At 38.0% G+C, this 144,179-nt stretch overlaps 1 protein-coding gene across 1 annotated transcript; it reads left to right on the top strand.

The window, feature by feature from the left end:
* Nucleotides 1-44,169: 44,169 nt before the first annotated feature.
* Nucleotides 44,170-123,422, top strand: EMB1473 (Ribosomal protein L13 family protein). The gene is made up of 4 exons (XM_089415298.1): nt 44,170-44,571; nt 112,018-112,203; nt 114,699-114,869; nt 122,925-123,422. Exons 1-4 carry the CDS (start codon nt 44,296-44,298, stop codon nt 123,039-123,041), a joined length of 750 nt encoding a protein of 249 aa, XP_089271424.1. The 5' UTR covers nt 44,170-44,295; the 3' UTR covers nt 123,042-123,422.
* The last annotated feature ends 20,757 nt before the right edge of the window (nt 123,423-144,179 follow it).

Here is a 144,179-nt window from a genome sequence, read left to right as displayed (position 1 = left end):
TAGTTCAGAATCCCCGATTTCGTAGCGCAACTAGTGAAAATTCTAGGTTTTGCGCTACGAAAACACCTAGAGTGATTTCTGCACTACGAAAACCTTGACAAAAGTTTGACACATGGAACTTATGTGTGATGTGGGACCAGTGATATGCAAGAACAGAGTATTGAACCTATTTGACCATACCAACAAGACTCTCTTTTAGATCTTAGACTCTAAAAAAACCATGGAAAGACTAGACCAAGATTAACATCAATCCTTTGGAATCAAATTGATGTCAAAACACATGGTGAGGCTTCTAGGACATGGAATGAGGCTGTGAAACTTTTTTTTTTGGAAAAGAGAATGACACTTATTGAGATGAGATGACTCAAAACCTATAAGACTATGACTAGAAACAAGGCAAACTTTCCAAAGCTTAGAAACAAAAATTTTAGGGTGATAACAGTGGCTCCACTAGGGATAGTGTGCCCTTGTGGTATACTAAGAACTTGTAGCTCCAGTGTCGCTATCCATCCTCTAGAATAAAACTCTGAACTTCTGCCCAATCTGCTCCTCAAGCCTTTAATGATTTCTGAAAGAAGAATTCAAACTGCACCTACTGAAACAGATGCTCAATCAACCTACCCTAAGCTTATTTGCACATTCCTACCTACCTTATCAGCTGCAATCTCCACTTGTAGCTCAAGGAACATGAAACTTCCAATGAAGCCAGTCGTCAATCTGATCTGACACTTGAAGCAAAAATAAACCAAATACTGAAATAACCAAGGCAGCATGACGTGTAACTGTTCTTCAAGATGAAAATATAACTGGAAGCCTAAACAGTAAATATCAGTCAGCTATAGGGTCAAAAAACACATGGTGAGTTTGATGTTTCTTGTGATATTCTGCAGCTTTGGACAACTCACCAATACTTTGATAATCTGCATAAGGCTTCAGCTATGTGCTCTCAAACTGCTCCTCAAATTGATTTTCAAAAACAATGTATTCTTCCTCAATCTAAAAAGAGAAAGGAAGCAACACCCTCTCTTTGTATTCTGCCATAGAAAGCTTTTGAAAAGTATGATCATGATCATGAAGACTATATGATTGAATTTGACCTTGTAAACCTTCAATGTCTTTCTCAATGTTCTTAGAAACTTCATCCAAAAATTTCATCTTATCTTCTGTCTTGCACTCAAATGATTTTAGATAAGAAGACAAGGACAAAGAAAACTTTTCATCTATTTCTTCATTAATATGATCATCATTCCATTGTTTGAAACACTGAATTAAAGGAGAGTTTGCCACCAACTCTGTTCTGTCTATCCATTCCTCCAAAAACATAAGCCAAAAGTCTTCAAATGACTTAATAGATTTGGAAGGAAAGCTTTCAATCCACTGTTTACATTTCCCTTGAAATGAATCATAGAACAACATAATGCAAACATCCTCATGTTTGACTCTAAGAAGCTCGGTAAACTCACAGAAATCTGATATATGCTTCAAAGTTAAACTCAAATCTTCTCCATTGAATTTTGGACCATTCCTTAGAAAATATGTATCCTTGGGAAAATGATTTGGGAAACCATGAATTCCTGAAAAATTTATGCATGCATACCTTGAAATAAGAATGGTAGCATCTGAGTTCTTCATAACTCCAGTGGAATCACCATGGATCTATGAATTTTGAATTCTTCAACAATGGAGTCACCAAGGTAGTTTTGTAACCTCGAAAGATTTATGAGCTCCTGCTACCTTCAGAAGTTCAGCTTCTTGATTTCAGGAATGATTAATCTTCAGACTCCCGGCAGACGCACCAAAATGTTATCACCAAAATAGGACCCTGATAGGCTGCTGATCAGACTATCTCAGTGTAACTATTTCAAACCAATCATTTAGCTAAGGCTTAGCCTCCTCAGCCTAAGAGGGCTCTCTCAAATGTTAATGATATTGATTGATGATAATATAGATGGCTAACTCTATCTTGGTTTTATGTGTTTGTAGGTTGAAAAGATGAAGGCTTGCTACCATTGGGCTATGGAGTCAAAGTATGTTTCAGTACCACAACAAGATCAGCTTAACATGAAGTCAGGGCATAGAGAGTTTTTATACATCAACAAAACAAAGATACAATGCAAGGAAACACAGTTTATAAATACATGAAGGAAGTTAGAGCATCATTTATGAGTTCTAAGTAACATGTATTCATACCACTGCAAGTAAGTCAAAGAGGAAAGCCATGAGACAATAGGACATTAAAAACTCTCTTTGAATCCTGAGTAGTGAAGCCAAAACATTCTACCTAGCATGGAAGTCAAGGCATTATAGAGTTCAAGTGCAGAAATGTAAATATAAAACAGTGAAACACAGTTAGTTTATCTATGAAGGAAGTCAGAGCATCATTGATGAGTTCTGAGTATCATAAGTAAACACCACTAAAATGTAAGTATTGGAAGATGCCATCAAAACAAGAACATACAAGAACTCTTCATGAATCTTGAGTTGTCTAAGTAGAAATTCTGCATTAGGTTAAAAATATACACAGTCTGCACATAGAGCAGCAGCTGAGCCAAAAAGTCTCCAACCCTTTGCTAATTCGACCTCTTGCTTTATATATATCATTTACAACATGTATTCCTTCATCCCTCATCAAGAGAATTCAAATTTGCTATTAGTGACACCTATTCTAACCATAAAACAAACTATTAAAACAAATGACAACGAACTAATAGTACTAGAGTCCTAATACAATTAGGAGTACAACTCCTTGTTATGACTAAACCACCTTAACTAAAAATTGAATGTATTCTTTGACAGCTGCAACCTCATGAGGTATAATTTGATGAAGCCTCTCACGTTGTCACCTTACCGCTGATGATAAACCCTAGAAATTAGGGAACATGTTTCCCCGTCTTTAGGTTTAAGATCCTTGAAAATTGGCACGTGGGACAGAGCCTTTATCTTCTCGTCCATGAAATATTTTATGAAATTGAAGGAGGTTTTTGTAGTACATGCTGTCTAGAACAAAAACCTCTCTTGATTTTTTAAAACACTTCTCCAGCTGTCCAAAATCTGTCTTTGAAAAACACATGTAAAACAAGAAAAATATGTTCTCTGAAATTAGGGTTTCAAAGAAAGCTTAGTATCTCCCAACTGAAAGCACTTATGAAGAAATTGAGATAGGTTATTTTATATGGAGAGTTTATGAATAGAAACCTTGTTAAGTTATGGTATGTTCTATGCTTATAACAGTTTACTTCTTTTTCTTATTATATTCCACCGATTAGCAATCACATGTACATAAAGTAAAGTGCAGATAGAACATTAAACGATCGACAGAAAACAATCCAAGACAAGAGACACAAGATGTGGCGGCTAGCTAGGGACAAACCCCACAATGTGTGGGGAAACCCTTTGATCAAATCTTCTTTTATCTTCAATAATTCAGCAGAGAGAAATAGTACAATAAATCTGATTCATATCAGCAGTAGCAAACCCTAGATCAGTAGCATCAGCATTAGCGGCTTCATTATCAAACTAGGGCAACCATATCTCACAAACCGACAGTCGGATTGACTTCATTCCACCACCAAAAGTTTCAGCTTCTAGAGGAGGTTCAGATGAACCTACAGCGTAGTTCAGATGAGGAGATCTTCTATGCCATGCAAGTCAATCTTTACTTCTGCAGTTGCAGCTTCAATTTCAGCAGTTTCCGGCTTCAAACTAGGGCAATCGATATCTTGCAAACCGTTCGTCAGATTGACTTCATTCCACCACCAAAAGTTGCGGCTTACAAAGGAGGTTCAGATGAACCTACAGCGCAGTTCAGATGAGGAGATATTCTAGGCCACGCAAGTCAATCTTTACTTCTGCAGCTGCAGCTTCAGTTTCAGCAGTTTCCGGCTTCAAACTAGGGCAGTCGATATCTTGCAAACCGTTCATCGGATTGACTTCATTCCACCACCAAAAGTTGCGGCTTTCAGAGGAGGTTCAGATGAACCTACAATGCAGTTCCAAAGAGGAGATCTTCTAGGCCACGTAAGTCAATCTTTACTTCTGCAGTTGCAGCTTCAGATTGAACAGCTTCCGGCTTCACATGTGTGAGAGAGAGAGACCCATTTCAGCGCAATAGAGAAGAGACTCATATCTGCGCAGTAGAGAGAGAGAGATGTGATGAGATGAGAGATTCCAAATGAGGAAAAGTCCTCTTATATTTATACACAATGTTGGTGGGTGAATAGATGCGACTGTTGGGCTTCTGAGCCTACATGAGTTGTAGGTCGGCTTGATAATAATTCCATAACCAAAATAAATTCATATCTCCATGAATACTTATCAGAATTGGATGATCTTTATATCAATCCTACACCTCTCGACGAGAGGAATCTAATAAAAATATAATCAGCCATGAATAAGATGACCCACATGAAGTTTTGCCCTGGTTGCCAATTTTAACACTCCCTCTCAACCATGGAGAACTTCATCTGCAATCTGTCTATTGGTCGTTACTATTCATCCATCAAATGCACTGCCCTATACAGCCTGACCCTTGCCCTGCTCTGCTCTATTCTGCCTTTTCTGCTTTGTCTTGTTCTGCCCTGCACTGATCTGTACTGTTTTGTTTTGTTCTGCTCTGCTCTTGCATTGTTCTGTTCTACTCTGCTTTTGTCCGAATTATGAAGAAGAAGAAATGATCGAGGATGTATCATACTGACTCAAATTCAGTCTCAGAGTATGTACCACTGGTCCCAGACCAGTCTCAACCAACCCAAAGTCAGCGTCATAGTGAGTACAACTCCAATGGTCCCAGAACAATATCATCCTCCACTGACTCAAAGTCAGTCTCAGAGTATGTACCATTGATCCCAGACCAGTCTCAACCGACCCGAAGTCAGCGTCATAGTATGGTACAACTCCTACCATTGGTCCCAGACCAGTATCATTGATCCCAGATCAATGGAGGTCATCCTAGCGTAGGGAGTGTGGTAGTTACAATGATGCGTCCATCGGTACTACTATGGTCCCTAACTTCATTTCCCTGCTCATTGATCAGATGAGAGGTACTTCCCATGAGTCCCAGACTGCATGGGTAGGATGCCTCGACAGGAGAACTAATCAATCCTGTCCTCATAGGAGAACACATCAATCCTGCTACAATCGCCATGGAGAACACATCAATCCAAGCCGCCATGGAGAACACATCAATCCAGGCCTCACAGGAGAACTAATCATCCTGCTACACAGGAGAGCGAATCATCCTATTCCACAAGAGGGCGAATCATCTTGTCCCACAAGAGAGCGAATCATCTTGTTCCACAAGAGAGCGAATCATCTTGTTCCAGTGCGCACCACCAAGGGAGGGTGAGTCACCCTATGGTCGTATGTTGCTCCAGTAAGAACCACAAGCCCTCAGAGCTCCCAGAGCTCAATGTATGCAACATGCAGGACCCTTGTACAAGGGTTTCTTGATGACTCCAAGTCGTTTGGGAAAATCACAAATTAGCTCTTTCCTCAGGCTTTGACAAGGTGTATCAACCTGTACATCATCTTAATGCGATGGAGCCTCCTTGCTCATCAACTTACCATATCCCAGATGATGTCTATCTGCTGGAGCAATCGACGAATACGGGATTCCTCAATAATCGAATCCCACCTTTGGTTGTTATAGAGAATCACAATGGTATCCAATGTAAATCCAAACAGCTCACTGAAGAGCTTTCGCAACCAGACTGCCTCACACGAGGTCATGCTAGCAACAGTATATCCTGCTTCAGCGGTGCTCAAAGTCACCGACTTCTGCTTCCTGCTCATCCAGGATATCGAAGCAGATCCCAAGGTGAAACAGCACTCGGAAGTGCTCTTACGGTCCACCACACTGCCTGCCCAATCAACATCAGTATATCCAAGTAGTCTCACATCTCCGGCAGTGTATCTTAATCCATGAGAGATTGTGTCCTGAAGACATCTCAAAAGATTCCTCGCATCGATCCAGTGAGGCTCAACCAAATATGAGCTTACAATGCTAACTGCAAAACATATGTTCGGACGGAGGTTCACCAAGAACATCAATGCGAATGAGTTTTTGAAACTCAGAGGCATTTCCCAAGTCTGGTCCAACATCACTACCATATAACTTCTAAAAGTTAAGATCCTCGAGGTAGTCACAGGCTTGCATTCAATCATACCGAATCTTTCCAATATCTTCACCACATATTTTCCTTGAGATAGGAAAGTTTCTCCTGGCTTCTGCCACACTTCAAGTCCTAGGAAGTAGTGCATCAGTCCTAGGTCCTTCATTTCAAATTCAGAAGCCAGCTCCCTCTTACATTTGTGAATGAGAGGGTCTGCACCTGTTAGAAAGAGGTCATCCACATACAACACCAGTATGAGAGGCTTGTCATCTTCAACCTTAAAGTAAAGGTTAGAATCGGCTTCACTCCTAATGAATCCCAGCTTCATCAAGTAGCTATCGATCTTCTCATACCATGCTCGGGGTGCTTGCTTCAGCCCATAGAGAGCCTTCTTCAACCTGCATACATGAGATTTTCGATCATAAATCTCAAATCCTTCGAGTTCCTCCACGTAGACCTCGAGCCGTGCAAGAACGCAATCTTGACATCCATCTAATGTAGTTTCCATCCTTGTGAAGCCACAAGGGCTATGATCAAGAAAATGGTCGTATATCTGGCAACAGGTGCAAATGTCATAGTCTATACCTTCCTTCTGGGATAAACCACGAGCAACAAAATGAAGCTTATACTTTTCCATACTTCCATTTGCTGCATGCTTTATCTTGTAAAGCCATTTTGAAGTAACAATTGTCTTGTCCAGGGTCTGCGAACTACTTCCCAGACATCATTCTTTATGATAGACTCATATTCTTCGGTCATAGCATCCTTCCATACTTGATGCTTGACGGCATCTGAGAATGACGAAGGCTCATTTTGTATGATGATGGTCAGGTATCCCTGATACCTGTTAAGTTTCTTACTTTGATGGAAGGTTCCTCAGGGTGCAGCATGTCCTTCAGCATCATCAAGTATCCCCCTAATCCATGAAGGCCTCTTCCTAGAAGAGGAAGGCTCATGTCGATGAGGATCAATCGGATCCATGGGTTCTTCTACATCAGGCATTATTCATCATCCTTTTCTTTCGGTTCCCTGGTGTCGGCTTCTTGAGAGCTCCTCAAAGTCGGAAGATTGTTCACCTTGCTGAGAGCCATATCTTCGTCAAAGATGACATCATGACTAATTACGACTTCCCTTTGACCGGCTACATAGATTCTATAGCCTTTAGTATTTTCACCATAGCCCACGAAAATTCCTTTCTTTCCAGATGCACCCAATTTATTTCTTTTCTCTTTCGGCACGTGAAAATATACAGGGCTTCCAAAAAATTTAAAATGAGAAACATCAGGTTTCTTACCGGTGAATTTTTCTTCAGGAGTCTTGGAACCCAATGCTTGATGAGGGCATCGATTTTGTACATATACGGCAGTGTTTGCAGTTTCAGCCTATAGAAACTTTGGAAGTCTTTGATCATGTAGCATGGCCCAAACAGCTTCCATCATCGTGTGGTTCTTCCTTCCCACCACACCATTCTGCTCAGGAGTATGTGGTGTAGTAGTCTCCCTCTTAATGCCAACCTCAAGTATGCCTGAGTAAACCAATTGTAATATATCAGAGGTCTTGCTTTGGCTTGAGGGGAATGGTCCCCTTTTGAGCTTTCCTTCGGCACATCCTGGACATACACCTTCTTTCTCTACTCAGAATTCAAGCATCCCTGTCACCATTTGTCTTACACCGAGTATAGCTTTATAATGAAGGGGGGGCAAACCTCTAATGCCAAAGTTCAGACTGAAGAGATGTGTCATAAGACATGACACCTAGCAGACTTCCATCGACCTGATATAATGAATCAACACTAAACCGAAGAGTAAAGGCATATTTAACATTATTTTTCCATATACGTACCTTGCCATCGCTGAAGGTTACCTTGTAGCCTTTGTCTTCCGTTGCCGAGATGGACACTAGGTTCTTTTTGAGGTCAGGTACATATAATACATCTTGTAAGTGAATCGTATTACCTTGATTCAGTTTAAGAGAAACATTGCCCACACCTTTCACTAGGTATTTCATGTCATCTCCAAGGACAATTTCCAGGTTAGTTTCTTTCTCTACCAGATTATAGAGTACTTCTTTGTAACCAGTGAAGAGTCTTGAGGCACCACCATCAATGAGCCAAATTCCCATTGAGTCCGAAGGAGCGGAGGTAGATAGAGCAGCTAGTAGATAATATTCAGCCTACTTATCGTCAACAGTGTTAGATTCATACCTGGAATTTCTAGCCTTCTTGAATGGTTGCCCTCTTCCTTGATTTCCCGCATTCCTTTTTCCTTTGTTGTTAAATTTTCCATTCCTTCGATTACCATGAGAGGGATTTTGATCATCGTCACGGTGAGATTCCTTTCTATCAGGGCATTCCCTTGCATATGACCTGCTTTATTGCAAATGAAACATCGTCCTTTTCTTCCACCCTTAAATCCAGCCTTCCTTTTCGATTTAGACCCAGAATTATTTCTTTTCTTAGCATGAGAAGAAAAAGCAGCAGGAGGACCTTTAGGCAAGGGCATTTCCTGCTCTTCTACCCTTGTTTGTTCTTGAATGCATCTAGCCATTAATTCCTCGAAACTAGGAATTACATTATTGTTCAGAAGAGTAGTCCTGAACACATACCATTCAGATGGTAATCCTCCGAGAGTTGTGAGTGCCATTTCTCTGTCAGTAATGGTTTCCCCAATAGATAGGAGATCGTTCTTGATCTCGGTGATTCTTAAGAAGTATGCTTGCATACTTTCATCTTTACCCTTCTTGATTTCCCTCAACTTATTTCTAAGAAACAAAACTTGATTTGCATCATTAAATTTAAATAAACTCACCAGTCTGTCGTAGATTTCCTTGGAGGTGTCTAGATCAGAGATGTAGGCCACCAAGCGCTTGTCGATAGAGTCCCGGATGATCTTCTTTGTTTTGACTTCTCCATTTTTCCATTTGTTCCAGGCAGCAGCAGATGCATTTGATGAAGGCTCAACAATATTGCCTCTTACATGGTCCAGCACTCTTTGATCTTCAAGGGTTAGATCGATAGACATCTTCCATCCGTGATAGTCAGCTTTCTCAAGGAGCTTGTCTTTGGCAGGAAAGAGTGTTGAGGACCCCATAGTTCTTTTAGGATAGCCTTGCCAATCTTCTCTTCAATGATTGCTCTTGCTCTTGCTCGGGCTTTGTCTTCACCTCAGCTCTGATACCATGTTAAGTTATGGTATGTTCTATGCTTATAACAGTTTACTTCTTTTTCTTATTATATTCCACCGATTAGCAATCACATGTACATAAAGTAAAGTGCAGATAGAACATTAAACGATCGACAGAAAACAAGCCAAGATAAGAGACACAAGATGTGGCGGCTAGCCAGGGACAAACCCCACAATGTGTGGGGAAACCCTTTGATCAAATCTTCTTTTATCTTCAATAATTCAACAGAGAGAAATAGTACAATAAATCTGATTCATATCAGCAGTAGCAAACCCTAGATTAGTAGCATCAGCATTAGCGGCTTCATTATCAAACTAGGGCAGACCATATCTCACAAACCGATAGTCGGATTGACTTCATTCCACCACCAAAAGTTTCGGCTTCCAAAGGAGGTTCAGATGAACCTACAGTGCAGTTCAGATGAGGAGATCTTCTAGGCCACGCAAGTCAATCTTTACTTCTGCAGTTGCAGCTTCAGTTTCAGCAGTTTCCGGCTTCAAACTAGGGCAGTCGATATCTTGCAAACCGTTCGTCGGATTGACTTCATTCCACCACCAAAAGTTGCGGCTTTCAAAGGAGGTTCAGATGAACCTACAGCACAGTTCAGATGAGGAGATATTCTAGGCCACGCAAGTCAATCTTTACTTCTGCAGTTGCAGCTTCAGTTTCAGCAGTTTCCGGCTTCAAACTAGGGCAGTCGATATCTTGCAAACCGTTCGTCGGATTGACTTCATTCCACCACCAAAAGTTGCGGCTTTCAGAGGAGGTTCAGATGAACCTACAATGCAGTTCCAAAGAGGAGATCTTCTAGGCCACGCAAGTCAATATTTACTTCTGCAGTTGCAGCTTCAGATTCAACAGCTTCCGGCTTCACATGTGTGAGAGAGAGAGACCCATTTCAGTGAAGTAGAGAAGAGACTCATATCTGCGTAGTAGAGAGAGAGAGATGTGATGAGATGAGAGAGTCCAAATGAGGAAAAGTCCTCTTATATTTATACACAACGTTGGTGGGTGAATAGATGCGACTGTTGGGCTTCTGAGCCTACATGAGTTGTAGGTCGGCTTGATAATAATTCCATAATCAAAATAAATTCATATCTCCATGAATACTTATCGGAATTAGATGATCTTTATATCAATCCTACACCTCTCGACGAGAGGAATCTAATAAAAATATTATCAGACATGAATAAGATGACCCACATGAAGTTTTTCCCTGGTTTCCAATTTTAACAAACCTCCTTCAAAATTCCAAAATATCTTTTCCTATGACTAGAAACTGATCTTGAAAAAGACTGCTCAAACTAGAAGACAAAGCTCGACTTGCAGCAGTTTCGTAGCGCAAGTTTAACCATAAATTCCTCCCATCTCAGAACGAATTTGAAGAAACTGAAAGAGATTTTTGTAGTTAAGTATGTTAGGAAGAAAAGTGTCTTTCAGTTTTGAAAATTGAGTTCTCATCTGCTCATGAACCCTTCTGGAAGTTGACTAGTAAAAGCAAAAAACAGAGTCTTTTATGCTGAAACAGGCTGCTTCAGGGGTTTCATAGCGCACTACGAAAACTCCTAGTTCAGAATCCCCGATTTCGTAGCACATCCAGTGCAAATTCTGGGTTTTGCGCTACGAAAACACCTAGAGTGAGTTTTTCACTACGAAAACCTTGACACAAGTTTGACACATGGAACTTATGTGTGATGTGGGACCAGTGATAGGCAAGAACAGAGTATTGAACCTATTTGACCATACCAACAAGACTCTCTTTTAGATATTAAACTCTAAAACAACCATGGAAAGACTATACCAGGACTAACATCAATCCTTTGGAATCAAACTGATGTCAAAACACATGGTGAGGCTTCTAGGACATGGAATGAGGCTGTGAAACTTTTTTTTTTTTGGAAAAGATAATGACACTTATTGAGATGAGATGACTCAAAACCTATAAGACTATGACTAGAAACAAGGCAAACTTTCCAAAGCTTAGAAACACAAATTTTAGGGTGATAACAGATGTTATGGGGAAGCATCACCTACAAAAAATATTGTATTTATATGGTCGGTTATCGAATATCATTGAAGTCTAAGTCTTTTAATCATAAAATACCTTTGCAATGTATTTATTTACCTTGTGCACTAGTCAACACCGTTGAAATGACTGCCTTGTAGTCCGCTTTTGGTTGAGGATCCTCCTGCACGACATGCTTTGTCATTCAAACCACAAAATTTATAAGTAGAAAATCATAAATGAATAAGTAAAAGAAAAGTAAACACTTTATAAGTTTGAAATTATTAATCATATGATTAATATACAACCATATGACTGTTGTGGGCCTCATCTTAGGGTTGCACCCCACTGTCATGGGGTTCCTCGGGAGCACCAAAATGTTTTGGCTAGTGCGCACTATCAGGGGACTAATGCTCAGTAGTCATGGGATCATCTATATTGTACTGCTCCCATGATAATTAAAGCAAAGCAACAAATTAGATTTAAATTAAATGTGATTGTATTTTATATTAATGAAAGGTTGATGTGGATTGATATTTATTTACCTTCTCCTTCAAACTGTATCTTGTGGTTTGTCCCATGACTTTTCGGTGTTCGAATACACCTTTAAATCTAAACTTGAAACCAATCTTGTAGTATTCCTTCATGGCTTCAGTTCTAAATACATCATCCTGCATTGCATAAGAGTATTTATTTTTGTTATTTGATAGCGCAATTACCAAAATGTTGGAAAGGCAAGATAACATATAATATTGTTAAGAAGTTTTGGGTACTTACAATTCATGCTTGTAGCATCAAATAATTGCCTTGGTCCAGTTTGTGTCACCCATGCTTCTCAAGCCTTGCCTTGGTCTAGTTTGTGTCACCCATGCTTCTCAAGCCTTGCCTTGGTTGCCTTCGAAGTGTTGAGGAGCCTATGAAAAGTTTCAAGTATGTTATATACTCCAATTTCAAAACTAAAGAAAATTAAACATATTGAATTTAGGATGTTATATGTGTGTGTGTGTGTTATAAATATCCACATTAAATATTTAATTACCTTTCACTTTTTTCATTCTACCTTTCCCCAACAGGTGCTCCCCTTTAAATTTTGTGATGGAGTTCACATCCCAAATGCAATCCACATGCATATTTTTTGCTAATATAAGTAGATGTTGAGTAATGTACACCATTGATTCATATGCCATATAGCCCTCCACCATAGAATCCTCATGACATGCCTAATCAAAGCCTTCAATGAGTTCAAGAGCCTCTCCACCATCTACATTGACCTTGTGTGTACACTTCCATATAATTCAATCTCCTCAACTTGGTGTATGAGGTAGTGTTCTTGTGCATTGAAAAATGTCGAAGGTAGATATTTTTGCATTTCACACATTAGCCAAGGAATTTCTCTCTTCCAATGCTTTATATCATCTTTATGTATTTCTTTCAATGACAATTGTTGGGTAATTTAATTGTTCTTAAATTACTTCATTAATTGTCAACCAAGGTTTGTGTACTTGTGAGATGTATGTGCACCATATATGCTAGGAATTCTATCTATGGATTGAATTATTCTGAGTGTAAAATTATCCTAAGTATGGACAAATGTTTGAATGAGATTTAGAGAGTAATCGTGCACAAGTTCTTTCTATTCAAAGTTACATCAAAACCCAATTACTTAACTGAATTGAAATATATTGCTTGCAAAATTGAAAATCTATTTTAATTGTGGAATCCAAAACCTATTTCTACTTGCATAAAAGGAAATGCTAACACTAGATTACAGGAAAAAAAAATTAATTCTACTTGCAGAATTGAAAACACTACAACACTACTTTGCAGAAAGGAACCTCTACACTAATTGCATAAAAAAAAAAACTTAATTACTAATTGCACACAGAAAAGAAATTAACTACAATTGCAGAAAGGAATGCTAATGAAATTACTTGTAGAAGCAAAAAACAAATGAGAACTTATAACTCTAAATGATTACTGATGTGCGCAATTAACTCTTAAAGACATTTCTTTGACCATCTATGAAATTAATTGAATAATGAAACAAAATTACTGAAAAGAAAATGCATATGAAAATCAAATCTTTTTGGTATTTTTCTTTTATGAGTGCTCTAGGATTGAAATAACAAACGATCAAACATAACTGTAATGAAATTACTTTAGAAGAAAATAAACTTTAGAAAACTATTACGCTATGAGCAAATAGAAACACAACTTAATATTCTTACTACTCGCCAGGGGGCCCTCCCATGAGTGTAATTCTATCATTGATCAATTGATTGCTTAGTCGCTCGTTGAAAACAAAGGTTTCTATTAATTCGAAACAAAGTTTTACAATATTGGAAATAAACCACAACGTACTTAATTTTTGAACTGTCTTTTTGGTTTCACCTTACTTCTTTTATACAATTTTCGTTAAAACTAATTCAAGAGTTCTATGCCTATAAGAAATAAAATTCTTCTGTCATCTAGGAAATAGATTTAAACTAGAACTTTATCTCCTCATGGTTTGCTACTGAAAGATCAAATCATGAGGGATCCTTCTCGAATCATATTCTCGTGGTTGAACATGTCTTTTACATGCTTTCCTGATGTCATCGTGATCTTCTGTTTATCTTTACTTGACCCCTGCACTGTCATACTCAAAGTTTGACTTTGAGCTTGACTCTTAGATCTCCTTATCTGTATAGCCTTCCAAGTCATGTCGATAGATGGTCATCCATATGGTGAACATTTTTCATCTTCAGATACAATTCATCCCTTTGTTGATGCATTGCAACCTGTCTAATCATGGATATGGCTACATAATTCAACATTAGCTTAAGAATGATCAAGATTCTATAATTGTAGAGACGTTTTAATTATAATTCATAAATAAACATAGATTCTAAAACATGGATTATTAGTACCTTTTACAAGCTGAAATAAACTTGAGTATGTTGATACTGCTACAAAAATTACCACAAAAAGATAAAGGAGAGGGAAAGAGATAGTAAAAAAGGAAACAATTTCAGACTTCAACATTCCCCCACACCGAAGGTCTTGCATGTCCTCATGCACCAAAAATTCAAAATTGCTTCTTCTTTCTTCTTTAGTGTATGATTTCTAAATCTTGTGCAAGCACATCCAGACTAGTGCTTTCCTTTCTTTTTCTAATGTTGAAGGTAGCCCTTGGTCTCTTCATCATAATTTTACTCTACAAACCCCTGATCTTATTCTTAAGGAACTTATTGTTTGCTTTGAGTTTCTTATTTTTCTTATACCAATGGTAGAGATGTAAAAGTATGTTATCATTTTGAGTTCTTAATATCTCTTTTTGTACCTTTTTTGCTTCTTTTTCCCATGTGAGATGTTTATTAAGAACTTCTAGCTCATATATGTCCTGCTTCAGGGTATCCTCAAGTCTATGGTTTGACAAAGGAGTTTCATTGAATGAATTTTCTTGATTATGAGAGGAGCTTACCTTCTGTTGCACTCTTTGTTCCAGGGATTCCACATAGTCATAAATATTTTTATGGATTGGATCAATGTATGGTGTTTTTATTGTCGGGCTCACTGCCTGAGATGGTGTTTTGTAGCCTCCTTCCTCAAGATCGATCATTTCTGGAGATTGTGTATTTGAAAGTTTTGAAATTCTCCCAATTCTCCTCAATTTTACCCCTGAACTTTTAATGTCTTGACTTTTTTCTTTGCTAACCTCTTGTTTCCTCTTCTCTGATTTTTCACTTTCTTTAGGTAGGTTAGAACTTAAGCTGGCTTTATTTCTTCTAAGACCCTGTTTTTCATTTTTATTCTTACGTTTTTCAAAGTACTGAGAGAGCGAGGTGTCATCTTCAAACGTGTCTTTTAGTGCTTCTATTTCATTCTATTCTAGATTTTCTTCTTCCATTTTCTCTTCAGGGTTAGGGTTTCATGTTGACCTTCGTCGACTCCTTCTAACCCTCCTACTTGTTTCTTCTTCTTTAACTTCTATAAAGTGGTTACGAACCAGAAAGTCCTGCCAATTGTCTCCCTTGGCTTCTAAATGTGCTTCTATGAGAATATTGTTCAATCCATGATGGTAGAGAGCATTATAAATGGATTTAGACTCTCTCTGTATACTAGATGCCATATTTCTAAGATTTTGAAGCATAAGGTAAGGCAAATTGATTTCATTCCCATCAGTAAAATGCACCAAAAGTCAAGCATGGTAGAAAAACATAGTTCCAAACCTTCCTTCGCAAGTTAAAAAATTCTAGATAACCAACAATAAATTTCTCCATTTCCCTTTTAGTGTTATAATTGGAATTCCCTTCTTAAATATGGATATATCCATACCTGGTTCTCTAATGAAGTTTACCCAGTCATTCTCCTTGATTTTCTTGTTCTTGAACCAACTTTCTCCGTTTCTAGGTAATTATGTACCTTCTACCATGATAGAATCTGTTAAGATAAACTTGATGTCTCCAATTTAAACCTCAACTCCATCAAAAGCCCAAGAAAAATCTTTGGTGACCTCTATCTCATGGTCGTCAATTTTTTCAAAGAACTTAAGCCACCCTACCTGCTACAGCTAGTCTCTAACTCTCACGTATGGTTGAAGAAATTTGATTCCATTTACTTAAGACCAGATAATGATACCCATGGTAGAGAGAATTCTCAGTCTTAGATCGTTTCCTTTTGACAGGGATGATGGAGGGTTAATACGAAATGATTGACTGGTGCGGGTTTCAAAATAGAGTGAAATGGGATGAGGTTGAGTAAAATGATAGCAAAGTAAGTTGCTTACGGAGTATTATTTTCATGATAGGACTTCACTTTTTCATATGATCTCCCACTATTCTTAGATCTGATTTCATAGGATCGGTGACATATAGGTTGAATTGATGTGACCGAATGAGTAATGATGATGGTGTGGTGTAACAATTATGATTTTTAGGCAGTCTTATAAGGTTTTCTAATAATTCAATTTTCTTTAATAAAATAATCCCATGAATTAAAGCCTAAGTTCTTATATGAAAAATAATTCAACATCCTACATACCTTTGCTTTGTGAGTTCCTTTGATATTCCTTTGCTATGGATTTTCTAATGTTGATGTAGATGTAGAATTCAGACTTCGCTGCAAAATTGAAGATTGTCTGCAGAATGACATAACTTTTGTTGTTGCTCATTTTGAAATTTTGTTGCTTTGATCAAAGAAAATATTCTTTATTGTTGTTGTTGCTTTAGTCATCAGTGAAGAAAACTGGTCTTTAGAAGTATTGCTTACACCTGAAATTTATTAGAAAAATAAGGATAGAAAGAAATAGAGAAAAGCAAAGGGAAATATGAAAATCTAAACCATTAAGAAATCTTGGTTTTGAGTTAAGATTTTCTGTATAAACATGCCAACATAGTTGGTTTTCATGTTATATATATATATATATATATATATATATATATATATATATATATATATAATTTATTTTTATTATATTTAATAGGAAAAATTACAATGAAGTTGGAGAATGAGGAGAAGAATCTCCTTTCTTGACCAACTTGAATTCAGAATTCTCTTGCAAATATTTGACAAACTCTTCCTTTGTTAGTGGTTTATGATACAACCTTAATCTATGACCATTAACAAGGAAAGTAACTTGTTCATCATCAATAGTTTTGATTTTGACTGCTCCATTATAAAAAATAATATCAATCTCATAAGGACCAAGCCAATGAGTTTGAAATTTCCCTTGAAAATATTTGAATTTGGAATAAAAAAGAAGAGCCCAATCACCTTGCTTGAACTTTTTAGCTTTGATAAATTTGTCATGCCACTTTGATCTTTGCTACTGAACTATGTTGGTTCTTTGGATAGTATCTTGTCAGATCTCATCTAGCTCATTCAATTGTGCTAGTCTCTGTTTTTTAGCTTCTGATATATCAAGGCCCAATGAAGTTATCGTTCTGAAGGTCTCCACTTGGAATTCAATTGGAAGCAAAACTTGCTTCCCATAGACAAGCTCATAAGGAGTATGTCCAGTTGTGTTCCTCCATGTGGTTCGCTATGCCCATAATGCTTCTGGAAGCTTTTCCGCCCAATCCTTCTTATGCAAATGCACAGTCTTGATGAGAATTGCTTCAAGCACTTTATTGATGGATTCCACTTGTCCATTGGCTTGTGGATGATATGGAGTAGACTTTCGATGCTTGATCTTATATTGCTCCATGATCTTTTGCACCAAATTGGATGTGAATTGGGTACCTTGATCTATTACAATTTCTCTTGGAATACCAAAACAAGTAAAAATATCCTTTAAAAAAGTGTAACTATAGCATTTCCAGTTGCAAATAAAAGAGGTTTAGCTTCTACCCATTTTGTAACATAATTTGTGCAAACAAGTATGTCCCTTTTTTGTTTAGATGGATGATTTATTGGTCCAATTAAATCTAGAGCCCATTTTTCAAAAGGCTTTACAATTACCTGTGGCTATAGAGGCATTTCATCTGATGGAATAGGTTTCCCTATTCTTTGACAACTATCACATCTTTTGACATATTCTCTGGCATCCTTGAAAATGGATGGCCAATAATATCCCAAAAGAAGGATTTTGTAAGCATTTCTTTTGTTAGCAAAGTGTCCTCCACATGGCTCATCGTGAAAATCTTTCAAGATTTTAGGTACTTCATCTTCTCGAACATATCTTCAGATGATCAAATCAGGTCCAATTTTGTACAATTCTCCATCTATCCAAGAATATGGTGCACTGGTTTTGATCACTTTTTGCTTTTCTCTGGTTGATAATTGTGGAGGTAACTTTCTTGTAGACAAATAATTAGTAATATTTGCAAGCCAAGGTGTTTTAGTAGATACTGCAAAAAGATATTCACGAGGAAAGTTATCTCTTACAAGAACATCATCATTATTTTTCTGCATGTAGAAAGAAAATCAACAACTGTATTTTCTTTTCATAGCCTATCAAGAATAGTAATGGTGAATTCTTGTAACAATAGAAACCATATTGTAATTATACCGTTAGTAATAGGTTCGTTCATTAGATATCTAATGGCAAAATGATATGTATGAATGAGAGTTTCATAACCAGTGATATAGTGACGAAACTTATTAATGGCATGCACAACAGCTAAAAACTCATTTTCTGGTACAATGTAATTTAACTTTGTCGGAGTTAAATTTTTTATTGTATAATAGATAGCATAAGGAGTTAAATATTTTTGTCCCAACACAACTCCTAGAGTTGTATCTAAAGCATCAATAGAAATGTGGAAAGGAAGAGACCAATTAGGTCCCCTTAGAATTGGTGCTTCAATAATCTTTTGTTTCAATGTCTCAAATGCTTTTTGACAACCATAATTCCAAACAAATTCACAATCTTTTGTAAGGAGTTTGAAAAGTGGAGAGGCTATTTTTGTGAAATTTTCTATGAAACTTCTATAACATCCAATAAATACAAGAAAACTTCTAACATATCTTTAGCAAACATGAATTGAAAGTATAGAAATTATTTCTACTTTAGATGTATCCACTTTAATTCCATCACTTGAAATCTGGTGGCCTAAAACAATCCCTTCATTGAACATCAAAAAACATTTCTCATGGATTAATCAAAGGTTTGTCTCTTTACATCTAATAAGAACTTCTTCCAAATTTTCAAGGCTTCCACAAAAGTATCACCATACACAATAAAGTCATCCATGTATACTTCCACACAATCACGAATCAGATCAGAAAAGATACCTAAAACTGCTCTCTGAAATGTGGCAGGTGCATTAGATAATCCAAAGGGAATTACCCTATAGGCATATGTTCCCCTTGGACGTGTAAAAGTAGTTTTATCTTGATCTTTTGGTGCTAGTTGGATTTGGTTATATCCACTAAAACCATCTAAAAATGAAAAATACTTCTTCCCTGCCAAGGTTTAATTCCCTATAGTCAATACACACTCTCCATTTTCCATTTTTCTTTGCAACAATCACTAAAGGTGACACCCATTGACTTTCTGATGTTGGATAGATGAAATTCACATTAAATAACTTTTGTAATTCCTCCTTAACAACTTCTCTTAGATTAGGATTCATCCTTCTCTGAAGTTATCTAACTGATTTGGCATTTTCCTGAATATAAATATGATGCATACAAATTTTAGGATCAATTCCTTTCATATCATTAGACCCCCATGCATAAGCAGAAGAGTGTTTTTGTAGCATTTGTATCAATTTCCTCTTTTGAAAATCTTCCAAATTATTATTAATATTCAATGTTTTATCTCGAAAAAATTCTACTTGAGAATTGCCAAACTTTTCCATAGAATGTAAAGCTATTTGGTGAACTGATAGATATTCAATATTGCATTGCTCTTGAAAACTTTGATCTTGCTCACAGTATGAAGAATAATCATTATTATTCATTAAATTTATCAATTGATCTTCTTCATCTAATTGTGAAAGAGTATAAATAGGTTGCATATAATCAAAGTCTTCATTATCATCATCTATTCAAATTTCAATTTCTACTTCAATTATTGTTTTTGCAGGCAGATACGATGTAAATTTCTTAGTGGAATTCCCATTAGAGATATACATACACCAGATCTACAACTTATAAATGCATCCGTTGTAGCTAGCCAAGGTCTACCAAGGATCAATGGATGGCCTCCTAAATTATTCTTGGGAGTTAAAATCATGAAATCTATAGGATATTCCCAAGAATCTAGAGAAACAGACACATCTTCTAATACTCCATCTGGTTTGATAACATATCTATCTACTAATTGTAATAATGTAGGGGTATATTGAAGATTAGGAAGCTTAAGTTACTCCATTGCCTATTTACTCGTAAGATTGATGGATGCTCCTAGTTCAATCAAAGTGTTTGGAATTTCAATACCATTGATATGAATTTTCACAATGGGACTACCAGGATCTAGATATTTTTGAACAATAGGTTTTTCCATCATGATATCAGCAATTTTTCCTACCAATTGGATATTTTTAACATCTTTTATTTTCCTTCCTAGTTTTCTAATTCATAGCTCATTAATATTTTTTGCAAATATTGGTATTTCCTTTATAGCTTGGAGTAAAGGAATTTTGATGCAAATATTCTTAAGTTCATCTAGCATATCATAGTCTGGTAAAACAATTTGTCTTTCTATTCCTTTATCAATTTTGAGCCTTTCAGGAAAAGGTGGATCCTGCAAAGAAATAGAAGGCTTTTCTACTAGAGGAACTATAGGAGCTTGTTTCATTTGCTCATCCTTTGATTTTATAGGAAAATATTCCTTTAGAGGAATATTTTTTTAATCAAAATTGGCATCTTTTTCATGAATTTCATCCTCTTTAGATTTTTTATATGGCGATTGTTGGTGACTTCTTTTGCAAAACACTACCAGATCTAAGTTGAACATCATTTAGACCTAATGTGGTAATCATAAAGGCTTGAAAATTTTGTCCTTCAACATTATAAATAACTTGTTGATTCTTATTGTTTGGATTCGGAAGTGGTTGAGCAGGTAGTTGATTGGGTTTTTCAGGAAATGGTAATGAAAGTTGTTGATTTGGATTTTGAAATTGAGGGGGTTGGGTTGGTTGAGGAGGATAATATTGTGGTGAAAAATAAGGATAAGGTTGTTGAAATTGAGGATATTTTCCATAATGATTTTTCCATCCTTGTGCCCAAGATGGATTTTGAGATTGTGGGGGCTAAAGTTGCCAAGGCATGGGCACAGTCCAATTGTTCTGTGGTTGTGCTTATGATTGTTGAGTCATATTTGATTGTTGATTTTTTCATGGTCTCTTAGCAATAAAACAATGTGATTCAGCTTGGCTTGTTCCAGCTTCATCTTGAAAAAAAACTTTAAGACCAGGTAGCGAAGGACATTCCTTTGTATTATGACTTTCGGCGCACATGACACAAATTTATATACTCAAGGGGACATTCTCTTAAGGCATGTTTCTTCCTACATCTGGGAAAAAATAGATAATGCAGCATTCTCGACTTTTTACTTGTTTTGTATCTTAAGGGTATCTATTTGTTCACTAAGACTCCCAAGAATATTTGCTTTGAAACTGTTAAGAAATTTGCCAATTTCAACTCTACTTATTGTTCTATTTGCAGATTTACTAATTCTAGACATCACAGGGTCTCTTGGATTTTTACCAATTCTAGCCTTACCCCTTGAAATATGCTTACACAAATCACAAATTTCTCCAAATGAAAGTTGTGAAACACCCCCCTTGCCCATTAGATTAAGAAGATCAATCCATTCATCTCTGATGGATTTTAGCAAAAGAGATTTTAATGTTTCATCATCTAAATTATGCATCTTAGCCATTTTAATATTGTAAGCAAACATTTCAACTAGGTCTTCAAGGCTTTCATCCTCTTTTTGCATCATCTTAAAGACTTCATCCTTAAGGTTATGGGGCATGCAATAATCCTTATATTTTTCTAAGAACACATTTTTCATTTCTTCCCATGTTCTAATAGTATGTGTTCCTAATCCCATGAACCATTTAAGTGCTCCATATTTAAGAGAAGATGGATATATCATTTTTTTAGGATCAAGTAAGTAGCCATAAGATCTACATAAAACTTCAAACTCAAAAAGAAATGTTTCAGGGTCCTCATTTCTCAAACCATGGAAATTACGAAGGATGGAGGGTGAGATGTTCTTCATTGTGGTTGTGGTATCTTCATCAAAAAAGGGAAATCCATAAGGATATGGTTCGCCCCTACCACCTCCACCTCCTCCTCTATTTCCTCTTCTGCCTCTTCCACCTCTGATCCTAAGTTCACCATTTACATTGTGTACTTCTCCTTCTCCTTTCCCCGCCATTGTAGATTCCCCAAAGCTAATATAAGGTTATATAATAGGATTGTGTAACTCTTCTTCCGATTCCTCTACTAATGGTATATCATAATAAGTTTCTTCTTCTTCCACTTCACTAGGAACCTCTAGTTCTTATCCTAGAAGTTTCTCTCCTATCGAAGAGAGGAAAATTACTCCTTTTGTTGGGGATGTAGGTTCTTCAACTACAACTTCGATAGAAGAACTTCATGAATATTTTGTTTGGAATTCAGATCTATGCACCTCAGAAAGTTTATGTCTACCTGCAAATGATGGAATGTGAGTATGAGTGGATGGTGTGGCACTACGAGATCTAGTGGGGGTGAGTGGTGATGTTGGAATTTAACTTCTACCTCTACTTATAAATCTACCCCTAGAATCTCTTTCTCTATGCATAAATGATGTTTACCATGCTTTAATTATGAACCTACAAAATTGAATGCCCCTAAAATGATATGCAAACCAAGAATGGAATCCTATATACACCTCCCCGGCAACGACACCAAAATGTTGGGTAATTTAATTATTCTTAAATTACTTCATTAATTTTCAACCAAGGTTCGTGTACTTGTGAGATGTATGTGCACCATATATGCTAGGAATTCTATCTATGGATTGAATTATTCTAAGTGTGAAATTATCCTAAGTATGGACAAATGTTTGAATGAGATTTAGAGAGTAATCACGCACAAGTTATTTATATTCAAAGTTACATAAAAAACCAATTACTTAACTAAATTGAAATCTATTGCTTGTAGAATTGAAAATCTATTTTAATTGCAGAATTCAAAACCTATTTCTACTTGCATAAAAGGAAATGCTAACACTAGATTGCAGGAAAAATATTTTAATGCTACTTGCATAATTGAAAACACTACAACACTACTTTGCAGAAAGGAACCTCTACACTAATTGCATAAAAGGAAATTTCATAAAGAAAACTTAATTCCTAATTGCAGAAAGAAAAGAAATTAACTACAATTGCATAAAGGAATGCTAATGAAATTACTTGCAGAAGAAAAAATCAAATGAGAACTTGTAACTCTAAATGATTACTGATGTGTGCAATTAACTCTAAAAGACATTTCTTTCACCATCTATGAAATTAACTGAACAATGAAACAAAATTACTAGAAAGAAGATCCATATGAAAATCAAATATTTTTGGTATTTTTCTTTTATGAGCGCTCTAAGATTGAAATAACAAATGATCGAAAACATAATTGTAATGGAATTACTTTAGAAGAAAAGAAACTTCATAAAACTATCATGTTATGAGCAAATAGAAACACAACTAAATATTATTGCAAATGGCCAAGGGGCCTTCCCATGAGTGTAAGTCTATCATTGATGAACTGATTGCTTAGTCACGCATTGAAAACAGAGGATTCTATTAATTCAAAATAGAGTTATACAATACTGAAAATAAACCACAACGTACTTAATTTATGAACTCTCTTTTGGGTTTTGCCTTCTCGATTTTATAAAATTTTCATTAAAACTAATTCAAGAATTCTATGCCAATAAGAAATAAAATTGTTTTTCCATCTAGGAAATAGATTTAAACTAGAAATTTATCTCATCATGATTTGCTACTGAAAGATCAAATCATGAGGGATTCTTCTCGAATCATATTCTCGTGATTGAACAAGCATTTTGCACGCTCACTTGATGTCGTCGTGGTCTTCTGCTTATCTTCGCTTGACCATTGCACCGCCATACTCAGATTTGACTTTGAGTGTGACTCTTAGATCTCCTGATCTCTATAGCCTGCCAAGTCATGTTGATAGGTGGTCGTCCATATGGTGAACATTTTTCATCTTCAGATACCCTTCATCCCTTTTTTGATGCATTGCAACCTGTCTAATCATGGATATGGCTACAAAATTCAACATTAGCTACGAAATGATCAAGATTTTGTAATTGTAGAGATGTTTTCATTATATTTCATAAAGAAACATAGATTCTAAAACATGGATTATTAGCATCTTTTATAAGACGAAATAACCTTGAGTATGTTGAGACTACTACAAAAATGGCCACAAAAAGATAAAGGAGAGGAAAAGAGATAGTAGAAAAGGAAACAATTTCAGACTTTAACAACAGCCATCTACAAATGATGCAAGCAAATAAGTACGATATGTTTCAACAAAACATAATATATTACCTTACTAGTAAAACACGTGTCATTAACTTGATCAACAACTAATTGAAAAAACACTCAACATATAAATCGCTACTTAGCTCATGTATTTTCCAAGATCATATATAACTTGTTTTACATTGTTGTCGAAGTTGCTTAGGTGAGATAGAGGTAGAACATACTATAACAATAAAAATGAATCATTATTTGTTTAATCCAAAGTAGACAAAAAAATCCATAAAGATGTATATATACCAATATAGAAATATATATACCAAAATAATTATCTTAATGAAGGTATGCCAATCGTGTGTTTTTACACCACCAAAATCACCTTTCTTTATTAAGATATTATTTATGTTTGAAGAAAATCCTGTGGGAAATTTAATTCTTCAAATGACCTCTTTTAGATCATCACTTTGCTTCTCTGTTAATAACCATGGAAGGTTGTTTTGATCTCCATCACTATTTGATCATATCCCACTCTTCATTGCATGATTGGCTTCCACAATGTCATTATAAATTTTGTGGACTTTTTCTTTATCCCTCCTACCATCTATGATCTGCCATAAAGTTTATGTCACATTCTTCCCGATATGCATTGTATCAAACAAATGGGCTATTCTTAGGTGCTTATAGTAGGGAAACCTCATGAATTGAGCGGGATAAATTTTCATTCCTCATGGAAGCCCATGTCCTTCACGTCAATTATTTCTGTTAATTTCCAACTTCCATAGTTGAGGTGTCATTCTTTGTGGTTTTAATCCAATATCTTCTTTCCCATTGAAAATATGTTTTTTAGTAGCACGATACCTATGGTTTTTAGAGAGGAAGTGCCTATACTCATCAAACACCTCCTTTCCTAAACTTGTTGAACGATGAGATTTCATCTTAGGACCACAAACTGGACATGCAAATTTACCCTTAGTTTGAAGGCCTGCAAGAGATGGATTAATGTCAATTATAAATGAAGGGATTATTTAAAATACATGCATGATATGATCTAATTGAAATAATTATATACTATTAAAGTGAAATGGAACGTTACATACCACAAAAATGTGTTAGTCTTGGGGCATCATGAATTGTCCATACAAGTATGCCATGGAATTGAAATTGCCTCTGCCTTATTGGTTTACATATGTCATACATAGTGATGTCAACCCATAACTTCATTAACTTGTCGATAAGAGGCTCGATATATACATTCATATCTTTAACTTGGTACTTACCTAATTGTTTGAAATTACACATAATTACTACTATGATATATACATATAAGTAAATAAATAAATATAACATATTATACAACAAACAAGACAAATGAAAATGTTACAATATTCAAAAAATTAATGTAAACAAATACCCAAAATAATCATTGTCAACATAATGTGCTCCCTCTTTATTGGCATCCAAGGAGGAAGGTTATTGTTGGTAACAAAAATAAGCCACATTGAGTAAATAGACCTGAGCTCTCCAAATAGATTAACACCGTCAACTACCAATGAAAGCCTAACATTACGAGGTTCATCTTTAAAATGTGGCCATTTGTCCTTAATTTCTCTAAATGCATAACCATCTGCAAGCATTCGAAGATGTTTATCATCACAAAAAAACATCTTCATTCTCATCGACGCCAAGCACATCTTGGATCAATTGATTTGTTCCATCATCTGGAACTATCATGTCATCTTCTTGCATAGTATCATTATGATCATGAGCTTCAATATTCACTCCATCTTCCTTAACTTGTAGAACATCATTTCGAGCACTAATACTTGGTCCAATATTCAAATCATAGTACCTAGGGGGCATGTTGAATTTATAATAGTTTCAAACAATCACATGAAATAATTAGTCTGTAGAATAAATATTATAACAATATTTTTTTTGCAAACATGATTAATATAAAGAAAAAATATATAATTATTCATAAATAGCATAAGCTTACCACCAAACGATATCCGTTCGCCCCTTCAATGTGCTCATTCTTCCTGCAATGTCTATCAGTGTTTTCATATAAAATTCTCCACAGATGTCTACACTTGAAATAATTGCAAGGGCAATAACATTTCCCATCATTGACCCCTTAGGGATTAGTTGATCCCCATCTAATTTTTTTTTACATTCTTCCCGCAACCAAAAAATATAAAACAAAGTTTGTTTTTCACTCACAAAAAAGACCTTATAACATTTCACAATTATTGTAATTATAGCAAAGATGTCGCAACATCTCTTACATATGGGGTATTTATAAATTTATTTATCATCACAATTGCGACGTTATATGATTAGTCAAAGTCAAAGATGACCAGTGAAATAAACAGTCACATTAACCTTGGGGGCGCAAAAAGGCATGTGTCAGCGTAATTGCGAAAACTAACGCCTATCATCACAGTTCTCACACAAAACATTGTTGGTCTAACTTGCGACGAACCGCTTCTGTCATCTTCATTATGACGCATGAGAAATAATATGTCACAATTATGATGCATAACAAATGTATCATCGTAATTGTGACAAACACAGGCACCAAAACTTAAAAAATGACATTTTTTCTTTACCTTTGCAACAATATGTGCCATACCATCAGACTATGTCATCGCAATTTAGTCCTATATGTAGTAGTGTGTAAGCGGGATTCCTATCAGGTTCTGACTTTGCAGCGCTTTCTGCAGTTCTATTGATTTCGTAGTAATAATTGTTGATTATGTAGTAGTTGTGCAATCACCTCTACACACCCAAAATCAAAGAACATGGTCGAGGAAAGTACATGAACATAAATAACATAAATCACACTTGTAATTAAACACAATGTTCAAATCAATTTGGTCGATCATAATCTAATGAAAATCTAAAGAAACACATATTGTAAGAAAGAAGCATATAAATTATTGAAAGGAAATGTGATGCAAGGCCTTACCTTGAACGGGCCTAACTCGGGGTTCAACCTACGCCCAATACTTGAATTCACAAAAATAAGCTCAGCAGATCAAATACGCATCCGTGGGCAACTATATTAATCAACATAAAGTATAAAAAAGTTGAGTAGCATGGTGTTGTTATGAGTTATATATACATATTTATAAGTAACAGGGGAATCTAAGCCCCAAACAAACTTATCTAATTTTGGAGGCTATATCCAAAACAATTTTCCTCATGATTCATTAATTCTAAATAAAACCAAACACAGTAGAAAGTAGCCTGCAAGACTAGTATCAATTTATGAAGATCATTAACCTCGAGGACGCAACGACTATTTCATGCCAAGGTATCTCGACCGGTCTACAACTAATTACAGACATGATCATGAAACAAAGATCACCCTTTTTGGTATTAGAGGGAATCTAAGAGGTAGATGAACACCAAATTGGTCTGTGAGAAATTGATGAGGAATAACACATGAATGATACTGCCCATTAATATGAACCCTGGAAATCGACTTGTCCACTTGTTCCACTTTTATAACGCTCTAACAGACTTCAAAATATGCCACCCGTTCCTTGCAAAACATATGTCTCTGCATCAAAATGTTTTATCTGTGTGTCTGGGACAATCTTTAGGTTAACACCTCATTTATTAAAACATAGACTATGATATAAAACTAATATTTAGCTCTAGTCTCAAACGTAAATAAGAAAACTAATGAACATGTTTTATACCTTAGCCGTTTGTGCTAAACATTAGGATTTTGAAGGTGTTTTCAAAGGGAAAGAGGGAAAAGTGACCAAAATGGGGTGAATGATTTTGTAGCAAAAAATCCATTTTGTAACTTGTCAACACCTGCACCCTAAGAAATATCTTTATATTCCATATCAGAAATATACATGTTTCAATCCTTGAGGGACTCTCAGACAACAAGGCTTGAAGCCATTACAAAGGTATACTCATTATGAACTCAACATGTCACGTTTGGGAATTGAACCCAGGTGGGAAGGATAACAATATTTCTCACAACTACCTATGATCCATAAACTGTCATGGATATTTCTTTGCCACAATAGATCTGATAAAATTATACTCAAAAAAATTGGAAATCTACATTATTAGGGTTTATTACACTTTAGATTTACGGATCTGTAAATTATTATTTTAAATATTGTGTATGCATGCAAATTATAGTTACACATTAAACAGAGAACAAAAAAATAAGAACTCACAAACCACAATTCACATAAGATATATCTTGGGAAACCCTTTCAAGAGAAAACTCAACTGGAAGGTGAGGCTACTTTGCTTTTTTTTCTCTCTTAATAGAAAATGGTTGCAAATACAAAGAAGTAATCCCTGTGGTTAATGGGCTACTAAATGCAAAAATCCTCTCTGTGTGCTCTTTCTCTATCCCTCTCAGCTACTTTTCTCATCTATGGAACAAAATGTGCTCGAAATGAATGGAACCCATTTTCCTCATAATGGCTTGATTATAACACAATTTGATAGCCTACTAGTGGTTACATTTGACTCCTTCAACTCATAACTATAGTTACAATATGGAACCTTCAAGAGTATTCTTCATCATGATCATGTGGCTATCCCCTTTTCCATGATTAATGGGTGCTAACGTGGCATCCTCTCGAATTATGGTACATAAAACAGGAAGATCAACTTCAAAATACGTCGTTGGAAAGGTATTTATGGGTAGAATAGGGGGGAAAAAAGGTGTGACTCTTAAGAAACAAATTTTTAACACTAAAAAATGTCATTTGATACCTCTAAATGCTCCTAGAAGGTTTCAAACCCCATTTTGCCAAATTGGGTCCTGCTAGTAAAAATGGTTTTGTGAGCTAATTCTGCCACTTTTTCCACTCTAAAAGCATTGATGTGGATGAAAAACAATATTATGATCCAATCTAGACCACACCCCCCCATTTTGGGAGGATTTTGGTCCCCAAAAGCTTCTATTGAATGAGGTGACGAAAATTTTCCTCCACCTTCTCTTGGGTGTATCATTTAGTCTTCCCTAATCCTTTCAACCCAATCTGCCAAAAGTTATGCCACCCTTGTCTTGTAGTTCTAGATTTCTTTTACAAAAGTGTATCCTCTGTCAACTTTGCCTGAGCATCTGGTGCCAAATCCTCTACATAATGTAGGACGTGTTCCTCTTCCTGATCTAGCATGGAAGGCTCATAGAGTTTCATATTCTCTACATTCACAACTGAGTAAATGCACATGTAGAGGGGTAGACTGAGTCTATGTGGATTATCTCCCATATTTTCCATTATCTCAAAGGGGCTATACTACAAATTCTTGATTATATTATAAGGACCCTGTAGCTTCTCCTTGTTAAAGTTTATCCATATTTTGTCTCCCACCTTGAACGACTTCCCTATTCTGTGTTGATCATGACTGGCATTGTATTTTTCTTGTGACTTTTACAGTGTATATTGTACCTGTATATGGATTTTCCTTATATTCTCCATAATGTTTATGTCCCCGAGGCATCCCTTGTAAGATCCTCTCTCACTCCTCCTTGTTGCCCATATGCAATATCCAAAGGTGAAGGTTCCAAATATACAAAACAAGTTTCAAATGAGGACCTACTAGTAGAATTGTGGGCTGCTCTATTATAAGAGTGTTGTATATATACAAGATTTTCATCCCAGGTCTTTAGATGCTTCTGATTGTAACCCCTCGAAAGTTATACCAAAGTCTTATTGATTACTTTTGCCTATCCATTTGTTTGTGGATGGAATGTTGTAGACCTATTTAACATCATGTCCATATTCTCCCATAATGTAGTCCAAACTGCAATAAGAAATCTTGTGTTCGTGTCTGAAATGATGCTCCTCGGTATCCCAAAGTGCACCTAGACTTGTCCAAAGAACAAGTTTGTTGCTTTTTGCTCATTGATGGTCTTTTACAGGGTATCGAAACACACATCTTACTGAACTTGTTAGCTACCACAGACAGGTAGTCACGTCCCTTCCTGGTTGTTGGTAAACCTCCCACAAAGTCAATGGAAATGCCTTCCCAAGGCCAAGTGAGTACAATTAAGAGAGGATATAGACCATGTTTCATGTTACTAGGCTTGTTGGTATGTTAAAGCACGCATCCTCTTATGAACCTAAGTACATGTTCTTTCATCTTGGGCCAATACACATACCTCTATAAGTTAGGAATTGTATTTCCTACACCAAAGTGCCCTGCAACCTCAAAGTGTGAGCTTGTTTAATCAATTGAAATCACTCATCTTTAGGAACACATAAATTATCTAGCATGTATAGTAACCCATCTTAGAGATGGCAGTTAATTGTGTTGTCACCATCGTGAACATGACTCTGGCTCTACAACTGCTGAAACACCTCCTTGAAGTCCTCATCCTCTAAATATGCCTCTCTATATGCATCATGGGTGAATGGCTCCATGTGCATCAGAGTTCCCAAAGTTGGGAACTTTGATGTGGGTGGCCTTTAAAGCATCTCAACCAAATTATTTGTGTTTCCCTTCTTATACTTAATCAACAAATGAAATGGTTGTAGAAACCCCATTCACTTTAATTGTTTGGTTTGTTGTAGCTTACTTTAGGTCTACAAGTACTCTAGTGGTTGTTGATCTGTGTGGATTACTGTCTCCTTTCCCATCAGATAGTTTTTCCACTTCTTCATAGTTTTCACCAGGTCATTAAGCTCCTTGTTGTAGGTAGGGTAGTTAAGAACTTCAACATGAAATACTTCAGAATGGTAGCATACAGGCCTTCCTCCCTACATCAAGACTGCTTTCATAGCATACCCACTCACATCTGTCTCCACTTCAAAGTGTTGTTACAAGTTTAATAATGTCGTAATTAGTGTGTGGTTGATCTTATTCTTTAGCTCCTCAAAGGCCCTTTATTGACCCTTTCACTACTGGAAACTCTATCCACTTGTTGTTATGGCATAAAGTGGTGTTGCTATCATTAAAAACATGGCTATCAATTTCCTCAGGTATTGTGTTTCCCCAGTGAAACTCCTAATATCAAAAACATTATTAGGCATCAACCATTTCATGATGGCCTCCATCTTAGGAGGATCTATCTTTAACTTTCTTCCACATATCACGTACCCTAGATACACCAAATATTGTTGTGCAAACTCACACTTCTTTAGATTTTCTAACAAGTCGTGCTTCTTTAATCTCTCTAACACCTGCGTCAAATGTGAGATGTGCTCCTTCGAGGTAGCATTATATACCAATATGTCATCCAAATAGATAATAACAAATGAATCTATGAAAGGGCACAATATGTCATTCATTAACCTGATAAATGTAGTTGGTGCATTGCATAGCCTAAATGGCAAGACTAACCACTCATAGAAAACTTGTCTGGTTTTGAATCTGGTCTTCCAGGTGTTTTCTTCTTTGGTTCAAACCCGGTGATATCCATACTTAAGTCCATCTTGGTGAAGTATTTTGCTTGGTGCAACTGATCCAACATATCATCTATTCTGAGTAGGGGGCACCTATTTTTAAGCGTAATCTTGTTGAATGCCCTGTAATCTATACACATTTTCCAAGTCCTAATCATTCTTTAACACAATGATGATGGGTGACCCACATGGTGATGTACTCGCTCGAATGACACCCTGTTCCAATAGTTTTTGCAACTATTTCTTCACCTCACTTGCTTCTCTAATAGACTACTTATACAACCCAATGTTTGGCAATGGGGAGTCTAGAAATAACTAGATCTCATGCTCAACTTCCCTCTTGGTTGGTATCCCTTTAGGCTCTTGGAACACTTCCCTCTATGTTTGTAGAAACTCTTCTAGTTGTTGTTTATGGTTCTTAGTACACCCCTCTAGGGATGCCTTTGCTCTTACTGACTCATCTATATACCGATTTTCTCTTAAAAATAGAAAAACATTATTTTTTCTAGAACAAATCTATTTCTTGGCTTGGTTGGCACTTACTAGTGAAATTTTCAACTTTCCTTTTTACGCGTTGATGGTGAACGATTAGACATCCTTGACGAGGCAATGCTAGTTGGCTCTCCCCATGAAGCTTACATCCCATATGTACATACATGGATTTCCAAACACCACTCCACATACATCAAGGGGAACTACATCTAGTTCTACTTCATCAATAAAATCAACACTAATAACAAATCTAATTTTGCATTGTTTGGTTACCTTATTTCTGCATCCTTCTTTACCCAACCCTATGGATATGGGCTTGGATGATCATGAACTTCCAAGCCCAAATTGTTAACTAACTCTCTTGAACTGAGATTTGCCTGTGATATTGAGTCAAATAGAGCATCAATATTGGTCTTTTTAACTTATATATTTATATGGAAGAGCTTGGTCTTTTCATTCTCTTTCTGTTGCTGAAGGCTACTAAGATTCACCTCCTTCTGCACTAATGTATAAATGATTCTCTCATCCATGTTAGAGCTACTTTCAACCTAGTTTCTCGAATTAGTGGCCATGATATTCTTCTTCTTATTATCTCTAGATAAAACTTCCAACACTTCTCCTCTGTATGCATGTCAATGTTACAATGGTTGCTATGATCTTTGCACTAGTGTGTTTTGGTTGCCATCTTTTTATATTTCCTCACTTTCCACTTCTTCTTCCACTCCTCAGAAGCATCTTGTTGCTGCTTCTGCTTCAATCCACTCAATTTCCCTTTCCTCGGGCCAATTTTCTCTAGGTATTGTGCCTATACACATGCCTTACCCACCGATCTAGGCTTGAACAACATCACTTACTTGTGCAGATGGTTGTGTAGGCCCTCCCAAATACTTGAGGAGTACATTTGGGTTCTTTGGGGAGAGACCTAGCATTGTGGCCTTCTTTCTAAAGTATGTGGTGTACTCTTATACACTCTGCCCTTGCTTCTTCCTGAAGTAGTGCCATTGGATCCACTGGTCCTCTACATAGTCGATAGGGTAAAATTGTGACTTTTTGAGGGTCTTAAATTCCTCCCACATAGTCACTAGAGGATCTCCCTCTAACCTCAAGATCTCCATGTGGCCTTTCCACCAAGTTAGAGCATGGCCCTCTAATTTCAACAATGTAAATGAAATATCCTATTGTTCTTTTATATGATGAACATTAAAATAAATTTCTGGATATTGCAACCAGTGATTTAGCTTTAGAGCATCAATCTCACCTTAATATGGCTTGTTATTGACCTTTGCTTCCATTTTGAATAGGGACTGTGAATGGTTCATGACACTCGAACTAGGTTGATCTTTTTCAGGTTCTTCCTTTGGCTTCTTCTCTGTTTCTTCTTGATCTCTTGATCTGCCCTCTAATCAAATGTCTACGTTAGAATCCCCATATTATCTTAATAGCCTGAGCCTATTGGTCAAGTCTGCCATGAGGAGATTGACATTGCGATTTATATCTGTAACTTGTGCTTCCAGCTGCAAAAACCTCTCCTCTATGGGATTAGGAGGTTTATTCACATATTCGTCAACCATGACAAGGGTTTTATAACTTTTGGCTTAACTAGTCTAGATCCCTTGCAAATATCCACCATATTTCAAAGAAACCTATTTTGATACCAATATGATCCGTAAAATTTCGTAGATATTCCACTGGACATTTCGTCATAACATATGTGATAAAGTTGCACTTAAAAAATTTGAAATCTACATTATCAAGGTTTATTTCTCTTTATATTTTAGATATGTAAATTACTACTTACTGTGTATGCATTAAAATTATAATTATGTAAAAAAAAGAACAATGAAATAAAAACTCATAAACCATAATTGAGACAATATATATCCTAGGAAACCCTTTCGGGAGAAAACCCAACTGGAAGGTGAGGCAACTCTACTCTCTTTCTTTGAATAGAAAATGGTTGCAAATATAAATACGTATGGCCTATCACCTATGGGCTACTACAGTGCATAAATACTCTTCATGTGCTCTCTCCCTATTCCTCTCATCTACTCTATTCATCTATGGAACAAAATGCACTCGAAATGAATATAACCCCTTTTCCTCTTAGTGGCCCAGTTATAACATAGCCCAATAGCCTACCAGTGGTTAGGTTTGACTCCTTCAACTCTTAATTATAGGTACAATATGGAGTCTTCTAGAGTATTCTTCATCGTGATCATGTGTCTATCCCCTTTTACATGACTAGCGGGCATTGACGTGGCATCCTCTCAAATTATGGTGGAAAAAATAGAATATTGCCAACTTCATAATGACACATATTTTGTGTACCCATTGACGTGAGTCTTGCACCATTAGAAAGGTCTTTGAGTGTAGAATAGGGAAAAAAGTGCAATGCTAAAGCGACAAAGTTTTACCCCAAAAAAATGTTGTTTGATGCCTCAAAATGCTCCCAGAAGGTCTCAAACCCCATTTTGTTAAATTGGGTCCCACTCGTAAAAATGGTCCTATTAGATTATTCCTCCACTTTTTCCTCTCTAAAAGAATCGAGATGGATGCCAATGATCTGATCTATATTAACCTAAGTTACATCAACTGACACACACACACACACACACATTATACATGGACATGTTTTAGTCCTCAAGGAACTCTCAGACAACAAAGCTCAAAGCCATTACAATGATATACTCAATATGAGTGTAACATGTCACATGCAGGAATTGAACCCAAGTGGGGACGATAACAACATTTCTCCCAACTACCTGAGATACATACAATTGACTTATATATACAATTGATTTCTCATGATTGAAGTAAGCCTGAAATTAGGAATAAACTTTGTGTACAAGAGCATGGATATGCTTTTGTTAATTTTTCATTGTAGATATGATCTCAGAGTTAAAATATCACATGGAAACTATTAGTCCTATCTTTTTGAAATCATTACTTTGTTGGGCATGATACTAGATGAATCCACATGGCATATGTTGATATGGAACCTTGGTTGGACACTTGCTTTCACTATGCTTCTATGTTTCTACTAAATTTATGTTTCTTTGCTTTAAAAGTTATTCAACTACCATCATGTCAACCAAGATTCCTATAGCCAAAGATATAAGATACATTAACCAAAATCTAAAGCACTACTAGTATCCAAGTATTCATGATGAGTATGATCTCATCCTCTTTAATAACAACTAGTACATTAATTCCAAACATGAATAAATGTGTTGTCTAGAGTAGGATATTACACTTTCCTTGACATTTCACTTTATATTTTTTTTATCATCGGAACATTGACATCCAAGACATCATCAAAAAAATAATTGCATTGACCTATTGCCAAAGATCTTTGTTGTAAATCAATAAATCATAGATATTAACATCGATAGAGCATTTGATTGTCATTGATTCATTGTCAACCATTTGAGGTTTGCATATTATTACAACATCAATTTGACATTGCTATATTTTTATCCTGCCATTGACCTTTTGAACTTCACAAGAGGTTGTAATGTCAATACTATGTCAATTGATCATCGGTCTTTCTAGCTAGGTAGGTAGTTGTAATGTTGTTGTTACATATCTATATCATCGAACATTCGTTGGTTTAATGAATTTGGAAAACAATTCTATTGTTGAAAATATGTTTTTGGCTTGTCAAAATATCATCAGTTATTCAAACTTGACAAGATGTTCGAATGTCTATTCCATGTCCCTATAACATTGGTCAAATGTTGATATAGTGTGGGGATTTTTTTTTTTTTAACTGAAATGATTATGTTTTATTTATGAGAAAAATCAGGTTGGGCCAAGCCAATCAACCATTTACAGAGAGCAGAAATTTCATTACATCATCCTCAAGGGATTAATGCCTTAACCGGGGTCTCAGCATTTATGCTTAGCATTCCAGTATCCAGCGTACATCCTATGTTTGCCAAGCTGTCCACTACCTTGTTTGAGCTCTGGAGAATATGGAAAAATTGTGTCGAGGGAATTTCTTGCAAGATTCTCTTCAATCTTATTAGCTGCTTGTTTAGCCCCGGATCCTTTAGATCTTTCTCAGTGTTGAGAGCTTTTATCAGAACTTCCGAATCTCCAAAGACTAGGATTTCTCTTATGTCTTTCTCTCTAACCAATTGGCAGGCTTTCAATAAGCCAAGGATTTCAACTTGGTTGTTGGTTTTCTGTCCGAGCCCCCAGCTGAACCTGTCTTCTTTGATCCCATTCGGAAAATAGATCACTCCTCCAGCACCTGCTTTTCCTGGGTTACCTTTAGAAGCGCCATCGAAGAAAATTGTGCACTTACCCATGGTTCTCCACCATTGTTGGAAGCTATCATCCGGATCCCGAATTTGCCATCTTTCCTTTTGAGTTGGACGGGAGAGAATTTGGTTTCTGTCTCTGCAAGAAAAAGCTTCCAGCCACGACCTTTCTTCATTTAGGAGAGTTTTATCCTCTTTAAAGGGGAATTGATTTAAGGTTTCGATTAGGAGGCCCTTTGCTCTTGCAACCACCTTATCTGGGGTCCACTCAGTGTTGTTAAAAATGAGATCATTCCTGGCGAGCCACAACTTCCAACAAACATACTTTGGAATTGCTATCCACACTCGATACCAGAGAGTCTTGCTACTGATTCTATAATGATCTGTCCTTCCACGAAGAGAACAGAGAGACTATCGAGGTCTATGGAGGAAAGGGAAGATTTAGGCCTTGAAGAAAGAGAAACCATGCCTTCTTCGCGAACTCGCACTCGACAAACAAGTGATCTGTGGTTTCTGAAGCGCATTTACAGTGAATGTAGCGATGGGGGCCTACGATGTTCCTTTTGTTCAAGTTCTCGCCAGAGAATTTTCATGTGCATTACTGTCCAGAAGAAAAAGTTAATTTTTGGGATGCTGAAGCTATCCCAAACCTGTTTCCAAAAGGAAGTTGGGTGTATTGAATCCTTCCTAGATTGCATCTGGAAGTATCCTTGGGCAACTGAATAAGCCCCAAATCTGCCCCATCCCCAGGAGTCATTCTCATCTTTGTGAATCGGAGCGAAATCAGTGATAGCTTCAATTAGATATAGTGTGGGGATTTTGACAATTGAAAGGATAACTAGATTTCAACAGCCAAACATTGCTAATGCATTTACATTGAAATTATTTAGATCTAATGATGTAAGATCTTTACCAAATGAATTGAAAGGGAAGAAATGAGATACCCTTAAGGAAAGAATGAGAACCAAAGAAATTATGGAAAGATGTTACAACCTAGGTTTTCTATATCTATATATTAACTTAGAAGGAATTAAAAGCAAGGGGCACTCTAATGCATTGTTTTAATCATTCATTACTTCTCCTATATTATAAGTAATAAGTGTTGCATCGCAGCTTAGTCCCTACTGAAGAAGCTAGAAAATATGCAATGGATAGTTAAAACTTAATATGACTAAGTACACAAATAAAGAATGTTCTTTGTCAGAAGAAAATTAAAATAAGAAAAACATATTTATTCATAGAATTTGTAAAGGAGGATTGAATTATTTATTCATAGAATCCATAAAATAGGATTGAATCCTCAATATTTACAATTGATAACGATTCATGCGACGCTTTTCAGGGTGAGTTTTGTTTTTTTTCGCTTTTTGTCACTTTTTCTATCATTTTTTGTCGTTTCACTTCTGTGAGTGTTGTTTCACTTGTTTCTCTTCATAGTTGTTGGTGTTTTATCTTATATTAGCTTGTACAAGTGTTGGTTTTGTCTATAGTTCGCATTTTATAAGTATCACATCAGCTTCTTGTTTTTACCCATTAGTGGTCGCCGTTTCGGTGACTCCCTATGCATGCTTGTTTTTCCTTTTGCATGTTGATCTTCTGCACTTGATCTTCACTAATCTATCTTTCCTTAGTCATATCTACACTCTTACTTGCACCATCACTCAAATCTACCACTTTCCCATCCTCTTCCTAGGCAGATCTTCCCTTCACTTGGCCAACAGTTGACATGTTCAATTAGGCATTGCGCAAGTCCAAGGCTCAAGCCTCAGACTTGGCCTCTGAGACTGAGAAATGCATAGTCTTGAATTGCCAAACTGTGCATTGTGTAGTTATAGGGCTCACGTCTCATCCTTGGCCACTGAGAGTGTGCAATGCATTTTCTCTCCCTTAGTCTGCCCAGGCTGAGACTACATATTGTGTTATCTCAAGCCTCAAGTTGCTCCCCTGGATGCTGAGACTACGCAACATGCAGTTCAGTCATTTTACTGAAGCTAATTCATGTTTTCCATGAGTGCATATTACTCCTACAAGTATTGCAATTGTTGAGCACTTCTCTTGATTAGCCACTGTTATCATGGCCCCCAAGAGATTTGCCTCAAAGGACACTATAGTAAGCATCATCAGGGAGGTAGTTGCGAGTACTCCAGTGAACTTGCCAATTTTCTTAGATACTCAACTATTTATAGAGAAAGAGTCAGACATCACATGGCACAAAGTGAATGAGGCATTCTCAGCAAGAAGCTTCAAAGCAAATATTGAAGATCGACATGTGTATATCAATGTCCAAAGGTTTGGGTTACACAAGATTGCATGCAGGTACCCGACTTTCCCTTGTGCAGACATTATCAGTTGGATATTGTCTCATACACATGTAAAGACTATGACTCTTAGCAGTGGTAGTGGACAAATGCTTGCCTCTTTTCTAGCACTGGATTACCATCTCATGTATCATTTGCCGGAGCCAGAATCGCTCACAGATTTTTACTTCTATGCAGCCACCAACTACTTGAGCACAAAATAGGTTCTCAAAGCCTTGGTGAAAGAGATGCAAAGTTTCTTCAGACACCCACCAACACCTACAAGTCAAAATCTCTCAAAAAGGCTTATCAGTACTTAATAGTTCTGTGTTGCAGGATCTATGGTCAACAAAGTACTGAGACTTTCCCTGAAGGGTGGGCATTCTTGCTAAATCAGATTGTGAACGAATGAAAACCATTTAACTGGTTAGACTTGTTGGCTCAGCAACTGAATATCCATGTAGCTAATTACATAACCCTCCCAAGGGAAAGCAAGCCAGATTCTACATGTCTGCCTACCTACTGGATGCAATATGCACTCACAATTCATTTCCTGGCATGAATTGGACCTGGTCACCTAGAGAGACTGTCATGCACATTTACTGCAAGCTACTTTCAGAGTGCAGCCATAAAGGAGAAATGGAAAATATGTCTGATCACTTCCTCATTCCATTGTACAAATTAATCTTTGAGGAAGAACCACCTACATGTCACATGGGGCAATGGCAGTAGTGTTAGAAATAACATATTTGTTTGCCTCACCGGATGGAACTTTCCTCAAAGTGTTTGGTGGACAGAAGTCTCCACATCTTCTACCGAGGTATGCCACCGATAAGTTGGTCATGCAAGAATTTGCTTGCCATCTTTCCACAGGGTTACCAGTAGTTTTGCACAGGAAGAAGAAAACACCATGGATTGCTCTTCCTTTGCAAATCAGATTGTACGAAATCAAGAATATGAAAGTTGTAGAGACCGAAGGCAAGGAGATAGAGAAATTTGCATTCAGTCGTTTGGACTTCAATTCGTATGATCCTAGGAATGTTTGTAAAGACCATTGTGCAAGGATTCATTACCAGTGGCTAAGTAAGACATTTTACAACCCCGAGGAGGAAGAGATGAAGAATTGTTATAATGCCTCCAAGTCCCGCGAACCAGTCAGCTTCGTAGGAACATCACAGGTTACTCCGCAAAAGGAAGTCACTCCAGAGGCAATACCAGTAGAAAGGTGCAACCTAGTGTGCATAAAGGGTAAGAGGAAATTTGCACACAATCCAGACGAAGAGCAGAGCCACAATATGAAAGCAGATCCAATCATATTGAAAGCGATCGTAGCAGCAAAAAAGAGGAGGAAGCAGGAGGAAGAGATGAAGATGAGGGAAGAATAAGATAAAAGGAGATTGGAAGAAGAAAGGTAGAGACAAGAAGAAGAATAAAGGTGGAGAATGGAAGAAGAAGAAGCAACACAGAAACAAGCCGAGGAATAAGAGAAAAATCGACTACTAGAAGAGGAGAGCGAATAGTTGTAGGACAAAGAGCTTGCTCAAGAAATTGAGGAGTTGATTGTGGTTCAAGACATGGAGGTCCAACCAGATCCATTGAACTAAGATGTTGATCTATTGTTGAGCACTCAACAAGTCACCGTTCAGTCTCCCCCTCCTCTGACAACAGAGCAAGCTCCAAGCGAGGAAGAGGAAATAGTTCCTCTTGATGATGGCCTAGTCATGGACACGTAAAATTTGACTTACCACGAGCTTAAGAAGAAGATTGTACAAGAAAGGAATAAACATTTTCTAGACGAGCTCACATGCCTTGCATTCATTAGAGAAAGGGTGATTGTGACAGACACCAAAAGGAATCCAAATGCCATTATCGCAACTAACTTGGCCTGTGCAAGAGCAACAAAGTCAAACATGGAGTATCTGATGGTTGAGAACAAACAGATGGAAAAGAACTTACAGGCTGCGAGGCAAGAAGTGGAACAACTCCGAGCAGAGGTCCAAAATGCATCTCCCACACAAGTATATTTGGAAGAACTTAAGGCAACCATACTTGATGAAGTATCTACATTAGGAGAAACGATGTGGAGCCTTTATGAGGAGCTTGTCATCGTGCATAAAGGAGATTTCTGCTTGCACGACATGCAACATAAGTGCAAGGATAATGCTAAAGCCCTCAAGGCTGTCCATACAACCATCGCTACTATGCAAGAGTGGTCAATGCAATATAAAGGGGCACCATCCGTATTGGCAAAGAAAACAACGCAACAGGCAGAGTTGGAGAAAGCACAAGTGCGGATGATAATTGAAAGTAACAAATAGCTCACCTCATTCATTACCAATATTCATGCCTCATATGCACGATTATACAAAAACGTGGATTTCATGGTGAAATCACACATGATCCCATTAGTTGGCTCACTCACTGAAGCCAAACACAGGAATCGGGTCAGACATGAGATTAAAGAGTACTTGGATCTTAGACATATCACTACCAAGGAGGACATTGAACTGAATAGACAACATATGTAGAAGTACATTCGTGGCCTTGTCCAGATCAATACCATGTTTCTCCTGCTCAAGAAGGAAACTCAGACCGATTCCAAATCAGTGTGCCCAGATGCTATGGAGGCTAGAGTCCGCTTCTAGCCTAATCCCATTGCACAATTTGGGGAAGTCATCACGCAGTACAAAGCTTGGCATTGTCATGTGACTAAGAAACGACATGTCAAAGTCATTGAGCTGGAGTTTCCCCAAACTCAAGCTTAACTTGTTTGTCTTATTAGGTTGTCTAGTTGACTCTACCTAATTTTGTCCTATATGGGTGTGAGTATATTGTAATACTCTTTTGTAATTAATTTGTAAGTGAAATTCCAAGTGTCAATTGTGGAATGTGAAGAGTCATTTTGTAATGAAGTTGAAGAGTCATGAGAGAAGTCCAAGAGTCACAAAAGGGAGATGAACAATCACCCATTTTGTTATAAATATGTCCTCATAACTCATGTAAAGGGCTTTTGGGAGCCAAGCTTTTGGCTTAGGATCAAGAGCTTGGGAGTTTTGAGCCTTGGCTTCTTCGTAGCATAGAGGGAGTATCTTTCTTTGGAGGAGTAGGTGTTGGCTTCATGTTCCACTATTGGGACTAGTGGTTCGTCAATTGTATATGTATGCTTGGGACTTTCACTTTAATAAAAGCTCAGAGCCAACACGTTTTCATGCATATGTTGTGAATATAGTAGGAATATTCTTGTTATGTTTGCAATATATGTTATTTCATTTACGCTAACGCTTATGAACTATTTCGTTTGCATTAATATGAATCTTGTTGAATGTGTGTTGTTATATATTTCCATCATGGTTAACTTGTGAACTATTTTGCAGGCTAACTTGTGATGTCTTTTATGCTCATGTGTTCCTTTCAAGCTATGTACTATTACAGGCTTCTAAGGGGCTCAATCATTTTCCCCTTGTTTTGTTATAATATTTCATGCATTGCACTCGACCCTTGACAGAGTCACACACTTGTTCATCAAAGTCATGAATACACCATTCTATGCGTTATTGCAGCCAAGGCACATCATTAAAACCCACTGCTTCGACAACCAGGCCGTATTCTAGATGGGGCTCCTACTCCAAACAATGTAAGGTCTAATTGGGACTTCATATCGGGGAACCCCCCAAATGTTGGCAGCTCCTACACTGTCAATAAAATCCCATCATTACCTTCTCTTATGCAATAATTAAGTTTGGGTAGCTAGACACATCAATGATCAAATCCAACTAATGACATTCGCTCTGGTCATTAGTCATCAATCAATTATTTGATTGCTTGTGTAGTATGTCATTTGACCCAACACAAGTAGTATTATGTCTTGCTAACAAAATTGTGCGCGCACGCTTGTGTGTGTAGCCTTGAGGGTTAGCTCAATTGATTGGTGTCATCATTGTTAAAATATTGCCAATAATCCAATGTGTTGTGTAGGTCCTTAATTCGATTACCATAGGGTCATGGACATTAAGTCTATAATACCTACTTTACATTAAGTAGCATTCTTGGAACGAGAAGCCTAAGGGTTTCTTGATGATTTATTTACAAGGAAATATGTGCGTGTGTGTGAGTGATGTAGGCACATGCATACGCATATATATTTGTGTATGCATGTGTCTACTTTAGATGCGCATGCGTGTGTGTACTTATACCATGTCACCATGCACCAACCCTATAAGATGTAGGTGAATGAGAGTGAAAATAACATGCTAGCCCTAATAATTTTTTTTTTACAATATTTTAAAAATTGAATATGATTTGGTTATACTAAATTCCTACTAATTTATAGATAAACCATAAGCCTACCAATAAACCATTTGCAATTACTTACCATGTGGCAAACTCAAACTTCATATCATCATGGTTGACCAATTCAATAATTTGAAAAAAAATCCTTAATTTGCTTGAGTTATACAAAGTTCAAACTTGATCATATTTTAATTGTTATTAAAAATCATGACTTAGCTTTGTTTTTCAATGATACTTATAATATTTATTATGAATTTTCATTCAATAATTTGATAAAAAATCTTTAATTTGATTGAGTTATACAAAGTTCAAACTTGATCATACTTTCATTGTTATTAAAAATCACGACTTAACTTTGTTTTTCAATGATACTTGTGATATTTACTATTAATTTTCAAAATGACATATTCTTAAATATCCTCATATTCAGATGGAAAGTTCTTTCATATGAGGTTAAACTATAACATGGTGAGTTCTTTCATATGAGGTTAAACTATAACATGGTGCTATGCTAGTGATGACAACAATGTCAAGGTTCATTTAGAGGAAAGGAATTATTCAACAAACAATGTGAAGATTGATTAAGAGACAATGAATCATTCAACCAACAATGTCAAGGTTGATTTAGAGAGAATAAGTCATTCAAGAAATCTTTCAGAATTGAGTAGAGTTCTAAGTATGCGTAGAATTAAGAATTTAAATCACTTTTTTTCCAGTAAATTAGTAGATTATAAAGTAAAATTTATTTTTAGTTATTTGAATAAACTCAAATTTACATAACTTATAAATCACAATACAATAAAAATTAACTAAACCTTATAGAATGAATTTTAGCTATCTAAAATGAAGCTAAATCAATATATAACTATAATAAATATCTTACAAAACTCCCTAAATTTATCAATATTTTTTCAAAAATACCGATATTTACACGAATAATATTTAAAAATAAAATAATATCTCAAACCATTTAATTTAAAGTTTATTAAATAAAATATGATTTAAAAATCATATTTACTCTTTCCCTATCTTCTTATGAAGAAAAACTCATAATTGTCCCGTACAAGCTAAGGTTTATTTATGATATCATATTTTAAATTTCATAAATTTGGTTTATTCAACCTGCACAAAACTAATACGCACACATCTAAGTTAATCTCTAACGTTAATATTAAACCCAGTGTGGGCAGAAGCACAAATTTGGTAACGTGGGGCAAAACCCAGAACCTTATCCGATCACGTCTAACCGTAGTTGAAAGCCAATATGGCCAGTTTTTCATAAAGAAAGAGCAGATGAGGTAAGGCAAGGCGAAGCTAATAGGGCGTAAGAAGCAAAATGTTGGCCATGGCGAGCCCCTGTACTACTGCTTCTCCTTCCTGCACAAGGATGCATTCATCTCTGCATATATTCAGACCACCCACCTGTTCTTTATCTCGTATCTCCCCCAAAACCACCTTCACAGGAAGAAATCTTCAAGTCTCCCAAAACAAGGTTGCAGGCAATCAATCACCAAGAATTAGCTGCAGTAGGCTGCAAATTCGGTGCGGAGGAGAAATTTACATCCCCGAAGAACATCGGGAGCTCTATGAAGAGATTGAGAAGCTCGGTCCTGTAAGTTTCTCGGTTTAATTTTTCAGTATTCATGTTTTTCGCTCTACTATGCTGTTTATGGCATTTGCAATCGTGAATGTGGTTGGTCCCGTGTTCAAATCCTTTGGAGTGAATACGCTTACTAAAAAACTCCAATCCTCGCCTGGTGTTAAGGGTTCCTTCAAAGTGGTTGTTTAAAAAGAAACAAGCTGAAAAGTACAGAGCTCAAAACAAACACCTAAGAAAATTCTTAAAAAAACAGCTCAATCGGTACATTAAGGACGCTGAACCAATTTGCCGAGTATACACTATAATTAGCAGCATTGGTGGCCATCAGGGTTGCCAGTACTTTCACAGTTTTATATGCATTTTTTTACTGGAGTCTGCTTGTTGGGATTTGAACCCGGGCCATCCTTATAACAAACACTTCACCTGCGAGACCCGGCCCGACCGACATGAAATTCCATAATACTGTTAACTCTAAATTCTTTTTGCATTCTTTTGATAAGCGAAATTTAATGGAAGTTATAAAATTTACAGAAATGGGGGTCATTTCCAGTTGATTGGCGATGTGGATGCATTAAGAGAAAAGGGGAAGGGAAGGGGTGAGGCAGAATGTGAAAGGAATTGAAATACATTCCAAATTCTTTAGTTAGTTGTTGATCACGTTGAAAGGGAGAGAAGAGTATATCTCATCAAAGAATGTTTTGGGAGTGAGAGATGGATCCTAATTATCTGGAGCTTATATTAATTAATCTGCTAGTGAAACATAAGGAAAAGTTAATTGGACTTACCTCCTAACAGTATTGCAAATCTGCGTTTATATCTTCATTATGCATGTCTTACGTTTTCTCATAGAAACACAAATTTTCATATCAAGTGTTTTCATAGAAACACAAATTTTCATATCATCATGAGGCAGTGGTCAAACATGTGGTTACACCTATAGATATTATAATAATTGGTTTTGTGACCAGTCTACACATAAGTGGATCAAATCCCACTTCTACGTCCTTCATTTTTTTTTGACTCCGTCGGGCTGTGGTCTATTGGCAACTTGAAGCAGTTGTTATGACAATGGCCTAGGTTCAGACCCTGGCTGGCATGTTCCTTCCCTATCTGGGGTTGGCTGGGTGTGGCTGTTGATTATATTGAACATTGTCGATGTAACTTTTGGGCTGACTGTTGTAATGGTGCTGGCAAGGTACCAGTAAACTCTCTTCTTCACTTCAGTGTTTTTGGGTGGGTTGAGCTTTTTTCTGGCATTAGCTGTTTTCTTCTATTTCTTTCATGCTGTTCACCTCTTAGCCTTTTTTCGAAATTATTTGACTTAGATTTGCCTTGGTTTTTTCTTTAATTTCTTCGTTGGACCTTGCTGGATGACTTTTGATAAGTCCAACATAAGCGGTATTGCCCATGATAAGATAGGATAAGAAAATATAATTTTATTAATGTTCAATGAATGACCACAAAAGTAGGTCTATGGGACTGAAGAATACAACCAATACAAATACAATGTGGGAGTGTAAGCTTAGCTCCTAGAAAATGACATAAAGAAAGAAAGAAACCTATAGTGGTACACCCTCAAGATAAAACACATACTGATATAACCATGGCAAAGGTACGGTGATGAAAAATACAAATACTAAGTGAGTATGTCCAAGGCTGGAAAAGTGGACAGCTCAAGAACCTAGCAAGAGACTGAGAGAGTGAGATTAGAAGATGGAGCCAATGATTTCAGGGTCCTTAGGGTCTGATGATTGAAGGTGAGAGGGGTGAACTGGGGATTGGCTTGCTATTGGAGTCCTCTGGAACTATCGGAGGGTCCAGTTGTATGATTCTAGGAGGGGATATAGGAACAGGGCATATTCCTAGCATCTGAGGTCGAAAGAAAGAAACTCTAGATAGATCTTTGGCTACTCCTCTAGATTTGGTAGGTAATCTGATGTGTCGAAGTTACCTTGCTCAAGGATTGTTTGGAGTTGATCCCTCTACCGCTCTGAGGATGTATGGACTGATGTACAGTTTGACATTTCCAAAACAGTCTCAATGATACTAGACGATCTCCTTGTTTGTGGGGGGGGGTGTAGTTGCAGAGAGACACAAGGTCTCAACAATCTGCTATTTGGTGCACTTTGGGACTTTGGCCACTGCTTGCTAGTTTGATTTGATGGGTCAACCTGAACGTATGAGGTGATCATCCATAGAAAAATGTAGTGAAAAGGAATGCCAAGACCATAGTCTATCCAAAAGCATTCTTAAAGGTAAATTTTTTTCTAATGATTTGTGGGTTGAACTTGTTTATATAGTTGTTTACATGATGAACAATGTATGAGGAAAATTGTATGAAATGCAACTCCAAAAGAGGCAAGGTTTGGTGGAATGACCAAGTCAGTCAAATAAGAGGTTTTGGTTTATCACTTACAGCCAGATAACTAAAGACAAAAGGGACAAGTTAGATGATAGGAGCCAAAATAACGTACTTGTAGGATATATTGAGCTGTCTAAAGCAGATACATTTCTTGATATATAGAAACAAAGACTTAGCATTTAAGTTATGATGTAATTTTTGATGAAGGATTTATGTTGGAGGGAGGCATCACAAGTTACAACCATTGCTTCATAAAGATGCCAAAAATGAAGACAACCATTGCTTCATAAAGATGCCAAAAATGAAGACAACCATGGTGATGATTTATAGATGAAGAGGCAAGTGCAAGAAAGATCCATAAAGGAGGCCAAAGTGGTACCATCAGATAGTGGAGGACTCCAAGCTAGATGACATATCTCCTGATTTCTGAAGAAGATTACCAAGAGCAACATATAGATCACGTGAATGTTGCTCTTATGATTTGAGTACTTAGTTCTCTCGAATCACAATGAAGCGAATGGGATAAAATGATTAATAATGAAATGGATACAATTGAAAAGAATGACACCTGGGACTTAGTAAAACTACTATAATGAAATATTAAAATTGAGTGCAAATTGGTTTATGTCAGAAATAAAATATAATGTAGATGGCACAATTGACAACCATAAGGCCAAATTAATTGCAAGATATTCTCCGCAGAAGGAAGGCTCAATTTTGAATTTTGATTGCAATGATGTCTAATATCTTTTGAACTTTAGTGTTAGAAAATGAGAGAGACCTATATGTTGAGAGATTTGGTGATGTTCTTATACAAGTCTCAGGAGCCTTGTTAAAATGCATTTTTTCTAATGTTATCATAGCTGGACTGGTCAACCCCAAAACCGAGAATTGGAAAAAAGAGAAAAAAATTGGTTGACCAAAAAATACATAAATATACAATTTTTGAAAAAAAAAACATATATATTCATGTGCATTCAGATGAATCCAAACCATCATAATGTAGATGGCACAATTGACAACCATAAGGACATATTAGTTGCAAGATATTCTCTGCAGAAGGAAGGCTCAATTTTGAATTTTGATTGCAATGGTGTCTAATATCTTTTGAACTTTAGCGTCGGAAAATGAGAGAGACCTATATGTTGAGAGATTTGGTGATGTTCTTATACAAGTCTCAAGAGCCTTGTTAAAATGCATGTTTTCTAATGTTATCATAACTGCACTGGTCAACCCCAAAACCAAGAATTGGAAAAAAACGAGAAAAAAATTGGTTGACCAAAAAATACATAAATATACAATTTTTGAAAAAAAAACATATATATTCATGTGCATTCAGATGAATCCAAACCATCATACACAAATATACAGAGTTTCTCATATATATAGCAAGCAACTTTGCATATTTAACCAAAATAACACGTGCAATACATCTTTGAACCAAAAAAACATCAACAAAGAGACTTTAGATGGTCTCTAGAGTCCAAAAAAATCATGCTACAACAAATACCTACATATCATCAAAATCAATGCCCATATTGGGATCCTCATGATTAATACCAGCCTCTAAGCATTAAAATAAGATAGAAAAAACTTAATTGTCAAATTGAGATTTTGTTTTATTGATGGGTACATTTTTACTAGGGTCATGATAGAGGATTTCAACAATCAATGCCACCAACATCGAGCCTCGAGGTACATAGAGGCCTTGGTGCTCTTGATTAAATGTCAGTACCATATTGTGATACATCATATACATGTCAAATCCAATGGAAACATTGCGATCCCCCCAATCTTGAAAGCTTGAAAACTGTTAAGTCAGTTGGATTTTGAGTGGGATCTAAAATTCTACTTTCTCTATATGGAATCGATGAGGTTGGAACTTGGAACCACTCCCAAACATCTTGAAACAATTAATGGTAATGTTAAAATTTAAGTAATAGGATGACCATTAATTATACAACATTAGTAGGACCCTAGGGTTGAATATTAGGCTACCCCACTTATAAATTATTAGTTTTTTAAACAAAATTTGTGTTCCAAGGGTCCTTAGTCACATTGTACAGAACCAATCCTGTACAAAACTGGCCAGTTCGATATTGAACTGACTAGTTTGGTACCAAACTGGCCTTTTATTATTTTGTGCCACTAGTCGGACCAGTTAGGGCCTGAAAATGGCTTGACTGGCCGATTCATGTTGATTGGAGTAGAGAAGAAGTGTTATTCTTGTCTAAGTGCTAAGACTAGCAGAAGAACACAAAAGACTGCCACTTTAGCAGAATATTAATTTATTTAACTATTTCCTAAAGTTAGACTTAGGAAAAAGTAAAAGTTCCTAAGTTAACTTATGATTTAATCTCAGCCATTAATCACGATTTAATCTCAACCGTTGAGATAGAGATTAGGGTTGAGGTTAGAAATTATAAGAGGAGATAAAGCGAGTGGATAAAAAGTCCTCCCCTGTGAGAAATTCAGATCAAGTAAAGGTTGAATTGTCTTAGCCCTGAGATCAATTGCACAACTACAACTCACACATGTGCGCTAGAGGAGAGAATTTGCGCTTGCACGTGTGAGAAGACAGGGAAATTCGCACTCCCTTTTGGCAGATAGAGGAGGCAGTGATTAGATCGATTTATCTTGGAGGATTGATCAGTTGTATTTCTGTGATAAACTGGGAAGTTTCTCCCTTGTTGTAATTCTCAGAAGAAAATCTTTTGTTGCAGAAGAATAATAAAATACACACAATGTTGCAGGTTTTCCCCAGAGTTGGGGTTTCCTGGGTATATCTTGTGTTCTATGGTTTGATGTGTTTGTCTTCTGATTTATTTTCTGCTGTGCATATTAAGTTAGAAAACTCAGTGTATTTGTGATTTAAGTTTCCAGAATATCAATTGTTTATGTTTCTGGGTTTTTATACTTAGAAGATTGTGAATCAATTTACTGGGTTTTAAGGAAATCTAACATGGTATCAAAGCTCAGTTTTTGATTGAAGACCAAGCACAAATTTTATCTTTAGGAGCATTTTTTGTGATTCAAAGGGAGCAAGTTATCAAATCAATTTGGCCGCTAGGATTTTGAGTAGTGTGCATTGATTCTACCAGTGCGATTTGAATCCAACAATTTGATTTTGGTAGTATGGCATATCAAGGTCTCAGATTTGAAGACAGATTGGACGGTGTGTCCAAATTCTGTTCGTGGTGTGAAAGGATAGCAGTGGTGCTGGAGGAACAAGGGGTTTGGGATTTTGTTGATATCGTCCCAACGACACCAACAAATCCTCAACAGTTGGCTCATCGTAATAAGATGAATGCCAAGGCAAGAAGGATTATCTTGGAAAGAGTCAAAGACCACATTATTCCTCACCTGACTGGGAAGAAGAAAGCCAAAGAAATTTGGATTTCCATTTAGTACCAACGAGCTGAGCTGGTACACTAGATGTGTAATCTCTATGGTTCTATGTTTATTGTGCGGTTGAAATATTTATGTTAATGCTGAGGAATGATTTATTGCCTGTGTAGTAATGAGGAATGTCGATTTCCTATAAGTTAGTGAGGGATGGTTTAATTCCTCTATGACAAATGAAGTGGCCGACTTCGGTGCGTAATAACTGAGCTTGAATTTACTATAAAGACTTGAGTATGAGAGGTTGGTGAATCTCTATTGTATGATTAGATTCCTATGCCCGAAATGATGTGAATATCAGATCTGGGCATGTAATGGTAAAAGCTCAGGAGAAATAACTATGTATATAAGTGTGTGTGTGTGTGCAAGTCAATCTGAGTGTGATAAAGCGCAGGGAAAATAGCTTGTATTGAATGCAAGCTTAGGAGGGACAACGTCTCTCTCTCTCTCTCTCTCTCTCTCTCGATATCGATATATATATATATATATATAAGTCACTTGACATGGGGACACGTGACACGCAGGACACGAAAGTTCGAGTGTCCGACATGGGCATGTTAACCCCCCAGAACATGACACAGAAGGACACGTTATATATATATATATATATATATATTAAAAAATAATACTAAATAGATATTTCTTACACAAATTCTCATTCATGATACAAATTCAGACATAGATCTAGATTCTACATTGTAAATTTAAAATTTGTAAGTTTTACAAAGTAACATTATGCATACAAATACAATTGTGACAAATTCATCAATGATCCAATAGGAGAAAGACAAGAAACTGCAGTTTTCTCATTAAGTCATCAAAATCAAAATTTGTTACATAGGTAGTAGCAATGCCAATGGCAAATATAAATAACAAATACAAAACAACTACAAGCCTCAAGGTAGTAGGTAGCTCATGACTCATGAGTCATCAATCGTCATCATCAAAATCAACATCACTATCATGGTCACCACTGCTCTCTTCAGCTGCATCCCCCTTCTCTGTATCCAATGTCATCTTTGCATCTACTGATGTGGAGGATGACCCATCAATAATATCACCATCATCAAAAGTGACAGGCTCTAGCATTGGGTCATTAAGATCCAAGTTGGCCAATGCCAACTCAACACTGCTGTCCAAACCCATATCATCAAGAAAGACATCCCACATCTTTGTCTTTCCCTTCAACCACTCATCCCTTTGCCTATAAATAAGACGAAGGTTGGTGTGCACATACACCATTGTCTCTGCCCTGGACTGCTCAAGCTTGCTTTTCTTGACACTATACAAATTCCCATATGTGCTCCAATTCCTCTCGCAACAAGAGGATGAAGTCACCTGAGAGAGGAGCCTCATGGCTAATTGCTGTAGAGGAGGGCTTGTTGCCCCATGAGTTGCCCACCAAGAATAGGGCTTCTTAGCCCCCCTGTCTCTAATCACATCATAGCCTGCAAATCACCCAGTGCCAGTGGAAAACTTTGCAAAGGCATCCTCCACCTCATCAAGGGATGCTCTATCTTGAAAAATCCGCCTCAATGCATCCTTCCTCCCCTGTGAAATTTCACCATCCATGTGAGGAGGGAATTTGCGGGAAGGTCCACCATTCAACCACTCATGGCTGTAGTATTTTGGGTTCAATGATTGAGCCAAACAATGCAAAGGTGTACAATTCTTGCCCCATCTGCTGACAAGAATATCCTGTATGGTGGTGAAGAAGGCCTCTGATGATGTCTCAGACTCGGGGCACTCACTCTGTAAAATAATGGTCCGTGAGGACTTAATCATGGAATTCCGTCCCTCATAAACCTCTCCTAGGTTGGGTTGGTTAGTATCTGTAAATCTTAGCAAAGCAATGATAGGGTCCTTGATCTTAATAGTGAGATCTACCCTCTTCCACCAAGCATCATTTAACACTGTGTCCTTGACTCTTTTTGAGGCTGCTTGATCTGCTTTTCTCCAAAAAGACCAAAACTCTGAAATAACCATGGTCCCAAGAGCGATCTTGACCTCCCTCAACCTCTTCAACATGATGAATGAAGAGGCAAACTGTGTATCTACAATATTCAACAATGATAGATTGGTGTACTCCGTGTAGATTGTGAGGGCATTTGTATGATTTTGTACAAAGTTGCGGATATGTTGTGCATCCTCAATAATGCTTCAAATCCAAGGCACATCAAAAGCAATAGATTTAAGTGCTAAATTCAAGGACTGGACAATGGAAGGTGTCCAAAATACTTGTGGATATTTAGCTTCGACAGTTCTGCCAACAACCTTGCAAACAAGTGCATTATCTGTAATGATTTGAACACAAGAATCAACACCTACATCTTCAATAACTTTAATTAACAACTCACCAATATATTGTGCATCCTTGTATTGCCCAAGTGCAAGAAAACCGGACCATTCAAGGAAGACACCATGAAGTTGAGGAGTGGGTGGTGTGCTGGATCCGTTCATCTATCAGAAACAATATAAACCCCAGATGTTGCCCATGCTGATTTAATAGGCTCAAGCATTTTGCCCACCTCTTTCTTTGCCTTAGTCAACAATGTGGTTATAAGCTTCTCTGACCCAGGATGGAGCCCCTTGACTCTTGAGTTAGAGCTCGACACATCTCAAGAAATAAAGTTGAGCATGCAACATTAAAGGATATGAAGTTTTGATAAAACAAGAATGCAATGGTGAGATCAAGCTCTTCCCATCTCTTTTTCTGAAAAATCTCGTCCATTGGACTAAGTGCCACTGCCTTTCTTTTTGTTGCTTGACCCACACCCCCACCAAAACTCTCAAATGGAAATTTGTTGTTGCTTTTCCTCAAGAATGGAAGGGGATCATCATTCTTGTTTTTTTTAGATGATGCAGCCACCCTTGCCACACCAACATTGGCCTCTTTTTCCATTTCTTTCCTCCTAGCTAAAGACACTTGTGTACATGTTGCAATTCCACAACTTGGTAAGGCCAACAAATGAGCTTTCACATGGTAATAAGTGCTCTTGAAATGATTGTTGCAATAGTTGCATTTCCAAGCAACATTGCCTCCTCCCTTCAACTTGTTGCCTGACCCTTGCTCTCTTGTGACATACTTCCACAAGGGATATTTGTTTTCTTGAGCCTGCTGTCTTTCTAAATTCATTCTGCCCTCAACATTTGAAGCTGCTGTTGCAGTGCCACTTCCAGTAGAGGGAACACTTGGAGACCCTGATGAAATTGGAACAGGATGGGCATCACCAATGGGGACATTCTTCCCCTTCCTTTGCTCCTTCCCTACTGCCCTTGATTGAGCCATGAATGTTGTAAAAAATAAAGAAAAAATGCACATGCAAACTGTTGTAATAAAAATGCAAAAAAGAAGAAGCAAAATGCACTTACCTGTTGCTTGAATCGCGTCCAAAACGCTTCCAAACCCTTTGCTAGAAGCTCCCACACACTCACAGCAGAAGACACATTCAAGAATGAGTGCCAAATGAGCCCAAATTGGGCTTTATTGGCCGTGCGACACGCTTTTCTAGGGAGCACGTGTCTTGATATTGGGATACGATGGACACAATTTCAGGATTCACGTCTCCATTGAATCCCACGATTTAGGACACGATGAACACATGCCCATCGAATCGTGTTCGATTCGTGGGATTCGGGACATGAGAGGCCTTTAGGACGAATACGATACAAGCTATTTTCCCTGCGCTTTACCACACTCAAATTGACTTGCAAACACACACACACACTTATATACATAACTATTTCTCCTGAGCTTTTACCATTACATGCCCAGATCTGATATTCACATCATTTTAGGCACATGAATTTAATCATACGAAAGAGATTCGCCCATCTCTCATACTCAGGTATTTATAGTAAATTAAAGCTCAATTATTATGCACCGAAGTTGGCCACTTCTTCATTTGTCTCAGATGAATTAAACCATCCCTCACTGACTTATAGGAAATTTACATTCCTCATTACTACACAGGCAATAAATCATTCCCCAACATTAGCATAAATATTTCAACAACACAATAAACATAGAACCATAGAGATTACACATGTATTGTACAATGTATTCAAGCCATTATTATGAATTTAAACTTATGACATAGACAAGAATTAGACCATTCCTCACGGATTGCACCAGAGATCAACATTATAGGAATTTACATTCCTTATCATTAATACATGCATTTACCCTACTCAAGAATACACTTGACATCAACATTCCATATTGCTACACGAAATCACATTCCCCTCATTCATAATGGCATTTAAATACCATAGTAAGCATACATCTAAAATTCACTTGCATATAGAGAAAATTATTACCTATCTTATAATGAAGGACTTGGCAACTGAGATTTAGACTTCAACTCTCCACCCAACCTTAGATTGGCCTGGATTGCAACCTTTCTTGTAGCCAATCACCCCCGAGACAAATTTCAGAGTTCGAGGAAGAGTGCTCAAAGGAATAAAAACTAATGCTACCAGCTGAAACAGGGTCTCCAAAGTTCAATCCACCTCTACCCACTAGCTAATCAGAAAGTCAAATACAGTGAACAGTTCTCCACTATTACATCATAGGGCTTTTAACTCAATCAACATCAACACATGGGTTCTTTACAAGCATAGGGAGTCACAACTCAATTCCAGGAGAAGAATTTCATTTTAACATGGGAAGGTTCATCATTTGGATGAGCTACTGTAGGAGCATAGAAACCACTTTTCCAGGTAGTTCATCAGTGAGAGCAAGCACCAATGCTGTTAGCCCTAGGGCTACACCTAGTGGTTCATCAGCTCCCCAAGTACTCGGGTGTTTCTCTCTTGGCTAGTAGGTTCATCAATCCTCAAGCTTCTTGATGGATTCATTAGTCCTAAGGCAAGCCACTTCTAGTGGGTTCATCAGTCCTTAGGCAAGTCACTGCTTCCAACTACAAACTTTCTAGTGGGTTCATCAATCATAAGGAAAGCCACTTCTAGTGGGTTCATCAGTCCTTGGGCAAGCCATTGCTTCCATCTACAAACTTTCTAGTGGGTTCATCAGTCCTTAGGCAAGCCACTGCTTCCATCTATAAACTTTCCATTATGTTCATCAATCCTAAGGCAAGCCACTTCTAGTGGGTTCATCAATCCTTAGGCAAGCCACTGCTCTGTGATTCTCAACTAGCAAGCCCTCTTATGTTTCTTCAACTGGGTTATCACTAGAGCTATATCCTCCTTCCGAACTCCCTCTGCGTTATTTTCTTTTTGAATGAACCGAATGCTTGCGTGAATGGATTCACAATCCTTCATGCGTCAATCAATGCCCCTTCCTTAAGAAGTTTCTTCATGACTTCCACTACTGCTGTTGCAACTGTATACGGTTGCGTGGTTGTGCATTTGCCTAGGCCCATCTCCTTACCTCTGAACAATGGTTTTGTTCCAGTTGTGTGTGTTTGTGGAAGTGCTATCATGCCAACTCCGCATGACACTTCCTGTCAGTCATTTTTCGGCTTGCTTTCAGTCTGCCAGTGCAGCCTATGCTCGTAATTTAATTTTTTCGTCCATTTTACTTGTATATTTTTCCAAGGAGTATGGCTCTTGTCCTTTTTTCTTCAGTTGTAATCATTGGGGTAGCTAGCCGGTTGAAGGCATACTGGTCAGCCTCCATGACTGTAATTGATAAACAACTTCCTCCATCTTCCTAAGCAATTTCCCTCCCCAAGCTCTAAAATCTATGTCCCAATTCTTAGCCATTTTAATTATAACAAAATGATTACAATGTTTGTAATAGGGGAACTAGCTAGGGGCTGTCACAAACTCCACCCCCTTGGCCGAACAATGTCCTTGGTGTTCTAATCCCGAACACAATTTAAAAAACATGCTTAATTCCAAGCATAGATCACCGTGAGCTTTATAAATACAACTCAATTTACAATTATATTTTTCATACATAGTTGCTTGCCCAACAACCCAATGAGCATAAACTTCATTAAATCAGCCATTTTGTTTCAATGGCTGTTTTGCAATTCCTGGTGCTTTTACTGCACCCAATCCAGTTTGATGACTTTGCCCTTTTCCTGGATTCTTCATCTACAACGTGCTGTTGCGCACTCTGATATCTTCAAGCTGCTGTTGTTTGTCCTGCAGTCAACCTCATATGCTTGTGTTGGCAGTTCCATGATCTTCCTTCATCATAATCACACAATTTTTTCATGAGATTCATCATAAAGAAAGTGCAAGAACTTAAATCATACCTCACATGCAATTTATCCATGAAGTTAATCGTGCACTTTGATTTTACTTCTTATCACAACAAAACCAAATTAGCTTAATCTTGCACTTTGATTTTACTTCTTATCACAACAAAACCATCTTAAATCAGAATATTAAATCATGTTCATAATTTAGAAATTCATAAATCAAATGAAATACTGATACTTATCTTCGGTTTGCTCTTTGCTTCTTGATTCACACGCACTGGATCAATTGCCAAACCTAGCAATCACCTAGTGGTCTTCTCTCCTCTTCTTCTCACGCACAGTAGATCGGTTGCCAAACCTGCAAGCACCCAGTGGCCTTCTCTTCTCTTTTTCTCACACACACACTGGATTGCTTGCCAAAACCGATCAACCATCCAGTGATCTTCTCTTCTCTTCTTCTCGTACGCACACTGGATTGCTTGGCAAAACCAGTCAAGCATCTAGTGGCCTTCTCTTCTCTTCTACTCACACTCACTAGATCGGTTTCCAAACCCGACAAGCATCTAGTGGTGGAGGCGCTCCACGCAATCTTTAGTCTTCGACCCCTACACATTGGATCGATTGCCAAACCCGACAAGCGTCGAATGGCAGATATATAAATTAGCCCATTCGCTTTACTGCGAGTATGGGCACTACCAATCCTGATAGTCTTTTGTCGACATGGTATTATCACAGGCCTAGGAAGCCCCCAATCCCGGGTGGCTTACTTGTCCCAAACAACACAGGCCCAGACAGTCCCATACCTGCCTGTCCCAAACACATTACACAACACACAGGCCCAGACAACCCCATACTTGCCTGTCCCAACACATTACACAACGCATAAACATATACACGTGATAAAATGTCACTGAGAATCCAGAGACTACACCGTCTTTGCTCAGTTAAACCGGACAATGCCACCTCCAAAGTCTTTCCCACGCTTTGCCACATGTGTCCACATTCCAAATCGTGTATCTGTGGTTCCTTCAACTTGCCCATGCTTGTCCCAACATGTCGCAGATCACACTGCTCTTTATCTGCTGATATAACCTTCAACATTTTCTGTTCACAACTATGACATAGCATGAGCGTCAAGATCACATGATAATAAAATTATAATCAACTAGGGCTTTCTCTTGCCCAATTGATTCCTCACACAATTTGAAATCTTATTTGGATAACTTCATTATGTTATCCCATCAAACCATTCACATATGCATCACATAAATTTAAACAATCATTCTTCCCTAAGAATGATCCCTGATAAGAACCTGCCAATCACAATGGCTTTACATACATTCAATTAATCATCATTATATTCATGATTATAACATACATTCACATATGTCAAGTAAGATTGAGTTTAGGAAAACCTCCTTTCTGTGCCATTTTTATGGCTGCCATATCACTGTCAATTACTCCCATGGACCCAACCAACCCACTTGGTTGTCATGTTGCTATCCACTTATTCATGGACACAACGCACATTAACATATATCAAATAGAATTAGGGTTTAGAGACTCCCTTTATTAGTACAAAGCATGTATAGATTTTTAACAACAATTGCCAAAGGAATTCTCTATCCAATTCCTCCCTTTTACCTTTTAACCTTGCTGTCACATTAGGAGCAATGCTCCAACATACAACAACGATGGCTTTTTTCCCAGCCCATTTGCCCAACTCTAGTTCTTCTCACTTTTCACTGCTCTTTGTTTATAAGCAGGGCCTTATCCCAGTCACATAACTCTGTTGGGTTACCCTCAACCCTTTCCCCAGAGCTCCGTGGCTTCCTTCCACACCAACAGATTTTCCCAAGGCCCCAAGGCATGACAAACAAAAGGCAAGATCAAAACGAAACAAAGACAACAATAAAAACCATGACAACAACATAAATCATAACCAAAAGGTAGCATGGCCACACATTCAGTCAACAATCAAAGCAATCAATAGAATAAAGACAAGAAGTCAACAACAAGGCGCAAAACATATGAAACATCCAATGCTTCCTTATCAACCCATTCCCATGAGTTCTGGTGTTTTTAATGTGTCATGTATAAAATCTCAGCTCGAGCCCTCTCCAAGGTTTCATGGTGGCATTTTAGAGTTGCAATGCCCCTCCAATTTCTCCAAGGAGGGATCCTTCAATACTTATCGGGGGCCCTTGAGGGAATGCCCCCTCCTCCTTTCTCTTCCTGCATTATACACTGCTAGTCTAAGTGCTTGAGATCTTTTACGAGCTACTTTTCCTTTGCTGTACCAGTCTTTCCATGCATTACCATACATATTTCGTTGTTAGTGCATTAATAACAATAATATATATTTATATGTTTGCACCAACTGCCACCTTGCCATGCTATGTCCCGCATGTTACCCTACAGCTGCTCACACATCTTCAACATTCTTATCAGTCACGTCTCAAGCTAAGGCACAAATTAAACATATACATGAACATGGTCTCGAAAATAAAAAATACATATATTTATATTGTAGCATGTTTACCATCATGACATCACATATTTTAGAAATCAACCTTTTACCAAGACCATCAACATTAATTAAAAACAGCTTCCTTACTGAGACCACCATTACCAAAATTTAAAGAAATCAGCCCTTTTAAATTTTGAAGTGTGCCTTCTTTATCAACCAACATTATCAATTTCAAAGATTAGCCTTCTTGCTAAGGCCAACAATAGCCATTATATCCAGATTCCAGCCTCTTTGCCAAGGCCAATAATCATGGTATCTACAATCTCAAAAAGGTCAGTTAGAAAACAATCTAACATTTCAGCATCTGTCATTTTTATATTTCCATGATTATGAGATCATCATGTACATGCATGCAATACAGTTTGCAATCAACATACAACCATCACACACGGTGCTACACCCAACACCCACTTGCACAAGCAAACAATCGACATATAACCAACAATCACAGTGCTACAACCAACACCCACTTGCACCAGCAAGCAATCACCAAAACGCATCACTCTCTAATAGAGTCACAAATTATCATGCCTCCAATCCACTGAGGCTCTTTACCACATAGCATACGGACCATGGGATTTCCCCATCCTAATTAGGCTTATATATCTAATTTACTTAACATTCAACAAAATCAGGCAATGTTTTGTAGATACAAGCATCATAGGGATTTCCCCAAATCCATCTTATCATATGAACATTTACATGCACATTTCATTTCATGTATGCAAAGACACACCATTTAAACAACAGTGCTGGTACTTTACAATCAACTAGACACATAACCATGTAGGCACTCCCTGCAACAAGTAAAGAAAAAACAAGCATCCAAGGTCACAATAATAGGCTGTCCGGACCTTCAGGATGCAAGATAGCAAACACATGCACTGCCATTACATTTATCAAAATAATCCAAACAGCATTGCAATCAACAGGCAATCCACAATCAAAAGCTGTAAGCAACACATTATCATATTCTCATTCAGTTACTACACTCAGAACTAGAGCTCCAATTCATCTCCAGAGGTCCAAGCGTTGAACCCTCTGCTCTGACATTACTCTGCAACAGAACTCCAATCTTTATTCCCAAAGGCCTAGTGTTGAACCTTTGCTCTAATACCACTTTGTTGCATATCCCCATCATCCCATAGTCCATACTAGGGGTAGAAAGAGGCATTACTATCATTGACCCGACTTCCAGTGCCCTGTTATGGAAATGGGGTTATAAAATTTTGTCATTTTTCAAACTTTTCAAAACTTAAAATAACCACCGCCATTTCATCCGACTCGTCGAGAGCTTTCTAACAGTATACATTTTTCCTCAATCCGACTCCCGCATCAAAAGTTATGGCCATCTAAAGTTTCGGCTAGTAACCTCTTGCCACATCATCAAGTTATGCCACGTGGCACCCTTGTGGTCCCCATGTGGTGCCTGTTACCACAAAATCTAGTAGGCCTTAGAGAGGGAAAGCCTATAGGACAAAAAACTAGAATATGTGCTAACAATGGGACAATGGCCCATTGTCGCCATAGCGAAAATCCCCTGCTCTTTATGGACTTTCATCAATGGGAGGAGTCTTGGAAGCAGAATAATCACCTCTGATGGATATTCTAGGGTTTGAGGTGCATGATGATGTGAGAGGACCTCCCAAATAGTGCTCAATGATTGCAATATAAGGCTTTAAAAGCACTTCACACTCTATGAGAGACCTAATATTGGATTGCGCAAGACCTAGAGTTTATGTGAATAACTGTGGATGATGGCACTCCCGAGATCAAGGCAACAAGGAGAAAGGGCTTCTTATGATGTACTTCACGAAGTACTAAGTGCATACCACCCTAAAAAAAGTCCCCAAGTTGAGGAAAAGCTAGCTAGGGTTTCCCTCTTAGGGCTATAGCTAGGGCTTGAAATTTTATGGATGAAAACTAAGTGCATGCCCACAAAACTTGGAGGTCTTATAGCCAAGACACAAGAGTCAAGACTTGATGTTTAGGTTCTCGGTTTCCCACAAAACCTCTCCCTAAGCAATTCACTCTAAGCCCTAGTTAGATGTCCTACCTTAAGAGGATTGAATTTTTGGTGAGAAAATTTATGGAGAAGAAAAAGGTTTGACTACCAAGGACTTGGACTAGTGCCTTGTTGTTAATTTTAGATAACAATGGTATGTTCTACGCTTAAGAGCAATTTACTTCAATTTTCTTATTAGCCCAATATCAATTTCCAGATTAGCAATCACATTAAAATGACAGTAAATGCAGATATAACATAAATAAAACAGTAGAAGACAAGCCAAGACAAGAGGACACAAGATATGGTGCTAGCCAGGGACAAACCCCAATGTGGGGAAACCCTTTGATCAATTCTTCTTATTATTCTTCAAAAGTTCAACAGAGAGAGAGTACAATATGTAATATTCACTTGCCCAATCAAAGTGAAATCCATCCAATCAAACAGCAGCCTCAGGAAGCCCTAACCAGAAAGTCAACAGGGCAGAATTTGACCTCTAAAATAGCTCGGTCAAACCCAGTCAACCTGACCTGCAACAACCCTCCGAATTAGCCCAGAACGGTGCCAAAAATGATAGTCAAACTTGGTCCATGCAGAAGTCAAACTTGTGGTCAATTCTCTCCAGTGAACGTTGGTCAAGTAGTACAGATTGACTCGATTTCTGTACCCAAAAATGTGGCCTGCCCAAATAGAATTTTCCTCAACAAAAACACAGTCAAACAAGTCAACGCTAGTCAAACCCTTCCTGAAATTCGGTCAACGTCCAAAACAGAAAATTGTTGTCCTTTCCTTCGCACGTGTGGAGAGAGAAGCTGCCCAGAAATCTGTACCCAATCAGATGAGGAGAGAGAGACGAGTGATGTCCAAATGAGGCAAAGGCACCTTCTATTTATATGCAAACGTTGAGGATGAATAGACGTGACTGTTGGGCTTCTGAGCCTACATTAGATTGCTGGCCGACCTTGACAATTTGTCCATAAACAAAATAAATTCATAATTCCATTTGTACATGTCAGAATGAGATGATCTTTAGATCAATCCTACACCTCTCGGAGAGAGGAATCCAATAAAAATATCAGCTGCATCATATGAGCTGTCCAAGGTGGAGTTTGGCCCTAGTTGCCAAATTTAACACTCCCTCTCAACTAGGAAGAACTCCACCTGCCAAACCATCTGACAATCAGTACCATCCTTGCTCTTCTGCTCTGCTCTACTGAACCATGAAGAAATAATGGTTGAAAATGTATCATACCATTCTCCACTGACTCGAAGTTAGTCTCCAATAATTGAGAGTGTATCATACTACTCTCCATTGACCCGAAGTCAATCTCCATTGATCCCAGATCAATATCAAACATCCTAGCATAGGGAGTACAGTAGTACACGATGCGTCCATCAGTAGTACTATGGTCCATATCTTCATTTCCCTATTCACTGGCCAGATGAGAGGTACTTCCCATGTGTCCCAGACTGCATGGGTAGGATGTACCAATAGAAGAAGGTGAACTACTCATCCTGCTCATATGCCATATGAGAAGGTGAATAACTCATCCTATGCATATCTCAACAAGGGGTATCACAGGGGAAGGTGAACCACTCACCCTGTACATCGCGCACCACTAGGGGAAGGTGAACCTTTCACCCTATGGTCGCTCATCGCTCCAAGAAGTACCCCAAGCCCCTTGGAACTCCCAGAGCTCAATATCCATCTCACTCTCCACGATTCCAAGTCGTTCATGGAAGGTTAGAATTTGACCTTCCCCAGGGGCTTCGTAAGAATATCTGTGACTTGATGATCATCAGTTCCAATATGACGGAGCCTTATTGCTCCCCATTGTACCATATCCCGGATAAAGTGGTACCTAATATCAGTATGCTTGGAGTGGTCATGAAACATGGGATTCTCAGAAAGATGAATCCCACTTTGGTTGTCGCAATAGATCACGGTGGTATCCATCACATGTCCAAACAACTCACCAAAGAGCTTCCTCAACCAAACAACTTCACAAGAGGCCATACTAGCAACAATATATTCAGTGTCAGCGGTGCTCAAAGCAACCGACTTCTGCTTCTTGCTCATCCAGGATATCGAAGCAGAACCCAGAGAAAAGCAACATCTAGATGTGCTTTTACGATCCACCACACTGCCAGCCTAGTCAACATCAGAATAACCATAGAGCCTTACATTCCTGACAGTGTATCTTAGTCCATAGGTGATTGTGCCCCGAAGATATCTCAAGAGATTCTTAGCAGCAATCCAGTGTTCACTGCAAAACATATGTCCGGACGAGAGTTTACCAAGAACATCATGGCCCTCACGAGTTGAAGATACTTGGAAGGATTTCCAAAATCGGGCCCAGCAGCACTTCCGAATAACTTCTTGAAGTTAAGTTCCATCAGAGTAGTCACGGACTTGCAGTCCAGCATCTCAAATTTTTTAAGTAGCTTCACAATGTAGTTTCCTTGAGAAAGGAAAATCTCACCTGGCTTTTGCCAGACCTCCAACCCTAGGAGGTAATGCATCAATCCTAGGTCCTCCATCTCGAATTCGGAACCCAACTCCCTCTTACATTGTTGAATAAGAGGGTCTGCACCCGTCAGAATGAGATCGTCCACATAAAGTACCAAGATGAGAGGTCTATCATTTTGAACTTTAAAATAAAGGTTCAGAGCAACTTCACTTCTCGTAAATCCCAACTTCATCAGATAGCTGTCGATCCTCTCATACCAAGCTCGGGGAGCTTGCTTCAAGCCATAGAGGGCTTTCTTCAACCTGCATACATGTGTCTGACGATCTTGAACTTCGAACCCCTTGGGTTGTTTTACACAGACTTTCTCCTTAATTGAACCATGTAAGAAGGCGGTCTTGACATCCATCTGGTGTAGATTCCATCCTTGCAAGGCTGCAAGGGCTATAATCGAACGGATGGTGGTATATCGGGCAACAGGTGCAAATATCTCATTGTAGTTCACACCTTATTTTTGAGAGAAGCCTTGAGCAACAAATCTAGCCTTGAACTTTTCAGCACTTCCATCAGCTCCATGCTTGATCTTGTAGAGCCATTTCGAGGTGACAACATATTTGTCCTTGGGTCTAGGGACCACATCCTAGACATCATTCTTCATAATCGACTTGTTGTCGCACAAAGTGTCTAGGCACCGCGACAACGCTCAGAGTAAGGGCTGTCACTCTAATTCTTACTTACTCCGTTTAGACTCTCTCCTAGACAAGTCAAGGGGGGTAGTCCCTAAGGTGAATGAATGAGAAAACCCTGTGGAACACAGGCTCTAGGAGACTTAAAGATGGACAACTTGACGAATGTAAATGAATCTCGATTAACTCAGATGAATAGATTAAACGTTAATGTAACCAAGACACGACCACATGATAGAAATGATTATAGACTAGTGCCTTTATGTTCAATTAATCGTAGATTAAGTAAAAACAAGTTATCCAGAACAATTTTCCAATATGTGACGAATATGAATAATCAATGTAAACGCCCAAAACTGCAATATGCAAGAGATTCTAGATTTAAAACAATTTTCATTAATGACCCAGATCTAGAATTAATTAACTTTCTCCATTATGATTTAAAACACTTATCGCACCTGGACCATAGAAAAATCATGAAAGTGCATTTAATCACCAAATAACACCAAGGAACTTTAAATTAGTATTTTAATTATTCCTTAGGCAATTAGTTGAATGAAAAAATCAAAACCTTTTAATGCGACGGAAAAATGAATCAAAGGGTTAAAAATTAAAATTTTAATTGGCCATAGGCCACATTAAAATATTAAATGTGAAAGCGCAGATCCCTTTTTTTAGTTTAATTCCTTAGTCACCAAAATTTATTTTTTTTTAGATTTTTTAAATGTTTAAGATTTTTAGAATTTTTTTAGATATTTTAAATATTTTAGATTTTTAACAATTTTTAAATGTTTTAATTTTTATGATTTTTTTATGAAAAAAAAATCAAATTGAAAATAAAAGGGAAATCAAAAATCAAAATTAAAAAATCATAAATAAAAAAAAACAAAAAATAAATAAAATCAAAAGAAAAATAAAAACAATACAAAATCGAATCTCAAGAATAAAAATTTAGACTAATTCATAACAATAAAAATAAAAAGGAAAATCAAATATGCTAACCCTAACCAACTAAAACATAAGAGGTGAATACAAATATAAACAAATGAAACTTCATAAAAAAGATCGAATATGTTTGTTTGCTGTTGTGTGCAAGTCGAAGAGGCTCGACGGCAGAAGGGAGACAAAGTTGCAAGTGAGGGGGCTCGATGAAAAATGAGACGACGGCAGATGGAGGTTTGATGGATGGAGGGAGTTGCAGCGATGGGCGAGGGAAAGGGATGCGCGAGCTTGCAGGTGGACAACAAAGAGGAGGGGTTTGCGTATAGAGGAAAGGGAGCTGCAAACAACAGGGAAAGGTTGCGGATAGGCAACAAGTAGATGGAAATGCGGATGCGAGGAGGAGAGATGGGGAATAGGAGAAATAAGGGGGCCGCAGGGAGAGCAGAGAGCTAGGAAATGAGGACTGCGGGAATGGAGAAGAGGGCTGCTAATTTGTGGAAGGATGGCAGCGATGGAAGCATGCAAAACAGAGGTAGAGAAAGATGACAGCAAGGGTTTTGATGGTAAATGCAGGTCCAAACAATGATAATGGAGACAAGCATGGGCAGTGAGAGGGTTAATTTTTTTTTTCGAATTTTGTAGCAAACTCAAAAACCCAAGCAACAGATAAAAAAAATTTGACAAGTGGTAGCCAGAAAACCTCAGAAATCCTGATTAAAATGTCAAATTCTTGTGCTTCAGATTTATTTGAAACCCTTATAAAATTTCCAGATTTAAAATTCTTTAAACCCTTGGACTGCACAAAAAAAATCTAAATAATATCTTTGCAAAACGATTTTGATGAACTCCAGATATCTAGATCTTACCCTCCAGGGCCTAGATCTGAACTCTACACAGATTTCTTCCTCAGATCTGTAGCTGCAAGGCAACAAAAAACACCCAAACGATATATACAATGATAAAACTAAAACCCAGAAAAACCCAAGTTAGAAAAAACCAAAAATAATTACAGATCTATGCACAAGAATGGAATATCTATCGGATCTGGGGAGTGGGAGTCCAACTCCACTCCCAGATTTGATAATCTAAGGCTCTCAATAACCAGATTCATCAATTTCAAACATAAAAAAATTAAATTTTTAAATTTTAAAGGAGGTGCTTAGCTCGAAGCCCTTCATGCATCACCAATAAAAATCTTATGATAAGTTCGAGATCAAATTAAGTTGGGCTTTTTAGAAACACGGATCGGGAGTTGGTTGGTCCAACTGAAAACTTCCTCGAATGCCTGATGATCTAAAAATCAAGACTTTCCTGCAAAACTCAATTCAACCATCAAAATAGAGCGAGAAAATGATAATAAAATTCAGATCAATTATCACTTAAACCCTAGCGACTGAGCAAGATACCTGTACTCAAATCACTCTTCAGAAGCTATTATTAATGGCTAAAAAAAATTTACGCATGAAAAACGACATATCTTACAGTATTTCCATGAAAAGTAACACCGACGAAGATTAACCCAAGTCTTTTTTTATTATTCAAAAAAGTTTACACGAGAGCTTTTCGCTTAGCACACGACTCAAAGGTCGGATGAATTGGCTGACAAATGACTTCCTATTTAAAGATAAATCCTCCAACGGCTAGTTTGAGTGATCCCCGTCAAAACAATCTCGACCGTTGATGAGGATCAAAATGTCTTTTAATCTCATCCGTCGAAATTTTAAATTCTCGAGGAAATTCGAATTTTTCAATTAAATGCATTTTAATTAATTCAAAAATTAAAGTTTTGAATTAATTTCGTCAAAATTTTGACTTTGACCTAACTCCAAGGATCAAATGCTTAAAATTTATCAAAATAAGTAATTTACCTTAGTTCTTGGACCTCTTAAAATTTGAATTTTAAGGACCTATGAATTTTGCCTTTGGAGAATTTAAATTTACCTAGGACCTAGAATCAATTAAATTTATGGCTTAGGATTTGTTGACACCTAATCTTCATGATTGGGGAATTTGTAAATAAATAAATCAGGTTATGTGAACAGTCATCGGAAGATGAACTGAACAATCATTCCTAATGTATATAACAATAACCTACCTATGGAATAATCAGACGAATCAGTTTTTTCTGCCTTTGGAGAGTTACTGCCTGGCCTGACATGGTATCAGAGCCAGTTCTAAAAATAGTTGTAACTCCCTTCATCTCTGCCACTGCCTTTGTCCTGAGCGCTGCCACTGCCTCTGTCCTGAAATAGTTTGCCACTGCCTCTGTCCTGAGCGCTGCTCTGCCTCTGTCCATTACCTGACCAGACATAGCGCTGCTCTGCCTCTGTCCATGGCCTGACATGGTATGCGTTGGTGCCTGTAACGGTAAGAGGGCCATGAGCTTCAGTTTCTTTGCAAAATACCTCACTGTTGTGACAAACATTTTTTTTTCGCCACTCTGAATGAGGATTCCCCCAGTGCTCGTACAAAGCCGGAGAGAGCAAAGGTTGTGAACTGGCCCGTGTATATCCCGTTCTCGTCCAGGTGCCCGATATTTAATTGCACCGATGCATGGTCCTTTGAAGATTTGAAGCCGATGGTATTTCAATGTGCATAAATGGTGCCTCCACGCAGGACTGTATTAGATGTATTAATGTGCATAAATGGCGCCTCCACGCAGGACTGTATTAGATGTATTAATGTGCATAAACCATAAACCGTGGACTGTATATTGTGCATAAACCGTGGCCTGACTGCCCACGAATGAAGCCTGGTAAGTAAGTTATAACCTTGTCCTTTACATCAGTTTGGATTTGGCGGTCATCGTTTCCGGCGGTGTATGGAAAGATTCGTACCATCTGTTCAGTCCTATAACTAGGAGCTGCAGTCGATAATTGCAACATCGATTTTGGTTTTTTTTTTCAAAATTGTAAAAGGAAGTTTTTACTATCAGCTGCATATATAGTAAACGATTTTCTGCGCCTCTTGAATAAGCGGGGCCGAGGCTGGGGCTCCTGTACATTTTTTCGTTTCTAAGAATGTCTGTACAGAGTGTTGCTTTGTGAAATAACTGAAAGTAACCGTTTGTATTCTTGTGGCGATTGGAATTAATGCGAAGACTGTAAAATTCTTTAAGAAGTAACACTATCAGCTTTTGCAGAAAACTTCTTTTACCTTTGAATGGCCGAGGCTGGGGCTCCACTGCTGGCTTGAATGATATATATATTGACCAGCGTTTGAGTTTTGAATGCGTTTTGGACGCTGTTTGAATATTAACGCTGTCCCATTGAACTGTGGCTTGAATGATATATATATTGACCAGCATATATATATATTGAATAGTTTGTAGATATGGAATATGGTGGATATATTATATGAGGATCCTTGGAGGGATTTGAAGAAACAGTACATAAAAGTATTTGAAATCTTTTTGCCCTTTTGAGTACAATTTCACTGTATATCAGCAGAAGTATTTTTTTTTTCTATCAGCAGAACTTTTTTTTTTACAGAATGCATTCAATCATCTCTATGGTAGGAATAGTTCTCACTGGCAATGAGAACTATCCTGAATGGTCCTGGATGATAAAACACACCCTCATCTTCAATGAGTTTTGGAAAGGAGTGTGTCGGAGAAGGAGACAATGACCCAGTGCAGCCTACATCTGACAAAGAGCTCGTCATTTGGGAAAACAAGAACAACAAAGCCTATGCATTAATCGCAGCATCTGTAAATGAAGAGGTGAGTCGCCATATTTCATCATATTCAACTGCCTTTGAAGCTTTACAAAAGCTGAAAGAACTCTATGACTCACATTCTGCACTTGAAGTTGTTCAGCTCATGATTAAACTCTTCACTCTTGAACTGAAAAATAATGATCCTCTTGCTCTTGCATCTGAAGTAAAGTCTATAATGCATGATATCAAATCCACTAAGGTTGAGCTGGATATCCCTCTTATTGCTTTTCTCAAGGCACTCTATCCTACCTACTCCAATTATCTTGAGTCTTTACAAGCAAATGGAAATCTTAAAGATATAACTTTTGACTCTCTTGTGAAAAAGTTTGCTGAAAGAGAGAAAGCCTTTGGAAAGAAGACAGTCCCTGAATCTTCTGAAGAGACTGTGTGCCTTGCTCATAAAGAAAAGCATCCTGCTCAAGACTCTACAAGAGGAAGAGGTGGACGAAGAGGAAGAGGAAGATACTTCAGAGGCAGGGGGGGCAAACATTCTCAAGGAGAAAAGGCAGATCTGCATTGCATTCGCTGCAAACGAAATGGATCACATGATGCTTCTACATGCAAGCTACCATGGGACAAAATTGAGCAGAAAAGAAACCAGGAGAAAGGTAAAACTGATGATACAGACAAAGGTAAAGCACCAGAATCCGCTCACTATATTGAGGCACAATGTAACATTGGAGTAAATGAAGATTTGTTTAATGCTTCACTTGCTTCTTCGAAAAATGATTAGTTGCTTGATTCAGGAGCAACCTGTCATATGACTCATAGAAAAGATTTTTTTGAAGATTTCACTGACAATGTTGATGGAGCAGTATACTTTGCAGATCAGTCAAAAATCAAGCCATCAGGGCTTGGCACAATTAGGCTTAAACTGCCTGGTCTTCCAGACTTTCTTCTGGATCATGTTCTATATCTCCCACAACTCAAGAGAAACTTGCTGTCCTTGGTCCACATCTGCCAGCAAGGTCACTCCATTCATATGTTTGATGGCAAGCTTGAGGTAAGAAAAGCATCTGACCACTCACTTGTCATGAGGGGAATAGAAGAAGAAAGACTTCTCAAACTGCAAGGAACATCTGCTCATGCACAACATTTTTCATATATTTCTCATCATGAAGAAGGTACACTTCCATCAAGTTTATTATGGCATTCTAGATTTGGACATTTAAACTATGACAGTCTCCGCTTATTGAAGAAAAATGGTGTTGCTGGTTTGCCTACAATTCCTAGGAAACATAAGCAATGTGATGCTTGCATTCTAGGAAAGCTTAGCAAACAGTCTTTTCATGATTCACATTCAAGAGCACATAGGAAGCTTGAACTCGTTCATTCATATTTATGTGGTCCAATGCTTGTTCCTTCTGCAAATGGAAATAAATATATCATGACATTTATTGATGATTACACCAGAATGTGTTGGGTTTATTTATTGAAGAACAAATTTGATGCCTTTCAAACATTCAAGAATTTTCATAAATGGATTGAAAATGATGCACAATCTCATATTGGGTCTATTCGCACTGATAATGGAAAAGAATATACATCAAATGAATTTGAAAACTATCTTCGCCAACATGGGATCAAACATCAAACAACTGTGCCTTATAATCCCCAACAGAATGGTGTAGCTGAAAGAATGGATAGAACAATCTTGAATATGGTACGATCCATGCTTTTCTTCAAAAATGTAAAGATAATGTTTTGGGCTGATGCTGTTCTATGTGCTGCATATATAAAGAATAGATGTCCATCTAATGCTATAAGAAACAAGACTCCTTATGAATTGTGTATGGACATGTTCCTTCGGTAAAACATCTCAGGGTCTTTGGTTCCACCTGTTATGCTTTGATACCAAAGGTACATAGAAACAAACTTGGTGCTAGAAGTCGTAAGTGTATCTTCCTGGGGTATTCAAACACCTCCAAAGCATACCGTCTCTATGATGAAGTAAATAAAAAGTTTGTTGTATCTAGAGATGTAATTTTTCTTGAATCATCCAAATCTGACAATGTTGTTGAGCGGCAACTTGATCGCTTGGATAGATTCGCAAAAACGAAATCATTTCAAGAGTTTGATAATCAGATTCCACATCATGAAGGGGGGATTCCTATACTAGAACAACATGTGGAATCTTCTTCTGAAGAACAATCTCCTCTACATGAAATTCCAACAATGGATGATGCTTTAAGTGATGTAATTAATAGAATTGGGAGACTCAATCTTGATTCAGTCCCAACTCAATCAACAGAGCAGCCTGGACCATCTCAGAAAGGTCCCCCAAAGTGGCTGACAAAGACACTTGAAAGTGTTCATCCTGATGAAATTGGAAAAACAGGAACCATAAATTGAAACCGATAAAATGGAGTTGATGTAGATGACTCTAATTCACCTGTTGATATGGATGTTACTTATGATTGTGAATTGAACTTGTCTACAGATTTTGAACCAACTTCCTTCAAAGAAGCTGCTTCTCATGATGCATGGAAAGAAGCGATGCAAAAGGAGTATGATGCCCTCATAAAGAATGGCACTTGGAAGCTGGTTGATCCTCCATTTGGAACCAAACCAATTGGCTGCAAGTGGGTCTACAAGAACAAGTACAAAGCTGATGGCTCACTTGACAAGCACAAAGCTAGGCTTGTGGCAAAAGGTTTTGCACAGAAGGAAGGGATCGATTATGAGGAAACTTTTGCCCCCACAGCAAAATGGGCCACCATCCGGACACTCTTTGCACTAGCAGCTCAGAACGGTTGGAAAGTCCATCAAATGGATGTAAAAACTGCATTCTTGAATGGAGATCTAAAAGAGAATGTTTTTATGTCCCAGCCTGAAGGATTTGCTGTGAAAGGACATGAACATAAAGTATGCAAACTTGTGAAGTCCTTGTATGGCCTCAAACAAGCACCGCGAGCCTGGTATGAAAAAATTACTGAGCATCTTCTGAAACTCAACTTCAATCATTTTGATCTTGATGATGCAACTTTATTTGTCAAGAAAGTTGGCAAAACAGTTGTGTATCTTGTGGTATATGTAGATGATCTTTTAATGACAGGGAACAATGAAAGCTACATTGCATCCATAAAGAAGGAATTGGGGAAAAGTTTTGAAATGACTGATTTGGGCTATGTTCATTACTATCTTGGCATTGAAGTAACCCAACATCCAAAATCCATATTTCTTTCTCAAAAGAAATACATTGGAGATTTGTTAAACAGATTTGGCATGACAGAGTGCAATCCTCTTTCTACTCCAATGGAACAAAACTTAAAGCTCACATCTATTGAAGGAAAGGAATTTGAGGATGCAACAAAGTATAGACAGCTTGTAGGAAGTCTCATCTACCTCACTACTACCAGACCAGACATTTCATTTACTGTTGGAATCCTCTCCAGGTTCTCATGCAAAAGCCTTGTGAGGGACATTGGTCTGCTGCAAAAAGAGTTCTAAGGTACTTGAAGGGAACTCAAGACCTTGGAATCAAGTATACACAGGTGGACGACTTCAGCTTGATTGGATACTCTGATTCAGACTTTGATGGAGACAAAGAAACTGGGGTATCTACTTCAGGATATGCTATGAGTCTTGGATCAGGAGCTGTCTCCTGGAGATCACGCAAACAATCAGTTCTAGCAGATTCCACAACTGAAGCAGAATACGTGGCAGCAGCTGAAGCAATGAAAGAAATTGTGTGGCTCAGGAAAATTCTTGAAGATTTGCAGGTAAAACAAGTACAATCAACTCCACTCATGATTGATAACACCTCTGCAATAAAGTTGGCCAAGAATCCAAAGTTCCATGATCGAACAAAGCATATCAATACTAAATATCATCTGGTTCGACATCCTGTTGAGGCCAAAACAATCCATCTCCGTCATTGTTCCACAAACGAGCAAATTACAGACATCTTCACCAAAGCACTTGGAAAGGAAAAGCTTGAACGATTCAGAATGATGCTTGGACTCATCAACATCCCTTCAGATTAAGGGGGGAATGTTGCCACCTAATTTTCATGATTGGGGAATTTGTAAATAAATAAATCAGGAATGTGAACAGTCATCGGAAGATGAACTGAACAATCACTCCTAATGTATATAACAATAACCTACCTATGGAATAATCAGACGAATCAGTTTTTTCTGCCTTTGGAGAGTTACTGCCTGGCCTGACAGGATTTTAATTAATTTTTGGCCAGAAATTTAAATTAATTATCCTATAAGGGGATAAATTATTTTTCCAACCCTCAAGACACTTTACAGCATAATTCTCATATCTTTTACATCATAAGGGGGAAAACCTGTCTGTAATAGGCCCTCATAGAGTACCCATTTCTGTGACACAAATATAATCCAGCAAACCAAACAATTTGTAATAAAATAATCTAACCAAATAGTTAGGATTATTCCCGAATCATTTTTACATAGACTCGATCTATAACACTAGGACCCGCCTAAGATCCCAGTGACAAAATACATTCCGGCTTTCGGGTAAGACTGAAGGAAAACTCTGCCGACCATTCGAGAATGGGTTGGTGAGACAAAAATGTTAATTTGGAATAGCATCGGATGTGCTCTAGCCATGAAAATTGGTGGAGAGGCTAAAGCACATGAGATCTCCAATACCCAGAAATGGTTTGGACAGATTCTAAATAGTTTGGGAGATATTAAAATAATTAATATTTTTAATGGAGTCCCTAAGTCTAAACTTAGGGAAAACAAAATATTAATGTGTATTAATATAAAATTGTGTTAGAATGGTCCAAAAGTGATGGATCAAGCTAGAATTAATCTTTAGCTGTTGATTAGGGACTTAATCTCGGCCGTAGAATTATCAACGAGAAAAGTATATAAAGAGGCTTGAGGGTCACTTGGAGAATACACCAAGAGATCAAGATTTCGACTTTCTGGGGCTGGGTTTGCTGAGAAAGTTGAGAGAGTGATCAGAGTTGCAGCTGAGGGGCAGTGAATACAGGCAAAGATAGCACCGGGAGGATCAATGCAGTAGCCGGAGAGAGGGACGCAGAAGCAGCCAAGGGTTCACGTAGAGGCAGCCAGGGCTCACGCAGAGGCAGCCAGGAGCTGCGCAGTGCCTTAGAGGGCCAGCGTGGGTGACGCAGAGGGCCAGAGGACTGACACAGTGCCTCCAAAGGCTGATGCAGGCCAAGCCAAAGTGACGCTGGGCTAACGCTGGGCCAGAGAGAGGTTGACGCAGTCCCTAGAGGCTGACGCTGGGGTTTCGTGGGGCAGATTGGAGTTGTGGAGCTGCCGAAGTGTTTATCTTGGGTTTCAGCCCGAATATTTGCTTCCGAGTAGAGATGTACTACTGTCGAGATTTTTCTCTATTGGGTGAGCTAGATTTGGCCCCCAGATTGTATTATGAAATTGCTTAATAAATCAAACCCTCAAATAGCTGCACTGATTTTCCCGCATTGGGTTTTTCCAAGGACATTAATCCAAAAACAACGGTGTCACTTGTGTGCTTGTTTCTATTTCCTTCAATTGATGGTCTGTAATGTGTTGAGCATGTACTTCTATTTATTTCCAGTATTTACAGGGTAAATAACTTGTTAATTAACATAACAAGTAGGGAGGAATAAATCAGTAAAGTGCATGAAGGGTTTCTAACGTGTCAGACTTAGAAATTCCAACATGGTATCAGAGCGTGGTTGCAGATCACAGGAGAACTGAGGACATCAGCCGAGCAGAGCAGCAACAATAGAAAACCACTGTCCCGAGTGACAGAAGCTGTTCCTAGCAGAGTAGCAGCAAGGAAGGGGTGACGCAGTGCCTGCGTCATCGAGATTGAGCCAAGAAGAGGCTGCACAGAGGTTGAGGGAGGCAAAGACAGGCCCACGCAGGGGCCTGGAGGGCTGATGCAGTTGGTTGAGGACGCTGATTTGCTGGTGCCGGGATTGCGCAGAGCTTAGGAGCTCTAACCTTCAGTGTGTTGGGGTTTAGGAGGCTGTGGGTAAGTTGCAAAGTAGAGCTGGTGGGGTACTGTAGTCGAAACAATACCTAATAGGGTAAGGCCAAGGAGGAGGGAGTTGCTATCGAGGGTTTCTAGCCGAGAAATCTGGATCAGTGGTGCAACTGCACAAACGATCAGAGTGGGGGCATTTGGACATTTGCAGAAGGGTTTCCAGGAAGGAAATCAAGGCTCAGATGGAGTCACAACGAGAACTTCTAGGAGGGAAGTAGAGGAGCAGCGAAATGGCACTACACGGAGTAAGAGACCAGGACAGACTGGACGGAGCCTCAAATTTCGTAGTCTGGAAGGCCAAAATCTTATCCGTACTTGACAGAAATCGTGTCCGTACTTGACAGAAATCGTGTCAAGCACTTCGCCTTGAAGACGATAACAGTCCCAGTTGACCCGGTTGATAACGACAGGTATGAGGATGCAATGGTGAGGGCTAAGAGTATCATCCTTGACAGGGTCAGGGATCATATAGTACCACATATTGCCGAGAAGAACACGGCACAGGAGATGTGGGAGGCCCTGACCAAGTTGTATCAGCATACTTCTGTGCAGAGGAAGATGCTATTAGAAAATCAGTTGCGATCATACCAGATGTGGAAGGGAGAACAAATCGACCTATTCTTCGGTCGATTGAAGGAGATCCGGGATCAGTTGACTTCCATAGGGGCAACGCCGGATCTAGAATTGATGGTGAGAACAGCCTTGAATGCAGTCTCAGAACACTGGGAGGTGTTTGTCCAGAGCATACTGAGTAGGGCGACCCTTCCAGATTGGGAGGAAATGTGGGCTGCTCTTCGCCAAGAAGAGATCAAAAGGCTAAGCAAGGCAGGAAGCAACGACAAGGGGATCAGAATCAAGGAGGAGGAGGATGCTGCCCTAGCATCTGAGGGAAGGCAGGAGAAACAGAAGAAGGACCTCTCCAAGGTCAAATGCTTCCACTGTGGGGAGCTGGGTCATTATGTGACCCAGTGTCCAAGGAAGAAGAGTAAGGGAGAGGCCTCCGAGACCAAGGCAGCGCCAACAAGGGCAGAGAAGGAAGTGGAGATAGACGATGACTGTGCCATGAGTGCACACACACCACTTGAGCGGAAGTGGGGAGACATCGAGCTGTAGTCAGGCGGACTATAGGCGATGAGGGGTAGGATCCTCGAGGTATCCAGCCTCTTGGATTAGACCTTGCTACGGGAGCCCCGAAGAGAAGTAGCAGTCATGGCGATGTCAGTAGAGACGGATGCGGATGGAGCGATAGAGGGAGCTACGGTGTAGGATTCCCAGGACAATGCGAGGCTAGCAGGCTGCAACAGTGTGAGAGGCACAGGAGTGTTGCACTAGTGCAGGATGGCACAGAGAGGTGTGCAACGGTGCGAGATGCATGGAGTTGTTGCAGCGGCGCAGAGGTCAGAGAGGGAGCACTTGTCAGTCATAGAGGGAGCTTCAGCATTATGAGTGTTTCTAGCTTGACGGAAATGTCAGAGTTGGGAGATCAATTACTTACTTCTCGGTAACTGAGTTGCAGTGCAACAGTTAGCAGTGGTAGTGCTATGGGCAGCACGATGCAACATGATGAGAGGGGTTGCAGTGCAGATGCAACAGTGGCAGTGGCAGGGTCATGGGTAGCAACACGGATGCAGAGGGAGTTGCAGTACGAATGCAGCACTGGCAGTGGCAAGGCCATGGGTAGCAGTACAGGATGCAGCAGTGCAGATGATGGGCAGCAGGCTAGCATCAGCACAGGGACCGATGCCGGATGATCAGGGTGATACTCAGTGAGGAGTATCACTAGAGCACAATCCTCGCTAAGAGGGAGTGTTGATTTGGGGTAGCATCGGATGTGCTCTAGCCATGAAAATTGGTGGAGAGGCTAAAGCACATGAGATCTCCAATACCCAGTAATGGTTTGGGAAAATTCTAAACAGTTTGGGAGACATTAAAATAATTAATATTTTTAATGGAGTCCCTAAGTCTAAACTTACAGAAAATAAAATATTAATGTGTATTAATATAAAACTGTGTTAGAATGGTCCAAAAGTCATGGATCAGGCCAGAATTAATCTTAGTCGTTGATTAGGGACATAATCTCGGCTGTCGAATTGTCAACGAGAAAAGTATACAAGGAGGCTTGAGGGTCACTTGGAGAATACACCAAGAGATCAAGATTTCAATTTTTTGGGGCTGGGTTTGCTGAGAAAGTTGAGAGAGTGATCAGAGTTGCAGCTGAGGGGCAGTGAATACAGAAGCAGAGAGGCAAAGATAGCACTGGGAGGATCAACATAGCAACCAAGGGTTCATGCAGAGGCAGCCAGGGCTCACGCAGAGGTAGCCTGGAGCTACGCAGTGCCTCAGAGGGCCAGTGTGGGTGGCGAGAGGGCCAGAGGACTGACGCAGTGCCTCCAGAGGCTAACGTAGGCCAAGCCAGAGTGACGTTGGGCTAACACTGGGTCAGAGAGAGGTTGATGCAGTCCCTAGAGGTTGACGCTGGGGTTTCGTGGGGCAAATTGGAGCTGTGGAGTTGCTAGAGTGTTTATCCGGGGTTTCAGCCGGAATATCTGCTTCCGAGTAGAGAGGTACTACTGTTGAGATTTTTCTCTGTTGGGTGAGCTGGATTTGGCACTGAGATTGTATTCTGAAACTGCTTCATAAATCAAACCCTCAGATAGCTGCGCCGGTTTTCCCGCATTAGGTTTTTCCGAGGACATTAGTCCAAAAACAACGGTGTCACTTGTGTGCTTGTTTCTATTTCCTTCAGTTGATGATCTGCAATATGTTGATTATGTACTTGTATTTATTTCCAGTATTTACATGGTAAATAACTTGTTAATTAATAGAACAAGTAGGTAGGAATAAATCAATAAAGTGCATGAAGGGTTTCTAACGTGTCAGACTTAAAAATTCCAACAAAACAACCTCCCAGAATGTAGATCGTCACTAGAAAAGTAGGTTTACCTAGGCAATTACATACATGACACAGATCTGCTGAGATTATTTACATCATATACATGCAGAATGGGTTTACATAACATTTTGGAAGTGAAACTAATGATGATAGTTGTATGACAAACAAATCGATCAGGTGTTATCCCTTAAGCGAAAAAAGGGAGTGTATTGCTACGGGTCGACTCATACTCTTCGTTCATAGCATCCTTCCAAACTTGGTGCTTCACAACTTCTTCAAATGTGCAAGGCTCAGATTGAACAATGGTGCTCATGGCAGTTAAGTACCCTTGGTACCTATTCGGCTTCTTACTTTCACGAAATGTCCCCCTTGGTGCAACATGTCTCTCGACATCTTCGAGAGTTTCCCTAAGCCATGAGGGTCTCCTTTTTGAGGAGGAGGGCTCATGAGGGGGTGGATTAATGGGATCCATTGGTCCTTCCACATCGGACATCGACTCTTCCTACGGTTCTCCTTGCTTTCCTGAATCTGCTTCTTTGTCCTTCCTTGGAATAGGAAGGTTACTAATCTTCCCAAAGGCGATATCCTCATCGAAGGTGATATCATGACTTATCTCCACTTCTTTTTGACCAGACACATAGATTCTATATGCCTTAGAAGTTTCACTGTAGCCCACAAATGTTCCTTTCTTCCCAGAAGCATACAATTTGCTTCTATTTTTTTCGGCACATGAAAATATACATGACTACCAAAAATTCTAAAGTGAGAAACATCAGGTTTCTTATCGGTGAAAACTTCTTCGGGAGTTTTGGAGTCCAACGCTTGATGAGGGCATCTATTTTGAACGTACTTGACAATGTTTGGAGGTTTGGCCCATTGAAACTTAGGAAGGCTTTGATCATAAAGCATGGCATGAATGGTTTCTATAATGGAATGATTCTTCCTTTCAGCAACACTATTTTTCTCGGGAGTATATGCGGTAGTAGTCTCCCTCTTAATGCCAACTTCTATACAATAGTCATTGAACTCATTTGATTCATATTCGGTTCCATTATCGGTCCTCAATATTTTGATCTTCTTCCTTGTTTGATTTTCGACCAAAGCTTTGAAAGAACGAAACCATGAGAATAGTTCGTCTTTTTTCTTCAAGAAATAAATCTAAGTTTTTTGAGAGAAATCATTTACAAAGATAGCATAATATAAGTATCCTCCCAAAGAGTTCACGAGTATCATTCCAGATAGATCAAAATGAACCAATTGCAATATGTCGGTAGTCTTGCTATCACTAGAGGGGAATGGTCCCCTTGTATGCTTTCCTTCGGCACACCCCTGACAAACACCTTCATGTTCTATTTTAAATTCAGACATACTTGTTACCATCTTCCTCACATTGGGTAGAGCCTTATAATATAGATGGGTAAACCTTCGTTTCCATAATTCAGATTGAAGAGATGTGTCGAAAGACATAGCTCCCAATGGACTTTCTCCAACTTGATATAGACTATCAACCCTGAATCCAAGTGTAAATGCATCTTTGAAATTTTTATTCCACACATGTACCTTTCCATCGATGAATGCCACCTTGAATCCTTTGTCCTCCATTACCGAGATAGATAACAAGTTCTTCTTTAGATCAGGTACATATAGTACTTCTTGTAGATGAATGGTGTTACCTTGATTCAATTGAAGAGTAACATTCCTAACTTCCTTCACTGGATAGGTGGCATTGTCTCCAAGGATAATTTCCAAATTTGTATCATTTTCAATCAGATTTGAAAGAGCTTCCTTATACCTAGTGAAGTGCCTTGAGGCACCACTATCAATCAACCAATTTCCCAAGGTGTCTGGAGGAGAGGCAGTAGAGAGGGCAGATATAAGATAGAATTCTTTTTGCTTGTTATCAACAACATTCGATTCATCATATCTGGAATTTCTTGATTTTTTGGAAGGGCGACCATTTCCATGTTGAGTAGCGGGAGCATTCCTTTTCCCTCTGTTGTTGAATCTGCCATTCCTTTGATTGTTGTTGCCCCTGAAATTGTTGTTGTTGTGGTTGTCATCATCATGAGGTGTATCCCTTCTATTAGGACACTCCTTAGCATAGTGGCCAAACTTGTTACAAATGAAACATCTTCCCTTCCTTCCATTCTTGAAACCGAGTCTTCCTTGACATCGCTTCTTAGAACCTGCATTGTTCTTCTTTTTAGCATGAGCGGAGAATGCAGTAGGATCATTCCTATTTGAAGGCATATTTAGTTCCATCATCCTTGTTTCTTATTGAGAACATCTGGTCAACAATTCTTCAAAACCTGGAATCCTGTCGTTGTTAAGAATAGTAGTGTTGAGCACATGCCATTCACGAGAGAGTCCTCCAAGGGCATTGCGAGTAACCTCCTTATCAACAATAACTTCTCCAATCGAAAGAAGATAATTTTTGATCTCAGTAATCCTCATGAAGTAGGATTGAATGTCTTCACCTCTTCCCTTCTTTATATCCTTCAACTTGTTTTTAAGAAAGAGAACTTGGTTTGTATTACTAGCTTTGAACATGCCAACCAATCTGTCATATATCTCCTTTAATGTGTTCAAATCGAAGACGTAAGCAACTAAACACTTATGAATAGAATCCTTGATGATCTTCTTTGCTTTGACTTCACCCTTCTTGTACTTGGTCTTAGCAGCAACCGTTGCATTAGAAGGAGGTTCATTAATCTTTCCCTGCACATAGTCCATAACAACTTGCTCTTCTAAAGTCAAATCGAGAGACATCTCCCATGCATGATAACCAGACTTTATCATGAAGCTTGCCATCAGAAGGCCATTGACTCTTGTCCTTGATCAAAGGATCTTAGTGATTTCTCTTTTCACTCTTGCTTAGGCTTTGTCTTCACCTCACTTCTGATACCATGTTAATTTTAGATAACAATGGTATGTTCTATGCTTAAGAGCAATTTACTTCAATTTTCTTATTAGCCCAATATCAATTTCCAGATTAGCAATCACATTAAAATGACAATAAATGTAGATAGAACATAAATAAAACAGTAGAAGACAAGCCAAGACAAGAGGACACAAGATATGGCGCCAGCCAGGGACAAACCCCAATGTGGGGAAACCCTTTGATCAATTCTTCTTATTACTTTTCAAAAGTTTAGCAGAGAGAAATAGTACAATATGTAATATTCACTTTCCCAATCAAATAAAAATCTATCCAGTCAAACATCAACCACAGGAAGCTCTAATCAGAAAGTCAACTGGGCAAAATTTGACCTCCAAAATAGCTCGGTCAAACCCAGTCAACTCAGCCTCCAACAGTCCTCTGAATCAGCCTAAAACAGTGTCGAAAATGACAGTCAAACTTGGTCAACACAGAAGTCAAACCTGTGATCAATTCTTTGCAGTCAACATTGGTCAAACAATACAGATTGCCTCGATTTCTGTGCCTAGAAATGTGGCCTGCCTAAACAAAATTTTCCCCAACAAAAACGCAGTCAAACAAGCCAACACTGACTGGTCAACACTAGTCAAACCATTCTTGAAATTCGGTCAACGCTGGTCAACGTCCAAAACAGAAAATTGCTGCCCTTTCCTTCGCACGTGTGGAGAGAGAAGCTGCCCAAAAATCCGTATCCAATCAAATGAGGAGAGAGAGATGAGTGATGTCTAAATGAGGCAAAGGCACCTTCTATTTATATGCAAACGTTGAGGATGAATAGACGTGACTGTTGGGCTTCTGAGCTTACATTAGATTGCTGGCCGACCTTGACAATTTGTCCATAAACAAAATAAATTCATAATTCCATTTGTACATGTCAGTATGAGATGATATTTAGATCAATCCTACATCTTTCGGAGAGAGGAATCCAATAAAAATATCAGCTGCATCATATGAGCTGTCGAAGGTGGAGTTTGGCCCTAGTTGCCAAATTTAACACTTGTCATTTGGGCATATGGAGTCTTAGGATGTTCAAGATGAACTAAATCATCTCTAAGGAGGCTTAAAAATGATGCCCTAGGTACCAAGTTTAAGCATTTACCCACTTCAAGAATTAATGGAGTTCATGGAGAGTTCAAAGATTTTCTTCCACTAGGAACATTCATTACATGCCATACATTGAATAACATATGCAATACTCTACTAGAAAGCCTTTCAAAATTAGTTTTCAATAGTTAAGGCACAATTAGCACATTCTAGAGATAACAATTCCATACATTAAACAAATTCAAGAGAAAAATTCCATCAACAATTAGGCACTTACAAGATGACATGCAATATATCCATCCAAAACTCAAGTAGCTCTAAAGAAGAAGTGCGAATTAGTTCCATACATCGAAATGCATCCACAAGAGTCTCCAATAGCCAAAGAAACAAGTGCGAAAATATCTCAAGAGATCGAATCCAAGTGTGATGATGATGAGAAACTCAAATGAGCTCTCATCTATTTATACATGATCTATCAAGTCTAATTTAGCCTAAAAGCCCCTCTTAGTTGTCAAATAGGGGGAAAAACTAATTGTGGTTACAAGCCAACCACATAGCCAATGAAAATCATGAAGATAAATCCACAAGAGGGTCGAAATGTTGATGTCATCACTGTGTGGGCCACTTGGAGGCATGTGTTGAGCTCTCTCTTTGCCAAGATGAGTCAAGAGGGATCCATAAGTGATCTACTAGGGGTTGGCCCTTATACATGCATGCAAATCTTCAAGTGGACCCCAATTTTGTGTTTGAGGCACCGTTGCCACCTTACACACACACCTAAGTTAGTGAGAAAAGCTCTTAACCCCACAAGGTGTGGTTTGTGGCAAATTTAGGAGATGGAGCTATCACCTATTCCTAATTCTCTTCGTTTAAGCTCTCTCCTAGGTAAGCTAAGGGGGGTGGTCTCTAAATGGAAAACTAAGTTAAAAGGGTGGTCTCTAAATGGAAAACTAAGTTAAAAAGTGGGGGATGTGAGTTTTCTAAGAGATGTCAAATTTGGATTACTTGAGATTATGAGCAAATATAATGAGTAATATGAAATGAAATATATAACCATCAACACATGAATCAAAGATTAACATACATAAAACCAGTGCCTTCAATATTGCTTAAAAATAAATAATACTTGCTCAAGAAAAATGAAGTGTTTCAAATTGAAACACAAGTAACTCTGTCAATCAAACAAAAGATGTTAGCAAGATATGATATCACATGCAATATATAAAATCTGCTTTCAAGAAATGCTTTCAAACTATATAATCATTCACAAATCCAAAGCATGTAAGGAAGTAATATAGAATGACTTGCAAAGGAAACAAGTTAAAACTTTATTTGTAAAAATGAACAAGATGATACTTGCCTAAATAAGATAATCAATTCAAGGCATTTTCATCAATGACAAGTACATGAATAATTTCTAAGTAAAATAGTAAAATGTGTTAGCAAGAAATGCACTTAAACTAAGATTAAATGCAATTATCTTGGTTAATTTTAATCTAAATGCCTAGTCTAGGTGTGACCTTTCTTTCGAATTTTTTGAAACAAGTTTCTTATGTAAGTTGTGGAAGGAGATCCAAGGAAAAACAATCAAGGCTATATTAACGATACCTCTCTTGGAATATCCAACACACTCAATGCCTCTAGCGATGGAGAGATTGTGGCTCTGATGACTGCAAGGTCATCGTGTTAACCACATAAGAGGATATATGTCCCTCAAGTTGATGAAAGAAAGGGGTTCATAAGAGATGTCTTCAACCAAGCTTATGCTTGGAGGTGAATTTTCATTAGAGATGCAAGCTTATGTTAATATGCCTAAATGAAATGCAAATATGATTACTAATGCTTTGCAAAAAAAAAATGCTTCAAGTAAATGAAAATATGCTCAATGAATAACTTGGATAATTGCTCAAAATTGTACAAGATACAAGAACATAAACTTCACAAGTACATAAGATTGTAAGTTGCTCCAAGTAAGTGCTTTAACAAATGATATATTAATGATCAACCAACTAAAACAATGAAATGAGATGAAGCTTCAAAGTATGATATGTTTGCAAAGTGAGCAAATAACTTTAAAATAAATGAGCAAGTAACCAATGAGCCTATAGTGAGACAAACATGAAGCAAATTGTCAAATTAACTATATCAAACTTTGCCACATGAATTGAAATGCTTGCATATAATGAAATAAGTTGTTTCAAAAGTGAAATTCCAAGTTGTACTTAAAAGCAAAACTTCAAATGCAAGACATAAAATGGAAACTAGTAGCAAAATCAAATTTAGAAAGTTAGATTGTGATGGTGAGATTGTGTTAATTCTTAAGACATGCAAAATGAAAACTAAGAAAACAATGCAAGATCAATCCACCCACATGTTTCTCCTTTTAAATAAGGAGAAAATGATGCCTTGGGTGAAACCCAAGCTCCCACAAGAAAAACTAAGCCTTTTTATTAGATTGTTACAAAGATGAGAAACCTTCCAAAGGATCTCAACTAAAACTTCAAGAAGAATCTTTTACAACATATGAGGCTTTTCAAGCACTAGATTTCCTTCTTGAAAGTCAAAATTAGAAACTAAGGTAAGTACAATAAGAATGCTCTCAAATTTGAAAATGTTAGGTGTCTCTTGGTATCCCAAAGATTAGCCTCCAATGGTGGATGAAATCTTGCACAAGAAAATGAGCTAGTCTTCTTTGTCCATAGCTTAGTTAAATGGCAGACTTCCTCAAATGTCCATGACCGCCTAGAAAGTCAACTTTGAAGGCTTGAGAGGTCCTATAAGAAAATGGTTAGAGTTTGTATGATTCTACTTCAATGATCTTGTCATCAACACTCCAACTTATGGGTTGCAAAACTAAAAGACAATTAGTAAAGAGAGCATATGTAAAACAAATAAATATCATAAAAATAATGTACAAGAAACCAAATCAAGTGATGGGAGTGAACACAATCACTTGTTTTAATTTAGAAAATGCTCTTAAGTAGCTAATATAAAATCAATGAAACATTATTTGAAAAGATGTAAAATATGAATTGTTTGCTTGTATACAAGCTATGTCTAAACAGATCCCTGCAAAAACACTTCTTCGTAAGATGAACTATGAAAATCTAAATAACAAATGAGAGTTCCTTTGAAGATGCGTCAAGAGTGGGTTGGTCTCCCAAAGACTTCCCCTCACGCTTGATTCAACAAAAATAATTCTTCTACAATACTCCAATCACATATTAGTCCATATAGATTTAGAGAGACAAACAATGAATTGAAACTTCTAGAAATTTATTTGAAAATAAATTAGAACTTTCAACATCTAGAGCCTGCTTCCAAATCAAATGTGAATGCAAGATAACTTTGCACTAGCGAGTCTACAAGAGTATATGGAAAATGAATTAACTCAAAGCATAAATAAAAATGATTATACCAATAGCGCACAATGCACCATGCTCCAAAGGAAGAACACCCATGAATGGACCCCCAAAGTCTTTTAATTGAAATTCTTGAAAACTATACAAAGTAGTAGCGCTTTTGCAAACACAATAGCTAGTAAGCAATTGATACAAAATGAGTGCTCAAAGCTCTATTATATAGAGAAATGGGAGAAAATCTCAATGTAGCATCCAAGTGACAAATGGCCATGGTGAAGGTCCCAATGAAGGAAATCGAATTCCAAGTGGAGGAATGAAGTAGCCACCAATGCAAATCGAATTCCATATGTGGCACCAAGATATCCTCAAGCAAAATTGAATTCTCCAAGTGTGAAGATGAGCAAATCCAAGTGTGAACCAACCAAGGAGATAAGTCAAGTCAAACTCCAAGATCAAACCATGTGATGACACCTCATATAGATGCTTCCAATGAGCTCAGTGTAATCTCCTTGGGAATTGTGTGGTCCCTCCTTGAGCCAAATTCGATTTGGAGATGATGTGCCAAGTGTGAAGAAGAGGGAACATAAGTGGAGACAAACTCCCAAGAATATCTCAATCAATATCCTCCAAATATCTCACATGTGCATTAACTCAAAAATTCGATTTTCCAAGTCACCCGCTGCTGCATTAATGCCAAATATTCGATTTTCTTGAGTGGGTCATGAATTTATGATGCAAGGTGCCAAATCATCCTCCACTTGTCCTTTGACTCATTCCTTTGACTTGAGATAATTTCCAAGTCATTGCCATGCCATTTTGTCACATGGAGCTATTTATTTATTTCTATTTAATTGATTTTTGGTTTAATTTATTTCCAGATTTCCCACTAAACTTAGGAAAAATGGGTTTCGAGGGTCTAGAACATATTTTTTACCTCTCAAAGTGTCTCATAGTAGAAAGTTGAGGGTGAGAGGTGTAATTTTGAGCACACATACCCCATACAACTTTTCTAGACATCACTTATTACATATTACATTCAAATTTTATTCAAATTTCCACCTTGTGGGAAATTAAAAAAAATTAAAAAAGACCCCTGGACTTAAACAAATTCCACGAAATTTTACGAGTGATCTAGTATGGTAATATACAATGACTCTAGACACTAGAACTCATCCAAGGCCTCTCTTTCAAGCTGTATTCCGGCTTTGGGGTTATGCTTGGAAGAAAAAACTCATTTAATTATTAAGTCCCTGTAAGGTTATGATAATTAACCAAGTGAAAAAAACCTCTTAGAGTAAACTCACTTGATGACAAGGTCCCAAGTTACCTAGGCCTGTTACATGACTCAAACTCATCATACTAGCATCATTTTACATCATCCCCGTAGGGCTTGTGGAATCTGGGTACAATAGAAGAAGATGAGAAGAAGAAGTAGAGTTGAAAAACTCTGGTGATATGATGATCTCTGATGGTACAAGTAGCCTTTGGTACATCCTTGGGCATGGAGTCTTCAAAAATCTTTAGGTGCCACTCCAGTGGTCAACAGGGCACAAAATGGGTCTCATGGTAGTAGAATAACATGTATGTGCTCCATCGTTGAGGGCTCGGAGAATGGTGCTAGCCCTCCCATATCTCAAAAGATGAGACAAACCTCATTTGGGCATCAGATTAGTTGCCAAACCATGTGTACACTGCTAGGTCAGTTGGGGCATGTTGGTCCAAGTGCATCATCTCGTGAATAATATGGGGCAAATTGCATAATGTTGTGGTGTTGGAGGTGCCCATGGAGTGAAGTAATGATGCTCTGCTAGTAACAGGAGTCCCATGGTTCTCAATGCTTCAACTGGAGGGCGTCATATACTCCGCTAATTGACTTAGGTCCCAATTAAGCTGCCCAACCCATGATGAAACCACTTGCAAGTCACATATAATGCCCAGTGCTGCATCCTCACCATTAGGTACAATAATTCATTAGTGCATCTAAGTGAACCAAGCTTGTTAACCAAGGGCACCTTGGGACTTCATATGGGGCCTCTCTTCCAAACTTCGGGCTTTAATCTTGTAATAGTGTTACCTCCCTAGGTAGGAGTGGTTAATAAACAACCCTATTAGGTGTTCCCAGCCCCTAAGGGGAAAGACAGGTCCTTGGTACATCCTTCAATTAATTGCGTCGAGAGGCGCTCTCTAGCCCAGTATGGAAGAGATGTTGTAATGTCCTGTCCTGTCCTATTGAACGTTTTGATTGTTGTAATGTCCTATCCTGTCCTGTTAAACATTTTGATTCCGTCAAATCACATAAAAATAAAATTAAAATCAAAATGAAAAAGTAGTAAAAAATAATAATAATTATTAATAAAACATTTTTACTTGGTTAAATTACATAAAAATAAAAATAAAAAATAAAATAAAAAATAAAACAAATTGAAAAAAATAAATTAAATTAAAAAATAAAATAAAATAAATATGTATATTTATAATTAATAACTAAACCTGCCTAGATCCATCTTAACTCAACATCTACCAAACGTCAAAAGGGATCAAATCTCTCGAGGTGCCAGCATGGGTCTCAAGCCCAGATACCATTGGTGCAAGGGTGGCAATGATGAGGGATGTCCACATATTAGGTATGTAGATGTAGGAGAGAGCAATCGTGGATACATGAGTTACCCCAACCTTTGTTTTTCTACCCCTCTATATTTGCCTTTTTCCTTTCTTGAATTTTCTTTTGTCTTACTACTCGGGGCTGCAGGAAATGAGAGCATGTTGTGAATGACATAAAGTAGTTATTACCCTCTTAAGGTGGGGAAATTCATTGGTCACTAGTGTTTGGGACCTGCATGGGTTCCTTTGATGATGTGAGGGGGGTTCTCATGGGCCCTAGAAACCAAGGTGATGGCCATAATGACAAGGGGTAGAGCTCATGTTTGGCTTTTGCTCATGTGTTATAATAAATGTCCCAACCATCTTTTGCATTTTGTGATCTTTTTCTTTTGTTTCTTGCTTGTGGCCATGATTTGCTTTTAACTTTCTTTTCGCTGCATCAACCTCCGGGGAAACATTTCTAGGCTCGACTTAAATATGTGGACAAGGGGAGGGGCGTGTGCCAGTGCCTTGTGGACTGAGTGGTCATGTGGACCCAAAAAAGGAAAATGATGAAGTAGGGCTTGTAATGTGAATGGGGGGTGAAAAATGTGGAATAGGATAATAGGACCACGCTACCATAATCGAGGTTTCCCAAGTAGTGCTCATCCTAAACCCACAGGCCAATAGGGGAGATCCCACAGGACTATGATTGAAAATTAACCCCCCATTTAAGGTGAGGGAACAAAACCATAATCAAAACCCTTCCTTCTTCCAAGTTACCCAATAATCCATGCCCAAAAATGCATGATGAAAAACAAGCATAGGCACCCAATTTCACAATGAAAAACATACCTTTTGGGTTGGATTTCCCACCTTCTAACATATGCTCTTGACATATGAGCGAGGAAACACCAATGTTGTGAAAATTGCGATTGGGATAAAATTGACAAGGGTTCGACAAAGGAAAAAAATCATAAAAATAAGGAAAAAATTGGTAAAAATCGGCAAAACATAGGCAAAATTAAAAAATACAATTTTTTTTTTTTTTTTTTTTTTTTTTTTTTTTTTTTTTTTAATTTTTTTGCATCTAAAGTATCCACGATTTTTCGATGATTTGAATGATGTTTTGGCGATTTTTATGCTTCTATCACAATTTTTTCATTTTCGAAAAAATCTTGGGGATTTTTTCACGATTTTTTTTGCCTTTTTTTTATGATTTTTTTGGCGATTTTTACAATTTTATCGTGAATTTTTCATTTTGGAAAAAATCGCAGATAACATCAACCGATTAAATCGCCATGCAGAAAAATCGTGATTTAATCGCGATTTTCGCAACACTAGGAAACATACAACTGATGCAGGGAGTGGAGATAAAGTGGCACATCACATCGGTTATGGGTGGCTCTCAGGGGTTGCTGGCTGCCCACTGAAGAAGATGGCTAGGAAGGAAGTTCTCATGGGGGCCCCCACTTTGGTGGGTAAGAGTGCCCATGTGGCATCCCATTTCATGGCCATGTCGCTCCCTTGACTGGTTTGTTTCATAGTGTTGCCATCATGGCACACCACCTAACTGCGGCCTTTCCCAAACTCGCCATATAATACTCCTTATAAATATGCCGAGGCAGAACAAACATTTCAATTGCCATCGTTTGCCATAAACGTCTCTCCGTCTCGGGCTTGAATATCTTGCTGATGTCACTTTGTTGGCCCCTTCTAAATCTCCCGTGACATAACTTCTTTATGTCATTTACCGAGAAATTTCTTCATCTCTCGAGACATAAATTCCCCTTCCCTTTATCGTTGTGCTCCTACTGAAACCGCCGGGTTGGCATCATCCTATCCATGTGGCCACCTCTGGGTGTGCCATGTGTCACCCATTTTGACCCACTTGGCCTTTTCAAAAGGCCGAATTCAGCTGCCACGTGACATGCCACGTCAGCCTAGGTCCACTTCAATGGCCACCTGGCCTGGGTCTTGTTACCCACCACCTGTGGGTAGTGTATATGGGGGAAATTTTTTCTCCTAGATGGTCCTCAGCCAACAACCAGTAGCCCCTTGCAGCCACTTGAAGAAATTTTAACCCCCACTCCGGTTATCAGTTTTCCTTATCACTCTATGCATTTTGTTTTAAATCCAAGCATGATAAAAATTATAAAATCTGGAAATGACAATATTTTCTGAAAACACAAATTTAGAGATTTCACAATTGCTGAAATTGCAGAAATAAAAACACAACAAAATAATGACAGCCACGCAGAAAATAACACAGTGATTTTTGGTCAATGTGACCTTGGAAAACCCCCCTACAACTCTTGTGGAAAACCAATTTGAGAGCTTTTCTTTATTTCTGAAAACGATTTTACAGAGAAACTGAAATACACATTAAAAATTACAACAACCACAAATTACAACTTATCTCGATTTCCGTGCTTGAACTCTGCCTCGAAAATCGTGCCAATCAGCAAACAGCCAAAACAGATTTTTTCCAGCAATAAAACAACATTAAATGATGTACGACTTACCTCGAAAATCGTGCCCAAAACTTGTTGTATGTACTGTACAGACTGTACGAATTTTAGCAGTACAATTGCCTAAAAAATTGTGCCCAAATCTGCCTCGAAAATTGTGCCCTTGCTGTTGTCCTTCTTCCTCCATTTTTGTGCCTTTCTCCTGCTGTATGGTTTTGCCTTGGGATACGTGCCAATAAACGCTGCTGCCTAGATTCACTGAAATATCTTCTTGCTGCTTTCCTTCACTTACTCACTGCTAAATTTTTTTCTCCTTGCTCTCTCTTCTCTTTCTCTCAAATGCTTATGAAAGAATGATTTGATCTTTTTCTCTTCTCTTCTCCTTTTACTCTCTAAATGACTTTTTGGGTTACCCTATGATCTAATGGCTGAGATTCATTTAGATCTAGGGATGAAAATAAATGTGCATTTAATTCTCGCTTTCTATTTTTTAACTCACCCACTTAAATAAAGACCCACTTAGCCTTTTATTTCCATAGTCACTTTATCACTTTCTAATTTTTCATTGACTTTAATAAAGTCACCTTTAAATTAGAATGTAACTTTACCACTTATAAAATCACTTTTAAATTAGAATGTAACTTTATTACTTATAAAGTCACTTTTAAATTAAATTGACTTTACCACTTATAAAGTCATTTTAGGAGAAAAGTACAAATAAATTTGGACACTTTTCCCTAGGCCAAAGATCAAAGCCTTAGGGAACCACTTGTCCTCTGATACCCAAATTTTAACACCACTTGAGCCAACCATGTGGTCCCTCGCCCATCTGTTATGAATGTATGTTTGAAGGTGGGCCTCCTGACCCCAAAGGTACGAATTTTCATTGGTATAGTTGAGTAGCTTTCCTTACTTGTCATGGGCACTTTGGGGCATGAATTGGTGGGGGGATTCGATGGAAAGAGTGGGTTAGGCTTGTATTCTTGTCTCCATTACATGGTTTCGTGGTTACCCTTGTATCCCAGTCCCGTGGGGTCTCCTTTACTGACCATTAACTTTAGGGATGCCACTACATGGGAAAATCCCGATTTTGGTTGCTGGTCCTGCTATTGAAGAATCTAGGGCAAATAAATTTAATAATATTCTTCTCGCCATGATAACTATTTGTGAGGTATTTTTAACTTTTCTTATTGGCACAATCTTCGCTTGTTATTATTAAAGTGTGTCTTCTCAATTCATCAAATAGTTATTAAAACAAAAGAGACAAGAACACAAGATGTTGGATTTCTGCCAGGGCCAAAACCTCTCACTCTTCGAGAGGAAAAACCCACAAAATTCTTCTTATAAAGATTCCAATTGACGAATACCAAGACCATGACCCTTGACCTATTAGGCCACTCCAAGACCAAGACACCAATCCTCTTCTTTGTCACTGCTGAGATCATCATCATCTTCGCTGCTTCACCGAGGTCATCATCACTGCACCTTCACTGGGATATTCATCATAACATTGAGATCATTACTGCTGCACCATTGCTACACCTTCACTAAGATCTTCACCTTGTAACTATGTCTCCATTAGGATCATGACTATATCTATACTGAGATCATAATTGACTCTACGCTGAGATCATGACTACATCTAGAAGTATGCCGAGACAGAGTGTGTCACTGTGGTTACACCCAACCTATTCACTTTGCTCATCTGAATCTGATCCGAACTCTTCTTTCCCTTCTTCACCAAGAATCTTAGGGATATGCTAGGTCTATTATAGAGATACAAAATGTTCCTTGTGATGCCCATCCGAAACCTCAGAGAGAACGAAATTCTGCACTGTGTTGACTTCCGAAAATCTTAGAGATAACCGAGTTGTTATAGTGATTACCCACTGTAATTACCACCGAAGTTGCAAAGGTATCTGAGATCCTGAACTTCTCCTTATGCGAAAATCTCAGCAGGTTATTTACAGTAGTTTGTCCTCCATAAATGAGCCGACGTGTCATGTTGAATGAGTGTGTCTCCATAGGTGAGCCAACATGACTTCTTTTGCTATTGTTTGGAGGCCGACTTCTTCAAGAGGGATTGTGCTTGTCTTTGGAGGGCTTGTAGACTTTCCTATAGACTTGTATACATTAGACATAGGCTCAAGAAGAGCTTCTTCATACATGACATTGACTCTTTGACTTTATAATAAATCCTAAGGCTCTCAATGGGAGCCACTAACAAATAAACCTCTTGCTCATGAAACGCATGTAGCCAGGCATACAAAAATAATTTTATTTCTTTTATTTCATCATTTACAAAGATCATGTCATTATGAAGACCGAACCTAGTTACACTTTCTTCAACCCTCCCTCTTAATTAGGGAGGTATTCATAATGGTACTTGGTCATTTTCAATCTGAAGAATTTCTCATAAGAAGAATCAGATTTGTAACCCATCTTTATAGCATCATAGTAACCAACATTGTTCCCACAGCAAGGCCTTGACTGACAACTCTATCTCTCATTAGATCAGAGCACAATGTTGGTGAGACCAATGACTATAGACATCTTCATCATTGTCTCTCAAGGTACATACCCACCCGGGTGTTCACTGAGTATGACCTTCTAGGACTATTCTTATCTTGGGTTCCCAACCCTCAAAGAATATCGGTCCTCTTGCCTACTCTTATCTTGATTCCCTACACATCCTCAAAGAGCATTGGATGTCAGACGATTACCCAATCCTTCCATTCTTTCTTCCCAGGTGAAGACAAGAATGTTGTGTCTACCTCTCCCTCTTAACTAGGGAAGATATGCCCATTCCTGTAAAGGAATGTACCCAAGTTCCCTCTGACTAGGAACTTGCCCAAGCTCCCTCTCAATTAGGGACTTGTTAGAGCTCCCTCTTAACTAGGGACTCTCCTTTTCATCAATAACTTCTTCTTCGTGGGTCCTTCAGCTGCTTGATCAATTTCTTTCCTTGATGTCATGAAATTCAATCGAGCTTCTTCCTTGTAGGGCATTAGCCATCCATCACTTTCCTTCTTGGTTTGTCATGTCATTCCTTTCTTTATGGAAAGTGGCCTTCTTGATACATATCTGGAACCTTTGTCATATGGCTACTTCTTCCTCATCATGTTTCTTTCAGGAATTTCCATCCACCACATGAATGCTAGTTGTACTTGTACTTACAACTCTTGTTCCAGTAGCCCTGCATGAACTCATCCAGATATTATTCAAGAAATCAAAACATAACATTAATTCAAATAGTAGCTTACGAGATGGCTCTTCATCATGACATCTTCCTGTAGGTATCAACATCCTGCATACGTGTTGACACGTCTTCCAAAGATATCCATTGTCAAGGGTCTCCATCTTTTTTAGACTTCCATCAGAGTCTTCATATATTTTCGGGAGATTTCCTAGTCAAATCTTCTTGGTCTTTTGGATGTTGATTGCCTTTATCATAGTTGCATATCTCACGATCTCTTCCTTCCTCACACATTCCATTCCCAGGAGCTTCGAATCAGAGTTTCTTAATTGTAGTCAATCACCTCATACTTTATATGAGGACATATTATATTGACTTCATCTAGTCATAGTGTGACTTATGCCTTCCTGCATCCTTTCAGAGGAGGAGATCCTTTTTCTCTTGATCATGCTTCTCAAGATAGTAGTGATCCAAGTTACCTGCAACCATATGACATGGCTTTATAATATTACATACAAGCATACATACCTCATTTTACCTTTAGGTCATCTAGGCTTCTTTCAGTAGCTTTCTTGATTGAAGTGTCTTCAACCCCTTTGATCTGCTTCTTCTCTCATAACATCATGCATGAATTCCACAAGTTGGAGTTTCTCATGAAACACTTGCTTCCTCTCTAGATTAGTGAATCCTCCGATGAAGATTCCATTAGAGAATCTTGAGGATCTTGCATATCCCCATCTGGCAGATGTTTCCTTTTTTTTTTGGACTTGATGTATGATGAGGCTTTGTCCTGGATGACTTCTACCTTTCCTTCAATGTTCAATGAGGTTTCCAAGAGCTATATCCTTCATGTTTGACTGCCATGGAATTTTTCCTTCATGATTCCCATGGTGATGTCACGAACTCTTGTTTCTAATGCTTCCATGATGCCATGATGCATCTTATTATCATGAACATATCTATAACAAAAGATTTAGGAGCTTATGATAGGACCCTTTTGTGAAGGAGACCATCTCAAACATAGTAGAGATCTGTTGCTCCCTCTTTCCTTGATCTTTTTCTTCAACTTCCTCCATCTTTCCGATTATATGAGCTTATCATAGCATTGAATCTTAGCTATATTGTTCTGTTTTGCTTGAGGACGAAACTTCCCTTTCCTTTCTGCAAATGTTTGAGTCCTTTAGCCTTTAACACTTTTGCCCACAACTTGTCCTTTTTCTATCTTGCATAAAAACCACAAGTTGTTAAATGAGGTAACTTTCTTGTCCCAAGGACACTTGTTACCTTGCTTATCGGTTAATGTATTTAAGAACAATGATGATTATCTTCTTATCATCTTCCCTAGAGCTCCCAATTGAGGTCTTGTGAAGATATCCTTTCATTCTTTGATACCTTCAATTTTGTGTAGATCAGGTCTAATTGATATGACCTTCTTTTCTGCATTATTCAGAGAATATATCTTCTAGTATTTCATATATCTCTTTTATGTCTCCTCTCCTGCTACATAGGGATGAGAGGACCTTAAGAGTTCCCTCCCATGAATTCAAAGGAGACCTTTTTCCTTGATATGTTCACTGATGACCTTTGATGACCCATCCAACCTATAGATATCCTTGCAATCATGAAGTCAATTTACCAAATTGATTAATGAAAATTACTTACTTGACATGTGAAGATAAAATCTTCACCTTGATCATGTTGAAGTGGTTGAAGCAGATGCATTGATGCTTCCTTAGGGTGAGAGCCTTGTTGTAACAATAGGAAGCTTGCCTTCAAGTTACTATGACTTATACATTTGATCCTTATGATTTGCTATGGCACTGTATTGCAGGCATATGTATATTGATATGATGATATGTTGGTTGCACTAACTTTATGATTACACTTAGTATTAGCCTTACTATATGCATGTTAGGGTAGGATGCATTACATGTTTTTTTTAGAACTAACATCATATCATATTTCTCATGGTAGATTAGTTGCATTTAGATTAAATTTGCATATTTTTACTTTCTTGTCGATTTTACGGCCTAAGACAAAGCATGGGTGATCATAAGACACCACAAAAACATGCTGCCCCATGTGCTTGGTCTTTGATATGTGAAGATAACAGGTCTATGGTAACGAAGAGATTACTGGTGTTCTCATGACCTCTCGTTTGAGTAGTTTCGCACACTTTTCCGAGAGCTCATGTCCCAGTTGGAGCCAGATGTTACCCACCACCTGTGGGTAGTGTATATGGGAGAAATTTTTTCTCATAGATGGTCCTCATCCAGCAGCCAACAACCCCTTGCAACCCCTAGATAGCTCGATGTGCCATTTTCTCTGCCACTTGAGCTAGCCATGTGGTCCCTCGCCCATTTGTTATGAATGTATGTGTGAAGGTGGGTCTCCCGACCCCAAAGGTATGCTTTTCATTGACATAGTTGAGTAGTTTTCCTTACTTGTCATGGGCACCTTGGGGCATGAATTGGTGGGGGGATTCAGCGACAAGAGTGGGTTAGGCTTGTATTCTTGTCTCCATTGCCCGATTTCGTGGTTACCCTTGTATCCTAGTCCCGTGGGATCTCCTTTATTGGCCATTAGCTTTAGGGCTGACACTACAGCGGAAAATCCCGATTTTGGTTACATGGTCCCGCTTCCGACACCACCCGCATTGCTCCCTTTCCACTCATTTGAGCCCCATTCATCTCTTTTCTCTTTTGGGTCCACATGTGTCCACTAGGTCCACATAGGGTTAGCCTCCCCCTCCCCTTGTCCACACCTTGGGTCAGGCTTGGAATGATGCCCCAGAGGTTGATGTAGCTAAAAGGAAAATAAAAGCATAATTTGGCCACTCTCAACAAGAAATGTACCACAAAATGCAAAAGATGGCCGGGACATACAAATTTAGCACGTAGGCAAAAGCCAAGCATGAGCTCTACCCCTTATCCATGGCCATCGCCCTAGTTCTTATGGGTCCTAGATGAGCCCCCTCTATCATTAAGGAACCCATGATTGTCCCAACCTCTGGCGGGCAATGAACTGCCCCATCTCAAGGGGTTATCCATTGCTACATTTACGCATCATGCTTTCCATCCCTTGGAGCCCCAAGTAGTTAGATATAAAGAAAAAATCAATCAAAGGTAAAAGGCATATGAAGAAGGGTGGAAAAACAAAGGCCGCGGTAAGTCATGTACCACGATTTGCTCCCTCCTACGCTCATATACCCAGGTGTGGGCTTCCCTTATTATAGCTACCCTTGCACCTTGACATGTGGTTTGGATGATTTCCTTGATCCCCATTCCATTCCATTATTATATCACTTGCCACCTACCTCTTAAAGGATGTGCCATGGACATGCCAACCCCTTTAGAGGTTGAAACCACCTAATAAAGTCCTTGGTTAACCCCCTACTGAGCTTGGAGACACTTGTACATACCAAAGCTCACTATGGAAGGGCATGCCACCATGAAGTGCCCCATTGATGCCATGATTTGTAAGCATTATTACTTGATTATTCTAATGATTTGTTGTATTGGAGGGCAAGGGGACGCATTGGATCTTATGTAGGATTGCAGGTGGGTCTTTATTTAGGGTTTGGTATCCGTATACGGGGTCCTAGTCCTCCAGAGGGCCACATTGGCACTTGTAAGGTGAGCGTTGAGGGCCATGGGCCTCCAACATAGCAGATATTACTTCATGGATCCCTGGAATGTTCATTGATTGCTCGTGTTCCATCTTTTGCATGAGGATGATGCACTTGGTCCACCATGCCCATCCGGCGCCATAGTTGCACCATTGTTAATTTTGGTATGTTCTATGCTTAGTGCAATTTATTTCAATTTTTCATATTAGCAATGTCAATATTCAAAATAGCAATCACATCAGCATGATAGTAAAGTGCAGATAGAACATAAACATAAACAGTAGAAGACAAAGCCAAGACAAGAGGACACAATATGTGGCACCAGCCAAGGACAAATCCCAATGTGGGGAAACCCTTGATCAATTCTTCTTATATTCTTCAATAGTTCAATAGAGAGAAAGAGATAGAGTACAATGATTTGAAGTCAATACTTGACTTGCCAAATAGGAGATCAAAAGATCTTCTGAAGATTTCTATACAGCAGATGATAGTCCTAGAACAGCTCAACCAATCATCCAGAGTATTGAGGCTTTCCTTCCGTAAGACTCTCCTTCCTTTGATGCTTCACTGATCATGACAAGGCTGCTAATCTGGCACCTTTTACATACTGCAAGGACTGGTGCATTTCATGGCAGACCTAGTCACTAGTTAGGGCACAAGCTCTGAGTGCTACAACACCCTAAACACATCCAACAATCCACCTATTGACTGCGGCTAGCCTTCATATAATCCATCCAACTACACGCTGCCTTATAGGGTTGATATCCTTCTGAATGCAGCTCCTAAAGGGCCTCCAACTACTGGCTATGGCCTACGGCCTAGCCCAACAATGGACTGTAACTTTGGTCCTTCAATCAGTGTCCCAATCAGCCCTTAAACAACAGTCCCTAGCTCCTCTTTTAAGCGGCTTCTACTGCCCTACAAATCGAGCTCAAGAACAACCTTATCATGCCCAAACAACTTTGAATTTGACCACGCTGTCACCTACAACGTGGCTTTTAACACAGATCCTTCATGCTATTGTAGTACTCCTTTTTGCTGCGGCTAGGTCCACACTTCTTGCTGCGTCTTAGGGTCCCTTTCAAGCTGTGTTTAGGGTTCCTAAAATTGTGGCTTTAGGCCTTATGCTATGGATTAGGGCCTCACAAACTGTGGCTAGGTGAGCTGCGTATAAAGCCTTTTCATGACAGTGAATAGGAGCCTCTCTAGATTGCGTATGTGTCTCTCTTGACAATGGATAAAGGCTGTTGATTAGGCCTCCTAATTCTTTGGAATTAGGTCTGCAGTTAGGGCACTAGGCTACCTTCTAGACTGCGGTTATGCCTTCTTTGTGACTGCGGCTAGGGCATGGCTAGATCCCCTTCAACTACGACTAGGTGTCTCTCCCTTCAACTGTGTCTAGGGCACCTTGACTTGCTGCATATAGAACCCTTCCTTCACTGTGTTTAGGGCTTTTCCCTCTTGATCTCTCTACCCACCAAACCCAAACGAGTGGAGAGAGATCTTAGGAGAAGTGTGTCTAAAATGACTTGAAGCCCTCTTCTATTTATAATGCAACGTTGAGGATAAGCTGGGTAATTTGGTTGCTGGCCGACCTTGACATATTATCAAATAATACAAATAAATTCATATCTCCATAAATACATGTCGGAATTGGATGATCTTTAGATCAATCCTACACCTTTCGACGAGAGGAATCCAAGAAAAATATCAGCTGCCATAAATAAGATGACCCACATGGAGTTGGCCCTAGTTGCCAATTTTAACACTCCCTCTCAACTAGGGAGAACTCCATCTGCTAATCCATCTGCCAGTCCGTACTATCTCTGCCATCAATGCAGTGCCCTGCACTGCTCTGCTCTGTTAAACTATGAAGAAGTGATCGAGAATGTATCATACCATTCTCTACTGACCTGAAGTCAGTCCCATATAAAGAGAGTGTCTCATACCACTCTTATTGATATGAAATTAGTTCCAAATAAAGAGAGTGTCTCATACCACTCTTATTGATCCGAAATCAGTTCCAAATAAAGAGGGTGTCTCATACCACTCTTTTTGACCCGAAATCAATTCCAATTGATCCCAGATCAATATCATCCTAGCATAGGGAGTACGGTAGTACTCGATGCATCCATCGATGGTACTATGGTCCCTATCCTCATTAACCTGCTCATTGGCCAGATGAGAGGTACTTCCCATGAATCCCACATTGCATGGGTAGCAGGAGAAGAATGAACCACTAATCATGCCTACATGTCGCCATGGGGTACCCCAGGGGAAGGCTGAACCACTCACACTAGGGGAAAGCTGAACCACTCACCCTCTGATTGTGTCTCAGCAGGAGAAGGATGAACCACTCATCTTGCCTACATAGCAAACCACTAGGGGAACGCTGAACCACTCACCCTATGGTTGCTCATCGATCCAAGAAGTACCCCATGCCCCCTGGAGCTCCCAGAGCTCAATATCCATATCATATAGGACCCTCAAGAGAGGGTCTCTCCACGACTCCTAGTCGTTCTTGGAAAGTCAAGAATTTAACCTTTCCTAGGGTCTTCGACAGAATATCGGCGGCCTACACATCACTCCCAATGTGATGGAGCCTTATTGCTCCTCGTTGTACCATATCCTGGATAAAGTGGTACTTGATGATTGTGTGCTGGGAGCGATCATGAAATACTGGATTCTCTAATAATCGGATCCCACTCTAGTTGTCATAGAGGATCATGGTGGTATTCAACACGTGTCCAAATAGCTCACTGAAGAGCTTCCCCAACCAAACAGCTTCACACGAGACCATACTCGCAGCTATGTATTCGGCCTCAACGGTGCTCAAAGCAACTTACTTCTGCTTCCTGCTCATCCAGGATATGGAAGCAGAACCCAAAGAGAACCAACACTCAGAAGTGCTTTTGCGATGCACCACACCGCTTGCCCAATTAGCATCAGAGTAACAATGCAGCCTCACATTTTCGGCAGTGTATCTCAGTCCATGAGTGATTGTGCCCCGAAGATATCTTAGAAGATTCTTAGCACCAATCCAATGTGAGTGATGAGGCTCAACCATATATTGGCTCAACATGCTAACTGCAAAGCATATATCTAGACGAGAGTTCACCAAGAACATCAATGCTATTATGAGTTGACGAAACTCAGAGGCATTTCCCAATTCAGGTCCGGCAGCACTATCACGTAACTTCTTAAAGTTAAGCTCCATCGAGGTAGTCATAGGGTTGCAGTCCACCATTCCAAATTCGGAATCCAACTCCCTCTTACTTTTGCAAGTGAGAGGGGTTGTACCTGTCAGAAAGAGTACGTCCACATAAAGTACCAGTATGAGAGGTCTATCATCCACAACCTTAAGGCGAAGGTTTGGATCGACTTCACTTCTCGTGAATCTCAGGTTTATCAGATAGCTGTCAATCCTCTCACACCAAGCTCGGGGTGCTTGCTTCAAACTATAGAGAGCTTTCTTCAACCTGCATACATGAGATTCTCGATTATGAATCTCAAACCCCTCGGGTTGTTCCACATCTGTGGTCTTGCTATTACTTGTAAGATTTCCCTCGGTACATCCCGGACATATGCCTTCATGCTCTTCTTTGAACTCAGGCATCCCTGTACTATCTGACTCACATCGGGTAGGGCCTTACAATGAAGATGGGCAAATCTCTGGTGCCATTGAAGAGATGAGTCACACGATATGGTCCCCAATGGACTTCCTGCAACTTGATACAAAGTGCCAACCCTGACCCCAAGAGTAAAGGCATCTTTAAAATTCCTTTTCCAAGCACGTACCTTTCCATTGATGAATGCCACTTTGTAACCTTTGTCTTCCATTGCCGAAATGGACATCAGGTTCTTCTTGAGATCAGGTACATATAGAACTTCTTGTAAATGAATCGAGTTACCCTGATCCAGTTGAAGAGTAACATTCCCTATCCCCTTTACGAGATAGGTGGCATCGTCTCCAAGAATAATCTCCAAGTTTGTTTCCTTCTCTATCAGATTAGAGAGAACTTCCTTGAATTCGATGAAGTGCCTTGAAGCACCACTATCAATAAGCCAATTCCCCAAAGTGTCTGGAGGAGAGAGAGTGGGGGCCGATATAAGATAATACTCCTTTTGCTTATCAGAAACAACATTTGATTCTTTATACCTGGAGTTCCTTGCTTTGTTGGAGGGTCGACCTTGATGTCCTGCATTCCTTTTTCCTTTGCCATTGTACCTGTCATTCCTTCGATCATTGTTGTTGAAGTTGCCCCTGGAGTGATTGTGATCATCATCATGTGATGTGTCCCTTCTATTTGGACACTCCCTTGCATAGTGGCCAAACTTATTGCAAGCAAAGCATCTACCTTTCCTTCCACTCTTAGATCCGGGCTTTCCGTTGAAATGTCCATTAGACCCTGCATAATTTCTCCTTTTGGCATGAGCGGAGAAAGTAGTAGGGTTGCCTCTATTAGAGGGCATCTCTTGCTCCACCATCCTGGTTTCTTCTTGAATGCATCTCGACATCAATTCTTCAAACCCTGGAATTCGATCATTATTGAGAATAGTGGTTCTGAATATATACCACTTGGGTGGAAGTCCTCCAAGGGTAGTGATAGTAAGTTCCCTGTCAAATATGATATCTCCAATCGATAGAAGATCATTCTTGATCTTGGTGATCCTTAAGAAGTAGGATTGAATATCCTCGTCCTTGCCCTTCTTAATGTCCTTCAACTTATTTTTGAGGAACAAAATTTGATTTGCATCACTAACCTTGAACATGCTTACCAATCTGTCGTAGATTTTCTTGGAGGTGTTTAGATCGGAGATGTAAGCCACTAGCCGCTTGTCAATGGAATCTTTGATAATCTTCTTCGCTTTGACTTCACCCTTGGTGTACTTGTTCTTTGTAGCAGCCGATGCATTTGATGGAGGCTCAGGGATTTTACCCTTCACATAATTCAACACTTCTTGTTCTTCCAATGTTAGACATCTTCCATCTGTGATAGTCAGACTTCTCACGGAGCTTGTCTTCAGTCGTGAAGTGGGATGAGGAACCCATTGAGCCTTTTGTCCTTTTCTACTGTCTTTGGTGATTGCTCTTTCACTCTTGCTTGGGCTTTGTCTTTACCTCACCTCTGATACCATGTTAATTTTGGTATGTTCTATGCATAGAGCAATTTACTTCAATTTTTCATATTAGCCCAATGTCAATATTCAGAATAGCAATCACATCAGCATGATGTAAAGTGAAAATAGAACATAAACATAAACAGTAGAAGACAAGCCAAGACAAGAGGACACAAGATGTGGCACCAGCCAGGGACAAACCCCAATGTGGGGAAACCCTTGATCAATTCTTCTTATATTCTTCAATATTTCAGTAGAGAGAAAGAGAGAGATTACAATGATTTGAAGTCATTACTTGACTTGCCAAATAGGAGATCAAAAGATCTTTTGAAGATTTCTATACAGTAGATGATAGTCCTAGAACAACTCAACCAATCACCCAGAGTATTGAGGCTTTCCTTCCATAAGACTCTCCTTTCTTTGTTGCTTCGCTGATCATGACAAGGCCGCTAATCTGGCACCTTTTACATGCTGCAAGAACTGGTGCATTTCATGGCAGACCTGGTCACTGGTTAGGGCACAAGCTCTGAGTGCTACAACACCCTAAACACTTCCAACAGTCCACCTATTGACTGCGGCTAGCCTTCATACAGTCCCTCCAACTACATGCTGCCTTATAGGGCTTCTATCCTTCTGAACGTAGCTCCTAAAGGGCCTCCAACTGTTGTCTATGGCCTACGGCCTAGCCCAGCAGTGGACTGTAACTTTGGTCCTTCAATCAGTATCCCAATCAGCCCTTAAACAAAAGTCCCTAGCTCCTCCTTTAAGCGGCTTCTGCTTCCCTACAAATCGAGCTCAAGAACAACCTTATCATGCCCAAACAACCTTGAATTTGACCACGCTGTCACCTACAACAATGTGGCTTTTAACACAGATCCTTTATGTTGTTGTAGTACTCCTTTTTGTTGCGGCTAGGTCCACACTTCTTGCTGCGTCTTAGGGTCCCTTTCAAGCTGTGTTTAGGGGTCCTCAAATTGTGGCTTTAGGCTTTCTTATGTTGCGGATTAGGGCCTCGCAAACTGCGGCTAGGTGAGCTGCGTATAAAGCCTTTTCATGACAGCAAATAGGAGCCTCTCTAGACTACGTACGTGTCTCTCTTGACAGCGGATAAGGGCTGCTGATTAGGCCTCCTGACGCTTTGGAATTAGGTTTGCGGTTAGGGCACTAGGCTACCTTCTAGACCGCGGCTATGCCTTCTTTGTGACTGTGGCTAGGGCATGGCTAGATCCCCTTCAATTGCGGCTAGGTGTCTCTCCCTTCAACTGCGTCTAGGGCACCTTGACTTGCTGCGTATAGAACCCTTCCTTCACTGCGTCTAGGGCTTCTCCCTCTTGATCTCTCTAGCCACCAAACCCAAACGAGTGGAGAGAGATCTTAGGAGAAGTGTGTGTCTAAAATGACTTGAAGACCTCTTCTATTTATAATGCAACTTTGAGGATAAGCTGGGGTAATTTGGTTGCTGGCCGACCTTGACATATTGTCAAATAATACAAATAAATTCATATCTCCATAAATACATGCCGGAATCAGATGATCTTTAGATCAATCCTACACCTCTCGATGAGAGGAATCCAAGAAAAATATCGGCTGCCATAAATAAGATGACCCACATGGAGTTTGATCCTAGTTGCCAATTTTAACAACCATACACTTGGCAGATGTTCCAGGATACTTCCCGCTACAAAGGGAGGGCTTATGTCATTACTCTAACCCTTATAGATGGTCTACATGTATATTTGATCCACTTGGAGACCCATGAGGATGTCCTTGTGCCCCCACACCCACTTGGGAGCACCACAGGTTCTTGATTGGATAACAATGGGCCAATCCCTTGTACACTATGTTTGGACTTCTTCATTGTGGCACCCCTTGGACTTCATCAGGCCTCCTCAAAGGCCCAACGACTCACTTTGTTGATCATTCGACCCTCTTGAGAGGCTTATCTTTACATTATTGTGCTACTTGGTGGGCTTGCCACCAAAAGTTTTGTTATTATGCACATTATTTTATTTTAGGGTCTAAATTAGGCCTAATTAGCTAAACCAAATTCATTAGGAAGTGTATAATTACAAGTGTGATGAATCATCCTCATCATCATCACTTGGATTGGATCTTTCTCTCTGATGAGAATTTCGCTATCTTTCTTGGAGGACGAAATTGAATGAATGGATGAATTTTGATGTTTGGATCTCTTCATTTTTGTCTTGGAGCTTTACTATTGGCATATAATGATGATTGGATATACTTTTTCTTACATGTAAGTACCCTTTTAATGCTATTTTGTCATTTGCTTATGTCACATGCATGTTGCTGGGGATTTTCGCTATATTAGGCTGAAATTTATTGCTTTTCTTATGCGCAATTGTGAAAATTTGTCTTTTCATAGCATTGCATCATGTCATGGGCCATGCATGAATGAGTGAATTCTCCTAGAGATAGCTTGTCAAAGTTTTATCTTGCTAAGTCATCATATATTGGAAGTCGAAGTGTAAAGACCTTGAAGCAATTGTTCACATGCCCTAATTGCCATGCGAAATTGTTCTATAGGCCTCCTTGACTAAGTGAATCCATCCCAAGCATTGGAATCTCCTTGACTTCATTTCTCCCAAAGGATTAGGCACTGATCCTCCCTTCTCACCTTCTCCCTTTTCATTCTAGGCCTATCCCCAATAGGTGACCTAGGGCATCGATTTTCTCACAATTCACCCATCAAAAGAATTCGATCTCTTGCCCTCTACTGCGTTGTTGTGTCTCCTAGGAGCCCTCCAAATTTGAGGCAATTCCAACGGTGGGATCTCGAGATATTCCAAGCCCTAGATCTGAGATCGATTCTTGCCCTTGGTTTCCCATTGGCTAGTGACCTCATAGGGATCATTGCATTAAAATCACTAAAAATTTCTCCTTTGATCCCCTTCTCCCCCTCAATTAGGTCAAGCACACCTCTGATTGATCAACTCCACCCACTTGACCTAATTTTGGGTCCACTTGGTCCCGTGTGGTCCCACAACTTTTGGAAGATAATTTTACAAAGACCATTTGGAAACCAAGTTTTCACAAGGGTTTCTAGGACTAGGTTCCTCCTTGATAAGTCTCATTTGCAAACCCTAGCCCTTGAAACTCCCTTGGCCCTTCTTAGAGAGCCTTACACCTTGCTTCTCAAGCAAGCAAACCATACAATTGAGTCTCTCTTGTGAATAGGCCTTAGGAATCACTCCTTTTCTCTTCATTGATTCATCCTTCTAGTGATTCCCCTTCATATTGGGTCTCCTCCCATCGATGAAAGTCCGTAAAGAGTAGGGAGCTTTAGTAGAGGTGACAATGGGCTATCGCTCCATTTTTGCCCTTGACCTGGTAGTTGCCCTTTTAGGATCCCCTCTTAGGACCCCTGCTAGTTTGAGCGGTAACAGGTCCCACCAGGCTCTTGTCGTTGCGTGTAATTGAATTTCCGTGAAGTGCGATATCCCTTCCTATCTCGTGAAGTGAATACCTCGAGATGTGAATTCCTTGGGGGTTTTGTTTTGGGCACAAATGGACTTAGTTTTAAAATGCCGGGGACTAGGATTTAGAATGGTGGCCATGATCCTTGGTTGTATGGACTCTTTTCGCTAGCGCCAAGGCTAACATACTATTACGTTTAGGCCCTGCCTAACTCTTTCCCGAACTTTCCTCGAACGTCGGCGTCTCCTCTGGCTGACTCACTCGACCTCCGAACTGCGCCTCTTGACGCTTAGTCAATTTCACACTCATTGGGATTTGCTATATATGTATATATCAAAGGAACTAACCCTCTTGAGCTTTGATGCTTTCACACTGAGATACACACACACACACACACACACACACATATATATATATATAAGATATGATATTCACATCATTTCAGGCACAAGAATTTAATCATGCGATAGAGATTCACCCATCTCTCATACTTAGGTATTTAGAGTGAATTCAAGCTCAATTATTACGCACAGAAGTTGGCCACTTCTTCATTTATCACAGAGGAATTAAACCATCCCTCACTAACTTGCAGGAAATTAACATTCATCATTACAACACATGCAATAAATCATTATTCAAAAATAGCATAAATATTTCAACACAATAAACATAGAACCATATATATTGCGCATCCACTGTATTTAGGCCATCATTATGAATTTAAACTTATGAGATAGACATAGGAATTAGACCATTCCTCACAGATTGCACCAGGGATCAACATTACAACAATTTACATTCCTTAGCATTATTACATGCATTTACCATTACTCAAGAATACACAAGACATCAAAATTCCATATTCCTATAGGAAATCACATTCCACACATTCATAATGGCATTTAAATAGCATAGTAAGCATACATATAAAATTCACTTGCACATAGAGCAAATAAGCACTTATCTTGTAATGAAGGACTTGGTAACTGAGATTGGGACTTCAACTCTCCACCCAACCTTAGATTGGCCTGCACTGTAGCCTTTCTTGCAACCAATAACCCCCGAGGCAGATTTCATAGTATGAGGAAGAGTGCTCAAAGGAATAAAAACCAATGTACCAGTTGAAACATGGTCTGTAAAGGTCAATCCACCTCTACCCACCAACTAATCATAAAGTCAAATATAATGAACAAGGATCTGTTTCCCTCAGGCGTTTTCAACAGTTCTCCACTGTTACATCATAGGGCTTTTAACTTAGCCAGCATCAACATGGGGGTTCTTTACAAGCATCGAGAATCACAACTCGAATCCATGAGAAGAGTTTCATTTTAACATGGGAAGGTTCATCAGTTGGATAAGACACTGTTGGAGCATAAAAACCACTTTTCCAGATAGTTCATCAGTGAGAGCAAGCACTCGTGTTGTCAGCCCTAGGGCTACACTTGGTGGTTCATCAACTCCCCAAGTAATTCGGTGTTTCTCTCGTGGACAATAGGTTCATCAATCCACAAGCTTCCGAGTGGTTTCATCAGTATTAAAGCAAGCCACTTCTAGTGGGTTAATTAGTCCTTAGGCAAGCCACTATTTCCATACAAACTTTCCAGTGGGTTCATCAGTCTTAAGTCAAGCCACTTATTGTAGGTTCATCAGTCCTTAGGCAAGCCACTGCTTCCATCTACAAACTTTCCAGTGGGTTCATCAGTCCTAAGGCAAGCCACTTCTAGTGGGTTCATCAGTCCTTAGGCAAGCCATTGCTTACATCTACAAAATTTCCAGTGGGTTCATCAATCCTAAGGCAAGTCACTTCTAACGGGTTCATCAATCCTTAGGAAAGCCACTGCTCTGTGATTCTCAACTAGCAAACCCTCTTCCTTTTTCTTCAGTTGGGTTATCGCCAAAATCTATATCCTCCTTCCAAACTCCCTCTGTGTTATTTTATTTTCGAATGCCCCAAATGCCTACGTGAATGGATTCACAATCCTTCATGCGTCAATCGATGCCCCTTCCTTTCTTTAGAAGTTTCTTCGCAACTTCCCCTACCGTTGTTGTAAATGTATATGATTGCATGGTTGTGCATTTGCCCGTGCTCATCTCCTTGTCTCCAACTGGTGGCTCTGTTCCAATTGCGTGTGGTCATGGGGATGTTGTCATGCTAGCTACCCACACCACTTCTTGTCAGTCGTTTTGCAACTGCCTTCAGCCTGCCAACCCATGCTCGTAATTTAATTTTTTCATCATTTCTACTTATAGATTTTTCCAAGGAGTATGGCTCTCGTCCTTTTTTTCTTGCGCTGAAATCATTGGGGTAGTCAGCCCATTGAAGGCATACCAGTCAACCTCCATGATTGTAATTAATAACCAACTTCCTCCATCTTCCCAAGCAATCTCCCTCCTCAAGCTTTGAAATCCGTGTCCCAATTCTCAACCATTTTAATTATAACAAAGTGGTTACAATGTTTGTAATAGGGGAACTAGCCATGGGCTGTCACATCTGGCATGGTTTTGGACGTTCTAACAATTTGTATAATTTCCTTCTTGAACATTGACCATTTAGCAACTGGAGCAAAAAGATCTCCTTGTAGTCCATTCCCTCGTTTGGGAGAATCGTCTTGTTACAACCTTGCCTTGTACTTCTCGATGCTGCCATTTGTTGCATGAATCGTAGCATTGACAATCTCCACAACGTGCCCATTCTTCCTTTCTGCAAACTGCATTCAAGGGGCCATGGAAAAAAAGTCATAACCAAGGCAATATACAAAGACGAGGCTGATAAAAAAAAAAAATAGTAATAATAATAAAGAGAGAAAAATATGAAGTACTTATCTCTTAATTAAGGAAGAATCTAATGAGGATTTGTCAACTCCCTTTCTGACAAATCTGTGACTTCTTCTGAGGTGCATGCTTATCGTCATCATCATCAACATTTACCACTGATGCACGCTGCCTTCTCTTCCTTTTCTTCTTAGGACACTGGGAGGCATACTGTGCAAAATCATGACTTTTCATTGTGTAGTTGGGTGCTTTTGTTTACTTGTCATGGATGCTTTTGGGCATGGATTAGTGGGGGAATTCGGTAGAAAGAGTGGGTTAGCTCTGTACTTTTGGTCTCCTCCGCCCAATTTGATGGTTAACCTTCTATCTTAGTCCCGTGGTATCTCCTTCATTGGCTACTAGCTTTAGGGATGAAACTACATGGGAAACCTTGATTTTGGTTGCGTGGTCTCGCCTCCTGATACCATATATATTACTCCACTCTGCTCATTACAACCCCATCCATCATTTTTCCCATTTGGGTCCACATTTGTCCACTAGGTCCACAAGGAGTTAGCCTCCCCCTCTCCTTGTCCACACCTTGGGTCGGGCCTAGAATGATGCCCCAGAGGTTGATGCAGCTAAAAGAAAAGGAAAAAGCATAATTTGGCCACTCTCAATAGGAAATGTACCATAAAATGCAAAAGATGGCCGGGACATACATATTTATCACGTGGGCAAAAGCCAAACATGAGCCATACCCCTATCTATGGCTATCACCCTAGTTCCTATGGGCCCTATATGAACCCCCTCTATCATTAAGGAACCCATGATTGTCCCAACCCCTGGTGGGGATGAATTGCCCCACCTTAAGGGGTTATCCACTGCGATACCTTACACATCATGCTCTCATCTCCTGGAGCCTCGAGCAGTGATGAAGAAAAATCAATTAAAGGCAAAAGGCATATGAAGAAGGGTGTAAAAACAAAGGTCGGGGTAACTCATGTACCACGATTGCTCCCTCCTACATTCATGTACCCAAGTGTGGGCTTCCCTTATAATAGCTACCCTTGTACCATGGCATGTGGCTTGGAGCTTTCCCCTTGGTCCCCCACTCCGCTCCATCATTATATCACATGCCACCTACCACTTGATGGATGTACCATGGCCATATCACCCCCTTTGAAGGCTGAAACCACCTAATAGAATCCTTGGTTAATCTTTTTTTGAGCTTGGAGACACTACATGCCAAAGCCCACTATTGAAGGCATGCCATTATGAAGTGTCCACTTGTTTTCCATGATTTGTAAGCTCTTTTACTCAATTACTCTAATGATTTGTTACACTGGAAGGTGAGGAGACGCATTGGATCTTATGCAGGATTGTGGGCGGGTCTTCGTTTGGGGTTGGTCTCCCTATACGAGGTCCAAGCCCTCCAAACGGTCACATTGGTACTTGTAGGGTGAGCGTTGAGAGCTATGGGTCTCCACCACAATAGGGAGAAGTATTCCACTTCATGGATTCCTCAGCACCACTCGTTGATTGCTTGTGTTCCACCTTTTGGATGAGGATGATGCACTTGGACCACCTTGCCCAACTGGCTTCACACTTGCACCATACACTTGGCAGATGTTCCAGGGTCCAGATGAGGATGTGTCTCCCCACAGGAGACAATGGGAGGGCTTATGTCATCATTCCAACCCTTGCAGATGGTATACATGCATTATCGATCCACTTGGAGACCCATGAGGCTATTGTTGTGCCCCCACACCCATTTGGGGCTTAGATATCAAGGGGCCATCCCCTTGATCATTATGTTTGGAGCCTTTTCTCTCACATTGGCACACTTTGGACTCCACTAGGCCTTCTCAATGGCCCTATGACTCATTATGATTACTATTTTTCCCTCTTGAGAGGCTTTATCATTGTATTATTGAGCTATCTTGGTGGGCTTGTCAACAAGTCATATCATTATTATATTATTTGGGGCATTATTAGGCTAATTAGTCTATTCGAACCCCCTTATGGATTGTATAAATAAATGAGAGGCTCATTCATTCCTCTCATCATCACTTGGATTTGATTAGTATCTCTTGAGAGATTTTCACACTTGCTTTCTTGGATGAAATTTTGGAGTTTCTTGATGCACTATGATGTTTGGATTTTCGCTATTGTCTTTGGAGCTTCTTTTCTAATGCGAAGTTGATGAATGGATATACTCTCTCTCTCATGTAAGTGAAATTTAATGCTATTCTTGTTATCTTACTTGTCTAATGCATGGTATTGTTATCATTATTCTTGTATGGGCTAAATAATGCGAAATTATTCTTTGAAACCTTGAATAATTGATTTAATGCATGTGTTGCTCTTTGAGGGAGTGGGTGAATGTTCCTAGAGGCACCTATTAGGTTAAAAAACCTTGAAACTTCATCTCCTTTGCAAATTTGAAGTATAAATCCCTAATAACCTAGTTGTTGCACTTGAGAAGGCTAGCGAAGGTCAATTAGGGCTCCTTAGCATGAGAAAATCTTCAATCTAGGTGTATCTTGACTCCATTAAGCCCAAGAAGCAAGGCACTGATCCTCGCATCCCTTTGGTGGTCAAAATAACCTTTCTTTTCTTCACTTCTCCCAATTCTAGGCCTAACCCTAGAAGGTCTCCTAGGGCATCAAGCGAAATATTTTGTAGCCATCCAAAACCCTTGAAAATTGGTCCACAACTGCGCTGGGGTCTTCTCAAGGGGTCCTCCAATTTTGAGCTCAATCCGATGGTGGAATCCCGAGATATTGCAAGCCCTATCCCAAGGATCATTCCTCTCCCTAGGTTGATTTGGGTTAGTGTCCTCACTTGGATCATTGCATTTGAAATTCAAAAGAAAATTAGTCCTTTGATCCCATTCTCCTCCCTAGCTAGGTCAAGCCCCTCTATTGTTGATCAACTCCATACCCTTGACCTAGTTTGTGGGTTCTTTGTGGTCCCATAGCTTTGTAACTCAAATTCTACAAGGATTGCATAGAAGCCATTTTTTCTTAGGGATCCTTAAGTCTGGAATACCTCTTGTCAAGGGAAATTCTCCAAACCTAGGCTTAAGTATCCCCTTAGCCCTTCCTAGAGAGCCTACCACCTTGTTTCTAAAGCAAGTCATTTGATTAAGTCTCTCTTGTGAATAGGCTTTAGGAATCACCCTTTATCCCATCATTGATCTATTCATCCTTGTGATTCCTTTTATACCGGGTCTCCTCCCATTGGTGAATGTCCGTAAAGAGCAGGGAGCATTAGCTGAGGTGACAGTGGGCTATTGCTCCATTGTTGCCACTTGACCTAATAGTGGCTCTATAGGATTCCCCCTTAGGACCCTTGCTAGTTTGAGTGGTAACACATACCATGTCCACAAATTAGTCATTCTTTGACTCCTTCACATGAAAAGACAAAAGGATCCGGGCATTCTTAGCTTTTCCAGTTGATCAAAATAAGTCAAATATCTCCACTATTTAGTGGAATATCTCTTTTGGGCGACTTCATTATTTAATGAAGTAAAATATTTATTTCTTCACTTTATCCCAATTCAGAAGCAATTTCCCTTGACAGCCATTTCCTATTTAGAATATTGTATCAAATGCCTTCAATTACCCATTTACAGCATTTCAAGTTGTGAGAGGCTTCAAAGTAGTAATTTCAATAGTCATTTAATGGTGAATTTTGGATGCTGTCATGGCATTCTTTTGCTACTGTGGGATTATCATTTAATGCTCATACATTGTTTTACATGCAGATTATCTCACAGAAAACTTGGTATCCAAAGGCAGCAGATCATGAAAATGCCAAGAAAAAGTGGTATATTGTTGATGCTACAGACAAAATTCTTGGAAGGCTGGCATCAACCATAGCTATACACATTCGTGGAAAGAATCTAGCAACCTTTACTCCGAGTGTAGACATGGGAGCATATGTTATTGTGGTATGCTTTACTGAAGCCTTTTTGTAAGTGTTGCTTTGCATGTCTTTTGCTGGTATCCATTTCTACATGTCCAATTTTTTATCTATTAGAAATAAATTTGATAGAAATATAAGACAGGATTGAGGCATAAATGTTGCAGGGCTCTTTCCTACCATGAAATTTCATTGCTTGTTGTTCTTTCTAAAATATTATTTTTTACAAGGCAGCCATTGTTTGCAATTTGTTTGACTAAGTTCCCACAGGCAATGCAATATGCTTTGTCTTCTTTTATAGGAATGGCCCTTGCGCTCCCAGAATGTATTGATACTATTGTACTTAGCAGTCCCATTGACCTATTTGTGGTCACTTTGTTGGACACCGATATATTATCTATTCTTATCTATCTAATCTTGAGAGAAGAAAGGCCACCTCTCTGATTATAGTTGGCAACGCAGTGGAGAGAAAGTGGTTATTGGTGAAAATTCAGCCCTACAAGTTATGCTGTGGTGATGTCATCATAGATACAACTAAGATTGGAGATGTTCTTCATGTTTCAGGTGTTAGAACAAACCTCTTTTTATTTACTGCCATTACAAACACCAATAAAAAAAATGAATTTTGGCCGGTTTGGTTTGTTGTAAAGGAGATTAATTATGGTTTCAAGGTGGTTGCCATCTGATATTGTGATGAATCTGGTCATATGTACAAGCTGGGCAAGACTCCTTCCTTGAAATGCAAGGAAATGCAGAAACCCCTGCCAAATATCTTGGAAACGTGATGAAACATTTCCCTTCACATTTCACATTTCGGAAACACAATGTGGCATTTTAAGAGTTTGCTAGCTAGTGAAATGAACATTTGGACCCTCCCAAACAACTAAACTTGCTATTAACATTTAATGATGATGCTTAAATAAATTTTTGATTTTAATGACAATAGAAAAGAGAAGGAAACTTCTAGAATTTTTTTTCTTTCTTTCAAGATAATGTCCTATTTATAAAGTGTATCAAAATTTTGAAATATTTAATCTGTTGTTTTTAATACCATGTTTCTCTGTTTCCAAATTTTGGGGGGTCACATTTCCAGCATGTACTTGTTTTGATAACTCAAACCCATCTCCTTGTATTGTGCAACTTATCATTAATTTTTTTCTACTGAAACGGTATAACAAGAGGCTTTTCATAATTCTTGAAAGCATTTCAGTTTGAAGCCTATAGACTTCTTTATACTAATATGAAAAGTTGAGTGCATTGATTAAGCATTGACTGAGCCAATGTCTTCATGTTCTTAAAGGCTTAAACCATTGACTATCCAAGATTGTCTAGATATTATCTACAACTTTAATTTTTAACAAACGCTATTAAGAATTTTTACTACCTTTTGGAAATTTAGCATGTTTTCTCCAAGTTGTATTTTACAAGTTGGCATGCTCTTTAGTTTTAGGGTCAGCAGACAACATTTTGTCTCTTTAAATTTTCCAAAGTTGTTCAATAAGATAAGATAATTTTATTAATTTATTAGATGTATGACAAATAGATATGTATTCAGTTTATACCTGAGCTGTATACTATATGGATATATATCTGCACTGTATATGGGCCATGCCCAAGCCATATCCTTGATATCCATACTGGAGACATCTGTAAGATTTAGGTGTGGAGGGGGACCCAGTGGCATAAGGTAAAACAATGAAAACTGGGAAATCTTTGTAGTTAGAAAATGCTGCAACATAATATTGCACTATAATGCTCTCTATCTATTATTTAATGATGAAAATTGCCCAGTTAAAGAGATATAGATGTAGCTCCGAAAGAAAGAATAATTAGGCAAATAATGCTTTGTAGTGTTTTAATGCCCGTAGTTTTTGTAGATGTTTTATGCTTAGGAGCCATGCTCATTCCTTATATGGTCTATAGGTGTAGTTCTTTCATCTCTTCAAGAGATGCATAATTTCTCACCTTTTAGAAAGATGCCACCAGACAAGCACGTAGAACTTTGCAGAGTAGAGTATTACTGTGGATCCTTGATCATATAACATCCTTTGGAATGTTCTGGCGACTTTTATAGCAGTCGATAGTGGACAGATTTCTTGATCAAGTGCAACGTATTGTTTCATTTCTATCAATCATATTGCATGCCTTCTTAATGCTGTAAATTATATTCGAGATGCTTGAATGACCCCCTTAAATTTTTATGCTTCGTGTACTTCACCAACCCATTGATTGCTTTTATCATCTGTTAATTTCTCCATATATTGCTAGTTCATAGAGTTCCATTATTGTGAAATTGATAGTTTGGATAACGGAAGCTATTTATCTGGCATTTCTTAACGTAACATGGTCTCCTGAAATACTGGTTCTGAATTCCTAGATTTGTTATTTGGTTTTCTGTGTTGACGGAGTAATACTTTCTTTTGCCTGACTTGTTACAAAATATTCATGTATTGATCATCATTTACATGCTATATTTCTTGTATGTTTGCACACTTATTTTTTATTATAATGCCATGCTAACAGGTTAATGCAGAAAAAATAGCTGTTTCAGGAAATAAGAGGACACAGAAGCTGTATAGGAGGCACTCGGGCAGACCTGGTGGGTTAAAGGTGGAAACCTTTGATCATCTCCAGAAGAGAATTCCAGAGCGTATTGTTGAGCATGCAGTCAGGGGCATGCTTCCTAAAGGACGTGTATGTCTTCTTTCTCTTTGATTATGTTTAATATTTTTAAACATTTTATTTTCAAGGCAAAACCTATCAAGTTGATTAACAGGTAAAGTTTAGGGGCATAACTTACAATGAGGTCTGTTTTCACAATATTTGATCTTCAATACATCTCCAGAATATTGGTAGAGACGAAATACCAAGATATTCTTGAGACAATCACTATTTATAATTGTAATCTATACCATGAAGTTATCATGTGCCTCTGCTTGAGAGAAGTTTTCATGTCAACACTTAACAGCTTCTTCCTAATATCAAATACAAAAACCAGATGATAACAAGCTGGTGAAGCTAATGATCCTAAATTCTAATAGGGCTGTGTTTTTCAAGTGACTTTTGGGTGGTCATTTGTTAGCTTCCACTGATATAGAAAGCAACTCATACAATGAATTTATATGAATCACTATAAATAGCAGTTGTTTCTATATGATCAAATTGATATTTTGTTAAATGCTTCCTTTTAAGCTCAATGGGAAGCATCACAACTGGCCCAAAGAGGTCACACACCATGATCTGCTTGCTTGTGCTGGTGAAACATGATTGAAATTTTTAGAATGGTGTTCTCGTATTTATTTTAATCACGGTGAATTTTACCATGATCAAATTCTGGGAAAGATGTTTTTTCAGGATGAGTGCCAGTTCTGCATATATTCTGGGGTTCCATAATTCATGTAGAGTCTACCGATTGATTGTACAGACTATAATCTTTAATGATTCCATTGATAAAATTTTTCACTGAGTGCAGATCTACACTCAAAGAATTACAACCTACAGCTACAAACTGAAAGTCTAGGAACCACATTACAAATTTCAGATCTGCATTGACTAAAACAATATTTGTTAAATCAGGGGTACAAACACTGCATTCTATGAGCTAAATAAAAACAACAGATAACTAGGAACTATTCTGCATAAATTTGCAGTCTAGAAATTCAGGACAGCAAGCGGAGTCTCCAACAGAATATCACATTACTCTATTACTGAAGGAACTTACCACGGCAGCTAACAAACTGGCTACAAATACTTTGCTCTCACAGCAACAAACTGATAAACACACTAACTCTTTACCTTGTGTAGATTACTAATCTAAAGCACCATCCTCTCCTTTTATAGACCATGTCAACCTTAGTAAGTGTGCCCCATTATGAGAGACTCGATAGTAGTCCCTTTCGTAAATGTGCCACACCTGTTAATTTTCAGTGCATGATAAACAAATCTAAAAAATGGAAATCCTAGAGAGCTGGAAAACTAATAAACTCTCAAAACTGATTGTTTTACTAGATCTGACAGAAATTTGCAGCACAAAAGTCACATATGTTTTCTTTATTCACTGTAAAAGAAAATATACATGTACTTGCTTTCTTTATATAGGAGGCTAGGGTTGTATATTGAAAACACCTCTAAGTTCCTAGCCTGCATGCAAACATCCATGCACTGGCGCCTCCTAGAGAACTGTGCCTAGGCTGGACTAGGCTACACATGCATATTACCTTCACCCTCTCCTTGGGGTCAACACCCTGTCTCTTTCAAACTGGAAGTCCACCTTTGTGTTGCAAACATCGGCATCGGAATAAAATTGGTGATGTCTAGAACATGAAAAAAATCGGTAAAAATTGGCAATCATAGGCAAAATTTAAAAAATGCAAAAAGATTCATTTTTTTTTCAAATTTTTATCATCTAAAGCATCAACAACATAAAATAAATGCATTGGCACATAAATATGAAAAAAAAACTAATCTATAAGATGTATAAGATGTCTAGTGCTACATCACACATAACAGTGAATCATGTCTTGAATCCTGAGTCCTGACTCTGTAACGAATAAAATATATAAATAATATAAATATAATGTAAAAGACAATAATCATAAATAATAGTTAATTAAGCTAGTAATTAGGTTGAAGAGGCATGTCTAATAGGACATGACTCTTCATGAAGAGACACTTGCTTGGTATATAAGCAAGCCTCTCGTTCTCATTGTAGTTCATCATCATTCTTATTTTTATTCACATATTTAATATAATATTTATATCCTTAATGGATAATTTGATATTCCAAGTCTTTTGGAGTAATTAATCTTATGAAGGAACTTTGTTCGCTTCATGTGGTATCAGAGCCACATTGGCTGATCACCAGGCCTTTGGCTATCAACCTATCATCAACTTCGTTGCTGTCATAATTGAAGCGTTTCGCTACATATTGGGAGATTCTCCATTTTTTTAGGTCTTTGGCCATTATTTAAAAAAAATAATAAAGAATAAATAAGAAGGGTATATAAAAAGAAAAGAGGAAAGGAAATAATATATTCTGAACAAACAAACAAAAAAATTGAAAAAAAAAATACACATATATATATAAAGGGTTTTACATTATTGATAAAAGTGCATAATAAAGATAAGCGAGAATCTTTTCAAGTATATTTAAAAAAAAATTACGTGGAGAAGCCCGTGGTTTTAGAAACCAATGGTAATTTCCTGTGGTTTTAGAAACCAATGGTAAGTTTTACATTTTACGTGGAGAACATTAACCGAGGTTTTAAAAACAATTGCCCATGGTATTTTAGAAACCAATGGTAATTGCCCGTGGTTTTAGAAACCAGTAGTAAGTTTTACATTTTACATTTTACGTGGAGAACATTAACCGAGGTTTTAGAAAACAACCCATGGTAATTGCCCATGGTATTTTAAAAGTGAAAGATATTTTGATAAGCATTGGAGAAAAAAGGTGTGATCTAAATAATTTTAATCGTTCAAATCTAAAGATTGTGACCGTACTAAAAGTCACGTCTCATCCAAATTAGTCACGACTCATCCAAATTTTCGAAAAAAAAAATATTATTATAATTATAAAAAAAATACTATATAAGCCTTATATAGTTACATATAAAAGGAAAAGTGGGTCTCAAAAAAGTATATATAGTTTTATATAATTATAATTTTATAATATATATAAATTAAAATTATATAATATATATAATTTATAATTATATATATGAAAAAACAAATTATTGTTATATAAAATTTTATTAATAGAGTGAACAAAAAAGAAGAAGAAGAAGAGAATATTTGAAATATATATATATATATATATAAAGGGAGATAAATAAGTTATTAAAAAAATAAAAATAAAAAAATTTCCATACAAAGTTAAAATGATGAAGGAAGAAAGGTTTTCCTATAATGGTCTTTCAGTTACAGATCATAGAGTAATTACATTAAAAGGAAATATCCAAGGAAGAGAAGTTAATGTCGCCATCAACCCAAGCAATGATAAAAATTATATCAACATCAACTTGGCAAATCAACTATTAATTCCAGAGCTAAGCATTAGTGTAAAGAAAAATATTTTTGACCAAAACAAGTATAAAATTAGTGATCTACAAGTGACAATAGGTCATTATGACTACATATCTCAATTTCATGTTGTAAGGATGGATAGAAACACTGACATCATACTTAGTCAACCCTGGTTTAAGGATTTGGGTACATTCATGTTAAACATAAAGAAACAAGTTTTGACGTTTCCTTATAAAGGGAAGATGGTCATGTTTCGAGACATAACAAGTAAATCAAAATCAGTAAAATCTTCATTAGAAGACTTTAAGGATATCTCAGATTTGATATTTCAAGATAACGAAAAAACTATATCAAAGAAGCAAAAAGAGCTTGAAGAAGTCATTTGCAGCAGAGACAAAGAAATTTCGCGCCTAAGAGATCACCAAGAAAAGCTACTCGAACAAGTCAAGAAAGCTAAAGCATCAAAGAAGGAACTCAAGGAGCACTTATCAGAACAAGAAGAGGAAACTTTGCGTTTAAAGAACCTCAATAAAAATTTATTAGAACAAATCAGAGATCTAAAAGATAAAAATTTTAAAATTCAAAACACTGAAAATAAGGTTGATGAATCAAAAACCAAAGAACTTTTACGTCTGAGAAACCATAATCAAAGTCTGCTCAATCAAATTAAGAAACTTAAGGAGGATAAGAAAGCATTAAAAGATAAGTTGGAACAAGTCACTCAAGAAGAGGTATCAAAATCTCCAGTTGCAACAGATCCAGTGAATATGACAACTCAAGAAGACAAATCAGTTGAAGAAACGACACGCTTAGATGTTGCAGTTCAGACAATGGACATCCCAAGTGAATGTTCCATAACCAATTCAACAACATCTTCACCAAAAGAAAATCTAAAAACTTTATATCGGCATCCGAATCACGAGAGTAGACAAATCAACCAAGCTACGTATCAGGACCATTCAAACCAAAGACAACAAATTAATGTTTCAGAGAATAATTACGTAACATCCATCCAGTCTTACACTAACAAGTCGTTACAAAATTCCAGTGATCAGAATACTATACAGAAGATTAATCTGGGATGGGCTGATCCCTTCTCAGTGCGACAATTTTGTTTGTCACTAAGAAGATCATATCAGCTTGTATCGATGAAGTTGACTGTTCCAAGACAGAAAGACTTTCAAAGCCGAAAAAGAGATCAAGCTTTTTTTCATCGAGAAGCTTTGAGGAAGCTTTTTGAGGAAGGAGGCAATGTAACGAATAAAATATATAAATAATATAAATATAATGTAAAAGACAATAATCATAAATAATAGTTAATTAAGCTAGTAATTAGGTTGAAGAGGCATGTCTAATAGGACATGACTCTTCATGAAGAGACACTTGCTTGGTATATAAGCAAGCCTCTCGTTCTCATTGTAGTTCATCATCATTCTTATTTTTATTCACATATTTAATATAATATTTATATTCTTAATGGATAATTTGATATTCCAAGTCTTTTGGAGTAATTAATCTTATGAAGGAACTTTGTTCGCTTCAGACTCGCCCTCAAAATATCAACAAAAAATATAACAAATGTATCTCATATCATGAGTCATAGACAATGAAATTAGATATGTAGATCACTAAGTTCTAATGATTTCCTCTGCCCCTTTTGTGAGAAAAAGTAATGGTTTTTCCTCTATAGATGAAGACGGCCCTTGGGTTGGCATTGGACTCTGATGTTGTCTAGAAGTAGGAGGAGGTACACTACATCCTCGATTGGTGACCATGGTAGGTGGTGTCACCTCCTCTACCTCTCTCTCCCTTGCAGTTGCTACCTCCTGCAGTGCCTCCTCTAACCAATCAAGGGTCCGATTCTATGACAGGCCTCTTGCCTCAACCGTCCATGTAGCAGTGGTGTCAATCCCATCCAATGAGATGGCCTCCACGTCAGGTGTCTTATGAAGTTGCCTTACCCACAATTGGAGATTGTAGTAGACATAGACCATGTTGTTAAGGCACTGGGACTCCAATTTGTATGAGGGTCATAAATTATAAACTAATAATAATAAGAATAATAAATTATAATTTTTAATGAATTCAAAAAATTAATCTGAAATTTTTTAACCTGTTGCACTTCTTAGTGTATATTTTTTCAAATACACTCCAGTTGTGCTCGCATCCGAAGGAGCTACATGTTTGGCCGAGCACTTGAATGACAAACTTTTGGAGATTGGGTACTCTACTACCGTAGCTTGTCCACCACACATCTACAACAAATAAGAGAAACATAAGAAAAAATTGAAATTTGAAAGTTGAAGCAAAGTATGAAGGGACAATGAAATTTGAAACAAATTAAAGCTTACCTGGCATTTTGGTCTTCCTATTGTGAATAACCTTGTCAAAGCTAAATGTGCCACTTGCAACCCTGTCTATCTCTATTTCTTTTAGAAATTTCTTCACGTTCTTTCGGAGATGGCACCATCTTATGAACACAAGTAAATAATCCATCCATCACCTCAACATCAAATCTGAAAATAGAGTAGTAAGAAAATGTGGGGTTGAGTTAGATCCCTGCAACATGAATGGGATGATGGAGTGTATTGTTTCATCGCTTATCCACTCGGCCCCCGTATTCACCCTCAATCCACTCACACTTCTCCTTCTCTGCACTTCAGTCCACTAAGCCACTCGCACTAGAGAAAATCACTTTCTCCGTGATGACTTGCTCACTTGATTTCTGTGTCTTCACCTCTTTGCTAGGCTTCCTTTATAATCTTCATTAAGCCCAAACCCATAAATCCTAATCTCCCTTCTAAAATCATCTTGGAGATCAATGGTTTAGATTATTTCTAAGTCATTTAAATAATTAAATTATTTATCTTTAGAAAATGACTTAATAGTCCACAATAATTAATTTACTTTAATTATTGTACTTTTCCTAAGTTAGACTACTGAAAGAAGACATAAATCACTTTCTCCAAATCTCCACCAAGCAAGCCCCTAAAGAGGCAATAAATCATCTTCCGAATCCTATGCCAAAGACCTTCCGAAGCTACCACTAGCTTCAACATTCTTCAACTATCTCAGGTTGAGTTCAGTCATGACAATGATATTCATATATTGAAACTACAAAATTTGGCCAAATGAGGCCCTTTAAACAGTTGTAGTGTCTATAACCTGTGAAATTTTATAGCCTGTCGGCATGGCTTGGTTGCATGCTCTGCTTTTCAAAAGAGTAATGCTGCTATTCTGTGTACATGCACCTTTTAGTTTGACGTGGGCCTGAATTCTTTGCATGTTTATCAGGGAGTGACATTATTCACATTTATACAAATTACTTCCCAAGAAATACTGGCTCATGTATTTCTTCCCGTTTATTGTGGTAAATCTATGCGAAGAACTGAATAGTAAAAAATTATGTGGAGCAGCACATCCATGAAAACTGATTTGGTGGTTACAATCATTGAAACACTCTTTTTCTTATTTGCAGGATAGTCTTATGTGTTATGCATATTTCCACGTGGTATTCATTCAAGCTATGGGATAATCACATGCACTTGTCTTTATGATTGTTGGCTATCATCTCTTTTCATTTGCGTTTTACCATTCTTAATAAATAGACAAATCTAGTGTTCTTCAACCATTTCAGATTGAGTTTAGACATGATAGTAATATTCATATTTTGCAGCTGCAAAGAATGGAAAATTGAGGACCTGTAAATAGGTTAACTATCTCTAATGCAGGAATTTTCAGAGGTTGCTAGCATCACTTGGTTGTATGCCTTGATTTTCAATGAAGAATGCTGCTGTTTTCACTGTTCATTACCAAGCTTCACTCTCCTGTTGTTCCTGAATGTGGAGATTATAGAGAAAATTTTGAAATCTAAGGAATGTCTCAATGTGATATCTAATTTTTTATTTCTGCATTGTCAGATCTGTCATAACATTTAAGCATGCCCTGAGATTCCCATGGACCTTTTTACCATTCATGTTGCTGTTCGGTAAAGTGTTACTATTGCTAATATATGATGATTGTCTGTGCATCACTGGAAATATAAGCTGAGGATATGTAGATATAATTCAGCTAACACAATCTAGCAGTGTAATACCAGTGAATGGCATCATTGATCAAGGCGCCATTGAAATTGCACGTTTTCAACACTGCTATTATCAGCTTCGATTGTTTGCAAATCTAAATTCTGTTATGTCTCTCATCTCTATCTTTGCTTCTCTCATTGTGGGATATAGTTTTCCTGGATACAGTCTCATAACTGGTTTTTGTTGCATTGTTACCCAAATTAGTGGTAGTCGTAACATTATGGATATTGGAAGTGCGTAGTTTGACATTACATCAGAGTTGGTGAAAGGCTTCTCGTCCTTCATGCAAGTGAAGTCAAGATGTTTTTTTTGTTTTATTGGCACAAGTTAAGTCTAAACAAGCTGTTAGATTCCATTTTGTCCTATCTGTATAATTCTAAATAATATTCATCTACGACACTCAATCATATACAAATTATCCTTGTCATGAAAATGAGTGGGCTGCACAATAAGAGTTTAATTATACACCTTATTTGTTATTTTGTTTGTGCAATAAGCAACACTTCTGCTTATGGCATCTGTTATATTTATTTAAGAAATTTTTCTCTAGATGATTCCAATCGTGAAAGCTCTATCTTATATGCCCGCCGTATAATGTAATTGATGTCTAGATTGCTTATAAATGCTGTCTTATTTGCAGCTTGGCAGAAGGCTTTTCACACATTTAAAGGTTTTCAAAGGGCCAGATCACCCACATGAGGCTCAAAAACCTGAGTCACTGCCGATTGCGGACAAGAGAATAATGATAAAGAAGTAAGCGGTTGAGTTTTACGATTTCATCCTCTACAGGTATAGGCTTGTTGCACCTTAAGCCACTGTGAACATTTTTTAAAAGCTGATTTTCCAGGTCTCAAACTCCGCAACATGTCCTGATCAGAAGACTTTATGTTCATTTATTCGTTTCTTTTTCCCCTTGATGTTGCTAACATAGAGATGATGTGTCTCTTTAGCTCTACGGTATTGTAACATCAATTGTTTTGATAGTTGAAAACAACTGTACATGTGTTTTGGAAGTGCTGAATGTTCACTCTGTCCAAATTATCATGAGTGGTAGTGCATACTGTCGACATATCCACTAATGTGATCTGCAATCTAAATCAAAAGAGTCTAAAACACTACGCAAGATTTAGGCCCACAATTGAACTTTGAAGGACTAATATGCATTCTTCTTTAAGTATTGAACAATAAATTTATTGTTTCTAAATTGGTCACTCAAGATAAATTAGATCTTCAGCGTTTTCAAAGTGACTATCCAATCTTTTAATAGATTTCATAGGGTTTTAGCTTTTTGTCACCCGGATAGCTTTTAGCCTTCCACTGCATTTCTGTTTTTAAAACACTTCTAGAAAAGTGTATATTAACATTCTAATACCCTCACGGTAATGAGTAATTTGTTTTTCTTAGATTAAGCATATCTGTAAACTTTTCAGACACAGGTCCTTGCTTAATGCCTGGGTAAATATATCTGCTAGTTGATCTTCAGACCTGTGATATGCCACACATCGATTACCTTGGTCTGTACTTGCCCTGTGATGTGGTTGTGATGAATCTCAATGTGCTTGGTTCCAGCATGAAACAATGGAATTTTTGTGATTTGAATAACACTCGATTATCAGAAAATAGAGTCATGTCTTGAGTTTCTTGAAGCTTAAAACTTCGAATTATCAAGACCCTGTTGGGCCAAGCTTTACAGGTTTCAGGGGCTGTTGCTTTTTACTTTGCATTTGCGGAGGACAATGCAATGGTTAGTTGCTTCTTTCTACCCCATGAAAATATCCCTAATCTCATGCCGAATGAGTAATTTGTAGTAGCTTGAATTTCATGTTGAATGAGTACTTTGTTGTAGATTTCCATGCATTAATGCAGCAGGGCTAGTTTGAAACTGTTAGAAACTTAGATGTGGGTCACAAGGCCTCTAATACCATGTTAAGAAATTTAAATAATGGTAGTAATAGCTCTAATACCATGTTTATCTTCATGCTCTGATACTATATTATAATCCAAACACAAAGGATAGAACAGTTTTGATACTAAACACAAAATACACTGTAAACAATGAGAGAGAAAGCAACCAAAGAATTTTTATGCATTGTGGAAATTTGAGAATAACCAATAGAAAACAACAGACACATACCACTCATGTCCCCAATGTTTACAGTTCACAAGCTCCTCAATGCCTTTGTTGGGATACACTGTAATATACCAATCCAGTAAATAAATTTTCCCTAGATTATGAATAGAATAATATAAAGTTGAGTTATTGGTTCAGTTAGAGGATTTCCTTTATGATTCAAATGTTTTAAAGCTTTATTGAGAGTGTTTACTCTTTTACAGTTCAGTAGTTTTAAAGTTTTATCTGGAGCGTTTACATTCTGTAATAAGTTTTTCCCTATTCCCTCCATTGTAGGTAGGTAATTTGTTTGCAACAAAAGCTACAGATTTCATTCTAACTCTGTCAATGGAATGAATAGTGGGAGTAATTGATCTTTCGCTTTGAAATTATTGACGAAGCAAATTGTTTATGATGAATTTAAAGGCTACTTGGTGATAAATTACTCATTTATTCCTTGTTAGAAATTGATAATTGAGATTATAAATGGGTATTTTACGTTTTGTTGGTCACCTTCTAGTTTATAGTGTTATTATATTTACCGGTTTGCAAGTTTAGAACTGTAACACCGTAGAGGCAAAATATTTGAGTCTTACATAAAGATTTGTTTATTCTCATTAACTTGTGTTTGCATGAGACTGGGTTGTCTTTACACTTTTTGGAGTGAAATATCTCAGCAACATATTCAAAGATATTGAATTGATTTACATGGTCGTTAACAAACAGACATAAAGGTGCTTTGAATGACATTTCAATGGCATCATTAACAAGAAAAAATCTAAATAGCATTGCTGACAACGTAATTAAAATAGAGATATGACACAATATATGGGATATCTAAAGAGTGTATATATAGTTTGTCTTCCAACCACACCTACTTACAATATTCCTCTTATTCGCAGCCCCTGCAGTCACATATACTTGAAATTTATTAGGAGTTATGTCCCCCCTTGAATCAAGGTCCTCAAGAACAGCTATGGCCTCTCTCCCACTTTTTTTTTCCATCAAATAAAATAAACACTCCATTTATTCAAAATCACTAGAGTGGACAGCTAAGATTGACAAGAATATCCTACATCTTCAAAAGATACATGATTTTATTGATATAAAATCTTTTATTTTGTTTTATGAAAAAATACAGCCATGTAAATATTATGAGCATTTGGATTACAAGTGAAATTTATATTCAGTTGAAGCAAACCCTGCCAATCTTCAATGACCAGAATGGCAACCTTCTTTGTATATTTTGCAATGTGCTGAGCATCAAGGGAAAGAGATACATAGTGGTGCTGTTTCATTGTAACATTAAGCTTCAATCTTTAAGCATATTTTAGGCCAACGTTCTCTTCAATGTTTCTTAATATAAAAACAAAACCTTTACACATACATGCAATTATATTGGGCACATAAACTTTGAAGCGAAATAAATTAATGACACAAAAATAGACGTATAATAATAAAAAGAGCAGAAATTTTAAGTGCAATGAACTCATAACCTATAAAAAACAATTGAATACAACGCACTCTATTCCTAATACAAATTTCAGATATGAAACAAACTATCAAATAACCGAAAAATAAACAAGTGAGTTTGCTTTTTAAGATGATAAAAACCTGTTATTGAAAAACACATAGCTTAGTGCCTAACATGTGCTCACATATGGTGGAAATTGGGTCTTCTCTTAACCATATGCAGTGCATGCATATGAGTTGATATGCATTTATCCATAGTAATGCAGGAGCATCTCTTCAAAGTCAACAAGACCTAGAAGGTCTTATCACATTTACTAAACTCTTCAAAGTCAACAAGACTTAGAAGGTCTTATCACATTTACTAAAGGGAGTGGGTTCCCACATAGCCTAGTGCCTAACATGTGCTCACATATGGTGGAAATTGGGTCTTCTCTGAACCATATGCAGTGCATGCATATGAGTTGCTATGCATTTATCCATAGTAATGTAGGAGCATCTCTTCAAAGTCAAAAGGACCTAGAAGGTCTTATCACAGTTACTAAACTCTTCAAAGTCAACAAGACTTAGAAGGTCTTATCACATTTACTAAAGGGAGTGGGTTCCCTTAATTTAATTTCATTAAATTAAGTTGTAAATATAGGATTAGGAGATTTGTTTTATAAATATGATGTAATAGAAATTGATTAGAGAATTGAAGAATTATTCCTTCACAACATGTAATTTATTATTAAGTGAGTAGTTAAGAGAATTAGAGATTCTAGGCTTGGATAGGATATTTTCCAAGAATTGAGTGATTTGATCCACCTTTAGTGCATCTCAACAAATCCTCATTTTGTATATAATTAAGTTCTGTAAATAAGTGAGAGAGGGAGAGAGAGAGAGAGAGGGGCCAAACGAATGTTTTATCATGCTAAGATAGATAATAAATCTCTTGGGTGTGTGTAGAGAGGCAATGAGAGTAGAGAGAAGAGTGTGGTCTGGAGAACGAGAGAAAAGAAGCCTGTGTAATCCTTCTTTGCTGAATAATTAGATATGGTTTTTCTTCTTATGCCCATGCTTGTCAATTATATGTTTATGTGGTTCTTGATGTTTATAATTGTTTGAATTTGGGTTTGTGTGTGTGATTAATTCTTTATTGAATTGATAGAGCCTTGAGTAGTTGCAGAATAACCAGCGCATTTGGTCCTACTCAACTTCATTAAAATAGAAAAGAAAGGTTTAAACGATAGATCCGGATTGGATTCACATTTTAACCCCAAGTCCGCCAATAAACGAAGAGTTATAATTTTTCATTGAAGAAACCCATCAGTTGAGGAAATCTGGCCCTCTGCAATCTGGCTTGACCAAAGCATAGGCAATTAATGTTACAACTAGACCCCAAATGGGTGGATTAAGGGTTTTTTAAATTGCATTTGGTGTGGGACCCACATTTGGGATTGCATCTAGTTATCTAGCCTCAAGCTTGATCCGGGCATTTGACAAGTTTGAAACTCCAAGTGTGATCCAGATCTTGGATCACCTGATCCACAATCCACCTCCAACAAACCCTTATCTAGCGTGGACCCCACCTTGTAGCATAAAAGTGATATCTACCATCTTGCTGTGCCGAGGAGTAAATGTTATGGGGACATTTGTATCCTCTGGACCTCAGATACACGCACCAGTAGAGGAGACTATTCGACTACCAAGAATTGAGTGATTTGATCCACCTTTAGTGCATCTCAACAAATCCTCATTTTGTATATAATTAAGTTCTGTAAACAAGTGAGAGAGAGAGAGAGAGAGAGAGAGAGAGGGGCCAAATGAGTGTTTTATCATGCTAAGATAGATAATAAATCTCTTGGGTGTGTGTAGAGATGCATCGAGAGGGTTGTTTAAATTGCATTTGGTGTGGGATCCACATCTGGGATTGCATCTAGTTATCTAGCTTCAAGCTTGATCTGGGCATTTGACAAGTTTGAAACTCCAAGTGTGATCCAGTTCTTGGATCACATGATCCACAATCCACCTCCAACAAACCCTTATCTAGAACTGGATCACATGATCCACAATCCACCTCCAACAAACCCTTATCTAGCATGGACCCCACCTTGTAGCATAAAAGTGATATCTGCCATCTGGCTGTGCCAAGGAGTAAACGTTATGGGGACATTTGTATCCTCCGGACCTTAGATACATGCACCAACGGAGGAGACAATTCGACTACGAAGTGCATCCGACCTCGAGAAGGCGTTACGACCCTGGATGGATTCGAACCTCTAGATTTTTGAAAATCTGCTTATAATAGGAAAGTGTCAAATGGCGAGGGCAACATGCCTTAGTGCCTTCAAAGATAAGCCCCTAGTTTCGACCACAGTCATATGGAAAATTTAAATTAAGCACTAGTGCTAAAGGGTTGATATAAAATTTGAGGTTTGTGTTTAAAATTTAAAAGAGATTTGGGCTTTTGCCTTTGATTTAAAAAGTGGATTTTCCAGTGAATTAAGAGCATTGTTAATGCTAATATTGAAATTAAGCAGCAATTCGATCCAAGGATTTTAAAAAAAATGAGAGACAAGAAATGTAAGTGGAAGATTAAGGAAATCTATCTAAGAATTCTTGAGGAGGAGTTGGTTCAGTAGGATCGTTGGCATCAAATTGTGGTATCATAGTAAGAGAAACCTGCTCACTTTGAGGAAAGAAATAAAACACATGGGGTTTTGTGCAAAGAAAGGTTGATCCTTGCATACAGTGAAAGGTGAGGCACAAATCTAAAGCATGGCTGTAGGAAAGAAGACACCTATGTGTTAAAGTTAAGGGATAAAGTTCAACAAGAAAACTTTGAAGTAGTGAAGAATCTTGCATATTGGAGAACATTCCAGCTAAGGAGAAAAACTGGCTAAAAATATTTGGAGGATTTGATCTTGGTGTAAACTTTGCAGGTATTGAATTTTATGTTTTGTAATAACTTTGGTAAAGATGTATGTGATGATTGCAGGTAGTAGACGATAAGGTACTGTGGCAAAGAACTACAACTAGAAAGTTGTGACAAAGGAAACAAGGGCAAGATAAGCTCTCAAGTGAATAAGAGTAATATAAACTCTAATTGACTTCTAGCTGAAGTTGGAAGAGAAGGTGGAGTAAGTGAAGCTCTTAAGAGGACAAGTGAGAAGATTGTAGAAGCATAAAAGAGCAAAGGAAGCTTGAGAGGTTCTAGAGGAGAGAACTAAGAAGATACCAAAAGGCTAAGTTTAGGGGAAACTTGGTGAGGTATATTGTAACAGGGTGAAACATACTTGTTATTGTAGAGGCTCGGTTGCAACTCACAATGAGCATGGAGAAGCTCGCAAATGAAGAAATGAAGATCACTAGAGGTAGTCAAATGAAGGAAGAAAGCCACAAAACAAGAGAAGATGCCAAGGCAATTGGAAAAAATAAGATTAGTCAAGAAAAATTTGGTAGAGATAGCTGGGTTAAAGGAACAATTCAACATAACGATGATTCTGCTACAAGAAAGGGGAAAATATTAAAGAAATGGATGGAAGCTGAAGAAAAGGATAAAATGGACTATTAAGCAAATATGTGTAAAGAAATTGAGACATAAGAACAATGTAAACTTTGAAACAGGAACTATGTCGATTATCTGTTTTTTTGAGGTAGCAAAAGAATCAATCGATTTTGAAAAGTGTTGATTCATAATACATCTTTTTTTAAGCATAATTTTGACACTTTAAATTTTCTTATGTATCAAGTATGAACATTTTTTTTTTAAATGTTAATGATTTTTATGATGATTTTGAAAAGTGTTGATGAAACATCAACCCTTTTTTTAGAGGGTGTATTTTTGACACTTTAAATTTTATAATGTATTAAGTGTGGATAATTTTTTTAAAAGTTTGGTAATTTTTATGTAGATTTTGAAAAACATCAACATTTTTTTTCAAGGCACATTTTTGACACTTATTTTCTTATGTTCAAAGTATGTACAATTTTTTTTAAATGTTGACTATTTAACTATTTTTCAAGTTGTCTAATTCCCGAACCAAAAAATTAAAAACATTAAAAATTTGAGGAAAAAAAAAAACAAAACTCAAAATTTCAAAAAATAATAATGATGATGATGATTAACGTCCACTAAGACCAATGTGGTCTATCGAACCTCAAGAAAAGAGAGTCTAATTGTCATTCTTCAAAATCTTGTTTTTGTGATCAAGGAGCAAGGAAAGAAGCGTTCCAAGATTGCTATAGTTGGGCTGACTTAATAAGTCAAGAAGATTGGAGGTGTGGCTGATGATAGGAAATTGAGAGTTCATGTGGGCAAGAGCCAAACAATGTAAAAGGAAGTGTTTCAAATACAAATATATATTAAAACATAAGTAAATAAAAATATATATTAAAACATAACAAAATTAAAAACATGGCAAAAAATAAATATAAAATAACATATAAGAAAAAGACAAAAAAAACCAACATAAATGTAAAAAAAATAAATGATACAAAATTAAATAAATATATTAAAAAAACAAAAAACCAAAAAATTAAAATAAAAATACAAGAAAATATTTAAAAAAAATTAAGAAAAAAAACCAAAAAGAAAGGTAAAAAAAACCAAAAAGAAAGGTAAAAAAAAAGAAATTAGGTGATTTAAATTAAAAAAAACATTAAAAAATATTAAAAACATTAAAAAAATCTAAAATAAAACATTCTAATATAAATAAAAAAAATATATTAGAAAAAATTAGAAACAAAAATAAAAAATTAAATGTTTAAAAATTAAAAATCCCGTCCCCTTGCACGTTACCCCGTGGCCCAACGGGCCCAGGGGATGAGGGTTGATTCCGAGAATTGGCCTTCACCCCTGCGCTGCGGGGGTGGGTGGTGGAGGGGGCTGCGCCTACACGCCCACCCCCACGGCCAGGGAGTGAGGGCTGATTCTTGGAATCGACCCTCACCCTTGCGCTGGTTGGGCCACGAGGGTGAGGCGTGGAGGGGCTCGCGTGCAACTCCCTCCACCTTCCACCCTTGCACCCTAGCGGACCCAACTCTCTCCCCCCCCCCCACGGCCCAACGAGCTCAGGGGGTGAGGACCCATTCCCGGAATTGACCCTCACCCCCTGGGCCCAATGGCCCATTGGGCCACGGGGGTGGGCTGGGAGCGCTGGGATTTTTTATTTTTTTATTTCAATTTTTAATTTTTTAAATGTTTAATTTTATATTTTTTAATTTTTTCTAATGTATTTTTAATTTATTATTATTATTATTATTTTTTGATAAATTTAATTCGTTTTATGTTTATTGTTAATGTTTTTTTATTCGTTATTTTAATTTTTAATGTTTTTTTTAGTTTTTTCTTATTTATTTAAATATATATATATATATATATATATAAATGTTTTTTTAATGTATTACTTATTATTATTTTTTATTTTTTATTTTTATTTTGTGTGTTTGTTTTTTTTTTTTTTTTAAATTATCCAATAAAGTATTTTTTATTTGTTTCTTTCATTAATTTTTTTCCCTTAATCATGTTTTTTGAAAACATTTTTTATTATTATTTATTTCTTTACATTTTTTTTTTATTTTTTTATTTATAGGTTAATTTTGTTTTTTGTTTTACAATTTTATGTTTGATATATTTTTTTGTTTTTGTTTTTTTACATCTTTTTATATATTTGATTTTTTTTGTCATATATATATATATGTAATTTAAGATTTAATATATATATATATATATATATATATATATATATATATTTTTTTTTTCCCGTAGAAAAAGTCGTAATTTCTATTAGATCATATGAAATTACATTCTGTAGATGCCTAAGCATATGCATAATGAGGCTGGCCGCCTCCCGGATAGTAGCAAGAAGAACACAGTTTGACTACAACCATGTACAAATAGCACAGAAACCAATTTTTTCCTCCACGCAGGGAGTTACGGATCTCAGATGGATGTTGTATCATAATACAAAGAGGGAGGGAAATTATGATTTTCTCCCCTTTTTCTTCTCAACCTTTCGCCACTCTCCTTGAGTTGGAGAGGATGAAATAAGGACTAGCGAGGAATCCTCCACAGTACAAGGCGCGTCCTTATCTGAATCAGAGTGTTCTGGAGAGTGATGTCTTTTAGCCCCGCTAGTGTCCTCAAGAACTGGATTTTTCTTCGACAAAGAGGCCAACATTCCCTGAGCTGCCAACATCTCTGATTCTGGCGACTTGTGAACTTGATTAGGTGCTATGGGGGAGGAAGCCGCGGCTTCGCCCCCAACTGGATCATCGTCATGTTCAGGTGGAGGGTTATCTGCCTCCTCGTCTTCTGTTTCTTCTTCTGGGTTCTCTGTGTGTTGCCAGCCTCTTGGTTTTTTTGCTTGTTTTTTGTTCCTTCTGTTTTCCCTTTTGGCTTGAGGACAGTTATTACGGAGATGACTTGTCTGTTGACAGCCTCTGCATCTGAAGGCCGTGTTTTCGTAATCTAGTGGTTGTTTCCACTGGGAGTTGTTATGGATCAAAATGATGCTGTCAGGTAGCCCTTGACTGAGGTCAACTTCGACACAGATTTTGGCAAAAGTATGAATGCATCTAGCAATTCTTTTGACATCTAGCTTGATGTATTTGCCTATTGCATTCCCCATTGCTTCAAAAACTTTGGGAAGCCAAAAGTGAAGCGGGAGATTATGTAACCTGACCCAGACCGACATTTTGGAGACCACCATAGAGGAGGGGTCAAAACCCGGAAACCAGGGGGTCGTAAAGAGCCCTGCATTGCCCCAGAACCATGGCCCCTCGTGGAGGACATGGTCTTTTTCCTCAACTGAGTCGAATTTTACAATAAAAAAACCTTTGGAGTATAAATGGATGTCATAGTTTGGTGTCCATGTGGAAAAGATCCAATGCCGTAAAGCATCTGTTTTAGGCCAAAAGCCATTGAATCTACAAATGACTGCCAAAGAAGAGAAATCAGCCTGAAAATTGTTTACCTCCGGCATATCGATTGTTAGAATTGGGTTCTGCTTACTTTGCTCCACTATATAAGGACCAGGCAGATCTTGTGGTGGTGCTGGCTTGTTGGTGGCTTCCCCTTTTCCTTTGACAACATCCTTGAACGAACCTGTGCCCTTTGAGCTAGATCCAAAACTTCCTCCTCTCAGCCTCATACTCAGAAAAATTATTGAATCTCTCACTACTCCATAATGCCGCACTGTAAATTTTTCCTGTAAAATGTGTCCTGCATAGACCAAGCTCAGCAGACTTGCTGATATGCCTAATAATTCTTGAATTTCGTCCTTTAAGTTTTTTATCAGCATCCCTGTTCTTATTTTCTTACAGATTGTATTCCCTGACAGGGTTCTGATGAAGATTTGAATCGCTTCAAGACTGGAATCCTTTATTGCTAATTTTGTTTTTTGCCTGGCTCCTTCTGCTATTTGATTCTCCAGCACAAGAAGGGGAGCAGGCTTGCCATGGTCGATTCTCCGGCATTCATTTATAGTATCTGGAGGACCCGCAGGAGACAGGGAGACCTGGACCTCTCGACGAGAAGGGATCTTGGAAAGGGGAGTCCAGAGCTTTAATTTTTTCGCTGCCGAGATGGCAACCGCCCAAAACTGCGCTACAGAGAACAGAGGAGCCTCAAACCACAGGGAGTCTAGACCCAAGCTCCCGCCCCATACTTGGTCTTCAGCCGAGCCATTTAAAGACATCCATAGAGCGGCAGATCGGACCCGCGGCATACCGTAAGGGGGCAGAGGAACAGGCAACCGCCTCTTTTTCCTATAGACGCAGACAGAGCTGCCTAGCTAGGGCAAGACGCCTGCGGAGGAGGGCGCATCAACCCGAGACTGGGTAAGGATCGGTTGACAATGAGGAAAAGTGTCCAGAGCCGCCCTGAGAAAAACGACCTGTGCCAAGAAGGGGGGGAGAACCTCCGGTTTCTGTTTGCTTTGATTCGAACCATGATACTCCTTTCCAGCAAAGGATCCGGGCCAAAACCAGAGGGTAGCATCGAGCTCTGAGAATCCAGCGGCCAGGCACCAAGCCGTTCCAGAACAAAGCAGATCTTTGGGGGCAGCGGCGGCACAGAAAGGACCTTTTGAAACCCTAAACTCGCGAATACCCGCCATCGCTCCTTCCTCTGCATTTTCTTCAAGATCATCTTGCTGGTAAAGTCCGTATAGAAGCAATGCGTTCTCATTTTGTAAGCGTGAAATTGCAGCTTTCGAAGAATTTTGAGATGATCCGAGGCCTGCGTATGCAGCCGCGGCGTAAAACCTGTCGGGATATGCCATTGCAGAGCCGAAGTATCATCTCTCATATATATATATATATATATATTTTTTTTTTTTTCATATATATTTTTATTTACTTTTTATTATTTTTTTAACTTTTATTTTTTGTTTTTTTCATTGTTTTAGTTTTTATTTTTATCTGTAAACTTTTGTTTTCATTTTTCTTTTGAAATTTTAAGGTTGTTTGGAGTCATGATAAAATATTTCATGATAAAATCTTTTACACCATTATTTCAAAATGTTGAAAATTTATTCTGAAAAAAACGTTATTTCAATATCAACACTTTTTATTTTCAGGGTGTTTTTGCACTAAAAAAATTAGTTTTCATTGCCATTTTCATAACATGTGAAATTCAACCTAGAAAAAAAAAACGATATTCTAACATCACCATTTTTCGTTTTCGAGTTGTTTTTTCATTTTTTTTGGGTTTTTTGGCTAGAGTTCTTGTTTTGAGTTTACAGTTCTCGTTTCAAAGTTTACATTGTTTAAGATGAATGTCTTGATTAAGAGGGAGAAGAAACTCATAGTAGTTGAGTATGGATAAAGGTCTTTGGAAGAGGAAAACACATTTCACATCTGTGAAACAGAGTAAGGAGTCATGCTTGGATAAGATGAAGATGTTGATGAGAGATCTGTTAATAATCTCTTGGAATGTTTGGATCAACATATGGAAGAGAAGCTAGAAGCATCCACGAGGACCAAGGAGTCTCATGTTTTTAAGACTAATGCATCGTGTGTGAATGCATGTTATGAAGATGGACAACCTTTAAAAGTTGTCATAAAGGAAGAAGAAAATATAGAATTTCTTTCAGGAGATAGAGGTAAGAAGAATTCAACATATGAAGAAGAGAAGCAACACTTAAATGCAACATCTATTGATGAGAAATCAAAGTTCTTGGAAGGATGGTTAACAAAGACTAAAAACTGAAGGACACACAAGGGAAGAAGTTACAAATATCTAGGTAATGAGTTTAACTTTAGTGGATTTAATTTTGTTGAATGAATATATGCTGACAGGTAATGAGCAAGGCTTTGTCTTTGAAGACAACAATGTGAGTTTTAAGGAAGAGATCTCTACAAGAGAGTAAGGAGGATGACGACCACATCAAATTTTTGGATCTAGTTGATGAACATGGTAAGTTCAAAGGAGCATCAAGTCTACATAAGTATGAAGAGCAAGATAACCAATTGAGGCAATTCAAGCCACAATTTGTTTTTTATGATGATATTTTGAGACAACCATATACCTTACCGAAGAATGAGGAAGAGTTTGTAGAGAATGCACAACAAAGAGGTGAAGAACATAAATTTGTTTTGAAGGAAATTCAAGGGAACAAAGATGTCGATGAAGATAGAGATAAAGTTCAAGGAAATGAATATGAAAGGTCACAAAATCTAATTTGTCCTTATTTTGGGATCATAAGTTATTTATGTAAGCTTAAGGTTATGAAGTATTGGATGCATGATTTCAATCTTGATCAAAGATTACTTAAACAGAGGAACTTGTTCAAATGGGTGAACAAGGATGATAATGGAAATGGAAATTTGTCCCATTTATTGCAAAAGGACACAAATCAGGAGGTTGTCTTGAAAGACAATAAGGAGAGTTATGTGTAAGAAATGAATGCGAATTCAAGAATTAATAAACAAAAGACACAAGAAGGGAAAACAATGTATGCATCCATGATAGATAACATAAACAAATTGTGTTAGCAATCATCTTTATCATTGAGAATGAAGGACACAATTATTTTTATAATCTATGTGGCTTATGTGTAGATGCAATCAGAAATATGAATTATGAAAATGAAGTACAACCATGGAGGGGATTTCTAAGTGTCTAAAACACGTACAAAGAACTGTATAGAGTGAAGTGGAACATGTTGCAGAATACCAAAAACCTTCTTCTAATAGATGGATCTCTAGAAAAGGAATTTGTAGAGGTCATAATGGTGCAGGAGCAAGAAGGTATACAATTTTATTGCATATTTTTCTATTTGATAAGGCTGACATGGATTTTTAGTCATGTGTCAACAAGTCAATTAGTTGGATATACGCCTTACAGAATTATAGAAAAAGAAATTTTATAACTTCCCTATATTAAGATATTGATGAAGTAATGTCTCAAGAAAAAGAAATCAACGTGCACAAGCAAATGGGAAAGGTAATTCATATTTGTAATAATGTTTTTAGACTTCTATCTAGATTGAAAAATTGCATATGGAAAATAAGGACAAGGGATATGGTTGAAATTTTAGAACAAGAACAAAATGAGGAAAGGTACGATGTTGATGAAATTTTAACTTTAGAATTCTTTCTAAAGATCCATAAAGCTAATACAAAATGTGATGTCGATCATAATTTAAATGATTTTGTTGAAAGCACTGGCACATTTCGAGATAGGAAGGACTATTTGGCATTCCTTGTTAATATTGTTGCTGATTCAGTGAAAAGAATCTCGAGTGTTGGTAGAAATGAATGTGAGCAATTCAAGAATTTGTTTGATTTTAGTGCAAGATTCATCTAAAGACTATCACAAATACAACTGGAAAGGGTGCAACCCATACAAAGAAATGGCAAACAAAGTATGACAAAGGAACTGTTTTCTTTTATATGTTTTTTTATGTGAAAGTATAACCAAAGAAAGTATAAAAACAATTGATATCCAAAAACAATTTAAATTACAAGGAAGATATACCAGTAGAGTAGGTATCCAAAGAAAATTGAAAGAACACACATGTGAAGACAAAGCAAGAATGTGTCAACAACGAGCAAAATTGAAGAGAACAGAGTTAGTAGAAGGGATTTCCAATTGGAAATTTAGCACTAGAACACAACTTACTAAGAGTACCTATGGTAGCAAAGGAAAGGGATGAAAACAAAGCAAATTTTGGGATCTAAGAGTTAAAGTAGGAAATTCAAGACAACAACAACAAATACAAGTAGAAGAACTATAGAAAGTGTTAGGATATTCCGACACATAGGAAATAGTTAAGTATAACTTGGTCTAGTGTAGAGTTAGGTAAAGTGTATTTCTTTACTATGTACATTTGTAACTTACAATCCGACAGTCATGATATGTTCTAGACATGAAGTGATCCGACGGTTCATTCTCTCCTTAGTATTACCGACACTTGATCCCTGACTTAACACTCGATTGGTCCATGATCTCTATTTAAAGAGCATGGAGGGTCATTTGTAGGGTGACCGTTCATGAGATAAGCTTATGTAAATTTTCTTTTTTATTAATAAATTGCCTGAAGTGGCCACGTTGGCTCAGGCCGTGGACTGTTTCCCTCTTTGAGGGTTTTAACCACGTCAATAATACTGGTGTATTGATCTGTGATTTGTTTGTGAACGGTGTCCTTTGGTGTTCTATCTGAGGAACTTACCCTGTATATTCCTACATGGTATCAGAGCTATTTGAGGGCCATATCCGTTGGTGATCCAAATCCAAAGTCGGTACAACTGCATCCGGTTGTCGTTTCCTAGATCTATTGTTTTTGATTGCTTTCGGGCCAAGAGGACTGCTCTATTGTGTTAGGAGCATCTGTTCTAGTGAGGAACCCATGTCGTTTCACGCGAAAAGGTTTCCAGTAGCCCTAGCTACATCATTTTTAAGATTTAGAGGTATACAGTCTTTTTTGCAGTTTTAGTTATTCATCTTTCTGTTTATTTCGGTTTGTTTAGCTCTCTTTTTTATTACCGGATCTATACCTTTAATTTCTGCATATGCTTTTTGCCCCGCGACTCTGTGCGATCTAGGCAAATCAGAAACAGAAAGACAAGATTTTTCTCATGCGTATGCTCTTTTCCGCTGCGCCTTAATGTGATCTCAAAAAATCAGAAGCATTGAGGAAAATATTTAATTTCCAGCAAAAACTAACTTCAAGCCATAAGGTTTGGGTTTTTTTCATGTCCGTGTTGAGTTGTGTGGTTTTTTGTTTTGTAGGAAAAAATAGTTTTTTCAAGTAAGCACGCACCCCAAAGCTTCAGTGACTAAAAAAAATAAAATTCACATGTAACTTATGTTTTAAAGTTTCTTTATGTAAAAGTGTTCTCATCCATTATAAATAGTGAATCACTTATAATTCTAAAGTCTCTTTATCTTTTATTTAAGTTTAGTGAGTAGCTCATAAAATACCATTGTAAAAGTGACTTTCACTTATTTATAATAGTGGGGCACATAAAATATTTTTTTAAAGTGAGCTAATTAGATTAAGTTTGGAAAGGGGGGAGGGGGAGGATTTTTTTAAATATAACATTATCATTCACTTCCGCACATTCACGCACTTCGTCGGCGTTTTCAACAACTTTTCTTTAAAAACCCATAACTTCTTCCTCTGGAAGCCGTTTTTAGAGCCATTTTTTTTTAATCAGCACAATTTTTCGAGATATTTCCATTGAAACACTTAGTTTCAGCGTCTACAACTTCAGTTTCTGTTAAAATGGAAAGTCCATGCCAAGTTATTCTTGACAACACCAACTACTTCCAATGGTGGTCCTACATTGTGGATTTACTTAGATGTAAAGGTCTTTACAGAATAGCCTCAGGCAAAGAAACTAAATCTAAAAATGAAGATAAGACAACCAAATGAGAAAATAGGAAAGATCAAGCACGTGGGTTGATAGGGATGTCTATTTCTCCAGACTTTAGATTCCATATCGCAAAACTTGATACCCCTAATGAAGCAATGAAACAAATCACTAAAGGTTTTGGAATTAAAAATGAAATTAGAGCCCGTCAACTCGAAAATGAGTTGCTTACGTTGGACCCCAATAATTTTTCTTCCATTGAATATTTTTTTGTCCAAGTTCAAGACCCTTAGTCTTCTCTTGGAAGGTGTTAAGGTAAAGAAAGAAGATGGTAGCCTTATCTATTCCATTCTTACTAAGTTGGGACCAACCTACTCTGTGTCTGTTTCCACCTTCCATTCTACTAGAGAAGCCTTTATTCTCAAGGACAAGACTACAAGTCCCCCTGTTTTGATGCTTTTTGTGATTCTTTAATAAGAGAACAAGAAAAACTCTTACATATTGGTCTTTTTAATTTTGGAAACTCTTCTAAGAAAGCCTTAGCCTCCCAGGAACAACCAAATTCAAAGAATCCTAAGAAGCAGTATCCTAAAAGGAATGGTCCTAAACCAAACAAGGGTCCTAAGCAATTTCAGTCTCAAAATGAAAAATCAATTCAACAAAATGATAAGGCAAATAAAAATAAAGGGAAGAAGACTGATAAACATTGCAACTTTTGTAATCGAGATGACCACTTAGAATCTAAATGCTTTAAGAAGATGGAAGCCTTGGAAGCAACAATGAAGAAGCATAACATCCATTTGGAGCACTCTTTAACTTCAACTTCAACTCTAGGAATAACACTTTCTGCATGCTGCTGTCAAGCATCTCGGTCTGGTTATGCACTAAATGTATCTTATTCTCTCATTCTCATGAGTGGCTCATTGATTCCGAAGTTTCTTATCACATGTCCAAAAACAAAGCCATGTTTTTTTCTTTAAATGATTGTAACACCAAAAATATATATGTTAGTGATGATAGATCTCTTAGTGTTGTAGGGATTGGAACTATTCATCTAGACAATGGTCAATTTAATGATGTATTATGTGTTTCAACCTTATCCTGCAACCTTCTATCTGTATATTAGATAACTCATTTAGGTGAAGGTAAAACCGTTGAATTTTCACCTCATGATGTTGTAATTAAGGACCTAAGAGATCCTAGAAAATTTTTAGCTACCGACATTGCCGATGATTCTACAAGGTTGTATAAGTTTAACAACTTTGGGTCATCAACTCTTCCCTCAGTGTTTGTTGCTCATGATGATGAAGTGAGCAAACTTTGGCATGAACGATTTGTTCACTTAAACTATCGCTCCCTTCAAAATCTATGTAAAGAAAATATGGTGACAGGTCTTCCTATGGTATCTTGCAAAGATGGTGTTTGTTCCGGATGTGTACTCGGAAAACATCATCGTGATAGTTTTGAAAAACGTGCCTCTTGGCACGCCTCAACCCCTTTACAACTTGTGCATAGTGATTTATGTGGTCCACTTCTAGTTGTTTCATTCTCTGGCTACAAGTATTTCTTAACTTTCATTGATGATTTCTCCAGACGCACTTGGGTATACTTCTTAAAACTAAAGAGTGAAGTATTTAATATGTTCTTGGCCTTTAAGGCCTTTGTTGAAAAACAATATGGGCATCAAATTCTTAAGCTAAGATCTGATAATGGTGGAGAATATGTTAATAAAAAATTCATCAACTTTTGCACTGAGAATGGAATTCAAATGCAACATACTGTTCCATATACTTCACAACAAAATGGTGTAGCTGAAAGGAAGAATCGCACCTTAAAGGAAATGGCTAATTGTATGCTTCAATCTAAAGGATTTAATCTTAATTTTTGGGCAGAAGCAATTAACTGTGCAAATTACATAGTAAATCACACTCCTACTAAGGCTTTAAAGAATATAACTCTAGAAGAAGCATGGAGTTCAATTAAACCAGATGTAAGTCACTTTCGTGTTTTTGGAAGTGAAGCATGGGTCCATATTCCAGATGAGAAACATAAAGCTTTAGAACCTAAGAGTGAAAAATGTATTTTTGTTTGATATTCTGAAAGGATATAGACTTATTCCACTTAAGTCCAAAAATGTTATCATTAGAAGAGATGTAAAGTTTGCTGAAAATATATCGGCCTACGAGCCTTGTTCGGCGGATGTGCCACCTCTCTCTATCCCTTCTACTTCTGAAAAATATTACTTCTCCAGATGATGACAACAAGGATGAAAATCCTCCCCCACCTTCTCAGGATCCTCCTTCAGCTCCTTAGCTTCCAAAATGGGTCCGTGCTACTCAGGATGCAACAGGTGCTCTTGCAGGTGATCCTACAGATCAATGACGTACACGTTCTCAGTTCGATAGAGCCTCTTCTTTACTGGCTCAAGCTTCAATGAATTATGATCCTGACACCTTTGCAGAAGCTTCAGGCCATCCAGATTGGGACGCAACTATGAATGAAGAATATCGTTCATTATTGACAAATGATACATGGGATCTTGTTCCTCTTCCAAAGGGACGAAAACTTGTTAGATGCAAATGGGTTTACAGAACCAAGTTTGGACCAGATGGAAAAGTTGATAAACATAAAGCTCGTCTTGTTGCTAAGGTTTTTTCACAAGTTGAAGGAATTGACTATACTGAAACCTTCTCCCCTGTTGCCAAAATGAACTCTATCCACCTTGTTCTTTCCCTTGTTGCCTCTTTCAAATAGGAAGTCCATCAAATGGATGTTAAATCTACCTTCTTGCATGGGGATTTGCATGAAGAAATCTATATGGAACAACCTACCGGCTTTATACAAATAGACTCCAGCCTTGTATCTCGGCTTAAGAAATCCCTTTATGGTCTCAAGCAAGCCCCTCGGGCTTGGTATGCCAAAATGGATAGCTTTCTTTTAAATACTGGCTTTTCTTGGTGTCATTCTGACAATACTGTCTACACCAGTAAAGTGGGTAAGTCTCTTATCATTCATGTTCTTTATGTTGATGATCTTATCCTTACTGGTAGTGATCCCAACCTTATAAACCATGTGAAGTTCAGCTTTAAAAAGAAGTTTGAAATGACAGACTTAGGACACTTGCATTATTTTCTTGGTCTTCAAGTCTTGCAAACCAAGGAAGGTATTTCCCTTTCCCAGTTCGAGTATGCTTGTGATCTTCTATGCCACTTTCACATGGAAGACTGTAAGCCAACCCCTTCTCCCTTTCAGTTTGGAGCCAAACTTTCAGTCACTTTTACTTCCCTGAAGTTGATGCTACCTTATACTGTTAGCGTGTAGGAAAACTTTTGTATTTGACCCATACTCGTCCTGACCTTTCCTTTGTTGTTGGCCTTATTGTTCGGTTTATGAAAAACCCACATGAAAGTCATTGGAAAGTAGCTAAAAGAATACTTTGTTATGTTTGAGGTACAATTCAGTTTGGGATTCATTACAATGCAAAAGCATCTCCTCTATTGGTTGGTTTCACTGATTCCGATTGGGCTGGTGACCCTGATGATCGGAAGTCTACTGCAGGTTATGTCTTGACTCTTGGTTCTGGACCTATTACATGGGCTTGCAAGAAACAAAGTGAAATTTATCTTTCTTCAGCAGAAGAAGAGTATTGTGGCACCGTAGAAGCTAGTAAGGAAGCCCTGTGGCTTCGTGAGTTCCTGTCATAGTTTGGATTTTAGTAGCATCATCCGACTACACTTTGGTGTGATAATCAAAGTGCCATTCCACTATGCAAAGATCTAGTCCAACATTAGCGCAAAAAACACATTGAACTACAGATGCACTTCGTCAGAAAGCTCATTCATGACCATGTTCTCGAAGTGCAATATTGTTCAACCAATGATCAAGTTGCAGACATCTTTACAAAGGCTCTCACAGAGGCAAAGTTTACTAAACTTCAATTTATGGTTGGAGTTTAGAATGTTGTCATTAAGGGGGGATAGGCTCTAATGCCTCCTTCCTTCTTCTATTGTGTCATATTTGTACATCCTTCAATCCTATCCCAAGTTGTTCTTAAGGGGGGATGTTAGGATATTCTGACACATAGGAAATAGTTAAGTATAACTTGGTCTAGTGTAGAGTTAGGTAAAGTGTGTTTCTTTACTATGTACATTTGTAACTTACAATCCGATGGTCACGATATGTTCTAGACATGAAGTGATCCGATGGTTCATTCTCTCCTCGGTATTACCGACACTTGATCCGTGGCTTAACACCTGATTGGTCCATGATCTCTATTTAAAGAGCATGGAGGGTCATTTGTAAGGTGGCCGTTCATGAGAGAAGCTTATGTAAATTTTCTTTCTTTTATTAATAAATTTCCTGAAGTGGCCACATTGACTCAGGCTGTGGATTGTTTCCTTCTTTGAGGGTTTTAACCACGCCAAGAATACTGGTGTATTGATCTGTGATCTGTTTGTGAGCGGTGTCCTTTGGTGTTCTATCTGAGGAACTTACCCTATATATTCCTATAGAAAGGAGCTGAGTTTGAAGGAGGAAGTTTCAACAGATGCACATGTAATTGAAAAATGTCAAATAACAAATTGGGAGCTACAACAAAAGAAATTGAAGACACATGACCAGGAGGTCATGAAATTTTTCCCCAGGAGGCCAATGTAGGAGCATCACCTTATCACAATATGTCTCTATTGTTTGTGACAAACCCTCTCTCATCACACTATCTCCCCTTATCGCAACTCTTCCTCACAGTGTGTGACGAAGGCTTATCACACTATAATTTCATAGTCCGCGACACTTGATAAACAATGAATAATATTTGTTATTTTTTCCAAACATTTTGTGTTGCTGTGAATATATTTGAAATGTCAGATACAATCGATCTTCACTGTTTCAATATCTCCTCATCAACGGGAGATATGGCTCCACCAACTAGTAAAAGACATGGAAAGTATATAGTGGAAAGCAATATTGAAGGGGTTATGGAAAGACCTATTGTTGGAGTGTCCATCTATACATAATCTCCCTGCTATGAAGAAAAATTGGTACCTATGACGTGGTCATAAATATACCAAGCGTTCTCCAAGAAAGAAGTACTCGAGGAAGAAGAGGACCGTGAGGTATATATTAATGTTAAGAAATCATGGTTTCACAAGGTAACAACACATTCGCTTATTCTGCCATGCGTTGAAACTATTGAGTGGATCATTCAACAAATCGATGAGAAATATATGACGATAAAAGATGTTCATGGTGTCACAATTGCATCCTTCACATCATTTGTTTTTTCTAAATATTATAAGATGTCGAGACAATGCTTGGTTCATAGTGCAAAGTGGTATTATAGTTTCTCTAATTCAACTAAAGACATCATTAAACCTTGGTGGCATGAACCTGCAAGTTCAGATATCTGATTGATGGAATTTACAAGACCAAGATGTTAAGGAAGGCCTAGCAAATGTTGGAAGCCATGTGTTGTAGGTTGTATGGAAGACCAAGTGCAGATTTCGTTGAGGA

Source organism: Pinus tabuliformis, chromosome 6 (assembly GCF_031772625.1).
Source record: "Pinus tabuliformis cultivar Carrire ecotype Pingquan chromosome 6, CPIR1, whole genome shotgun sequence".
Taxonomy (NCBI): domain Eukaryota; kingdom Viridiplantae; phylum Streptophyta; class Pinopsida; order Pinales; family Pinaceae; genus Pinus; species Pinus tabuliformis.
The sequence above is the reverse complement of the archived record's forward strand: the minus strand, read 5'-3'. Positions and strand labels throughout refer to the sequence as shown.

Bases quoted from the DNA above. Each gene is read 5' to 3' on its own strand.
- EMB1473 (XM_089415298.1), top strand. From the start codon at position 44,296: ATGTTGGCCATGGCGAGCCCCTGTACTACTGCTTCTCCTTCCTGCACA. The intron at 44,572-112,017 runs GTAAGTTTCTCG...TTTTACATGCAG, and splicing joins AGATTGAGAAGCTCGGTCCT to ATTATCTCACAGAAAACTTG. The intron at 114,870-122,924 runs GTATGTCTTCTT...TCTTATTTGCAG, and splicing joins GCATGCTTCCTAAAGGACGT to CTTGGCAGAAGGCTTTTCAC.